The sequence below is a fragment of the Archocentrus centrarchus genome, chromosome 14 (genome assembly GCF_007364275.1).
Source record: "Archocentrus centrarchus isolate MPI-CPG fArcCen1 chromosome 14, fArcCen1, whole genome shotgun sequence".
Lineage (NCBI taxonomy): Eukaryota > Metazoa > Chordata > Actinopteri > Cichliformes > Cichlidae > Archocentrus > Archocentrus centrarchus.
The window spans coordinates 1,188,805-1,332,983 of NC_044359.1; the positions used below are offsets into that span (position 1 = coordinate 1,188,805).

The 144,179-nt window shown below is 44.3% G+C and overlaps 8 protein-coding genes and 1 pseudogene across 8 annotated transcripts in view; 6 read left to right on the forward strand and 3 right to left on the reverse strand.

The window, feature by feature from the left end:
* Positions 1–2,730, forward strand: part of LOC115791930 (GTPase IMAP family member 7-like) — a 5,406-nt gene extending 2,676 nt beyond the window's left edge. Inside the window, exon 2 of the mRNA XM_030746230.1 lies at positions 1,469–2,730. Within this exon, the coding sequence (XP_030602090.1) occupies positions 1,469–2,292 (824 nt within the window). The 3' untranslated portion in view covers positions 2,293–2,730. The remainder of the gene's footprint in view (positions 1–1,468) is intronic.
* The window catches only part of LOC115791920 (GTPase IMAP family member 8-like), a 158,721-nt pseudogene extending 142,781 nt beyond the window's left edge, over positions 1–15,940 (reverse strand).
* Positions 15,941–50,684: 34,744 nt separating this feature from the next.
* On the forward strand, positions 50,685–51,900 carry LOC115791944 (histone H1-like). Its single transcript, XM_030746254.1, has one exon. It carries the CDS (start codon positions 50,705–50,707, stop codon positions 51,299–51,301), a length of 597 nt encoding a protein of 198 aa, XP_030602114.1. The 5' UTR covers positions 50,685–50,704; the 3' UTR covers positions 51,302–51,900.
* Positions 51,901–52,143: 243 nt separating this feature from the next.
* On the forward strand, positions 52,144–52,865 carry LOC115791938 (histone H3). Its single transcript, XM_030746247.1, has one exon. The coding sequence runs from the start codon at positions 52,248–52,250 to the stop codon at positions 52,656–52,658; it is 411 nt and encodes a 136-aa protein (XP_030602107.1). The 5' UTR covers positions 52,144–52,247; the 3' UTR covers positions 52,659–52,865.
* On the reverse strand, positions 52,853–54,886 carry LOC115791856 (histone H2A-beta, sperm-like). The gene is made up of 3 exons (XM_030746132.1): positions 54,862–54,886; positions 53,343–53,625; positions 52,853–52,910 (listed from the first exon to the last, which is right to left on the reverse strand). The coding sequence occupies exons 1-3, from the start codon at positions 54,884–54,886 to the stop codon at positions 52,853–52,855; spliced, it is 366 nt and encodes a 121-aa protein (XP_030601992.1).
* Positions 54,887–60,429: 5,543 nt separating this feature from the next.
* LOC115792329 (alpha-1A adrenergic receptor-like) lies at positions 60,430–71,405 on the reverse strand. The gene is made up of 5 exons (XM_030746816.1): positions 71,076–71,405; positions 69,342–69,593; positions 67,083–67,476; positions 60,842–60,963; positions 60,430–60,762 (listed from the first exon to the last, which is right to left on the reverse strand). Exons 1-5 carry the CDS (start codon positions 71,403–71,405, stop codon positions 60,430–60,432), a joined length of 1,431 nt encoding a protein of 476 aa, XP_030602676.1.
* Positions 71,406–78,700: 7,295 nt separating this feature from the next.
* Positions 78,701–80,654, forward strand: LOC115791857 (extensin-like). Its single transcript, XM_030746133.1, has 2 exons — positions 78,701–78,721; positions 79,371–80,654. Exons 1-2 carry the CDS (start codon positions 78,701–78,703, stop codon positions 80,652–80,654), a joined length of 1,305 nt encoding a protein of 434 aa, XP_030601993.1.
* Positions 80,655–102,092: 21,438 nt separating this feature from the next.
* Positions 102,093–112,735, forward strand: LOC115791858 (hepatitis A virus cellular receptor 2 homolog). The gene is made up of 9 exons (XM_030746134.1): positions 102,093–102,221; positions 105,396–105,522; positions 106,543–106,662; positions 109,259–109,460; positions 109,967–110,106; positions 110,203–110,274; positions 110,581–110,654; positions 110,740–110,845; positions 112,656–112,735. The coding sequence occupies exons 1-9, from the start codon at positions 102,093–102,095 to the stop codon at positions 112,733–112,735; spliced, it is 1,050 nt and encodes a 349-aa protein (XP_030601994.1).
* Positions 112,736–133,701: 20,966 nt separating this feature from the next.
* On the forward strand, positions 133,702–136,185 carry LOC115791859 (hepatitis A virus cellular receptor 1 homolog). Its single transcript, XM_030746136.1, has 5 exons — positions 133,702–133,832; positions 134,686–135,027; positions 135,268–135,363; positions 135,926–135,981; positions 136,111–136,185. The coding sequence occupies exons 1-5, from the start codon at positions 133,799–133,801 to the stop codon at positions 136,183–136,185; spliced, it is 603 nt and encodes a 200-aa protein (XP_030601996.1). The 5' UTR covers positions 133,702–133,798.
* The last annotated feature ends 7,994 nt before the right edge of the window (positions 136,186–144,179 follow it).

Below are 144,179 nucleotides of genomic sequence, written 5' to 3' on the forward strand. Positions count from 1 at the left end.
TTATTTCAAGATTTATTGAACAGGAGTGGCCCTCCAATCTCATTGTACATCCTGTATAATGACAATAAAGGCATTCTATTCTATTCTATTCTATTTACTTCACAATTTATTTATTTATTTCATAATGGAGTTTTATTTTGTGACACTTTTATTTTGTAATGCTACTTTACATATTTCAGTGACTTTTATTTCTTAACCCTGTTTTTCGTTTGAAGCTCTTTTTATTTCATGTTCTTATATTCAAATGAGGGGGCGGAGTTTTATCTGTATTTATATAAAATATTTTGTTTTATTTCATGGGGATATTTATTTATTTCATGGAATATTTATTTATGATTTATCAATAGCAGTATTTATTTATTTATTTACTTATTCATTTATTTATTTACTTAATTTTGGATGAAATGGCTCTCCATATGCTCCTCCCTTTTCTCGCAGCAAACACACAGCATGCACAAAGTGCACGCATGCCTCTGACAAACCCAAATGTTTGTCAGCTCTTAGCTACAAAAGTACAGGATGTGTTCAGAGGGAGAAACTAGGAGCAGACTCTGATACATGCCAGAGATTAGAAAAAAAAAAGGGGGGGTAAAAAAACAGCAGGACTTCAACAGTGACACAAAATCATATTCACAGACATGACTGACAAAAACCTAACAAACTATGATTCTCTGCTTGGTAAGTAAATTTAAACATTTTTATTACAAATTTCAGGTCCGAGCTGACTTCAGATGAAGAGTAGCAAAGCTCAACGCCCACCTGTTTCATCTTTATCTTTTTTGTAAAGATTATCACTCTGTTTTATCTCTGACTGTTTTCCAGTGTTATGCACATATTTGGTATCTATTGTTTTTTTTAATTATTACTATCCATGTTAAGCATTTTGTAAACTCTGATCCACAATGACTTGTTTAGTTCATAAATTAGCAGAAATGGTCTATAATAAGGCTCTGCTGATGTAAACACCAACACTCCAAAGTTGGATGAAAAATAAAAGATCCTGTTTTTACTGTTCTGGGAGAGGAAAAAAACAGAACTACTTTTTGAAATAGAACCCCTTTCTTCATGAGGAAAAGAACAAAGTGTATTTGAGGGTGATTTGAATATTTTCAGTAAGCTGAAGAAGAGAATAATGTGCAGGATCCCTCACAGTGGAGGTGCTGTTGCCCTCTAGTGGAGGTGTTTGGTAATGATGTGTATCAGTGGCTGGTTGTGTGTCTTTGTGACACTTGTTCTGCATCATTACTGAACAGCTGTTTGCTTCAAAGTGTTCTTAGAACTAAGTTTTGCTCTTTGATGTTTTCAGTTGAAAGTTTGTTTCTCTTTGATCCACGTCAGCACAGTTACTGCTTCACTGTCAGCTCACTGTTCACACTGGATCATTTTCAAGGTGCAACAATAATATTTTTAAGGAGCAGCTGATGTAAAGATTCTGAATATGATATCATGTCTTTGTCATGTCTGTCAGATGCAGAGGAAGCAGAGATCAGGATGGTGCTTGTTGGGAAAACTGGAGCTGGGAAGAGTGCTTCAGGAAACACCATCTTAAGGAGAAAAGGTTTTGAATCCACATCATCTGCTGGCTCGGTGACATCACAGTGTCAGAAGGAAACAGGAAAGTTTGAAGGTCAAACTCTGGCTGTAGTTGATACTCCAGGTCTGTTTGACACCAAACTCCTTGAAGAGGAGGTGGTCAGAGAGATCAGTAGATGCATCTCATTAGCTGCTCCTGGTCCTCATGTGTTCCTGGTTGTGATCCAGGCCGGAAGATTCACAGAAGAAGAACAAGAAACAGTGAAAATCATCCAGAAGGTGTTTGGAGAAAAGTCAACAGATTACACTTTCGCCTTGTTCACCTGTGGAGACGACCTGGATGCTGATGGAGTCACCATAGAAACAATGATCAGTGAAAATCCAGCTCTCCGCAGCTTCATCCATCAGTGTGAAGGACGATATCATGTCTTTAAGAATAGAGACGAGGATCCCTCGCAGGTCAGAGAGCTGCTGAAGAAGATCAACACCATGGCTGAGATAAGTGGAAGAAGCTGCTACACCAATGAGATGTTCAGAGAGGCTGAGAGAGCCATCAGAGCAGAGATGAAGCGACTTCAAACAGAAAATCCAAACATGGAGCTCAAAGAAGCAAGAAGAACGGCAGAGAGAGACAACTCCTTCATTCAAGCTGCTCTGGCTGCTGCTGAAGCTGCTGCTGCAGGACTGAAAGGTCCAGTGGCAGCTGCAGTATCTGCTGCAGCTAGGGCTCTTCAAGATGATGCATGCAAAATACAGTGATAATGAATTCTCATGTAGCAGAAACCCATTAAATCACATTAATATACAGACACAGGAATGGTTTGTAATTATTATTGTTTTCTTGACTCTTTTTCTCTGAATCATCTTTAATTACAGACTATTCATTTTATGAGATAAGAGAATCTTAATTTTAATTACCATTATTGATTAATGATCATGTGATCAATGGGACATTCTTTAGCGCTTAGGTTCTAAACAGTAATCCAGGTTATAGAAAATGTGTTGAAGCTGTGTGTAGTCTTGGATGATGAATGTAACAGATGAACTGGAATCGACAAGTTTGCAGAAAAGCAAATTGATGGTTGTTATAATCAAAGTGTGACATTAAAGAGCAGCAGACCATCTGCTTTGTGTTTCCTCTGAACTTTATCTAACATGATAATAAATATAAAGATACCAAATAAACAATTTTTAATACATCTGACTTTGATTGCTTATAAGAAACCTGACAGACCTGCGCTTTGTGTTACTGTGTGAGTCACAGATTTTCAAACTGGAAAAAAGGGGTAAAATCAATGTTGTAAGAAATTTAAAATTAAAATCTGTTTGATGTAATAATACTCAAAATAATTATATTCATAACCAAATTTGATAAACCAAACTAGTCCAAGTATTACAGTGTACTGCAGTACACACGTGTGGTTTGTCCAAGCGGTGACCCCCAGTGAGGCCATTGCTCCACTGCTGTGGGTGTAATAAACTCCAAGCACAGCAATTTTAATACTCCACCTTATAAGAGTGTCATGTAAGCTACAGTACATAACTGTTCACTGTGAATTTTTTCAGAAGTGTTATGAAAATTATAATTTTATATCTTATATTTTTATGTCTGTAGACAAGCCCTATTTTTCAAAACCATCTTTTTGTAACCTTCTTTGCATTAACTCCACAATACTTTACTGATCTGCTAATTCCTAATTATGCCCCAGGCCACTTCCTTCGTTGTCTTCAGAGCAGCCTGCACCTTTCAAAAGAGAATCCAGAGTTCAGAAGAATGTGAGGGAACGAGGAAGCGGAGAGACGGGGAAAAACAGATCAGATGAACACTGAGGTTATATAAAGTGTCTTGAAGAGTCCAAAAAATTCTAAATCTAGTGATCCCCTAAGATTATTTGAACAAAGCAGAGAAATATCCAGAATGATCTGGTCACAGTGAAAAGTTTGGACATCCATATTCAGAGACAGTTTTTCACTTTTTCTACAGTGTGGAGCAAAAACTATGAAACAACACAACATTGTGCTGAAACTGTTGTGGAAGAAACTTTCAGATTATTATGTGAAAGTACCCATACAGCAGTGTAAAGATGCTCCATGAAGAATCCTGGCTGTCCACGAAGGCCTCAAAACCTTCAGAGGGAGATTCACTGTTTGGTGGAGCTGTTAACAATTCAGAGGCACCTCAACTGTGACCTGTTAGAAGCCATCAAAAGCCAAAAGGGCCGGAAAACACTGCGGGTTTAATCTTATAATTAATTCATTTTTTTGTGTTGACATGTTTATGTTACAACATTACAACACAGCAGTTTGTGAAATGGTCCTAACCTTTGATCTAGTGATTTTTGTTCCTGGACAAAATTTTTCATTTGTCTACTCTCACTTTTAGTTACTCACGTCTTACACACACACTCAAACTCAAACTCAAACTCAACTTTATTTATAAAGCACTTTAAAATCACATGCAGTTGCCAAAGTGCTGTACAAAACTACGAACAAACAAGCAGAACACAGACACAAGATAAGGAAAGAATTAAAAATAAATAAAAACCACAGCTAAGAAAATAAACAAAGAAAACCAACACCTCAAACTGAGTTAAAAGCCAATAAGAAGAAATGTATTTTAGGAGAGGACTTAAAAGCAGAGAGTGAGTCAGCCTGCCTAATGTGCAAAGGAAGATCGTTCCACAGTTTTGGGGCAGCAACTGAAAAAGTGTGGTCACCTCTGGACTTCCTCTTTGTCTTTGGGACAGCCAGCAGTGCCAGATCAGCTGACCTGAGTGAACGTGAAGGAACGTACAGGTGGAGCAGATCTGACAGATATGACGGGGCGAGGCCATGAAGACATTTAAAAACAAATAAAAGGATTTTAAAATCAATCCTAAAACGAACTGGGAGCCAATGAAGTGAGGCCAAACATTCAGAGACACACACTGTACTATACTGTAGAGTACTTTGCAAAAGACTCAAATCAGAAATGAAAGGAAATCAGAGAAATTAGAAAAACAAAGGAACAAAACCAACAAATGCAACAGGAACAAAACAAAACTACTTCAAAAACCTATAATCATGAGAACATGACCATTAACATAACTCTTTATAGGAGCTTATAGCTTATATTTACAGGTGGACCAGGTGACCCCGAACCATCCTTCAGCATAAAATATAAAACTGCACTAATTATGTACAAAGCCAGATGTGATATGTTGGCAGGGAATGTACAGAGGATGTTTGTTGACAGGGATTATAACCTTTGAACCTGAGGACTCTTAAGGCACGAACAACAATTAAAACCTTTTGTTGATGCTGCAATAACCTCAGGCAGAGGGATTACCCATGATGCACTGAGCATTTCTTCTCCAGTAACTGTGCCCTGAGCCTCTCTTAGAGAGAATAAATGTGTAAATCCTGATCCATGCAGTCAAACTTCATCTGCTGTATGTGGACTGGAACAAGTTACAGATTCAATATTAATCAGGACTTTTCTGTTATGGTGCTTATTTCTATCATTCATAAATACAGTGAGGAGGCACCAGCATGTGGACAGAAGTATTTCCAGCTCGCTCTGATCAGAACTTCATAATAATGTGATCATTCAGTCTGACGTCAGTCTGTCCAATAAAAAAAGAGTGTAATGAGTTCGCTGCAGACGGGAGTTATTTCTTTGCTGTAAAGCTTCAATGACCTTTAATGCTGTGTCCATACTCACATGATCCTCCTAAAACACATCAGACTCATTTCTGAGACCTTTAGTCTCCTTCCTCACACAGAGTCAGTTTCCTTTATTGTCTTTATTATTTATTATCACGTTAGAACAAAGTTCAGATGAAACATAACACAAATGTGTCTGCTGCTCTTTAATGTCACACTTTAATCAACACAAACATCTCAGTGATGGTTTTCTGTCTGATTTCAGTTTCCTTTGTTACACCAGCTCCTCTGACAGCAAAGACAACCTTCATCAACAGCACTGCTCTCTGAGTCCTTATGTATCATTGAGAAATCAAACTTGGGAACTCTGCAGACTTCTACATGAAAACATGTTTTATATTGCTGATAACAGGAGCAGTAATGACCCATTAATCACATTAAGAAATTAAGACTCTAAAACTTGTTAGTGAGGATGATACATTTAGTTACAAAAAAAGGAAAAAGAGAAAAAATATAAATGTATGATCAAACAGAAATTAGTTATTGATTTTTCTGCATCTTCATATTAATGTGACTTTATTCTAATTAAGCTGCAGCTCAGTGAACCCTGTTACTGTATAACACAGGCCTTCTTTGCCACAGCTACAGCTCCTGCTGTGAAACCCACTGCACCTCCTACTACAGCTCCCACTGGTCCTGCCACGGCTCCTGCAGATGCTCCACCAACAGCAGACAGAGTGAATATGACTGCATTTCGAATAAATGAATTATCTTCTTCTGCCTTTTTTCTCGCTGCTTCATGCTTCATCTCTGGATTTTCTCTCTGAAGTTTTTCTGCCTCTTCTCTGATGGCTCTCTCAGCCTCTTGGAACATCTCATTGGTGTAGCAGCTTCCTCCATTGTTCTGAACCATGGTGTTGATCTTCTTCAGCAGCTCTCTGACCTGAGAGGGATTCTTCTTTCTGTTGTTAAAAACATGATATCCTCCACCACATTGATGGGTGAAGTCTTTGAGATTTGAATTTCCTTGGATCAGTTCCTCTATAGTTTTACCATCTGCTTCCAGATCGTCTCCACGGGTGAACAAGACCACAGTGTATCCTGCTGCTTTTTCTCCAAACATCTCCTGAAGGATTTTCACTGTTTCTTGTTCTTCTTTGGTGAATCTGCCACCAGGAACACATGAGGACCAGGAGCAGCAAACGAGTATCAACCACAGCCAGGGTTTGATTATCAAACTGAGTCTTTTCCTTCTGACACTCTGATGTTACTGATGAGGTGGATGATGTAGATTTAAAAACTTTATCTTTTCCTAAGATAGTGTTTCCCACTGCACTCTTCCCAGCTCCAGTTTTCCCAACAAGTGCGATCCTGAGCTCTGCATCTGTTGGAGAATCACACAAACACATGATCACACTGAGTGTAGACATGTCACTGAATATCTGCAGATTTCTTTTTTATGTTAAATTATGAACCACCATCACCCCAACTGACCAAAATAATTCACTGGGTTTTTGTTCTTATCTGATCAATATCAGATAAGTAAATGTCCTGCAGGACATTTACTTATCTGATCAATATCAGATAAGTAAATGTCCTGCAGGACATTTACACCAAGCAGGACTTCATGGCCCTAAAAAGGGTGGTTCGTTCAGCTGAACGGACCATCAGAACCACCCTCCCCAACCTGCAGGACATTTACACCAAGCAGTGCAGGCTGAGGGCCATGAAGATCCTAAAACAGCCCAGCCACCCTGGACACTCTCTCTTCTCCCTGCTCCCATCAGGCCGGCGTTACCGCTGCCTGAGGACTAAGACTGAAAGGTTGAAGAAGAGTTTTTACCCACAAGCCATCCGTCTGCTCAACTCTGAGCCCTAACTGGACCATTATTGCACAATGTAAATATTATAATTTAAAAAGTGTGTATAGTGTATAGTATATAGAGTATAGTGTATAGTGTGAATTACTTTTTTTTCATTTTTATTCTTCTTATTTATATGTGTGTGTATATATGGTTGCAGGTACAAAATACATTTCACTGTGCATTGTACTGTGTATAACTGTGCATGTGACAAATAAACACTATCTTATCTTATCTTATCTAATATCACTAAAATTAGAGACATCCTGCCTCAGAGCGATGCTGCAAATCCAGTTCATGAATTCATTTTTTCTAGGCTGGAGAATTATAGTTCATTATCAGGCTGTCCTAAAAACATTTGAACCACACAGAGAGTCAAATATTTTCCTGCCACACAAACATCAACAGCAGTTTTTATTGGAGTAAAACTTCTCCTTGTAATAAACCAAAGTCAACTTTACTATAAAACTTGTGCCTCACAGTAAATTTCAGTTTAATATTGGTTGAAAAATGTTTGTGTGTTTACCTTTTAGCAGTAACTAGTATAAGGTATAAGGTGATAAAAGTAGAAGGTGGTGACATAAACATCTTTTAAAGCAGCATCTATTCAACTATTTTGGACCTTCCACCCACCGTCCATTCAACCAGCTCTAAGAGGTCAGTGATCTTCAGTTACAGTAATTTCATTACAGAAAAATCTGTATTTGTGTCTCCTGTTCCTGCTGTAGTTGTTTATTAAGGTGGACTCTAACAGTACTGTCATGGTCCTGGGCCGTCTGTCCAGCGTTTTGTGTTTTTAGTTTATTTTCCCTGAGTGTTTTATTCCCAGTGTGTTTTGATGATCTTGTTCCCTTTGTCTCTGTCTCCCCTGCTCCATGGTCTTGTCTGTTTTGTCATGATGTCTTGTCCCTGACCTCCTGTGTTTTCATGTTGAGTTATTCCTAGTGTTGTGACTAGTCTGCGTCTCTGCCCCGTGTCTGTGTGCCAGTTCCCCGTATGTAGTCTGCGTGCACCTTGGTTAGTCACTTCCTGTATTATTTTGACAGTCTTGTGTTCCCTGTGCTTTGTGTCTAGTTTTGCTTCCCCTGTTATTAGTTTCATTTGCTTCACCTGTTGCTCCCTGCTGTTTCCTCTTGTCCTGATTACCTGCTGTGTATTTAAGCCCTCAGTGTTCATCTGTTTCTTGTCGCGTCGTCTTCAGTATTCCCTCGTAGTGTGGCCCTCCTCTGTAGTTACTTTAGTTTAGTTTTGGCATCTGTCCAGCCCCTGCCTAGCTGTGTTCTGGTTCCTGTTATTTTTTCCCAATAAATCCTCCTTTAAGTCCTGTTTTGTGAGTCTGCATCCTGGGGTCCAATCCTGCCTGCCAGACACACGCCATGACAAGTACGTGCACTGACAGATTAGACTAAACTGTGTTTTCAATGATAAATGTGCTCCATGTGGAAGTTAAAGCTTTAATTTTCTACCTTTGAACAAAGTTTCAGGTTCTGCCATGTTTGGATGACACAGGAAATAAGTCTGAAGGTTGTAAATGTACTCACCTGCAGGTGTGCCGGCCATCTTTTTCAGGTAGTTGGTCTGTGATGTGTCTCTGCTGATTTCTGCTGCTGAATGGTTTCATTTCCACCTCAGCTCTGAGTCCTTAACTGCTTTCAGTCTCCTCCCTCTGAACGCATCACGTCCTCATTCAGCTGGGTCTGTCACAGGTGTCAATCATCACAGGCTCCGCCTCCTGCATCAGGTCCATGTAGGGCTTTAAGAATTGCATCAAAGATACTTTCTGCTTCAATATCTCAGTAACAAAGCCGGTCGTTGTGAAGTAGACTTTATTGGACAGTATCAACGATACATGAAAACACAGACGCAGCTTTACAAGCCCCATTAATCATTTCTGAGCTTTTATAAAGTCTTTATTGAATAATTATATAACAACAGTTTCTCCACTCAGACTGCAGACAGAGTTATTAAAAGCACAGACACGAGCCTCCATCAGCCTGTTACCTTCCTAACATCCAGAACTACACAGTATCACAGACTGTGGTGTCGCTCTGACAGGTTAATGGTACATCCTTTGGGTCCAGATGTTCTGCAGCTGGTGTGGATCAGACTTATTGTGGTGCTTCCTGTAAATGTTCAACGTGAGAGTTTGATGATGGAATCAAAGCTTTGGTTTGTTTTTTATTTAAAGTTCTTCAGAATTTAAGTGACAAATCTTACAGACAGTTTAAAATAACTGTAATACTGTAACTGTAATAATAAAGTTCAGTTATGGATGTATGCATTTCTGGGACCTTCATATCTTTACTGCCGCCTAATAATGATAATATGGTAACTTTGTAACTCATGCAAAGTTCTAGTTAAAAAGTTAAAGAACTAAAATAAAAATTTTTTTGGTTTATTATTTATTTCTAAACCTTATGAGCTTAACTGGTTTATTATTTTTAGATCACAGTCACTGACATCATCTGTGAGGTCCATGAAGACAAAAATCATTGTCCAACACTTCCTGTGTGTCCACCAGCAAATCCATCTACTAGATTTGAAGGTTCACTGAATGGATGTCAATAAGACTAACACACACTTTATTTATTATCAACAGAGAACATTTAACGTCATGAGGAAATATTGAGCAGATGTCTTTAATGTCTCACTTTGATCAAACATCTACCATACCACTTTATTTATAAAGCACCTTAAAAACAACAAGGCTGGCCAAAGTGCTGTACAACACATCAATCACAGCAACAAGCACAGACATAGGACAGAACAATATAAAAGACACACCAATAATGAGCACAGTATTGAAAATTTAAATACTTAAAATATCAAAAAGTTTTAAAAATAAGGAACTCTGAATTTTCTGCAGATCGGTTCCTTTCAGTTCATCCTTCGTCCTCTGACAGCACAGGAATTCATCCATAATTTCATCTGTTTGACTCATGATGCATCATTCAAGAACTCAAACTCAGGCTTCAAAACACAGTTTACATAATTGTTTCAGATTAATCATTATCATCAATAAGAACAGGATCATCTTTGTTTCAAAGCTCTGTGTAATCAATAGAAATAAACTTTTAACAAATACGATACATTCCGTAAAATAAGCAAGAAATCAAAATCTGATCAAATAAAAATAAAGTGTTATTATGATTATTTGTTTCATGACTTTATTTCATGACTCTGCAGCCAAAAATAATCAACACTGAGCATCAGTGTATGAAACATTTATGATCTCTTATTACACACAGCTGTCATTTAAGACCCATTATAGCTCCTGCTGTGACACCCACTGCACCTCCCACTGCAACTCCTACTAGACCCCCTACAGCTCCAACACCAGCTCCAATACCACCACCAACAGCAGCTGCAACTGCAGCTGGAAGGACCTGAAATGGGACTCTCTCAGCCTCTTTCAACATTTCAGTGGTGTAGCAGGTTCCTCCATTTCTCATAACCCTGGTGTTGATCTTCTCCAGCAGCTCTCTGACCTGAGAGGGACCTCTGTCTCTGTTGTTAAAAACATGATATCAGAATCAGAATCAGAATCAGAAGGTTTTTATTGCCATATGGGTGAACAGGTTCACAGCATTAGGAAATTGCTGCGGTACTTCGTGCTTACAGAAAAAAACAAATAAGTAAGTATAAAAATTATATAAGACAATATACAAGTATACAAATTGCAAATATACAGAGATATTAGAGCTATAACTATAGCACAATATTACAAAATTACAAAATATACAGTGCAGAGACTAATTAAAAGATAAAAGAATGTAGACTATATTCCACTAATATGTACATCAGTGCAGTCAGACAGGTGCATAGACATAGGGTCATCAGCATGTGTGGAGGGTGGTGGTAACAGTCTTAGGGTAATTGTTCATGAGTCCAACAGCAGAGGGGAAGAAACTGTTCTTATGGCGGGAGGTTCTGGTCCGTATGGACCGTAGCCTCCTGCCTGAGGGGAGAGGGTCAAAAAGTCTGTGCCCAGGGTGAGAGTGGTCGGCTGTGATCCGACCTGCACGCCCCAGTGTCCTGGAGGTGTACAGGTCCTGGAGAGATGGGAGGTTACAGCCAATCACCTTCTCAGCAGAGTGCACAACGCGCTGTAGTCTCTGTTTGTCCCTAGTGGTGGCTCCAGCGTACCACACAGTGATGGAGGAGGTGAGGATGGACTCAATGATGGCAGTATAGAACTGCACCATGGTCCTTGCTGGCAAGTTGAATTTCTTCAACTGCCGCAGGAAGTACATCCTCTGCTGGGCCTTTTTGATGACAGAGGTGATGGTGGGCTCCCACTTGAGGTCCTGGGTGATGGTAGTTCCCAGGAAGCGAAAAGAGTCCACTGTGGTGATGGGGGTGTCAGTCAGGATGATGGAGGGTAGAGGGGCTGTGTGCTTCCTAAAGTCCACTATAATCTCCACTGTCTTCTGGGCGTTCAGTACCAGGTTATTGTGGCTGCACCAGGACACCAGACGTTTGACCTCCATCCTGTAGGCCGACTCGTCCCCGTCTGAGATGAGTCCGATGAGAGTCATGTCGTCTGCAAACTTAATAAGCTTGACAGACTGGTGGTCAGAGGTGCAGCAGTTGGTATACAGGGAGAAGAGCAGAGGAGAGAGGACACAGCCCTGAGGAGTGCCAGTGCTGATGGTCCGGGAGTCCGAGACATTCTTCCCCAGCCTCACGTGCTGCTTCCTGATGAACAGGAAGCAGCACGCTGATGGATGAAGCTGCAGAGAGCTGGATTTTCTCTGATGAGTTTATCTATGGTGTCTCCGTCTGCCTCCACATCATCTCCATGAGTGAACAGGACCAGAGTGTAACATGTGAACTTTGGTCCAAACACCTTCTGAATGATTTTCACTGCTTCTTGTTCTTCTTCAGTGAATCTGCCGGCACGGATCACAAACAGGAGCACATGAGGACCAGGAGGAGCTAATGAGAAGCACTTAGTGATCTCACTCTTCACCTCTTCTTCAGTCAGTCTGATATTTAACAGACCTGGAGTATCAACTACAGCCAGCCTCTGACCTTCAAACCGACCTCTTTGACCCTCTGAGGATGTAGACAGAGTAGGCTGAAAGGCTTTTCCTCCTAAGATGGTGTTTCCTGCTGAACTCTTCCCAGCTCCAGTTTTTCCAAGAAGAACAATCCGGAGGTCTGTTTCCTCTGCTTCCTCTGCATCTGTTAGAGAATATTTTACAGATGCAGTAAAGAACATTTTCAACACAAACAATCAGGGACTTACAGCTTTATCTAAAATATGAAGGGTTATATCTGAAGAGTCTTCACCGTTGTTTCTGCCCATATTAAGAATTCCTGAATTCAAAAAACTTTGAACTTTACATTTTTAATTGTCTTTGAAAAACGGTTTTCAAAGATTTCCTGTATTTTCAGCACAAAGTGCTTCATATAACAGAAAATAAATATTTAAAGAGGTGCTGATCTTCCTTTTTATCCAAAGATAATTTCAAGTTGAACTTTATTAAAGCAAAACGTATTTAGAAGAATAGAATAGTATGCCTTTATTGTCATTATACAGGATGTACAATGAGATTGGAGGGCCACTCCTGTTCAGTGCCATGTAACAGAAAATCAAACTCTCTAAAATAAAAATATTATGAAAATATTATAATCTAGTATGATCAATATAATCAAGAGATATACAGAAATAAACAATGTGTAAAATATACAAAAAATAGCATGTATAAAAATATATACATACATTGGTGCATCTGTACGTTGTAAGAAAAGTAAATATGTGTATACATATAATAATGAAGATGATGAATATTGCACTTGGTGAATGAATATTGCACTAGTGAATGAATACTGGATATTACACAATATAGGAATATAGGAATTTAAATATAGGAATTTAAAGCCTAAATAAGCATGACAACTGTAAAAGCACTCACTGAGTACAGTATACTCACTGGCCATGTTTGTCTTGTTCAGGCAGTCGGTCTGTGGTGCGTCTCCTTTGGTGTTCTGCTGCTGAATGGGTTCATTTCACTCTGAGCTCTGGGTTAGAACCTGCTTCAAGGCTCCTCCTTTCAAACACGTCATGTCCTTATTCAGCAGACTGTCTCACACTGATATGTTCACTGGGCACAGAAAGGGAAACAGCACCATCTGCTGTTCACAGACTGCACCTGCAGTCAGCGATAAAGCACTGAGTAATCCTCAAAGAAACAGGATTGGCTCTTCAGATGGAGCGTGTGCTGATTGGCTGACTTTATGCTGTAATGTAGATTTGGGAGAAATGTGCTGACAGCACCAACTGGACCTCCTGGAGATTCACAGACAACAGAGGTCACACAGAGGTCAAAGACAAATAGTGAACTGTCCACGTTAGCGGTCCACTACTGCATCCATCTGCATCTGTTTTAAAAGATAAGGTACTACAGTAATAGTAAAAATACTGGATTAAGGGCAGCATGAACAATAAATGCACTACACAAATTAAATCAACAAGACCTGGTAAGGGGAACTATGTGAGAGTGCTGTTTGTAGATTACAGCTCAGCATTTAGCACCATAGTTCCCTCCTGGCTGGTATCTAAGCTGTTGGACCTGGGCCTGGACCCATTCCTGTGCAGGTGGGTTTACAGCATCCTGACCACCAGACCTCAGGTGGTACGAGTGGGTCACCTCACCTCATCTCATCCTCCCTCAGCCTCAACACTGGATCCCCCCAGGGCTGTGTGCTCAGCCCTCTGTTGTACTTGCTGTACACCCACGGCTGTGAGGCCACATCAGAGTCCAACGTCATCATAAAGTTTGCTTTTTGCCATGCTGACAACATGGCTGTTGTGGGACTGATCTCCCACAACGAAGAGAAAGCCTATCCCCCTGTCTGTGTGGGTTTTCCAGTCCAAAGACATGCAGTCAGTGGGGTTAGGCTAATTGGAAACTCTAAATTCGGCACAGGTGTGAATGAGGGCATGAATGTGAGTGTGAATGGTTGTCTGTCTCTCTGTGTTGGCCCTGTGACAGGCTGGCAACCTGTACAGGGTGTACCCTGCCTCTCACCCTATGTCAGCTGAGATAGCCCCCCCCCCCCGTGATGTGGAAGAATTGTATATATACTTTAAGCAATTTTACAGCAATCTATAACAACAGAAGGATTATATTTTAAAGCAGAATTTACAAAAATTGATTCCATTCGTGCACAACTCATCATGCCCAAGCTAATTACGGCTTGCTCAAGCATATCATTTCCAACCAATGTCCGACGTCAATCCTTCAGACCCGTATCGATGCCTTGTTAAATAAACAAAACCTGAAAGTCCAAAAACTCAAAGACACTGAGTGAAAATGACCCAGGACCAGGGTATTATATACTGCTCAGATTATTGTTTCATGGTCTGAATTTGAATGCAAGCAGTTATTTTTATTTATGTATTACAGAACAGTTCATATTGTTTTCTATCCAGAAACATTAGACTCTGCGTGGAAACCACGTGACAGTCAGAGAGCAGCTCAGTGATGTCTGACATGAAGCCGTCCTCAGCGCTCAAAGGGAAAACAACAAACTAAACACGAACAAAGAGGAAGTTTGTGGAACACTTCACTCAAGCTGAGAGGGAGTCGGAACGCTTTGAACACAAGAGTATGCGGCCATATCCCACAGGGGTCAGAGTAGATCATACCCCAGGCATTCACTGGTGGGGGGTTCTCTCCCACCCCCACCATGAAGAGAAAGTAATGTATTCTGTACCAGCAGCAGAGCTTCATTCACATCTGGTGATTGAGGCTGCAGCATTCAGTATGCAGGCAGATCAAAGTTAACATCAACCTGATAATCACAAATATGCTGATTTCATGCATGAATAGAATAAAAACTGTTGACACTCCAGGATCCTTGTCAGTGTGTTTATTATAGTAGAAATCAACAAGCTGTTTGCAGGCTAATGCAGTTACATTATGCTTTGCATTTAATAAAGCAGGAATAAAATTCTATTCTATAAAGAGCTAATCACATGATCGATAACTACTAAGTGATGAACCACAGATGTTACTCCTCTCTAAAACACTTGTAGATGTTGTAGATGACACTCAGAGAAATGTGAATAAAGCATCTCCCTGTGGTTATCACTGGATAACACATGCTTGTTTAATGGCTACAACTGCAGCGGCCACTCCAGCTCCCAGAGCTGCTCCGACTGGACCTAAGACGCTGCCAATGCTTGCCCCTAAAGTACAAGCCCTGAGGTACTCGTTGCTTTCCTCTGCCTGTCTTCTTGCTTCTTCTTCTGCCATCTCTGGTTTTTCTCTCTGGAGTCGTTCCATCTCTTCTCTGATGGCTCTCTCAGCCTCTCTGAACATTTCATTGGTGTAGCAGCTTCCTCCATTTCTCTGAACCATGGAGTTGATCTTCTGCAGCAGCTCTCTGACCTGAGAGGGATCCTTGCTTCTGTTGTTAAAAACATGATATCCTCCACCACACTGACTGATGAAGTCACTGAGTTTTTTATTTTCTTTTAATTCTTCTACGGTGACTCCATCTGCTTCCAGATCGTCTCCACGGGTGAACAAGGCCATGGTGTAATGTGCTGCTTCTTCTCCAAACAGCTTCTGAAGGATTTTCACTGTTTCTTGTTCTTGTTTGGTGAATCTGTCAGCCCGGATCACAACCAGGAACACATGAGGACCAGGAGCAGCAAAGGAGATGCACTTAGCGATCTCTCTCTTCACCTCCTCCTCAGGTAGTTCAGTGTCAAACAGACCTGGAGTATCAACTACAGCCAGTGTTTGACCTTCAAACTCTCCTTTTTCCTTCTGACACCCTGCTGTTATTGAAGAAGAAGATGATGTAGATTTAAAAGCTTTTCTTCCTAAGACGGTGTTTCCTGCTGCACTCTTCCCAGCTCCAGTTTTCCCAACCAGCACCATCCTGAGATGTTCACCCTCTGCATCTGTTGAAGAAGATTGAGCTGTTATTTGTGAGGTGCTCCAGATCCTGTTCTTTCTTTAACCACACCTCTGAGTGACATCATTATTCAGTATGAATACCATACACTAGTACAGAGAAAACCCAAGAATTAAAACGACCCCCTATGAGCAGCACTTGGTGACAGTGGGAAGGAAAAACTCCCTTTAACAGGAAGAAACCTCCAGCAGAACCAGGCTCAGGGAGGGGCAGTCCAATTTAATGAGTAATAATGATTATTGCAGTTGATGTGTGTATGTGAGATGAGCACATAAAAGAAACACTCAGTGCATCATGGGAACCCCCCAGTAGCCTAGGCCTATAGCAGCATAACTAAGGGAGGGTTCAGGGTCACCTGATCCAGCCCTAACTATAAGCTTGATCAAAGAGGAAAGTTTTAGACTGATTAGATTGAACTTTATTGTCATATACACTATACAACAAAGTTGCCGTTCCAGAACACCCATCCAAAGCGAATACAGTAAGATAAGTGAGGAGGAAAAAAAAGCATCTCATATTTTGTCCCATACCAGGGCAATGTATGAGGTTCAAACAAACTTCTGCATGAAGACAAACAACAGAACAAACAGGGGAGACAGGTGTCCGCGGTCATGCAGCCGTTGTACTGTGCTACCGTTGTTTTAAGCCTAATCTTAAAAATAGAGAGGGTGTCTGTCTCCTGAATCCAAGCTGGGAGCTGGTTCCACAGAAGAGGGGCCTGAAAGCTGAAGGCTCTGCCTCCCATTCTACTCTTAGGTATCCGAGGAACCACAAGTAAGCCAGCAGTCTGAGAGTGAAGTGCTCTGTTGGGGTGATACGGTACTATGAGGTCTTTGAGATAAGATGGTGCCTGATTACTCAAGACTTAAATAATTCTGTCTTCATGCACTTCAGCTGTCTTCTGTGGTCTTTCAGGTCTTTTGGTGTTGTTGAGCTGCTGGTCAGTGCATCATTATTTTTAAGGATGAACCAGATTGATTGAAGGCTTCTGCTCACTCTCTGGTTGGATTATTTGGGTTTTACAGTTTAATAATTGCCTTCCCCAGTTACACTGAGATTGTGTGGGCATTACATATACCTTCCTAAAATAATGGGCTAATCATTTTTTCAGGTTTTTCAGAAACAGAAAAAAAAACTGAACAAAATGATAAAAATATGATGGTTTAAGCTAAAACAAACAAGCAAAGAAACAAATCATCAAAATAAGTTAGCTAGTAATTTAGGGAGGTTGTGATATTCAAAATTCTAGTAAAAAGATATAAAATACAAGCTGAACATTTGAATAAATTAATTTTCCATGAAACAACAGTGAGGGCTCATCCTCAGCTGACCATGAAACTGCTTGTCAGTCAGCTGTCCAGTGGCCCAGGACAGGGTCAGTGTAAAACTGGCTCTAAGTTAATGCAGTATTGTGTTAAACCCTTGAATTTAAAGCTGAAAGTCTGCACTGTAATGCTGATTTTAGTCTGAGTCTATCTGATCGGCCATCTCTGTGGTTATATGGTGAGGTCAGCCTGAACTGGACACATTTGCTGTAATGATTTAAGCAGACAGATGTTCATCAGCATCACTGCAACCTTCATGCATGCAGTCAACACATTTTACAGGCGTCTGGTTTCTGCCTCGGCACACAGGTGTCCACTACTTCATGATTTTTGATCTATGTTGCAGCTACTTGGGTTCTTATCACCATCCTGTGTGGTGATGTTTGGGCTCTGTGGGTTTTTTTGAGAGTGGGGGTGCCATTAAAATCCCCACCCTGCCTGTTTGCTTTTTGCTAGTCTATTTATACTTGTTTAGGTGTCTGGATGCTGGTTTCACTGAGTGCATTTTGCTGGTGACTTTGTTTTACTTATAAAATTGTTAATTCATTTTTTCTTCTTATAATGAATCAAGTTCACCACTGCTGATCTGGGAAAAATCACATGCATGTCCTCACATCTGCATGGATATGGGCATGTATGGGGGCTAACGATGTATCAAAGCATACCAGGTGACAGGTATCTCAACCAGTAGCTGATTGCACATAGGGTATTTCAGTTTCCTACCAGTTCCAGCTACATGGCCAGGGTACCTGTCAATATCTTTTACAAGACTCTAAAAAAAGATGGGAGACCTCCCTCCTGTAGGCTGTGTCATGTAACAGCTGTGTGGCAGGCAGGAAGCAGACCCCAATGCAGGATACCTGAGATGGAGGTAAAATATTAAACTCAGCTTTATTGGCTGGAGCGCAAATCAAAGGCCGGACTGGACGGGACCAGTGGCAAAAAATACAGAACAAAAATAACTAAGAAGAATTCCAGATACCAGACAAACAGGCAGGAAACCGATGAGGATACAACAACAGGCATAGAAAATACAGGACTTAAATACCCAAGAGGATAATGAGGGGAGTGGAAACAGCTGGGAACACAGATGCTGCCAATTACCTGGACGAGACCAGGGGAGGCAAAACACAACACAACAGGCAGGGACCAGACGACTATCAAAATAAAACAGGAAGTCAAAAGGGGGAACAAAGATGCAGACCTGACACCAGGAAACACAAGGAACTAGAAAAAAAAATATAACCAAAGCCCACAATCAAAGAAAACCCAGAACAGAACAGACAAAATTAAGCAAAAACAAAACACACAGGGTCCAAAGGACCCAGGACCATGAGAGGCTGTCTCCTCATTGTGAGAGATCAGTCCCACAACAGCAGTGCCATCAGCAAACTTTATGATGATGCTGGACTCAAACGTGGCCATGCAGTCATGGGTGTACAGCGAGTACAGCAGAGGACTGAGCACACAGCCCTGGGGGGGGGGGGGGGGGGGGGGGTCCAGTGTTGAGGGTGAGGGAGGATGAGGTGAGGTGAGGTGACCCACTCGTACCACCTGTGGTCTGCTGGTCAGGAAGCTGTGAACCCACCTGCACAGGGATGGGCCCAGGCCCAGGTCCAGCAGCTCAGAGACCAGCCTGGAGGGAACTATGGTGTTGAATGCTGAGCTGTAATCTACAAACAGCACTCTCACATAGTTCCCCTTACCAGTGTCTATGTGTGAAAGGGTCTTGTGGAGGAGGAAGGATATGGCGTTGTCTGTGGATCTGTCTGGCCGGTATGCAAACTGTAGTGGGTCGAGGGTGGTGGGCAGTGAGGAGATGGTGAACGTTAATATAAACTATTGTACAGAATAAACCTGAAGTCTGTCTGGAACAGCTAACCTGTAAAATGTGCACATTTTGGTAACTTTAATGAAGTTTCTATTACTGTGTCACATGTCTCTTACTTTGAGCCTCACACACTTAAGAGTGAAGCTTCATTAAATTCAGTGTTAGAATATTACAGTTATTCTTACATTTATCTTTAATTAAAGTGCTTAATAAATAAAGATGATATGGTATGGTAAATGTTTTTTTTGCTGAAACAAGGACAGTACAGACTGCAAACCACCAGCATACAAGACAACACAGAGAAGAAGAGGTTACCACTGTATCTGCAGTCATTTTTAACCATAAATTATCAGACGAGCTGTTAGTAACTACTAAAGAGCATGAACAAGAGGGCTGAAGCCCCAAACTTTGAACTTTACATTTTTAATTGTCTTTAAAAAACAGATTTCAAAGATTTCCTGTATTTTCAGCACAAAGTGCTTCATATAAGAGAATATAAATATTTAAAGAGGTGCTGATCTTCATTTTTTCCAAAGTTAATTTCAAGTTGAACTTTAAACACATTTTGCTTTCATAAAGCCTAAATAAGCATGACAACTGTAAAAGCACTCATTGAAACATTTTGACACTGCAGTTTCTTTTACCTGCCTAAATGGTACCACATCAGAGGTGGAGACATTGCAAGGATGTTTTAAAAAGCAGCGAGGTAACAGAGCCTCACCCGTCACTGTGTAAATGACATGAAATTATGGCCTGAAGTCGCTACATCCACATTATCAGTTACCTGGTTTTTTCTAAAGGTGTTGATGGCGAGGAATCACGTAATTATAAGAGCACCAGATTACCTTCAAAGAAATAAAATCAATAAAGTAATGCTGAACAAACAAGGCAACATTGTTTTCATTAAAGCAGCTGTAGAGCCGAGCCAGAGCATCGGCCAAGCTAAGCGCTTCGCATGGGTCAAGCTAAGGGAAAGTGGAGCGGAGGAGACAGTCAGCTGTTCCTGTATCGCTGATTAGGGACATCATGCAGTGATGCTGCAGCTATTCTGTGGAAGGTAAATCACTGATCTGGATATCAGAGTGTTCAGATCACTGAAACAGGACCCTAGACCACTGCTATTCTCCATTCAAAGATGGCTACAAAGCAAAGCCTCTTCCGCCTTTTGGGAAGTCTGACCACACCGCTGTCCTTCTCATGCCGAAATACAAACAACGGCTCAGGCAGGAACCCCCTGCTGTGAGAGAAGTGACACGGTGGTCTGATCAAACAGAGGCCGCTCTGCAGGGTGCGTTGGAATCAACCGACTGGGACATGTTTCGCAGCAGCGCGGGCGGAGACATCGAGGAGTTTACGGAAACTGTTGTGGGATTTATTGGGAAAGTTGTTGAAGACACTTCACTTAGGAGGACCATCAGGACTTTTCCCAACCAGAAGCCGTGGGTGGATAAATCTGTCCGCGACGCCCTGAGGTCCCGCACCGTTGCCTACAACTCCGGCCTCGCCTCTGGGAACATGGAGGACTACAAGGTTGCATCATACAACGTCCGCAGAGCGGTGAAAGAGGCAAAACATCGCTACGGCCGCAGACTGGAACAGCAACTACAACAGTCTGACCCCAGGGGACTGCGGCAGGGACTACGCACCATCACGGACTACAAAGCACCACACACACACCCGGTGAGTGCCGACGCTTCTCTGGCTGATGAACTCAACATCTTCTTTGCGCGCTTTGAGTCGGGAAGCCGACAGCCCGCTGCGCTCCCGGCCGGAGGGGCGGAGACACTCACTGTGACGGAGCGCGACGTGAGGAGGGCGTTTAGACGTGTAAACACCAGGAAAGCGGCTGGACCAGACGGTATTAGTGGACGTGTCCTTAAGACCTGTGCTGACCAGCTGGCACCTGTGTTTACACTGATATTCAACCTCTCACTGAAACTGTGTGTGATTCCCACCTGCTTTAAAAAGTCCATCATAGTCCCTGTCCCAAAGAAACCACACCCCAGCAGCCCCAATGACTTCAGGCCCATAGCACTCACCTCTGTGGTGATGAAGTGTTTTGAGAGACTCATCAAGACATTCATCACCTCCTCACTGCCCACCACCCTCGACCCACTACAGTTTGCATACCGGCCAGACAGATCCACAGATGACGCCATATCCTTCCTCCTCCACAAGACCCTTTCACACATAGACACTGGTAAGGGGAACTATGTGAGAGCGCTGTTTGTAGATTACAGCTCAGCATTCAACACCATAGTTCCCTCCAGGCTGGTCTCTAAGCTGCTGGACCTGGGCCTGGGCCCATCCCTGTGCAGGTGGGTTCACAGCTTCCTGACCAGCAGACCACAGGTGGTACGAGTGGGTCACCTCACCTCATCCTCCCTCACCCTCAACACTGGATCCCCCCAAGGCTGTGTGCTCAGCCCTCTGCTGTACTCACTGTACACCCATGACTGCGAGGCCACGTCAGAGTCCAACGTCATCATCAAGTTTGCTGACGACACTGCTGTTGTGGGACTAATCTCTCACAATGAGGAGACAGCCTACAGGAGAGCGGTCTCCCGCCTGGAGAACTGGTGCCAGGAGAACCACCTCCTGCTCAACGTCAGCAAAACGAAGGAACTGATCGTGGACTTCAGCAGGAAGCAGCAGAGGGACTACCATCCACTTGTCATCAGTGGTGCTGAGGTGGAAAGAGTGGACACCTTCAAATACCTGGGAGTGACCATCTCACAGGACCTGTCCTGGACTCATCACATAAACATCACTGTGAAGAAGGCCAGACAGCGTCTCTACCTCCTCAGGCGGCTGAGAGACTTCAAGCTCCCACTCAAGGTGCTCAGGAACTTTTACACCTGCACCATCGAGAGCATCATGCGTGGGAGCATCACCACCTGGATGGGAAACTGCACCAAGCAGGACTTCATGGCCCTAAAAAGGGTGGTCCGTTCAGCTGAACGAACCATCAGAACCACCCTCCCCAACCTGCAGGACATTTACACCAAGCAGTGCAGGCTGAGGGCCATGAAGATCCTAAAACAGCCCAGCCACCCCGGACACTCTCTCTTCTCCCTGCTCCCATCAGGCCGGCGTTACCGCTGCCTGAGGGCTAAGACTGAAAGGTTGAAGAAGAGTTTTTACCCACAAGCCATCCGTCTGCTCAACTCTGAGCCCTAACTGGACCATTATTGCACAATGTAAATATTATAATTTAAAAAGTGTGTATAGTGTATAGTATATAGAGTATAGTGTATAGTGTGAATTACTTTTTTTAATTTTTATTCTTCTTATTTATATGTGTGTGTATATAAGGTTGCAGGTACAAAATACATTTCACTGTGCATTGTACTGTGTATAACTGTGCATGTGACAAATAAACACTATCTTATCTTATATCTTATCTTATCTTAACAGAAACACTGGACTGGCTGAAGGCTGATCGAGGAGACACGCAGCTGTCATCTTGCTAACTGCTACGTGTTTACATGAAGCCACGCATTGTTTAAGCTTTGTGTAGGCTGTATGCTGTAGTGTCACACTATACATAAAATAATGTAAAAAAATAAGTAGCTGTACATTAAAGGAAAACTTAAAACATAAGGAAAAAATACAGTAATAGGATGTGCAACTGGGCAGTATAATTTGGGGGGAAAAGAACAAATTTACAGAATAAAATAATTTGAAAAAATGTACAGACTGATGTAGAGACAACCGACAACAGCACAAGTTGAACCTGAGCTCATGTTCCAACTAATAAAGCTGCCTGTTACAGCACAAAGTAACCGAATTTTGTCATTAACTCTGGCTCTGACTTTGGGTAACCGGAAGTATAAAACCGTACAGCGGAAGTAGCCGTCTGTCATGGAGCCTACGTGTGCTCTTCCAGAAACCCGTGGATTCTTCCAGAAACCCGTGGATAACATGTTCTTATATTCATGAGGATCCAAGATGGCGGAATGAGCGGTTGCATTTTGCAGGCTCTGATGTATAGAGTTTTCTTTTAGTCCTTGAATCTTCATTTTTTGTGCATTTTGCCACATAAAGTGAGTTGTTTGACTGCTTCTTAAAGTTTGCCGAGCTTTTTGTAAAGAAACAAGAGTTTCTAAAGTTCTTTTTGTCAAGTTACTGAATACGGTTGATAGTAATGGAGGACCACGACTACAACATGGCTGCCCCCCTCGGAGCTGGGGATGACGGACTCAGCGAGGCTACAGACATTGAGACAGATGAGCAGATGTCCAAGGCTGATAAGATCAACCAGGTCCAATTAAACCTCCTCACCCCAAAAAGCACAAGAAAGATAACCGAAACCCTCACGGAGATTGTATTGGCGAGACGATTCTGCAGGCGGTGAACTCACTGACTGTGAAAATGGATACCCAGACTGAACTTTTGCTAAAGTTTGAAAGAAGAATTGAGGAGAACACTGTTGCAATTATTGAGAACAGGCAAAACATTGAAGCTCTACAGGGAAAAATCAGCAAACTTGAAGAGGAAAACAAGCTTGTAGCACCCTCACGGATTAACGAGCGCACGACGTAGAATCATAAAACAGGGTTTATTCTTGTCTTCACAACCCGTGAGAACTGCTCACGACAGAAGAAAACAACAAAAAAATACCATATCAAAACTCATTCTTGTACTTTGTGTCAGTCAACGAAGATATTAATCACAGATAATAAAACATATAAGTACACAAACCTCGTGAACTGACATCCAGGAGGGGCTAAACAATCCTTAACGATCTTAGTTTTTTCTTCTCCACCTTCTTTCTCCCTTCTTTCTTCACTTATCAACTTTCTGCGTTTCTTTCTCTCTGTGTGGAGCTAACCAGCTGCCGCAGCCCGCATAGCATGTGCATCGGTACAGTGGGCTCGGGTGGAAACACAAGCTACAAACAATTGTACTTTCTATAGTCCACCACTAGGCGGTGCAAAAGAGCAAGTTCAAATATACAGCTCAACGAAAACTTAAATGTAAATACTGTTACACTCCCACCAATCACTTGTGATTTTAAAGGAACAAACTATTAACAATGAAATAATGAACTGCTTATGAATTAAGGATTATGAACTATATTTTAGGCAGAGTGAGGCTGAGAATCTTCTTCTGCTTCTATCAGAACGACTGTCTTCTGAATTGGTCTCTCCAGATGAACAGGTTTGGAGGTACGCTTTCCTTCTTTGTCCAGAGTTGGATCACTTATCAACAATTTCACCTTCCTCACTCTTCCGTCCTTACCAGGGTAAACTTCAATGATCCTTGCCAACTTCCACTGGTTGCGTGGAGTTATCTCATCCTTCACGAGGACAACATCATCGACCTTAGCATTTCTACGCTCTTTGGTCCACTTCTGTCTACTCTGGAGATTCAACAAATACTCTCTTTTCCACCTTGTCCAGAAAGTGTTGGTGAGGAGTTGAACACGACGCCACCTCTTACGGAGATAAAGATCTTCCTTCACGAACCTTCCTGGAGGTGGGGAGATGATCGTGGACTTCATGGTTAGTATGTGGTTTGGTGTTAAAGGTTCTGGGTTTGATGGATCACACAGTTGGTTAGTAGTCAATGGTCTGCTATTGATAACTGCCATGACTTCATACAGGAACGTCCTTAGAGAGGAGCTGTCGAGTTGTTTGCCTGATTGTTCCAGGATTGATGTGAGTACACTCCTTATGGTGCGGATTTGTCTCTCCCAGACGCCACCCATGTGGCTTGACGCTGGGATGTTCATGAGAAACTCGCAGTCCAGTTTTCCCAGTTTTGCTTGATCCATTTCTTTAAATGCTTCAACAAACTCATTTCTGGTGCCTACAAAGTTCGTGCCTTGATCACACCTTATTTGTCGAACTGTACCTCTGATGGCTATGAATGCACGTAAAGAGTTGATGAGGGAATCTGTAGACAGATCATCAAGCATCTCGAGATGTACTGCTCTGGAGCACATGCAGGTGATTAGCAATCCATAGCGCTTTAACTCCTTGCGGCCTTCCTTGACAAAAAAGGGACCGAAGCAGTCCATCCCACAGTAGGTGAATGGTGGTGCAGTTTCCATCCGGTCCTCCGGGAGGTCTGCCATCTTCTGCTGCTCTGTGGGTCTTCTGACCCTCCTGCATTTTACACATTTATAGATACAGGATGAAACAATCTTACTGCATCCAAGTATCCAAAATCCGTTAGCTCGAAGCTCATTCATAGTGATTCCTCGTCCTTGATGGTAAGTCTTCACGTGATAATGTTTAACGAGTAACGCAGTCACGTGACTGTTTCTTGGCAGGATCACAGGATGCTTGACATCAGGATGCAAGGCAGCATGCATCAAGCGTCCGCCTACCCGAAGAATGCCATGGTCGTCAAGAAATGGACATAACTTGTGTAGCTTGTTGACCCTGTCATTGGTCTGCATCACTTCATGATGTTGTAAGGTTTTTATTTCCTGAGCGAACGCCGCTTCTTGAACCATCCTTATTATTGTTACCTCTGCTTCCTTTCTCTCTTGCAGGGTGACAATGTGACATGACCTCTTGTGATCCTTCACTTCCTTGACATAGCGCTTGAGTCTGGCAACAGCCTTAATCATTCTCAACCAGTCTGAAAACTTTTGTAGCCGATCCAACAGTGACCTTTGTTCTTCTGCTTGTATCTTGTGGACTTGAACCTTCTTGACCTCTGGGTCACTGTTCGATAACTCTCCCACCTTGATTTCACCACTGGTTATGACCTTCTGCCAGAGAAGATCTGGACCTTTGAACCAGTTTGAGGCTACAAGTTGTTTTGCTGTAAGGCCTCTTGAGGCGTGATCTGCTGGATTATCTTCGGAGGTTACATACCACCATTGTGTTGACTCTGTACTTTGTTTGATGCGTTCCACACGGTTTGCAACAAATACATGAAACCTTCTGGCTTCATTACTGATGTATCCGAGTACCACCTTGGAGTCAGTCCAGTACCTTTCTTCTGAGATTTCCACTTCCAATTCCCTTTTCAGCATGTCACTGATGCGAACGGCAACAACGGCAGCCGACAACTCAAGCCGTGGAATAGTTGTGACTTTGGATGGTGGAACTCTCGATCTTCCCATCACCAAGGAGCAGTGAACTTCGCCGGATGGGCTTACTGCCCTCAGGTAAGTGCACATGCCATATCCAGATGCACTCGCATCAGAAAAATGATGAAGCTCATAGTGTTGTGGCTTGAAGTTCGGAGGGATGTAGCATCTGCGAATCTTTACCTCTGCAAGGTTTCCCAGTTCACGCAGCCAGGACTCCCACTGGGGACGAAGGCTATCAGGTAAGGCTTCATCCCAACTGAGCTTGTCTCGGCACATTTGTTGCAAAATTTGTTTTCCTAGCAAAATGAAAGGTGACACGAACCCAAATGGATCGAACACAGAGGCAACTGTAGATAATACTCCTCTTCGGGTGAGTGGATTTTCCTTGACAACCACTCGGAACTGGAATTGATCTGATTCCACGCACCATTGTACGCCAAGTGCTCTTTCCATATGCACTGCCTCAAATGCTATATCAAGGTCCTTGGCAACCGCAGCACATTCTTCCTCTGGAAGCGAAGCTAAAACTCGGGTGCTGTTTGAGACAAACTTGTGCAGCCGAAGGTTGCCCGTGCTGCACAATTTGCGTGCTTCGTTGACAAGCTGTATTGCTTGATCTTCAGTGTCGACACTTGCTAGTCCATCATCAACATAGAAGTTGGTTTCCGTGAGTATGGGTGGGTGAGTGAATGTGTATGTATGGCATATCTGTGTGTGGGTAAGTATGTATGGGCATGTATGAGTATCTGTGTATAAATGTGTACACGGGTGTCTGGGTGTGTTTGTATGTATGGCTGGACCTGGGTCTGGGCCTTGTGCCTTGCCTCCTGGCCACTCCTTGCTGGTTGCCTCCTCCCCCCTACCCCCCTGGGATGGGGGTGCCTCGGGGTTCCTGGGTGGGGCTGGGTGTTCTGGCGTGGGTACTGGCCTGCCCCCCTTGGGGGTGCGGTGCGGGGCTGCGTTGGCTTCTTCGGCGTGGGGGGGGCTCTGTGGAGGGTCGGGCGGTCCTTGGGTGCCGTGGGCCCGGGAGCCCTGCCGCCGGCCAGTGCAGGGGGCTGGCCGCTGGGGGGGGCTGGCTTCTCATCGCCTTGGGTTCCCTGGAGCCCTCGCTCCTCGACTGGGGGGGCTCCGTCTGAGACCACCCTCTCCCGTCTGCTGGGGTAGGTGTGCGGTTGTCTTTGGACTGAGTGGCCGGGGGTCTTCCTGGCTCTTGGTGGGCTGCTGGTGGCCTGGGGTTCCGGGGGCTTTCCGTACCTGCCTCTGGCTTCTGATGGGTGGAGCTGCAGCGTTTTGCCCTCATTGGTAAGTACGTTCCATGACACAGACACAAACATGACACAGACACAAACGCCCACTCAATCACAACTCAACAAAATTGTTGGTGTGCGTAACATGCTTGTTAGTTTTGTTTTTCACACACAAATTTATTTTTGCAAGTATTGATAGTATTTTTTTATATGTTAAAGTGATGAAGTATCTGATTAATAGACTTGTGCTCTTTCCCCTTTTTTTTTTTTTTTTTTGCTCCCTTTCTCTCTCCCTTTTTCTTCTCTTTATTTTCCTCTTCTTCAGCCTGTCAGCTCTGGCTGTTACATAGTATGTGGAAAAATAACTCAGATAAATAAAATAAAGGGTTAAAACATCAACAAGAAGAGCCTATTGAGAACCTATAGAGCTCATCTTGAAATAGCAAATATGTTTGGCACAACAACGCATTCAGATCACAGTTCTGCTTGCAAGATCTACCAGACATGACAGGCTAAAAAAAAAAAAGAAGTTGGTTTTGATGAACTTGATGGTTTCCTCATTAAAACTTCCTTCTCCTTCAGCTGCAAGGTGCTTGAGACCATAGTTGGCGCAACCTGGAGACGATGCTGCACCGAATAGGTGTACCTTCATTCGGTAGACTGTGAATGGAGTTTCAAGGTCGCCGTTCTCCCACCACAAGAACCGTAGGTAATCTTGGTCGCAAGCACGCACGTGAAACTGGTGGAACATGCCTTCAATATCACACATGAAGGCCACTGGGCCTTTACGGAAGCGACACAAGACTCAGAGCAAGGTGTTTGTTAGTTCTGGACCAGTCAGAAGATGGTCATTTAGTGAAGTGCCTTGGAACTTAGCAGAGGCATCAAAGACGACGCGAATCCTTCCAGGTTTTTGTGGATGATACACCCCATGGTGTGGGATGTACCAAACTGGTCTTTTGTCAGTGTCTTGGTCTGGAACCTTTTCAGCATCCCCATGGGCTATTATCTCATCCATGAAATTCTTGTAATCCATGTAGTACTGCTTGTTCCTCTTCAGCCTCCTTTCTAAACATTTGAGACGATGAATAGCACATGCCTTGTTATCTGGCAGGTTAGGCCTTTCGCTCTTGAATGGGAGTGGCATCTCAAAATGACCATCCTCCTTGTGCCTAATGCCCTTCTTTATCTTTGTTAGAAATCTGAGATCTTCTTGAGAGACCTTTACATTTTCTGAAGCCTTCTCAACAAAGTCAGATTCCAACATTTTTAGGACCTCTGTAGAAGAGACCGTTTCCCTTATCTGAGTTCTGTAAACATAGTGGACCTTGTTGGTGATGTTTGAATAGGGTTGAACATCAGGCACCACTTGCTTCACAACGACTTGATGACTCACTCCAAAGCCATCTCCATAATCGAGACATGGATTGCCATAACCCACAATACTCCACCCCAGATCAGTCCTTTGTGCGAATGGCTGGGTTTCATTTCCTGACACAACTTCACGAGGAACAAGTGCTTGGGGGCAGTTGTAGCCAATCAGCAGGCCAATATCACAGCTTTGTATTGGAGCAAGCTCATCTGCAATGCATTCAAGATGAGGCCATGCCTTGGCTGTTTGAGGGGTTGGAATGTGATCTCGATTTGCAGGTATGAAGTCTCTTGCATACGTTACAGGTAGGGAAATTGTCTTATTTGAGTAAAACCCTCTTACTTGTAGACCTGAGAGCTTGAAACAGGACACAACTGTGTTTCTTGAAGACATGGTGGTAAGCCTTAGCTGAGCTGATTCGCATTTTATATGCAGAGCTCGTGCCGTTTCTTCAAGAATAAAGGGCGTGTCGCTCTGCGTATCAAGAAGCGCGTACACGAGAACTTCGCGCTCTGGCTCACCTTCAGCTGACACCCATACTGGAACAATGGAGGAGGTGTGAGTGTCATCAACATTCTGTGCGACTCTGTTAGATGTTGCTTCACTTGTTGTTGGTGTGAAACTGTTGTCTTGTGAAGCGTCTGGGTTTCTTTGTCTTGTGCTGTCACTGTTGGTTTGATTTCTCATTGTTCTTTCTTTTCTGGTACGATTGTCATGAAGACATGTTGGATGTTTTTTATCACATGTATCACATGTTGCTCTGCTCTCACAATCCTTAGAATGGTGACCAGACTTCAGGCAGCCAAAACATAACTGCTTGTCTCGAGCAAAGTTTAACCTCTCATCAATGCTTTCACTCATGAACTTCCTACACTTAAGCAGGCTGTGACCTGACTTCTCACAGTACATACAACTAGTACTGACAGATCTTTCATTTGAGTTAGTTGCCAGTACCTTCGCTCCATGGCTTCTGTTCTTTGGTGTTTTTGCTCCTTCAATTTCACTTGATTTCAGAGTGAAAAGAGATGTTATGGGATTACAGGCAATTTTGGCTTCTCGTGAGATGAAATCCACAAATTGGCTGAAGGTTGGAAAGGTGTGGCTCTCCTCTTGCACTTCCATAACCTTTCTGTTCCACCGTGAAATGAGCCAATCTGGGAGTTTTGCAAGCATCCTTTGGTTTTCATTGCAGTCATTGAGCACTTCAAGGCCCTTCATTTGTGACATGGCAGTCTTGCAGCAGCAGAGGAAGTCAGCAAACGCTTGAAGTTCCATACTGCTCTTAGAGCTTATCTTGGGCCATGCATCAAGTTTATCTCTATAGGCCTTGGCTACAAGGAAGGGATTGCCATACCTCTCTTCGAGAACTGTCCATGCTGCATAATATGCTGACTCTGTGCCAAGCGGAAAGTATCCTTCTATTGCCTTCCTTGCAGGTCCACTTACATACTTTCTCAGGTAATAAGTCTTCTCTTCAACTGGTATATTTTTTATGCCGATTAGAGTCTGAAAGGAAATCTTCCAATCATTATATCTAATAGGATCACCGCTGAATATTGTTGGCTCTGGTGCTGGAAGACGACTTACACTGAGAGATTCTGCAAATGCCTTGACCAGGTCTGTTGTATTCACTTCTTGTTGGAGTGTCACATTTTGTGGGGAAGGACACCGGTTGAAATGTGAGTCATTGTTTCCAGACTTGACTTCATGTTTCTTGTCAGAGCTGTGATGAAGTAGGCTGTATATTTCTTCATCTGAGCATTCACCTTGTTCATACACCCGTTGTCGAGCCCTTGCTGCATTTAGCCTTTTTACTGTCTCAAGTCGCTCCACTTCTCTGCGCTTAGCTTCTAGAGCTCTCTGTCTTTGTGCTATTTCTGTTTCTTGTCTTTCAATTTCCTTCATATGAGTTTCTTGTTCAAGCAGAACTTGCAGCGCAGCTTCATTTGCTGCAACTTCAGCAGCTGCATCTTGTCTTTTATCCGAGAGCCTGCTGGAGTGTCTAGTGGAAACTCTTGAACGAGAGGAGAGCTTAGTGTTGTCTGACCTTACACTTATCCTGTCTGAGGCTACTAACTTAGATATAGACTCAGTCTCCCTCAAGCATTCATCTCCTTGAACTTCAGCTCTACTTGGGCACCTCGCTAGTGCTCCGATAATTGTCTTTGTTATGGCTTCACACGCGTCCATTCTCCGTCTTGTATCATTATCTGGAGATTCAATGTGTCTCAACTCTACATAGGCAGCATTCACATCTTTAGAAGCACTTGAAACCTTGGAGACATGTTCCTGTAGCAGACCCTTTGAGCACTGACCATCTATGGCTCCTTTGGCATCCTTAACAACAGCTTTCCACTTCTCATAGCGCACACTGAAACGATATGCAGCCTTCCTTTTGTGCTCATCGTGCAGTTCTTGGCCCTTTTCCATCAGCGTACGGACTCTTTGGCTCCTTTGTGCCCTTTGTGAGGTAGTAGAGACATCATCAGCTGTGCCTTTTGCTGCTTGTAATTCTTCATCTGCAGGAAGTTGTTCCACGTCACCATCTTCATTAACTTCTGGATTAGCCTCGAACTCTGCCATTGTTGGAGTTTATTTTATTATTTACTCTTAAATTAACCTTAAGTGCAGGATTGACTGCAGCAGCCTGAATTTGATTTGGTAAGGAGGAGTAAATGAATATTGGTCTTATTTGAACTGACTGTTGTGATCTTAAAACACAGTAATTATTGCAACTCTTTAAATCACGTCTTTACCAAGCCATTAATATTGTATCTTCTGGCACTTACTTAAACACAGTGAATGCACATTGCACAGATTACTTATCACAACATCAAATTAATACTATATAAATATCAGTCACTCAAGCGGTAGAAATCTAACAATGAGAAAATATTCAAGTCCTTTGCTTTGCTCCTCAATACTGAGAAGCTGGTTTTAATTCCTTTAACAGTCAATTTTTGTAAGTAACTCAAGTAAGTCCTTTAACTGGGGCGACATTTATTTTGGGGGCACCTGAACCTTCCTGCGATGGCTGTGTCCTTGTTGTGCATAGCCGTGACTGACCGTGGCGCCTCTGCTACTTGTTGTCGGCACCGTCCTTTCATCTACCCGCGCGGAGCAGAAGAGTTCTCACTGTAGCACCCTCACGGATTAACGAGCGCACGACGTAGAATCATAAAACAGGGTTTATTCTTGTCTTCACAACCCGTGAGAACTGCTCACGACAGAAGAAAACAACAAAAAAATACCATATCAAAACTCATTCTTGTACTTTGTGTCAGTCAACGAAGATATTAATCACAGATAATAAAACATATAAGTACACAAACCTCGTGAACTGACATCCAGGAGGGGCTAAACAATCCTTAACGATCTTAGTTTTTTCTTCTCCACCTTCTTTCTCCCTTCTTTCTTCACTTATCAACTTTCTGCGTTTCTTTCTCTCTGTGTGGAGCTAACCAGCTGCCGCAGCCCGCATAGCATGTGCATCGGTACAGTGGGCTCGGGTGGAAACACAAGCTACAAACAATTGTACTTTCTATAGTCCACCACTAGGCGGTGCAAAAGAGCAAGTTCAAATATACAGCTCAACGAAAACTTAAATGTAAATACTGTTACAAAGCTACTTAAGGATTCTGTGTCTGAGCAAGCTCGTTATAAAAGGAGATGGAACCTGAGGATTAACGGTCTGGCTGAAAAAGACGGAGAAGATATAAGAGAGGTTGTCATTGGCATTTTGACCCGAGTGGTGCCCGTTCTCGGTGGAGCAGCTTCGCAGGTTGGTCGACACTGTGCATCGCCTGGGCAAGAAAAGAGACCCCGCCACTTCAAACAACGCTCCACATTCAGTAATAATCCAGTTTGTGGCGAGGACAGTTCGAGATGATGTGTGGAAGCGATCCAGAGATGCCAGGGTCTGTCAGGAGCTGCATATCCAATTTAAGGAAGATTTTTCCAAAGAAGACAGAGAAGCTCGTAAGAAGTTATGGCCGAGAGTACGGGAAGCCAGAGAGAGAGGGCAGAGAGCTTTCCTGAAGGAGGGATATGCACTGATTAACAATCAGAGAGTCGACCCTTAGTAGCCAGAGCTTCCCTGTTTGACGGTTTATCATTCTGCCTCACCTGACGAGTTTATGGTAAAATGCACCTTACCCTGATTGTATAAAGGACAAAACTCTCATTCCTGCGCATCTTTTGGCTCTGTGTTCTAGATCTAAACATTTCAGACATATTATCTTTTATTTCTTTAAATGCTAGGGGGCTTAAAAACAATGTGAAGCGCAAAAGCGGTTTTTCTTTTTTGCAAGGAACAAAGGTCTAACTCTGTTTTTTTTTTGTTTTTTTTTACAAGAAACCCATTCTGGGGAAGACGATGTTAATTTTTGGAAGTTACAATGGGGTGATTCAATTTTTGTTAGTTATGGTACATCCCACTCAGCTGGTGTCATGATTTTGTTTAATAGATTTCCTGGTAAAGTTATTGATCATACAAGCGACATAAATGGGCACTGGTTGATTGTAATAACAGAAATCAATGATGAAAACTTTATTTTAGTGTGTGTTTATGGCTACAATGAAGGAGGAAAAAACAAGATGTTAATTTCTGACTTATGCAAACATATTACAGATAGTATGCATGCTTATTCAACTGACAAAATTATAGTTGGTGGTGATTTTAATTTGGTGCCTGATCTTTGGTTAGACAGAAATCCACCTAAGGTTAAATATCACAAGTATGATGACCTGCTTGCCCAGTTAATGAATAGTGCCAATTTGATTGATTATTGGAGGGTTAAAAATCCTGGATCTCTACGTTTTTCCTGGTTTCATGCCTCTGGTAGTGGTGTAAGCTCTAGAAAAGACTACTGGCTCATATCTGCTTCCTTGGTAAACTTTATTAACAAGTGTGATATCTCTGCTTCACCTTTAACAGACCATTGTATTATATCTGTATGCTTTTTACTCTCAAGGCACATTTCTGGTCCCTCTCATATCGGGAAATTTAATAATACCTTATTGGAGAATTCCAAATTTTGCAAAGATATTAGACAATTGATTGTGTATATTGATACCTTGGAAATGTCATCTGTAAGCAAATGGGAATGGCTGAAGTTTAGGATACGAGAAACAGCAATTCATACAAGTAAAAAACTGTCTAAGTTTAAAAAACAAAGACAACTTGATATTGTCACCAATATTAATAATCTCTGTGGAAAAACTGATTTGTCAGCTGAAGAATGTGTTGAATTAAGTAAGTTGCAGAATGAACTGGATACCCTATACCTGGAAAAAGCCAAAGGGGCCTTTGTACGCTCCCGAGCCCACTGGATTGAAGAAGGGGAGAAAAATACAACTTCTTTTTTTAACCTTGAAAAACATAGAGAGCTAAAAAAGAAAATTACTAAATTAAACATAAATGGATCTGTTTCTGAAGACGTCAGTCAAATCAATAAAGAAATACATCGCTTTTACTGCAACCTATATAAATCTAACTATTCAAAAACAGACTGCTCCAAATTTTTAAATGATATAAGGGAATTTAATAGAATAATTGATATAGACTTTAAACAATTCATGGAAAAACAGATTACAATTGAGGAGATAGACAAGGCTATTTTGAAGATGTCCACAGGAAAGTCGCCTGGTTTGGATGGGTTAACAACTGAATTTTACAGGTTTTTCTGGAAAGATATTAGAGAGATGCTATTCAAAGCCTTTTTAGAATGTATCCAAATGGGTAATCTTTATAATACAATGAAGCAAGGCATTATTACCTTAATTCCAAAACCAAATAAAGATCTAATATCTTTGGACAACTGGAGACCCATCACTTTGCTCTGTACTGATTATAAAATATTAGCTCATGTTTTTGCTGAGCGTCTGAATAGTGGACTAAAAGACATAATTGATGAATGTCAATCAGCCTTTGTTAAAGGAAGAAGCATACAAAATCATATAAGATTGATTCTTGACATGTTAGATTACCGTGATTTTATTGACAGCGATTGCCTTATACTGTTCTTAGATTTCTACAAGGCATTTGATACTATTGAACATGCCTTTTTATTAGATGCTCTAAAATTTTTGGGTTTCGGAGATTATTTTTGTAGACTAATTGAGATGTTTTACAGTGATATTTATAGTTCAGTCTCCTTAAACCCAGGACTTAGCTCTAGATTTAAGATCAAACGAGGCATTCGCCAGGGTTGCCCTATTTCCCCAAAATTGTTCATCCTCACTACTCAATTGTTAGCCTTAAAAATGTATAATAGTCCGGAGTTACAAGGAATGAACATTTTTGATAGAGAATTTAAGATTAGCCAGTTTGCGGACGATACAGCTTTGTTTCTTAAAAACTATTCAATGGTTAAAAAAGCCCTCAATGTAATCTCAACATTTTCAAAGGCTTCAGGGTTAGGACTTAACATCAAAAAATGTGAGATTTTACCCATTCATAACTGTACACATAAAAACATTTCATCAATTAGGGTGGAAAATGAAGTCAAATATTTGGGTATATTGTTATCAAAAAATCTAATAAGAAGAGAAGATGTTAACATCTCAGAATGCCTAATAAAAATTTTAAAAAAGCCGTTGGTTGACAAGGGATTTGACTATTTTTGGGAGAAGTTTATTAGTTAAAGCAGATGGCATTTCCAGGGTCATTTATCAGTGTAATTCTATGTATATATCACCTCAAAATATGAGAAAAGCTAACTCCATTATTTTCCATTTTTTGTGGAAAAATAAAACACATTATATTAAAAGATCCCAGTTAGTTAAAAAATATGAGAACGGTGGCATTAACGCATTAGACTTTGAGGCCATGGTTGGTGCATCTAGGATCAAATGGCTTAAAACATTTATTCTGCAGCAAAATTCAATGTGGTTTCATATTCCAAATTCTCTTTTTAAGCAACTTGGAGGAATTGAATTTCTTTTAAAATGTGATTTTGAGATTAGTAAAATCCCAGTCAAGCTATCTAACTATCATAAACAAACTCTCCACTTCTGGAAAATGATATTTCAGCATAACTTTTCACCCCATGGATCCATTTTATGGAATAATAGGACAATTACTGTTGGTAGGAAATCATTATTTAGGAAAGACTGGCATGAAAAAGGAGTTATCTTTGTAAACGATATGTTAGATTGTTGTGGAGAGCCAATAGACTACTTAGCTTTTGTTAGGAAATTTAATCTTGATTGCCATTACAAAGATTTTGAAAGGGTGTGTAAAGCGATTCCTTTAGCATTGATTCAGTTAATCCAAAATGTTATTAGGTATTCAAAAGTGACCTTTTCGATGCCCACATTAAAGATAAATGAATGTGCCCTAGTTGACTTTAAGTGTAATAAGAAGGTTATTAATGATGGTATAAGACAAAAGATTTATTTTGACTATAATAGAGGTTCCTTTAAGATGCATCCTAAGGCAAATGAAAAAAACAGGGTTTTTGCTCATTCCAAGTTTGTTAAATGGCCTATAGCCCCTAAAGTGAAAGAAACCCATTTTAAAATCATTAATAAAATATATCCTGTATCTATGTTTCTTGAAAGAAGATTTCAATTTGATGTTGATTTATGTGTTTTTTGTAAATCAGCAGATGAATCTCTTGGACATTTGTTTTTTTTATGTGAATATTCACTGAGTTTTTGGACTGACATTGGGAACTGGATTAATCTCAAACTTAATGTTACTTCATTCGATGTTAATTCCATTTTATTTTATGTGGAAAACTTAAATCCAGCCTTCTCTGATGCTATAAATATAATTGTTCTTTTAGCCAATTACCACATTCATTGTAATAAATGGAAAGGTAATAAGCCCTCCTTTTCCTGTTTCATGAACAAATTTAAATTATATTATTCATCGCTATGTAAGATTAAAAAATGGAAAACTGCTAGAATCATCTCACAACAGATAGCTGAAAATTTTCTGTTCTAAGTCTATATTTGTTTGGTTCTGTTCCTCAGTTTTATTATTCAATTCATTACTATTGCATACCCCCTAGCTTGTTATCCTCTATGAGAGTTTGTATTCTGAAGATGTTTTATACTGTTATTGTATTGTTTTTGAACGCTGTTTAATAAAAAAAAATAAATAAAAAATTTTAAAAAGTTCTTATATTCAAATGAGGGGGCGGAGTTTTATCTGTGGGGCGGCGCTGGTCAGACGTCAGCAACCCAGAGGAGTAAAACAGGAACTAGCTTGCAAAATATCAAACAGGAGAAGAAGAAAAGAATCGGTGCCAATTTTTTAGCGGCCTTTTGCTGAATGTTTCTGATGTTTCTAAATTTATTCAACTGATTTACAATGTCTGAAAACAGAAGCATCTCGGACTTATTGAGAGAAGCTGATATAACTGTCTTGACGGAACGGTAGTGCGGCAGACCGAAGACCGCAAAGACCGGAAGTGAGCAGCTAGCCTTCATATCAGCTGCCCTCACCTCTGCGTAGCTCATGTCGCCTAGCAACCGTGAGTGTGAAGCACAGCTGTGTAAAAGCAGCTGTTAAACGGAGAACGAACTTTTTCTCCTTTTTGTGTTTAATTTTAAGTCTTTATTCAAAATAAGCTGTTAAAACAAGCATAACAACATCAAGGAATACAGCTGAGAGAATGATTAATTTCCAACTATATTAAGTGAGACATTAATGTTGAATAAAACTATCCAGTTATGATGCTTAACTTTAATTTCAACTGGTGTGTGTGTGTGTGTGTGTGGGGGGGGGGGGGGGGGGGGGGGGGGGGGGGCATTGTTGGAGCTGTCCTTCCCCTCTGTTCTCCCCCCGTGTCGGATTGGCTTCGCTTGTCACTCTTCCTTTAATGCACAGCACTAGCTTAGCACACACACACACACACACACACACACACATAAGATTCATAATAACTGTATCTAATCTAGAGCACTATATATCTCACTGCAGGTGTTGGGAGCAGGCTGGATTGGTAGTGGGAGGCCACATAGCGGGTCGGGCCATCTTCAGGAATGTGGATCGGCCCTCACCCGCCTCACTCTCCCATACCCCACCTGCCTTCCATTTTAATGCATCTCACGTGTCACTTTACACGGGTAGGTGGGACTCACACTTAAAAAGAAATAAATTCCAATCAGGCAATTGGAAAATATATAAGTTATGATAAATTATACATGTTCCGCAGTCGGGAAATTGGGGATCAAATTTGAATCATAAATACATAGACTCCATATGTTATACATGACATAAATAAAAATTATTAAATTTAAAAAATAATAAATAAATAAATAAAATATATATTTTAAAAATATATAATTATTTAATTTAATATTCAAAGGAATGGTATGGGTGACTAACACTATGGTAGGGGTTGAGTGGCAGGTGGGCTGATTAGGTTTCAGAGGGAGTCTTGGGGGGGTTTGGAGTGGTGTTTACGGCCCCCTGCATCTCTTCTTCCTTTCCCCTGCTGTCTCTCTCCTCCTTGGTGCTGGTGGGGTCCGGTCCTTTGGGGTTCCCCGGGGTGGATGTTGGCCTGGTGGACCTGTCCGTGTCTCTCTGGAGGGGTGGCTGGTCACGGTGGGGGTGTCATGGTGACATCGTAGGGGCTCTGATGGGTCGGTGGGTGTGGGGGGCTTGGGGGGCCATCCTGTGGGCCGGGTTGTCCTGGCTGCTGTGGCTGAGTCTGGGCGTCCTGGTTGTCCTGGCTGCTGTGCCTCCTGGGTTCTTGGGTCTGTTCACTGCCTCTCGGCTCGTGTGGTGCTTTGGGCTCCTTTTCTGGGTGCCTGTGCCGCCTGGGTGGGACTGGGTTGTGCTCTCAGCCTCTGCTGGCTTTGTAGAGACCCTCAGACACTGATGTAGACATTCCTGCATGTTTCTGCCCTGGCCCGGGGGGTTTCTACTGCTTGGCCTTTAATGCAGGTTGCTGACACTTGGGTTCTTGTTGCCATCCTGTGTTGTGATGTTTGGACTCACCACACTGACTGATTTGGTTTCTGATACTCTTTGTCCTTCTTTAGGGGTCTGGATGCAGGTTGTCACTGAGGTGCTTTCATTCTTGTTTATTTTATTCTTTTTTGTTTATTTTTTATAAAGGGGAAGAAAATTAAAATCTTATGAATAAGAATAGGAATACCTTTATTAGTCCCACACTCAGAAAAGTTTGACCACTCTCTACTTAAAAAATTATGGCAACAAAGTGACACTTAATATAATTGAGTAGATTTTAAGAGCTCCAACTTTAAGTAAAAACTATTGATTTAATTAAGTAAATTCAAGTAAAACTATTAAATAGGAAATAATGAAATCATTGGTTAAAATATGTTGGATTTACTAATAATTTCACAAATTTTGAGTAAATCCAAACCAATTTTATTGCAAAAACTGATGAATATTTACTAAATAGCTAAAAGAATTTAATTTAGATATATCAAATATCTGTAAAAATGATTTGGATTTACAAATTTATTAGGTTGAATTAATTGATATTTACTAATTATGTGAATGAAATTAATTTATATTATTAATTTTGCTGGGTGATATTGATGCTATATTTCTAAAATCCTGAATAAGATTTATTTGGATTGAATAAATAAATCAAGTTTCAAAAATTTATAACTTGTAACAATGTCACTTAATTCAACACATTTTAACTGCAACTGTTAGTTCTGTTTACTTAAATTAATTGTTCAAATTCTCTTTGAACTAGTACCACATGTCTTAAAATCTATTTATTCTTGACTGTCACTTTGTTGCCATAACTTTTCTGTGTTGAATCTATTTAATATCATACCTTCTTTTTGCAAGAATTCAGTTAAGAAATTATCACATGTACAAAACCAGCAAGCATACATTTATTTGTGTAATTTTTCTAAGATACAAATTTTTATCCTTTTCTTATACCATTTTTGTGTAAAATTTCAAAGTTTAAAGAACTACCAATAAATCCTGTAAGAAAACATAAACAATGTGTACACCAGGGATATGTATGATGGCAATGCATTTATTTTCTATTCTATTTTCTAAGCTCTGTATTTTCAAAACATTTCTCATTGTCAAAACATTACATCATATCCTTCAAATCAATGTGAATAATATTTGTTTTTCTGAACAAGACTTGAAGACTTAACTGCAGCACAAAATTCTGTGCCCTCAAGTAGCCAGTAACTTGCTCTTGAGGTTGTGGACTTTTGGGAAAGCTTTGACCCATCCAGCTCGACGAAGAGTTTCTGAAAGGCTTCAAAAGTGTACCTGAGCTCCTTGGGGTAGACAAGAGTCAATGCATAAGTCACACCCATGAGCATGGCACAAGCCCTTAGAAAGTTGCCCAGGTTAGCTAGGACCTTTGTTCCATCTATCACAATACCAATGTCCTCTTTATCCTCTGACGGATCAGTTTTGATGCTGTAGATCTTCATTGCTTGTCCAGAAAGGTTTTGTGCCACATGGTCTTCATCTGCATCCTACAATAAGAAAAAAATGTATTTTAGACTGTAAAGCTAAAGGTGATGGTCAAAAAACAGAGATAGAAGGATATATGCATTTTAACTAGGGGTGGGACTTTAACGCGTTAATTTCGATTAATTAATTACGGGGAAATTAACGAATTAAAAATTTTAACGCATTTTTATTGCACTTTGCACCGTGGAACGTTTCTCAGTGCAGGAGTTCCAGGCATACAGATTATATTGACGCACAATGTCCAAATTCAGGGGCCGCATCCTGCGAAGGACCCGGCCCACGTCCTTTGCAGCCCACGAAGACCGCAAAGGGAGGAAGTGAGCGGCTAGCCTTCATATCAGCTGCCGTCACCTTTGCGTAGCTCATGTTGCCTAGCAACATGAGTGTGAAGCACAGCTGTGTAAAAGCAGCTGTTAAACGGAGAACGAACTTTTTCTCCTTTTTGTGGTTTAATTTTAAGTCTTTAATTCAAAATAAGCTGTTAAAACAAGCATAACACATTTCAACATCAAGGAATACAGCTGAGTGAATGATTAATTTCCAACTATAACAAGTGAGACATTAATGTTGAATTAAACTATCCAGTTATGATGCTTAACTTTAATTTCAGGAGTTTGCTTATCACAGGAGCACTTCCACCCTTCATTGGTCTGTGTAGCAGACTGGTGGGAAAATAAACAAAATTTTGAAGTTTAAGCTTATGTATATTGATTCATTCATCAACTAAACTTAAATTAATATTTCTCATGTCAAATATTGAAATCCGATTAAAATGCGATTAATTTCGATTAATTAATTACAAAGCTTGTAATCAATTTGATTAATTTTTTAATCGAGTCCCACCACTAATTTTAACTTAAACAATACTCTGTAAAGAGCTGAACTGCAGATTACCCAAAGTACAACATCAAACACTGGATGACAAGGTCTCGGGTCAAATTGATAGCAGGATTGCTAGGAGCCTAAAATGACAAATTAATATTACTGAAGATCGTGGTTCAGTTTTTAACAGGAGATTTAGATTTAGAGAAACCACTGTTAATAATGCACTGCCAAAGCAGCAAGTCGTTTGAATCACTTACTGTCTAAACTGAGGTTTCAGCAGACCAGCAATCACTCCAGAAAGTAACTAGTCCTTCCATAAAACCAAAACATTTCAAATGTCATGTTTATCACTGAACATATGATAGACCTGTAGTTGAGTTTTGTCACCTTTGGACAAACTAGCTGCTTCTCTGTCTCAATGTTTACAAGAGGTGCTGCTGATTGTGCCTTCAAATTTAAAATAGAGGGGATTCAAAAGAAGACCTACATTTGTAATGAAACTGGTATGAAAAGATCAGTGTAAAACACACTATACTCCCAAAGCTGTTAAAGAAGGTTAAAGTAAGGACTCTGCAGGGCAGTCAAGTTGGAAGTGAATGGAGTTCTTAAAATCATTGACTTTGTGGTATCACCCAATACTTTTAGCAATATAGTGTATATAGGGCACAGTATTTCATTTCTGTATGTAAAGATGAAAATATTAAAAATAGTCACATGTTTGATAAGGTGTGATGAACAGTGTCTCATTTGGTGACTATTAAGTGCATAGAAACTGCTGTAATTACAAAAGTATGCACTTATTTAACATTTTATAGACACCACAGGCCAACATTTTCTCTTACAGATTTGATGCAAACATAAATAAAACACATTATATGGCCAAACTTATGGTTACCTTCAGTAGGACAGTCTGCAACCTTAATCCGATGGCCCCACCCTTTGAGTGGAAATGGTTCAGAAGCCTAGGAGAGTATTCGTCCAGCCTGGACATGAACTTTGACTCCAGATGCACTGTTGTAATTCGGTGAAACTCATCCTGGATATATGAGACAAATTATGAACCTGTAAACTATATTTGTTATTCAAGTCACAGTTATTTTCATAGTTTGGCTAGTCCTGCGTCTTATAGTCCAGAGTGACTTATGTGTTTTTTTTCCTCTTCATGAAGCATTTTTTGACTAATGCGACTTATACTCCAGAGCAAAGTGTGGTCCGGAAAATACGGCAATCTTAAAGTTTACTGATCTTATCGATTGACTAACAATTAATTGATAAGTGGCCATTTTCTTCAAATTATTCTCTTGTATCAAGAGAGTCAGTCTTTTCACAACATGAAGAGCAAAATCTTCATAATATTTGGTTGTAGACTTTCCTTACCTGCGTGGTATCTGGAGAAATGTGTGCGAAACACACTCTGCATTCTGAATGTGCAATCACCATAGACACGGCTGATTCTGCCCATGACCAAGTGTTGCGTGCTGGAGTCTGTAATGCTTTAGGAGGTTTCCTTTTGTAGCAGACCAAGAGTTGCAGATCTTACATTGCCATCCCATAAGACCTAAAGAAAAAAAGGTCCTATGAACTTTTATATACAGTATAACTGTATATATAAAAACATGTTCTATATTTGATGCTGCTTTCATTTCAAATTCAGGTTAGTCAACGACACAACGCCATGCAGTCGCTACATGCTCGTCCAGTAGGAATGAATGCTGCAAGTCAATTACTCGATGCTCTGTTGGGTTTCCTTAGGAACTTTTTGAACTACTTTGAATAATTAATGGAGGTTACTGTACTGTTTGATAACTAGGATCAATTGGAATGTATGTATGATTGAATTGATTTTTTTTTTTTTGGAAAGTGCCTCGAGACAACATTTGTTGTGAATTGGCTCTATATAAACTGAATTGAATTGAACTTCCAGTTAAACAGCATCAAATTACCTTAACCATGCATAAAACAATATGATAACATGGAGAAATAAATTCATAGCTTAAAGTCATTTGAAAAAAGTAATATTTTGAGCACAAACTCAGCAAATATGATATATGAAGGTCAACTGAACAAAATAAATAAAAGTTAACACACACCTTTGTATGTACAATGAGGTCCTTAATTAGTTGAGAGGTTATGATGTTTACTTTTTGTTCCTTAGGATCTGGAAAGAAAACAAAAATGTATTTATGTCTGCCTGTGATGAACTGTCACACAGTTATCACCTGCTTGAATAAACAACATGATAATGTATTACATATATAACAGGATAATCCTACAATGTTATCAAATTGTAATCAGATATAAGGTCACAATGTTGTGACAGTTTAATATAAGACAGTGTGTGAATGATTTATGGCCTCCATACGCAGAAGAAGAACGTTGATGTCACACAGCATCGCTCTGTTTAGGGCAGTAATAATGGACGCCACTGTCTATGGATCAATTTAAAAGTTTATTCAGCAATGGGTGCCTTCCCCTTAAGGAAGGAGCACAGATCATCGGAATTGAGTCGTACAGACTTCCGTGAAAAAGTCTCATACAGGTTGAATTTGGGCAAACAAGCTGATTTAGGTCGCATTTGCCTTCTGTGGTAGCCTAAAGCTAGGTTTATTTGACGCATTGAACCGGGTGTGAGGGGGCGCGCGCCGTTCCCGCCCCTGCACATTGGCCTTGCACCTGGTCATGCACCTCGGGACCATAGGAAGAAGGCAGAGGAGCTTGATTTATTCACAGATTAGCTATCTCATACTATACTGTCACGACATAGTAACAGTTTTAACATATATGTAAAAAAAACAAACATTTTTTTTCTTTTAATACAAGTGACATACTGCAGCTTAAGGCTCCCATATACCTGAGTGTACTTGAATCTGGCGGCTACTTTGCAAAAAGATCAGTTTTACCATCACAGAATAAACTGCTCAACAGGAAAGAGTCCTCATATCTAACTGTTTTATATGCAACACCGAGCTGATACCGAGCTGTCTGTGTGTCCTTGCGACTGTCCGTCATGCGACTTCCCCACAGACAGATCTGCGTTAAGTGCCCTGGTGAAGTAGAAAGGCACCAAGCACCCAATTAGTTTATCAAACTAAAGTTTGATAAACTAATCCACTCTCCTTCTCCAAACTGACAGAAAGTGTTGGAAATATTGGAATTTGCTGGGGAAATATAGATAATTCGACTATGATCTCTATATCTCACATGACCGAGAACGGCAGAGTCTGCGCGGTTTATTATAATGCGCAGGAGCCTAGTTACTAACCTCTCCATTAACGGCGTTAGTATGATATAATTTCACAACTAATCATCAACAGTTAATAACACAGAATAAATGGGGACTGAGGACATTTCTTGTGTGCCTTCCCGCTCAATTTTTAGCTAGCTTGTTGAGGGGGTGGAAGCTACGACTCTGAATTATTGAACATACTGCCAGTAAACCTGTTAGGTTACTCATGGTAAAGCAATACAATATCCAACTGCTTGAACAGCATAGACATAAAGTGTTACTTTTGAAGCCTCTTACCTTGAATAAAATTGCATTCGACGGGCAGTAACACACTTCAACCAACGGTCGTGTGGAGCCGTTTCTGGCTGGGGCGGAAGTGTACGGCAGTTAAAAGCAAAGAGTTCCCATTGGGTAGAATTTACTAATTATTTGACGTTGTTGACCTTACTGATAAAATATAATTAAATTCTACTCAATAATTTTGAGCTAAAAGTATTCATTGAATAATAAGTAAAATCCAATTAATAAATAATTAAAAGATAATTAAATCAACATAATATACCAAACTACACACACAAATTTTTTTATGAAAAAATTACTAATATTTATTTTGCAAATATTAATTTAGCGCAGTCACACTTTTTAGAGTGCACAATGGGGAAATGTGCACAGGGACATGCAAGCATGAGCACACACACACTCAAAAATAAATAAAAAAGAGGGCCAATGATGTATTAAAACACTACCAACCGACAGATACCCCAGCCTGTAGCAGATAGCATAAATGATTTTTTTTTGTTTGTTTTTCCAGTTTCCTGCCTGTTCATGCTGCAAAGCTGGGGTACCTGTCAGATTTTTTCTCTGAGGCCCTAAAAAAACCCCCCCAAAAAACCCAACTTTAATTTCAAGCAAACTGATTTGCTGAGGAACAAATGAAACACTGAAACAAACCAATCATCAGCCGTTAGAGATCATCTGAGTGAGTTATATCTGTGCTTAACTTCCACTCAGCAGTGAAAGCCAGCGGGGGTTTGAAAAGGATGTGCCGGCAGTCGGACGTTCTCTCCGGCTAAAGCTCGCCTCCATAGCCCGGTCAGCTGGCAGCTAGTGAGGCGAGCTGCTGGTAGAGCAGCGGCAATAGACAGCTCCGAAAACAGCGGAGCACTTTTTGCAATTAAGAGATATCTTGATAAAACGAGCTGATATTTGAGGTTTACACATTTACATTCTCGCCTGAAAACATCGTAAAAGTTTATTTTGTGTCACAGAAACAGTCATTTTTCAAACTTTTTGGCTGCTATCCTCAGCTCTGGTCCAAGTCCGCCACTCCTGACCAGCCCCGCCCCACAGATAAAACTCCGCCCCCTCATTTGAATATAAGAACATGAAATAAAAAGAGTCTGTGTAGATTCTCAGTCATCCAGGTCATAGTATCTCTGGAGCTTGAAAAAGGCGACTGGACTTCTTTTTGTTTCTTGAAGACGTTCCTCCTCTCATCCCAAAGGCTTCTTCAGTTCTCAACCAAATGGTGGAGAGACCCAGGTATTCAAACCCAGGTATTTATGACCCTCTATTGTTCATGTATGTAAACACATGTGCCAAGGTGTGAAGGGAGTGGGGGGGGGGGGGTTCATTTCAATCAGTGGTTTAGGGTGAAACCAATTTAGGACTTTGCTCAATTGTATCATGTGGCCTATTGAGGTCACCTGAACAAAGGTGTGAATGGGGGTTGAGGGACCTGGGGAGGGAGCTCAGGACAGCACTGTAAGGGGGGGAAAGTTGGTGATGTAATCCACCTCCTCTGTTCAATGATGGTTGTTCACAGTGGACATAGATGCTCCTTTCACTCCTCTTTCAAATCATCTGTCTTCACGGTCCAGAATGTGAACATTGGCATCCTCACAGAGTGACCTTTGACCTTCAGATGCAGACATACAGCTGAGTCTTGTCCTGTCGAGGTGGCTCTTCTATGTTGTGTGTTTGTGAAGAGGCTGTTTGGTTTCACCAATGTAGAGGTCCGAGCACTCTTCACTGCACTGACAGCAGACACTACATTGCTGATCTTGTGTTTGGCGGGTTTGTCCTTGGGATGAACCAGTTTTTGTCTTAGGGTGTGACTTGGTTTGAAGTATACTGAGATGTCATGCTTGGAGAAAATTCTTCTGAGTTTCTCTGACAAGCCTGACACATATGGGATGACAATGTCGTTCCTCTTGTCCTTCTTATTCTCTCTAGTTTGAGTTTGGCCTTCATTCCTGTGCCTCTTAGCTGATTTCATGAAGGCCCAGTTGGAGTAACCACATGTTTTGAGGGTTTTCTTAATGTGTGTGTGTTCCTTTAGTTTCCTTTCTGCGTCAGAGGGAACACTTTCCGCCCGGTGTTGTAGGGTCCTGATCTCCCCAAGTTTGTGTTCCAGAGGGTGGTGGGAGTCACAGAGGAGATACTGGTCTGTGTGTGTGGGCTTCAGGTAAAAAGTCCAGTCACGTTTTGTTCAAGCTCCAGAGAAATAAAAAGAGCTTCAAATGAAAAAAGGGGTTGAAAAATAAAAGTCACTGAAATACGTAAAATAGCTTTACAAAATAAAAGTGTCACAAAATAAAACTCCATTATGAAATAAATAAGTGAATAGATAAATAAATAAATAAATAGATGAATAAATAAATCTTGAAATAAATTAAAATAAAATGATAATAAAAATAATAATGAAAATTTAAAAAATATCTTATTTCATGGAATATTTATTAATAATTTATTAATAGCAGTATTTATTTATTCATTTATTTATTTATTTCATTTTGAATGAAATGGCTCTCTATACAGAGCAGCGTGTAGCTGTGTGTCTGAGGTAAAATTGTCCGAGTTTGTTGTTCCCACTTCACTGTATATTCAGTACATCGTGCGCGTTTTGAGCTATGAACTCACATGTTGCTAAATGCAGCGCTCTGATTGGTCAGATGAAATGTGTGTGAACGGCTGCATTAAGAACAGGCGAGTCCGAAAAATGTTTTTAATGCACGAAGCACTCACAAGAAATTTACGCGTCCGGTGTGTAAAGGCCTTTAAGCTAACATGAGTCGCACTTCATAAAATACACATCCCCGCTGTTGTGGGCATGTGTATGCATCTGGTGCTGGCCCAGCCTGTCTGTCAAATTTCAAAAAGTCAGTGTGGCCCAGAGCCAAAAAGTTTGCCCACCCCTGGTCTAATCTGTCTAAAGGACATTGTTCCACAAGTAATTGTTAAAATACAGCTTTGCAAACCTAAGCTAGGTTGACATGTTTTTTTTTTAAAGTAAAGATGCTTTCCTCTGGCAATCCTGCCAAACAAGCTATACTTCTTTTTTTTTTTTTTTTAATTGTACTGTCATGAACTTTAACCTTTAACATGCTGACTGAGACCTGTAGAGTCTAAGATAGAGCTCTTGGTTTTTTGCCGTCTCTCTGAGCATTGCACGGTCTGAACCTGTGACTGGCATCCATCTTGAATGTTTTCCACTTCTGAATAATTTTTCTGACTGCAGAATAATGGACTTCACAGTGTTTGGAAATGACCTTTTAACCCTTCCTAGATTGATGGGCAGTGCTTCTCTAAGGTCATTGCTGAGATCTCTCCTCCTGGGCACTGTGTTCAAACACACTTGACCTTTGGCTGCAGACCAGCAAACTGCCAAAAAATCTACTTTTATAGGGATGATCACAATTGCTGATGATCAGTTACTCAAATGGATTTGATATCCAGCTCCTGGCTGCCACTTTACCTATTAATTACCATGGAAACAGTGAAGTTGTATTTAGTTTCTCACTCTGTGTTTTAGCTTAGTTTTTAATAAATAATGACAGTGTAACGTTGTGTTATGTCTGTGTAGATTCTCAGTTATCCAGGTCATAGTAGTCTCTGGAGCTTGAAAAAGGCGACTGGACTTCTTTTTGTTTCTTGAAGACGTTTCACCTCTCATCCGAAAGGCTTCTTCAGTTCTCAACCAAATGGTGGAGAGACCCAGGTATTTAAACCCCTGTGGGCGTAGTCCCCTGGAGGTGGTTATGACCCTCTATTGAGTGTCATAGAGGGTCACGCACATGATCAAGTTAGTGTTCATGTGTGGATGAACTCTAAATGATTAGAATATGAGTGAATGTGGATCCGGCTGCTGTGTCAGCAGAGGAATCATCATCAGAGACAAACAGCACTGCTCTGTGGGGTCTCTGCTGATCCGACTCTTCCTGATCAGAAACACAGACGCTTCATGGAAAATGTGCTTGAATGCAGGCTCAGGACGTCTTCATGAGGCACACTGAAGAGGACAGCAGTTTAGTATCCAGCTGTGAAACAGAGGTTTCTCCTTGATATTTGATATGAAACCTGTAAAGTAGCAGTTCCCTGTAGCAGCTGGTGGTGACTGGATGGCCGCCAACTGGACTGCAGCATCACAAGTCCAACATGGCAGACATGCACTCATGTGGCTGTAAAACCACAACACATCCACAGTTGTGGTATGCATCCATTCTCTTCCACTTTCTGGGGTGGGGGGTGGAGCCTATTAGTGAGAGGCGGGTACACCTGGACGGGTCACCAGCCTGTTACAGGGCCAACACAGAGAGACCACCATTCACACCTAACCCCTAACTGCATGTTGCTATGATGACACAAAATTATTCTCTTCCCAGTATTTTGGAGGAAAATAACCTTCTTATCACAGTAAATGACCTCTAATTATAATTCTCAACACAAAGAAAGTGCAGTGAAAGAAACACAAATAACATGAATATTAAAAGATGTTTAAAGAAGAGGTCTGCAGAAAAGGCAGGTGATTATTTTATACTGAGGAAATCTAAAGAAAGAGAATTATTTACTGAATCTTAAGAATCAGAATCGCTTTATTGTCACATATAATGAAATTACAGGTGCTTCTCCCATTGTGCAGCATATAAAGCACAATAGAATAAGATATAAAAACATAAATGAGGCATATAAAACACTTTGTACACATATGTTTAAATTATATTTACCCAGCTAAGGAATTTTTATTTACACAACTGGGGAGATATCAAAATAACAAATATACTTATTGGGAGCATGAGTATAGATGTGTATGAGTGATAGCAGCAGTTTGTAATGCAGAGTATAGTCAGAATCATTGCACATGATGTGGCAGGGTGAGTGGGCAGTTCAGTGGGTGTTTAATGTTCTGATGGCCAGAGAGAAGATACTGTTTCTTAGCCTGGATGTGCGACCTTTCACTGACCTGAATCATTTACCAGAAGGTAACTGATCGAACAGGTGACGCGCCGGGTGGGAGGGGTCATTGAGAAAGGTCGTGGACCTTCTCAGAAAATAAGTAAACAATAAAAATTAAACCCGTTTTAATGGAAAATGTGATATCAGATGTAAAAAAGAAAAAAAGTGAAGACCCTCAAATTGAGGTGTGTGGAGGATGAATCTCAGAGAAAAAAAGATTGTAAATGATCAATTATGTGTAGCTCCACCATTAAAATCACTTTTGAATGGAAACTGGATTATCTGCTATAATTATAAATTTACTGTATGTAGCTATGACCTGAAAGTTTAAAATTCAGCTCTGGTTTCCATGAATGAACTGGAGACAGTTAAACTGTTTATTGGAAAGAAGCGATCAGAGCAGTGAGGCTAAGAGCCTCAGCTCTGTGTGGATCACCTCCTGTGAACATGGAGGTCTGAGGACCGACGGTGCTGAAGCCTCTGCTGGAGCCTGTGAACATGTAGCTGCTGCAGGGATTTCAGTGGAAGCAGTTTACTGTGCTAACCATTAAACAGTTTAATAATTATAATAATTAGAGTATAATATCAGAGTAAAGCCGTTCGTGTACAGTCAGAGTGGAGGAAGGGAAGTCTCTCCCAGCGGATCATCTGTGACTGAATATCCGCCCGATCACCGGCAGCCTCCGTGTGTTTACCTCCACCGAAAACTGCCCCGTTAAAACCCAACGATCCCCAGAACCGCCGCTGTTTCGCCGGGACTCTGTCCCCACGGGTCTCCGCTAACCGGAGCACCGATGTTACAGTTCATCCAAACCGCTTTGGGTCACTTTAGGAGCCGAAAAGTGAAGAAAGTTCGCTGTGAGCTGCGCCAAGTGACGGTGTGTCAGAGCGGTTTGAAGCCTCCCGAAAGTAACTGAAGAAATCCCGAGAGACAAAAACGGGATCAGGCGGGAGACCGGGGTGCTTTCTCCCCGCTGCCGTGACGCGGTGGTTCAAAACGTTTATTTAGAGCCGGTTTGAGGTCCGAAATGTGACGGAGAAAACACAAGCGGAGCCGCGTTTGAGGCGGCAGCAGCGCGGCGGGCTGGCTTCACTCTCCACGGTTCTCATGTGCTTCATAAGTCCCGCCTCCCGCACGAGCCAGCAACACGCTCAGAGAAGCACGCGCAGATATGGCAGAAGAAGCTCCAGCAGCAGCACCCGCGAAAGCTCCGGCCAAGGCCCCGAAGAAGAAGTCCGCTCCCCGGGCCAAGAAGGAGGGACCCAGCCTCCCCAAGCTCATCGTCGCCTCCGTGGCCGAGTCCAAGGAGCGCAAAGGGACGTCGCTGGCCGCCATCAAGAAATACCTGGCCGCCAAAAATGTAGATGTCCCCAAAGCCAACAAACGGATCAACACCGCCGTCGCCAAACTGGTGGAGAAAGGGGTCCTGAGTCAGGTCAAGGGGACGGGCGCTTCTGGCTCCTTCAAGCTCGCCAAGAAGGAGCCCAAAGCGGCAAAACCCGCCAAGAAGAAGGTCGCTAAGCCCGCTAAGAAGGCTCCCGCTAAAGCCAAGAAGCCCGCGGTGAAGAAGGCAGCGACCCCCAAGAAGTCCCCGGCCAAGAAAGCTGTGAAAAAAGCAGCGAAGAAGACCCCGAAAAAGGCCGCCGCAAAGAAGCCGAAGGTCGCCGCTAAGAAGCCGAAGGTCGCCGCTAAGAAAGCCGCTCCTAAAAAGCCTAAAGCCGCCAAGAAGCCCGCAAAGAAGGCTGCGCCAAAGAAGGCGAAGAAGTAAAGCAGTCCTCCTCCAGCACTCCGTGCATCAAAGGCTCTTTTCAGAGCCACCACCGCCTCCGCTGAGAGCTCCTCACCGCACCCACAGCCGCTGATAACACCCGCCTTTAATAACAGTAGTAATAATAATGTAATTAATACTGATATACTTTAATGTTTCTGACACTAACCAGTAACTACACACTTCATGAGTTAGACTGCAGCTTCATTCAGGCCTCAGTGCTCATCACATGATTGTGACCTCACAATAACAGGATCATAGAAACACTTCATTCTCCTGAGGACAACCAGCCGGAGTTTATTTTAACTGAGGCTCCGGGAGCTTAAATTAAAGAGGACGGTTCCACAAACACTCACACATCAGGAGTTTATTCATTCATTGGCTCATTTAAACTAAAGAATGAAAATTGTACAATTCTACGTCACTGGTACTCTTACTTATATACTATTGATGCATTTGATATTAACTGACCAGCTGATGATTTATTTAAAAAAAAATCAGTGAATATAAACTCGGGTTTGATTTTCTTGGTTTACCTGCTGCTGATCCAAAATATCAACTATATGGAGATGGTTCATTATTTTCAAATTAAATTTTTAAATAATTCTATTAAAAAAATGACTGAGCTTTTATTTTAGTTTGAAGTGTGTAGAAAGGTTTACACACATTTTGAAATATTTTTTTCGTAAATAAAAAATGTTCAGAAACGTTGAAATCTTTGCCTGATAAAAACCTGACCTTCAGCAGCTGTAAGCCCCTCCCTCTCCCTTTGGCGCTTCATTTTGAATTTTCAAATTTTTCCTCCAATAGCTGAACAGCTCCAGTGCGCGCCCCCGTATCTGGCCCAATCAGCGCTGAGCTCACTCCGGCAGCCCCCTTTATAAGACCTCCGTCTGCTCTCAGGTTTTTATTCTTTCGCTGTTCGCACACACACCGAAACTGTAAAATGGCCAGGACCAAGCAGACCGCCCGTAAATCCACCGGAGGAAAAGCTCCCAGGAAGCAGCTCGCTACCAAAGCTGCCCGTAAGAGCGCCCCGGCCACCGGCGGAGTGAAGAAGCCTCACCGCTACAGGCCCGGCACCGTGGCCCTCAGAGAGATCCGTCGCTACCAGAAATCCACCGAGCTGCTGATCCGCAAGCTGCCCTTCCAGCGCCTGGTCAGGGAGATCGCTCAGGACTTCAAGACCGACCTGCGCTTCCAGAGCTCCGCCGTCATGGCTCTGCAGGAGGCCAGCGAGGCTTACCTGGTCGGCCTGTTCGAGGACACCAACCTGTGCGCCATCCACGCCAAGAGGGTCACCATCATGCCCAAAGACATCCAGCTGGCCCGCCGCATCCGCGGAGAGAGGGCTTAAACTGACCTGAGATCAGTGTTAAAACACAACGGCTCTTTTAAGAGCCACAAACATCCTCACGGAGCAACAGGTCCTTTAACGTATTCATTTCCTTCTAGATGAAACCTGTTTATAGTCCATTTGCCCGCACAGCCCGCTCCATACTGTGATAACACTGAGTTTAGGTCCTGCGTGTATCTGCAGCCTGAACTGTTTTATTCACCATCATTAAACCCACGGCTTTTTTTCCTGTAAATCAGGACAGATTGTGGGGTTCCCCAATGCAACATGTACAGTACTGCGAGATTATTTTGTCACTGCATATACAAATATACACAATGAGATTGCGGCGCGCCACTTGAACAGTTGCTCTTAGTAAAAAAAAAAGTGAAAGTAAAAAGCATATTTTAGGTGCAACAACAAAATTGTACATGTTGTCCTAAATTTAATCTATTTATGATCAAATTAAATCCTTCCGGAGGGACAGAGGAGTGTAAGTGTCTTCTAGGGTGGGCAGGCGTGTGTTGATTGATGATGATGAACAGTACATAGTGATTGATAATATACAGTATAATTTACAAATGGAATTTAGTGTAGTGACCTATAAAGAGGAATACGGCTCTGTAGTGAAGTGTGTGGCTCTTAAAGGAGCCGTTTCATCTGCTGGAGCTTCTTCCGGAGCCTTACTTGGCCTTCTCGGTCTTCTTGGGCAGCACACCGCCCTGAGCGATGGTCACTCCGCCCAGCAGCTTGTTGAGCTCCTCGTCGTTGCGCACGGCCAGCTGCAGGTGGCGGGGGATGATCCTGGTCTTCTTCTTGTCCCGGGCAGCGTTTCCAGCCGGCTCCAGGATCTCAGCTTTCAGGTATTCGAGCACAGCCGCCAGGTACACCGGGGCTCCAGCTCCCACACGTTCCGGGTAGTTCCCCTTCCTCAGCAGCCTGTGGACACGGCCCACCGGGAACTGCAGTCCGGCTCTTTGCCTTGGCTCTGGTTTTTCCACTTTTACTTTTTTTTTTTTTTAAGCCTTTATTCAGAAGTATTTGGCAAACAACCACATCACAATAAAACACAACAACATGAATTCACATTACATATTCCTCATTACATTTTTTTTTTATATCTTTAAAATAGTCCAAGGGAGGGGGCTGTTATTCATCTGTCCAATAGCTTTCCTCCTCCTCAGATCCACAATAATATTCCTAAAAACATCACTGTTAATCATTTTTTGTTCAGTAACTGTCTTGGTTCTTGTTTTCCGAATGTGGGTATTGATTATGCACATAATTAACCAAAACAACTTTCTTTTAATATCGATCCTTCTTTCTTTAAATAATCCATACATTACAGACCTCTCATTAATATCTACATCAAACCCAACATCGACCATTTTACTTCTTATTTCTGTTGTTCGGTAACATCCAGGAGGAAATGCTGCAGGGTTTCATCTTCATCACAATTATTAGGACATTTCTTTGTGGTGACATAACAGCTCCACTGTACAACTGCTCTAACAGGAAGTCTGCCAACAGAAATGAGCCAAACAGGATCTCTTAGGTTTTCTGAAATAGTTTTTTCATTTACATTTCTGATAATTTGAGAGATTTCATCATTATTCACATATTTATATTTTATCGGTTACCCATTGTTTTTTTCATTAATTATGTCATAGATTTGCTTTGTACTTAAAGTATTCCAGTTTATATTTAAAATAATCCCAATTTGTAATAAAATCTCCAAACAGAAGTTTATAAAAGGGAGCACCAGATCTTTGCTCTTCCTCTCAGTTTCATCCACTGATTTTCAGTTCCTTTAATCCAAAATGCTCTTCTGTTCATTGCAGATGTTTTTAATAAATGGGATTTTAATGCTCAGATCTGTTGCTCCCAAACCACCATTTCTTTTATTTTTATACTTCAATATTCTTTGTGTTACCTCACGGTTTGTTCCCCATACCAGTTTTACACACAATTTACTAAGTGTCATAATGACTTTGTGTGGGGGAGGAAACACAGTGGCAAGAAAAAGAAGTTTAGAAATGATGTGAGTTTTAACAATTTTAATGCGTGCTTTATAATTAGTGTTTTTATTTTCCCATTTTAAGACTTCTTCTTTAACCAATTTGTGTGGCAACTATCGTTTCCAGTAATCCATATTCCTAAGACTTTGATTTCATTCCTAACCTGGATGTCTATGATGGGCCTGTTTAAGCTTCTATCCACACACCTTCAGTTTTGTCCTTGTTCAGCATGGCTCCAGATGCTGATTCGTACTGTTTGAGGTATCATTTAATCTCTCTAGTTCTTCTTGATTTTTTATAATTACAGTGACATCATGTGCATAAGCCATGGCAATCCCTTTATGTGTCTCATCAAGCATACAGCCTTTAAAATGAGGATCTTTATTAATTATTTTTAATAAAGGACTGATGGCTAATACATATAATGCTGCACTTAAAGGACACCCTTGCTTCACTCCACGGGAAATCTCAAATGGTTCACTCAAGGTCCCGTTAACCTTTATTTGCACTATAGATCTTTTATATAACAGTTGGAGCATTTTAACAAACTCTTCATGGATCCCATATTTCCTCATCACTGCCCACAGACAGGTGTGTGAGACAAAGTCAAAGGTTTTCCTCTGATCCAGACCGAGAATGTAGAAATCTGTATCTTTACCGGCATATACAACCTCTCTCAAGGTGCACAAGTTATCCCACATTTGACGACCTCTAATGCCACAAGTTTGTTCTTTATCAATTATTTGATCTAATATGTCATTAAATCTATTCATTATAATTTTTGCCAGTATTTTATAATCAACATTCATTAAAGTTAGTTGTCTATAATTGTTTAAATCACATTTATCCCCTTTCTTATATAATAAACACATAATTCCTTGATAAAAGGAATCACTTAATTTTTCTTTTTGTACACCATCGTTCAGTGCTGAGGTTAAAAGTTTAATTACATCTTCTAAATATAGTTTATAAAATTCAGCAGGGAGGCCGTCAGGACCTGGGGATTTATTAATATTTAATTGATTAATGGCTGCTATAACTTCATCCTTCTTAATTTCTCCTATCAGTGAAGAAAAGGTTGTATTATCAAAGGGGGAGACCACTTCAAGTAAGGATTCAACAGCTTCTTTATCTGAGGGTAAAAACATGGACACACAGCTCTGCCTAATAATTATTCTTTTATCATTTTCTTCATAAAATATTTTACCTGTAAGATCTTTAATAGCTGTGATAAAATTGCTGCTACGCCTCTTCTGACTAGAGGAAATTACATAATTGATGTTACAATTTTCATTACATCCAGTAGATTTTTGCATATTATATAATAATTCATTATTTATCAAATATATATTAGTCTCCAAATCATTCATCTGATGTTCCTCTGCTTCAGTTCTTGTTTTTATAAATTTCAATTTTATATATTTATTAACATATTCATTATATTCTAAATTTTTAACATGGTTTATTTCACGACATTTAAATTTGAAGAAATCCTTCAATCTAGTTTTTAATAAATCCCATAATTCAAGATCAGATTTGACCAAAACTCTCAGTTGTGAAATCCTTTGAACTTCCACCTTTAATTCCGTTATCAGATCTATATCCATAAGACATTTAGTATTTAATTTACAATAACTTTTTTAATGATTTGAGCGACACGTAATCCTAACTTTGACCAGCATGTGGTCTGACCAATCAGAAAATATTGTTTCATAATGAAAAACTTGAATTTGAGAAGAGACATATATTCTGTCTATTCTCGTTTGGGTTTTTGAGTCAAATCTGGTGAAATGTACACTGTGTGGATTTAAGATCCTATAAGTGTCTCTGAGAGAAGCTTCAGAGACACTTTGATCAAAAGATTTCCTTCACAAGATGCTTTGAAAGGTGTAGCAGCAATTCTATCTTTTTCCTCAGTTATAGTATTAAAATCACCACATAAAACCACATCATAAACAACCTCTAATGTTTGTCTCAATTTCTTTCCACTTTTACCGCGTCCTGACATCTTTCTGCGATTACCGGATAATGCTGCTCGTGCTGAGATACCCGTGTTTATGTAATCACCAGCTGCTCGCTCATTGGCCAGGCTGAGCGTAAGTGTAATCGTCCAATCAGGAAAGGGTACGTTTTTTCTTTTCGTATTGAGGCTTCTGTGAGAAGGCAACACGCCACAGCATTCACAGCCTGAGCTGGTCTGCAGAGAGCATTAATCACACACAATAAATACACAAAACACCTCGGAGGACACACACTACAGTAAAACACCACAAACACATGACTGATGCTGCTGAGCCTGCTTTAACAGCTGTCTCAGGTTCTCCACATTGATTCCTGGAAACTTCAGACTGGTGAGTGGAATAAAGTGATTCAGCATGTTTAATTTCCTCAGTGCTGTGGAGCAGCCTGATGGGCCTCCACAACTTTAACTTCATCATATCGGACGAGTAGTGATGGTATAATGATGCCCCGTGAAGGTGTCGAGTCTTTCCGGCCAACTGACTCGCCAAAAGCCTGATCACACGAAACCCCATTTAACAGCTCATTTAGGAGTGCTGACACCTGCTGGACATTTGCTGTATAGCATCCTTGCTGTTCTGTTACATGTTGGCTCGAGGATCTTTTAGCCTAATTATGCAATTTTGTCAAAATCTCCATTGGAATAAATAAAATAAAATATGCTTAACAAGAATAGATTATAGAAAACTTATAGAGCTCTTCTTGTAAAAGCAAATATGTTTGGTACATTAAACGCACTGAGATCATCATTCTGATTGTGAAAACTGACAGACATAAGTAAATAAATAAAAAAATGGACCTGATTCAATTGGGGCCTCTTGGCCAGGTCATGTTTGTAAATGAGAACGAGTTCTCAAACATTTTACCGGGTAAAATAAAGGTTTTTAAAAAAATTGTAAGCCAAATTAAATAAATCTATGTTGATTGTGGTATATTAATAAAATATATTACATATATACAGAATTACACACACACACGTATACGTCAAAACTATATATAGTAGAGTATAGAGACAGTATATGGTGTGTTTGTGGATAAACAGTTACAGGAAGTGCTTGAGTGGAGGTGGAGGTGCTTTATTAATTTATATTCAGGAACAAAAACAACTGAAAATGTTGGGTCATTCTTTCTGGTATAACTTCCACAGCCCTAGAAAACACTCACAGAAGACTGAAGAAGCGGGGCTGCTGAAACTGAAGCTCTAATTTGTACAGGAGCTTCTGATTATGCGGCTGTAACAGTGGATCAGACTGTTTCCCACGTCTTTTCCAACAACTCCAATCACATAATGAAGCAGTCACGTGATTATCTCGAAAACGATACGGGCCTCGACACAGGCTTCGTTTGGACACGCCCCCTTTGCTCGGTACAGGCCTCGGGGCTTCGGCACAAGACGTACCATCACTACGGCGAGTTTCAGTGTAAGTTTACATTTTCAGCCTCACTCTCCTCTTGTCCCTGCTCAGAGTCTAATATAAGACAGATATCTGACCTCTGATCAGCCATTAAGCTTTAAACTGAGCATGATTTGCAGACTTTTGACTGACTGCATGTTTAAAACTGCAGTAAATGTTCTTATATAACGCTTTTCTACTCTGAGCTGATACAACATGTCTGCATTCACACAAGCACTTCCATGTGTAACTAAGCTCAGTGCTTTTTATTGCCTGACATTCACACACATTCACACTCCAACATTCACACTTGTGTCAGAGAGCAACTTGAGGTTCAGTATCTTGCCCAAAGACACTTTGGCATGCAGCCCAGAGCAGCCAGGAATTGAACCGCCAGCCTTCCGATTAGTAGGTGACCTGCTCTACATCCTGAGCCCAGCCTTTAGGATCAATAAGGTATTGTGTCCACAACAGACCACTGAAGCCAGTGTTACAGTTCATGCTTGGTGTGAACTGGTCTGAGGTCAGTAAATCTGTGTTTAGCATGTATGAATGAATGTTTCCAGAAACTGCAGCTCTGAGGAGTTCAGCCTGTAATCTGTGCAGCTTAGACTGTGATGAACACGAGAGAAATAATAATTAAGACTGAAGCATTAATCAATGGAAGGACGTCGTTCTGTTCAGATATCTTCATATTTTTATTGTATTTTCTTCTCTGCTTCCTGTTTGGGCTGGTTTTCTGTCTGAGCATGCGCACCCCCCGTGAAGCCGCTCTGTTTCATCAGGTTCACTTCACACCCATTTTTATTTTTAAATATTTCATTAATCCTGTTTTTTCCCGCCTCTCGGAGCTTCCTACATTTTTAAAATAACGTTGGTTTAACCAATCAACGTCGAGTTTAGATCTTCCCGAAGAACGCTGCCTCGTGCAAATATCGCTGTGCTCTCCCCCACACGCAATTGGCTGCTTTGTAGTGACTCAGACTGCGCATGTGCTATGGCCTGAAGGGTGACGTGATCTATCTGGTGCGTTCATGAAAAACTGTTAAAAGCCTGAAAGAAACGGATCAACGAACACAAAATAATTCAGAATTATTGACCAACAAAAGTATTTATTTATTTGATGAATGAGTTTAATTTACAGTGAGGGCATTTTATTACAACCACAGAAATACTGAAATATAAATAAAGTAAATAAAATTAGTGGTACAAACACAGAGAAATGTGTGAAAATTGCACATTTAATTTGTGATTAAAAATCTTTTTTTTAATTTTTAAGAAACAGTTATTTTCTGAAAGGGCGGTTTGTGTTTGTTCTGTAAAAATGTGAATTACACAAACCACACTGATAATTAAATTAATGAGTCTCTGTTAAAAAAAAAGCTGAAATAAAAGCTGCAGTTTCTGAAAAGTAACAAATATTAGCTGCTCAGATATGAAGATCTGATGTTTGTCTTCATCACTAAAGAAAATATGTTGTGATGTGTGATGTGAAAGCATTCTTTAAAAAATGAAGAAAATAATCAGTAGATTAATTATGGGCATTAACTGGAGCTTAAATTACAATAAAACCTGACGTCAGACTCATTTTGACAGTTGTGGTTCTTATGAAGTGAGCTGCAGTTCCTCTGACGCCCACCAGGTGTGCAGCTTTACACAATAAAAGTCTGTAAGTGTTCAGTAATGGCAGACTTTCACAATAAGAGTTTAAGGGCTGCTGTCCTGTTTCACTGAGCACATGCTGCTGCCAACGAAAAGAATTTCAAAATAATCGTCTTTAAAAATATGAAACAAAACAAGAAACAAAAATAATAAGACGAACCATGAAATGTGAGACAGAATGATGTTCAGAGCTGTAAGAAGTCTCAGGATCTTTTTAAGAAACAATTTTCATATTTGAGTTTTGCTGTTAACGTCTGATTCTCAGGCCAGTCCAGTAGGTGGCGTAATGAATCTTTAAGCTGGTTTATGAGCGGCAATAAACCCAGAAGAAGAATTGAATCAATAAACTTCTGTGCTTTTTTCCAATATAAATAATTTTTATGTTTTTTCAGGATAAATTTGGATTTATTTTCTTGAACTTTTCCTAATAAAAGGAAACGGGATCTTCAGATTTTCACATTAAAGGTTTCGTGCTGTTGATCTTCGCTGAGCGTCGTGGACGCTTACAAATGTCCTATGGCCATGTTTGTCTGTAGCAGGTGAAGAGCCCCACCCCGTTTCTCAGGTACAGTCATCACACCTGGATGGACAGAGTGTCTTGTGCGTTGGTTCAAGTGCTTTTCAAACCACTTCCTGTCAGCAGCAGGGAGGGGCGTGGCCACTAGAGACAGCAGCTAGCATTCCAGCTTCCTGTGCGGTTCAGACGGCGGCGTCCCCGTTCATTGATGCCCGTCGTCCCACTCCCAGACTCCGCCCAGTCCCAGCATCTTTAGGAGGCCGCTGGCTCAGCCGTCCACGCCCCACCGCAGATCCAGGGAGGAGGTCTCTGTCTGAGGAGGAGGAGGAGGGCCACGGCGGTGGGTGGAGCCTGGAGGTGACGCAGAGCGGGCTGGGGCTGACGGAGGACAGCGTCTGCTGGCTGCCGTTCATGAAGGACGAGTTGTTGGAGCCCTGATGACCGCGGTAGTTGCAGTACGCCTGCCAGCCCTGACGCTTCCTCTTCCAGCGGCAGCGCAGGATCCGGATGAAGGCCTGAGGACAGGAAGCAGAGGGGGGGTCAGCGAGACCTGCAGGAAGAGGAGGAGGCGGAGCTTGAGGTGTCACCTGTTACCTGTTTGAACTCTCGGCTGTAGCACGGGTAGATGATGGGGTTCAAGCAGCTGTTGAAGTATCCCAACCAGAAGATGACTTTGAAGAAGGTTTCAGGAGGACGCAGGCTGCTGTTGAACGAGCCTGGAAACAAACAAACAAACATAAACAAACAGGTAAACAGTCCCAGGTAAGCTTCAGGTGAGACCAGCAGTGCTGCTCTTCAGTCTACCTACTTTAAAGCTCATGTCAGGTGACAGGCTGTCACAATAAGAGTCTTCTTTGAGAAACAAAGGGAAAATTTTCAAAATAAGTTTCTTAATATAAAACTAGATTCAGCCTGCTGCTCTTCAGTCCTGACCAAAATAATTAATGACATCAGAACATTTTAATGTTCTGATGTCATTAATTCATTTTCAATTATGTTTAAAAAGCACAAACTATAGAAAACAGTGATTTTCATAAATTATCTGTGTTAGTGCTGTTTAACTAGAAAAGCATTCATCATCAAATACAGACACACACTTTGAATCAGTTTATCTGTATTTCTGTAAGTAGGTAAAGAGCCAGGATTTTTTAGAGAGCAGGAAGCTGTCATTCCTGAACGTTTGCTGAATAAAGTGATTTTTAGTTTCTTCTGCTGGTTTTTCTTTGGCCAACTGCAGGACTGCATTATGGCCAGCAGGGGGCAGCATTCACATGCAGAGACCATCGTCATCATCATCGAGAGCAGACAGGCCAAAGCTGAACTCTGAAGTGTGTGATCAGTTCTCAGGAAACTCCTGAGGAGCCCACAAATCTGACCAACCAGCTCTCGTTATCCCCAGAGCCCGGACCTTTAATATTCCTGGACCTTTAATATTCAAGGACATTTAATATTCCTGGACCTTTAATATTCCAGGACCTTTAATATTCCAGGACCTTTAATATTCCTGGACCTTTAATATTCCAGGATATTTAATATTCCTGGACCTTTAATATTCCTGGACCTTTAATATTCCAGGACCTTTAATATTCCTGGACCTTTAATATTCCAGGATTTTTAATATTCCTGGACCTTTAATATTCCAGGACCTTTAATATTCCAGGACCTTTAATATTCCAGGACCTTTAATATTCCTGGACCTTTAATATTCCAGGACCTTTAATATTCCAGGACCTTTAATAATCCATAACAGTGCATTATCCTGCTGCATGATCCCGTCCATCAGCTCCTGACCCGGCTTACAGTGTGATGCTGATCCAAGAAGAAAGCAGGCGTGACCTTCAGCCTCTCTGAAACTGTAATTACTTTATGATCATAATCACACTTTTAAGATGATGCTGATGGTTTCAGCTCCTCCTCCTCCTGCTGAGGGTCTCTGTGAGGTGTCCTGAAGGTGAGGCAGGTGATCCTCTGTGTGTCGGAGGATTCTGGGGGATTTTGGAGGATCAGGTTGTTGCTGTTGCTCAGTGAAGGCGGCCTCCTGAGCAGCTGGGTTATTTCCCCCTGCACATGGACTTGTAAGGCGATCTGTCTCCGTCGTACCTGCGGTGCAGCTCAGTCCTGTCAGCAGCGAAGCTCCTGGTTTGGTGCTGCTGTCTCCAAACTCAGCATGAAGCTGTTCATGAAGACGCTGCTCCACACACTCACAGATCAGAATCGCTGACATCTCATCATCATCTGCCTGATGATGATTATTGATGATCATTGCAAACATTTCCACTTTTTCTTCTTTCTTCTTCTGCCACCAAACTGTGACGAACACTCTGATGAAGATCTGATGGCTCTGCTCTGATGTCATCATCACAGGAGCCCAAACACACAGAGTGAGGAGCAGGTGAGCAACGGTCCAATCAGCATCAATATGAGTGTATTAAATGAGTACTTGGAGCCTATCAGTGTGCACGCCTTCCTCCTTCTTCTTCTGTTTTTATAGATGTGACTCTCTGGAGCAGGAACTCTCTGAGCATGCTCAGCAGGCTCTGCTGATTAATGAGGCCGCAGTGCAGATCATGACTCAGCACAAAGCGCTGCATCGCTGACAGAGGGCGTGCGTCAGTCTGAGGGAGGAAACGCTCACAGCTCTGATCTCTGATGGTTTCCTGTTCACGTGCACGCTCATGTTTCTAATAAAGAGCTCAGTGCACGTGCAGCAGTGTCCGTGAGCCCGCAGCTCGTGGCTCTGTATGATGTCACAGAGGGGACGAGCTGAGGCCCTGTCAGACACACGACGATGATTATGAGCTGAGAATTTTACAGAAACAATCAGCAGCTCAGACCAACGGCAACGTGACCCCAACACACAGAAATCCAACGAGGCTCCGCCCCCTGCAGAGGGAGGACGTCTGACCTCAGGTCCCTCACAGCAGCACACCCAGAGACACATTCGTGTCTTTGGTTTGTGTCACACAAAGTGCAGCATCAGCACACCGACCGTGGAGCACTGCAGTCAGTGACACGCATTCATCCGACCAATAGAAACGCAGAGAGACAGGAAGCAGGTGCAAATGGGACTCAGAGCCGGCGGAGGCTCAGAGCATCATTCCTGTGAGGATCAGCAGACTGTGAACACTGTCCACCAGCGGCTGTCAGCACATGCAGGAAGTGTGGTTGGACCTGAGCTGCTCAGCATGAAGACTTTAAGTTTCCTGATCATCAAACTGGTTCTGCTGCAGAGGTCCTGCAACACTGCAAACATCCAAAGTTCAGATCCATGTTTAAGTATTCAGGAAATGATGACAGTGTTGAGTCTGCAGTGCAGACACGTCTGATGGTTTCTCTGTGAACCTCTGAAGATGAGCGTTTTGTGTAGAGCAGGTAAATGAAGCACCTTTGTGGGGTTACACTAAGCTGATTTACAGGTGATTGTGATTCACTGACTCTAACTGCAGGATGAGTCTGTCTCCATGCTGGAGGAGGGAAAAGGAAGCTCTGCAGAGGGTTTGGAGCGACTCACAGGGTTCCTCTGATGTCTGGAGCAGAAAGTTCTGGCATGAATCATGTTGCAGTTATTGTGTGATATTTAAGCTGATCTGGGAGCAGCTGAAGCCTCTGTCTGAGGCTCGGTGTGGATGGCAGCAGGTCTAAAGATGGAATCCTGCGATCACAGGACTGTTTCTCTGAGACTCAAAGGATCAGGGCGCCGCGGCCGACAGTAAGCCACCGCCGTCTGTCTCTAATGAAACCCGCCGTGGGCCAAAGGTCACCTGAAGCCAGTGGGATTGTGGGTAACGCTTCCTGTGGGCGTTCAGAGATCGGTGGGATCTTTGAGATAATTCAGTGTTATTGAGAGAGTTACAGCCGACCTCAGCCGGGATTAAGGAGCACAGGAACTCCTCCAGGAGCCTTTTTAGGAAGTCGGGATGTTTGAGTCCTTTCACGGAGCGGCGGTCACGGAGTGAGACGCTCTGAGGAGAAAAACCTCCAAATATGCACTGCAGCTGCTCCACTCATCACCTGACAGACCGGCACACTCACAGGTACAAAGCCTGCATGAAGAGCAGAGCGGGTCAACCTGCTGCCTTCACTGAAACCAGGACCTCTGAGTTTCTCCTGCTGTGTGACAAAAACAACTTCAGCGTCCCGCCCTGCGTCTCCTGAATCATTCAAATGAAGTTACAGCAGACTTCCTCATCCATATTTCACCAAAGCATCCCAAACATCAGCCTCTGAGGCCTGCAGTTCCTCTAACCACCACCGGAGGCTCCACACAGACTCCCATAATAACTCCAGGTCTTCTGCAGGCGGCTGTAGCTCTCTGCTAGCTTCACCTCAGCTAACTGGAGTCCCTGAACTGGACCTGGTGAGAGCATGGAGACTATGTCCATCTTTTTTTTACAGTTATTTTCAGCCTTAATCCTCTGTTAATGATCCTGTATCACTTCCTGTTCTGAATCCACAGAGCAGTCACATCTGGGCTCGGTTTGCTGTAACATTATCAGGACTAAACTCCCATCAGTGGACACAATTTACACACAACGATGCAAAAAGAGGGCACAGCACATAATCAGAGACCCATACCACCCTGCCCACTTTCTCCTCAGGCCCAAACACACAACAAACAGCCTGAGGAAAAGATGAGCAGACAGCATCATCACACACAGAACTAGATTCTGCAAAAGCTTCTTCCCTGCCACAGTCAGACTGATGGCAGAGCAAAGGACTGCTCACAGCCAAAATCCACTGTGCAGCACTCCTCACACAGCTAAAACCTCATGTGCAACATTTTCTTTATTTATTCAGTTATTAAAATAACACTTGTTGGTGCAATATCTGTCAGGTGTGCATGTGCAATTTATACTGTGTTCTTTGTAACACTAAGTGTGCAATAACCGCTGTTCAGTATCCATCAACCTTCCATCTTTTGTATTTTTGTATATGTGTGCATATACATATATATATATTTATGTCAATATTTACATATTTTTTTCTATACTTTTTATTTTATTATATTGTATTATTTATATATATATATATATATATATATATATATTTTCCCTACTCTCCTACCCGAAACCTCTGCACAAGAATTCCTGTGTACCCAAACCTTGCGTGTGAGTACAAATGGCAAATAAAGTCTTGAAGTTGAAGTCTTGAAGACGCTACACCTGAGCCGAGGCAGCACCTGAGGGGGCAAACTTTAACGTCTTCCTCCTCCTCCTCCTCCTGAGGTGCAGTTCTGCTCTTTCTGGTTCTTTCTGGGCCTTTGTGGAGCTCAGACCTCAGATCAGCCGTGCTCGCCGTGTTTGACTGGCCCTGACCTCGGGCCTCAGGCTCTGATGTGTCGCAGCGCCCGGAGGATGTTTGGCGTGGATCCACCGTCCCTGTTGTGGGAACTTCGTGACAGAAAATAAAGAAACATTGAGCGTGTTTGACTTCCTGCGCTGCTCTGTCACCGCGGACGCTCCGAGTCTTTTCTGGGATCAGTCCCAGAATCTCCGGCTGCTGATTGGCCGCTGACGCAGGAGCCGAAGCTTCAAATATTTAAAATATGAAGAAACCCAAAATAAAGGCGCTCTGTGAGCAGTTTAGTCACCATCAGTGCTTTTCCCCCTCACTGCTGCTGCCAAAGCCAACAGGCTGACAGAGGACTTGTTTTTCTTCACAAAATGATGTTGGAGGATTTCTCTGCTCCATCAGAGCTCTTTACATTCACAGCGTGAGGCAGCGTGACGAGTCCGGTTTTCCCCGGATTCTGCTCCTCTTCATCCAGAGCCAGCCCGCCGTTCACAGTCAGTGCGATGAGGAGGCGCACGGCCGACACACGGCTTTAAAATATTATCTGAGGGATGGATCTGAGAGGAGACGAGCTCACACGGATTACATCCAGATGGGAACGCCGCAGCGCACGCTCCAAACTCAGATTCCTTATCAGAGTCTCATATTTGAGTCCTTCCTCAGCCGCCCGTTTGAACCTTTCACTGTGCAGCTTTCAGGACGATCACATGATGAGAGGGAACTGTTAGTTTATTCTGAGGTCTGAATCAGGACTTGACCCTTGACCCTGTTTTCCCGTTAGTCCACAGTGTGCATGTTTGTGTTCCCCTCCCAACTCTCCACATATGTTCGTGCTCTGTGCTGCTGCTCTCTGTAAAACCTCAGTCACAGTTGTGTTGGTTCATAAGTGCGTGCTGCACAGGTTTGTGGTTGTGTGTTTGAAAGCAGCAGCCAGAGGTCAACAGGAAGAAGTTCGTGTTGTGATGATCAGGACTGCAGACAGACACACTGGGCTGAACATGAAGGTTTTAGAGCGGAAGCTGTACCGCTCCATCTACGTCCCTACCCTCACCTGAGGTCATGACCTTGGGGTAGTGACTGAGAGGCGCTGCACGACTCGATGAGGCGACTCTTTGACTCACATCTGTGACTAAAACTGAGCCTGTGTGCAAAGCTAGCTGCTTCAGTTTAACCTGTGAAATCTGAGCAGCAGAGACACTGGCGGCCTGCAGGGGGCAGTGTGAGGAGGGGTCAGAGTTCATTCGGTGTCATTTCAGCGCTCGTTAGTTTGCAGCTTTAAACAGTTAGCTTTTTTCTTCTTCTGTTGTCTGCGTGTCAGTAAAAACACCTTTATGATGATGTAGTTTTGCTTCTTCTTCGTTGGTTTTAAAGGGTGTTGTGTGTTTGTTTGAAGGATCAGCTGATTCAGTGTGAGGCAGGTTTGAAACATCTGAACGCGGTGTTTTACTAACAGCCACACTGATGATGGTGATGAAAGGTGAAAGGTTACCTGTGGGTGGGTGTGGCACTGTGACACGTGAGTAAACAGGAAGTGAGGACGTACCGATGGGCAGAGCGAGGAAGAAGGGCAGCCAGCACAGGATGAACATGCCCACCACCACGCCCAGCGTCTTGGCCGCTTTCTTCTCTCGGGAGAACTTCAGCAACTTGACGGTGAGTGAGCTGCGTCCGGTCGAAGCCCCGCCCCCGCCGGCCTTGGAGGTGGGGCACAGCTCCTGGATCTGCTGGTTCCTGCAGTGGATCCTCAGCGTGAGCTCGCTGGAGTCCTCCGCCCGCTCCTTCATCATGCCGGCCTCCAGGTTCGTGGTGGTGCGCTTGGCCACGATGTAGACGCGGCAGTACATGGCGAGGATGACGGCGAGCGGGATGTAGAAGGAACCGAGGGACGAGAAGAGGGCGTAGAAGGGCTCCTCGGTGATGAGGCACACGGTGTCGTCCTGCAGGAGGAAACACATGTTAGACTTTGTAACCACGAGGTCACACCTGAGACTCCATCAGCTCCACCTGTCCGAACCAGCGGGAACGCCACGGACAGGAAAACCATCCAGGAAGCACACAGTTACTAAACATGGAGTCTGCGAAGAAGAATTAGTAACACAAAACATTCCTGATACAAAGACAGGAAGTAAAGTTCACGACTCAGTTCTAACCTGGAACCAGAAACAAGCACGTAAATGTTTATAAATGGAGACTTTTATCAATAATCCTTCAGTTTAGCAGAATCTAATGTTTTTACCTCAAAAAGTCTTTTTTATCACAGTAAACTGAGTTTACGTTTAGGGTAACCCTGCAGCTGCTGGTGCCCATAATAATATTAGAATAATGATAGAAAAGATACAATAAAAATATGAATAACAATCCAAAGTAATCAATAGAAAAAGACAAACATTATAAACAATGACCGAAATAACTCAAAGTGGAGGCACTGAAAACGCTCGCTTATAAAAATGTCTTTCAGAAGGATGATTCCACTGACAGGAAATCAGCCTCAGAGACTGTGGGGTGATCCTCGGCTGAGGACCTCGGTCATACTCTGGTGTGAGAGCAGAGTGGCTTTAAAAACCAGCAATGAGCGGGTGCTCGCTGAGGAGCTGCAGCTGGATGTGTTCAGAGGTCTGTAGTTTAAATAATGAGCTGCAACAGTGTCACAAACACTCGGTGGATTCCTCACTTTTTACCACACTGTCCCAACTTCATGCGGCAGCAGCTGTGAGCGCGTCAGCGATACAACGATGACTTCTGTCTGAGCCATATTTAGCTGCAGGAAGTTCATTTAAAATCACAGACAGTCACTGAAGGCGTCGAGTCACTGGGACAAAAAGATGTGGGTGGAAATCTGCAGAAACTGAGTGAAGCTGCAGTTTGACCTTTAACCTTTACCTGTTTCTGCTGTAGACGCCTCAGAAAAGAACGTGAGAGGAAAATCGGCCTCCATCTGAACCGGACGCCACGAGGCTCCGCCCACAATAAAGACGGGTTTAGCCAAGGAGACGTCCAGGAGGAGCTCCCACCTCCAGCCTCCACATGGACACCAACTACGTACAACAACAACCACAGTAAGCATTGCTGCAACCACTGCAACTAAATCACTGCAACTAAACCACTGCAGCAACTGCCTGGAAAGGTTGTGTGTTGGTGAGTTTGTGCATTTCTGACCTTCACAGAAAGAATCAAACAAAAGTCCACGACTGTGACGCGCGGTCACGTTTACTGACCACAGAGGTTAAAGGTCATCAAACTCTGTCTTCTGATAAAAGTTGCCATCACTGTGTGAAGTCTTTGAAGGCTCGAGGTCAGAGTTCAGAGCCATCTTACGCAGGTTTTAAACCAGCTTAGATTTAAACATACTTTGTGTTACAAAAAGCTTATTTTCTGTAGTAAAGCCATGCTGGTGAAGCCCCGCCCCTTGGCCTACTGCCACCTGCTGCAGGTAACACACTGACTGTGGGTCAGTAACTCACACAAGCCCAGCTTCACTTTAAACTGAGAGGCTGAAGGTTTGAGTGAACCTGATTTTGACCCCTGAGGCGTGTGTGTCATAGAAACCTGAGGTGTGATTGTTGCTCTTTGACCTTTATCAGACACTTTGGTCCAGAGTCCTGCAGCACACACTCACCTCTGCTGCTTTAAAGGTGCTTTAACAATAAAACTCAAAAATGAAGCACGCTCAGACTTCGTTTACAGCCAGCTGAGTCGCCCCCTGCTGGACATTAGAAAGAATACAGGTTTCAGACACATCAGCCTCCTCGGTTTTAGGTCTGTGGTTTAATTTCTGTGGTGCATGCTGGGTAATCTGGCGTACCTGTGACGGCGGCTGTTTCCAGCCTAGGAGCGGGCCGATGGAGATGATGATGGCGAGGATCCAGACGCCCAGCATGGCGAGCAGCGCCCGCCTTTCCGTGACGATGGTCGGGTACTGCAGCGGGTAGCGAACGCCGATGTAGCGGTCGATGGAGATGACGCAGAGGGACATGATGGAGGCCGTGCAGCACAGCACGTCCACCGCCGCCCAGATGTCACAGAAGATCCGACCAAACACCCAATAATCCAACACCTGCAGAGACAGGAAGTCCACCGCGGGTCAGATGGTGAACTTTATCCAACTGATTACCTTTAAACCACCTTTTACAGCTAAACACAGAGGTCAGAGGTCATGGTGATGGACAGTTCTGGTCTGTATTTGAACCTGGATGTTCTACCATGTATACATACACACACACACGCGCTACAGTGGTCCTGTATCACCATGCACTGCTAAGAGCCGCCACCAGAGGGCAGTGTGTGCTGTAAAGAGCTGAGCTCAGTGAGCTGTGAGACTTTCAGAGTAACCTGTAAACAGCAGGAATATTCACCTCGATGAGACTGTGCCTGAAGAGGTGACGGTTCAAACTAGCACCCACGTGAACCCTGCTCTGACCTTTGGAGGAATGCTCTGCTCACTGACCCCCTCATGGATTCATGCTAATCTAATTTAACCAGGAGGCAAACAGGAGAAGCTCTGAGGTGGTGTATCCATCAGAGCTCATCGAAGATCAATGAAACGTTCCTAACGTGTTTATTTGGGCCGTTATTTTGCAGCATCACCTCAAACCTGTGACATGAGACACAGAATCAGACGTTAGATCTGATAAAAACTCTCAGACTCGCTCACTTTGCTCCGAGATAAACTCCGAGAAATCCTTTTTCCCTGGAAGCTGCACTTCTTCCTGCTGAATTCTCCCACAGATTCAGATCAGGATTATTGGAGTGCCACGTCTCTCTGTGTTATCATCTCCGCCTGGACTCGGTGCTTATGCAACGCTGTGATTGAGCAGCTATTAGTTTATTTTGAGCGCGCTCACATCCAAGCGTCCATGTCTCAGACCAAACACTGCCTCCGATCACTCAGTCCAGCTAACATGAACCGCTCTCTGTAAAGATGAGACTTCAACAGAAAAACTGGGATCGTGACATTAAAGCATGAAGCTAAAGCCAAAGATAAACTCATTAAAGAGTTTGTTTACTCAAACATTAATATTCAGATTTCTATATTCAAATAATCAGCTGCAAAAGCTTTTTAGTGTTCAGGTAAAGTCTGATCTCCATCTGTCTTTATATTCAGTAAAATATCAGGATGCTGCTGCCCCAGACTTTGATTCATAAAATAAAATCAGTAAAATCTGAGCTGGGTGGGATCTGTTCTTCATTTAAAAACCTGTTTCCTTCCATATTTCCTCAAATCTTCACTTTATTTCTCTCCTTTCATATTTTCCACTCCTGGATTTCATACTGATTTTTACTGTTTGCTATTAATAAACCCATTAAATCCTAATAAAATGCTCTTTAATCGATCAGGAGGAACTCTTTACTGTCGCACTAACAGCAGAAACTCTGACTCACGGCACAAACTGGGACCGCGGGATATTTCACATTTTTTTCATGATAAATGAAGTCAAAGAATTTCTTCCCTCCGCTCTCCCTCCTGTCCTCTGACTCTTCTGACTTTGCTGCTGTGAAAACATGACAGAAATCTATCGATAAGTGATCGATAATCGACCTCCAGCGTGGCGGACACCGGCAGCACGGTGGTGCCCAGCAGCAGGTCCGCTATGGCCAGGTTGATGATGAAGTAGTTGGTGGGGATCCGCAGGTGTCGGTTGCAGACCACCGACAGGATGACCAGGATGTTCCCCACGATGGCGAACATGATGAAGGAGGCCAGCACCATGCCCACCGGCACCGCCCGGCTCAGGTCCAGCGGGGCGGCGCCGGGGGCCCCGCGGTGCTGCGAGCCGTCGGTGCGGTTGGAGGATGAGTTGGAGTCCGGTATGGGTCCCTGCGTCCCGGGGAAGAGATCCTCGGAGGAGCCGTTAGTCCACAGACTCATGGTGAGGAGCTTTGAGCCGGTAAATTGAAATAAATAAATAAATAAAAATCACTTATTTTGAAGGATTTGGGCAAAGCCCGGATAATTTCCTCTTTCTGTGAGTTTCCCGCCGCAGCGTCCCTCAGCAGGAGCTCCCAAATGATGTTTAAATATAAGGTTTGTAGTTTAAAACCCGTGAAAGCTGAAAGCAGTGACGCTCCTGTTTGCGGTTAAACCTCGCGGCGGGGCGCAGCGCTCGTGCCGGGCGCGCGGAGCAGCAGCAGGTGGAGGCTCGGGTCCGCCGGGCTCGGTTCGGGGTCTCCGGGCGGTGTGACTGCCTCCCGCCGGGCCGCGGAGCTCCTCCTCGGGGTGAGCTGCGGATTCAGGAGCGGGTCACGGATCTCTGTGTCCTTTTATGGTCCAAGTGTTTAATGTGGGAAAGTTTGGAGTGAAGCGCAGAAAAAAAGGAAAGACGCGGAGACACAAAGTGCTGCATCTTTCTCTCACGGTGGAGGACACACACACACACACACACACACACACACACACACACCCTCTCTGCTGGCAGCACTGTAATCACAGAGCAGAGCCAAAGCATGAAGGAGAGGAAACAGCTGCATCCCAGGTGTGCCTAATAATGTGGCAGATATATATTAAGCCCTTCATAGATTTTAAAGCTCACAATCTTTTTATAAGTTCAGCTGTCAGAAAGACACAAAATCTACAATATTCTCACAAATGTACTGCACTGTCAAACTTCAGGAGTACTCTTTGCCGTAACTGAGTACTGCTGCAGTTCCTCTGGTGTCCAGCAGAGGCAGCAGTGAGTCAGTCCCCATAGACTCCCATGTTAATAAACACGTTTGCAGCTGATACAGAAACTGTGCAGGTCTCTGTGGATAACTGACCCTTCATAACAGGGAGGATGTTTCTATAACTCACCTGTTTAAATAAAGTTTGCATTATTAGGGGCGTGGCTTCTCTGACTGACGCGTTGAGCTGTTTGCTCGACTGCTTGCTGGACCGTGTTTGTGCTGTTAGAGCATTTTTAATGCAAATATCTGACCAATAATATCTGAGAAGTGAAAGGTAGAAATCTGATATCAAATATTATATGTAACATTTTTAGTTTTACTGTATTACTACACATTACTATATTATTAGGTATTATCCATCTATCCATTCACTTCCTCTCATCCTGTTCAGGGTCGAGGGGGGGCTGGAGCCTATCCCAGCTGTCATAGGGCGAGAGGCAGGGTACACCCCGAACAGGTCGCCGGCCAACACAGAGAGACAAACAACCTTTCACACTCATACTCACACCTATGGGCAATTTAGCGTAGCCAGTTAACCTAACCCCAGTAAGTGCATGTCTTTGGACTGTGGGAGGAAACCCACACAAGCACAGGGAGAACATGCAAACTCCACACAGAGAGGGAGAGGGGCCTGGGCCAAGGTGGAATCAAACCCTTCCAGATGGTATTCTAACTGTGAGGCAGCAGTGCTAACCACTGCTCCACCATGCTTATTAGGTATTATTATTATTATATTAGGTATTATATTATTTTATGTATTAGGGCTGGGTGATATGGATGAAAAATAATATCGATATTTTTTCTTCCCAAAGGTAGAAACAAAAAGGCCCTTCAGAGTCACAGCTAAATGTGCCAGATGTCACACAGACACTTTTATTAACATCCAGCTGTAGATGTACTGCTCAAAACCAAACCACTGGCATATTTAAATAATAATGCTCCTCAAATAAATTAATGCTTTTTTCCTCATAACAAAAGACTCACAGCTGTGCTATTAAAATGTAACCATTAAAGATGCAGAGCAAAAACAGTAAAAGGCTGATTATTCTTTAAAAAGCAGGCTGGTGTAGTCTACTTCACCAAAGTACTTCCTCCTGTGTGTACTCCTGTACATCCAGTACTCTGTGCAGGTAACAAACACGTAAACAGAGTGAACAAACTTCCCTCCTTCACTCAGTCACACATACACGCCGATGTATCACAGCAACAGCGGCGTCTACGTCCCTTCTGCTGTTAAGGTCACGTGACTTACGTACAGTTTCTGAAAAGCCGCTAAATCGCTAAGTTATCAACACTGCCTGCATGATTTACGGGGGGGGGGGGGGGGTGATGCTGTGCAGACAAATATTCAGACAAGTATTACAGTATTACAAGTATTACAGTATTACAGTAATACAGTTTGATGATCAGGTGTTTTTGTGGCTGCTCTCAGATCTGTGCACAGCTCACACTCAGGTTTAATATGAGACAATGTGATCACACTTAGTTACTCTGTGATTCGTATCATAGTAACTTTACTGTCACTCACTCTGAGTGAGATACTGCAGTTTTTATTGAGATACTGCAGTAGTTTGCTGCTCCTGTCTGATGTCGGCGTGTTGAAGAATAAGTGGCGTCTTTATTCCTCGTGCAGCTCGGGTCACTTCCTGTCCATTTCCCCGCTGAGCCCTGTGATGGGCTGACGTGCGGTCGTGGAGCTGAGCCGGTTCCTCGCTGTGGCACGAGCAGCGTCTCACACCGACGTGTTAATAGGTCAAAGATAACAGCGTGACCCCGGGAAGGGCAGAGGGCTTATCGCTGGCATGGGAACTCATTCAGTCCTGCACTCAGGTCAGAGCCGCAGAGCTGGATCAAAGGTCGCTCTGCTCTCCATCCTCAGGTCAGGTATGAGTGAGCCTTCGACTCGCCTCATCAGCATTATTAGGAGCTGCATTCAGACTTCCTCCCACCTCCAACAGGTGGAGGTGAAGAAGCTCGATGTTACACTTCCTGTTTCTGATGATGAGCAACTCAGGCTGCTCCAAATTCTCAGTTCATCATTTTTTACACTCCTGGATCTCCATGATGTCATAGAGGTGTGATAGCCCTCATATGATCATCTCAAGTATAGAAGCTCCACCCACTGTGTGAGGTCAGCCAATCAGATTCTTTTTGCACGGTTGCTTATAGTTACTGCTGGTTAACCTCTGCATCCATCCTGCTCCTCCGCCCTGAGGTCCTGCTGATGCAGAGGTTCATCTGTTTGTTCTTAATAATTTGCTTCCACGTATGAAATGATTTAGAGTCAGAGGAAGCATCGACCAATCAGAGAGCTACAGGGCTGTCACATGTTTCCTCAGCGGAGACAAACAGGTTAAAGACAGGAGAAGCCTTCATGTCTGAGATGATGCTGATTCAAAGACAGCTCTAAAAACATCTGATCTGGGATCAGAAGCAGAGAAGCAGGTTTACTGAGGACACTGAGGCACTCACTGATCTCAGTGTGTTGTTGTAATCGTGACTGCAGACTCACAACATGGCTGCTGAACAGCATCTCTGACAACTGACCATGACTGAGCTCAACTGCAAGTACACAGAATTTATGCTCAGACATGTCTGATCATTTGATTTGATCAGGGTTATTGATTAAACCTAATGCACTACATATTTACATATTTACATATGGCACGATACCACTTTTTTATGTCCGATACCGATATTTTAGATTTGGATATCGGCCGATACCGATATAAATCCGATATTTAAAATTGATCCAGGCATTTAAAAACATAAAAAAAAATTTAAAAAAAAGAAGTCAACAGTCTCTCACACAACAAAATCAAAGTCTTTTAGTTGTCCCACATACAAGACTAAGGACCAGGGTGGGCAGAGCTTTTTAGGCAGTGGCACCAAAGCTCTGGAACTCTTTACCACTCCAGCTCCATTTAGCTGACTCTGTGGCATCATTTAAAAAATAGTTGAAAACTTTTCTGTTTAACCAGGCTTTCTGGTTTCTGACTTTATTTTTATTCTTTTTCATTTAATATGGTAATGTTATTATGTTTTTAACATAGTGTTTTCTGGGGGTGGGGGGGGGTGATATTGTGTTTTAGTTATTGTACAGCGCTTTTCTGTCTGTGAAAAAAACTATATAAATAAACTTTACTTACTTACAACAATAACTATCACCTGAATCCTGTTGCTTCTGTGTGAGAAGGTGATGCTTATGGCGTGTTGCAAATTTCATTAGGGCTGCAACTATCGATTATTTTAGCAATTGCTTATTCTATTTATATTGATTACCCAAGTAACTGGACAAGAAATACTTTTTTTCATATTAACAGTTCATCTGCATATTTTAACTTCCGTACTGCAGTTTTTCCCTGTGTGAAACAAACAGGGTGGATGGAGCAGCTACAAAGTTCTCTTTTCTTCACGTACTGATCAGGTGGTTGATGAAGGACCTCCAGCTGTTTCCCAGTAAAGGTTTAATGGAGGTTACAGGGACGAAAAGGCTTCTTTTGGACACTAGAAAAACATTTCCTTCTGCCCCATCTGAGCGCGCCGGCTCCGCCTCTTTCCGCTTGTGCAGACAGACTGCAGTAAATCAGCTGACTGCTGCTGTTGCGTCATCAGTGTTCACGTGAAAAACTAGGGGCTGCGTGAGCGCAATCTTGTAATGCTTTATATTTACAAGGGGAAGGGGTCCTTCTGTACCAGACGGTCACCAGTGCTAATAGCTGCACTCGCTAGCAGTATGTCCGGGAGCTGAAGTAGAGAAAAAAATAACAGCTGATTCTCAGCACAGCGAGCACAACACACAAACAAGACACAGAGCGGTGGAGGCGGAAAAACATGTCAGCGATGATCGCTCAGTGTCAAAGGGAATCCGTCGCAGCGACGGAGGATCTGAGGGGGTTGTTTTCTAACTCCTGATCCCCCACTCCATTCCAGTAGGTGGTGGTAATGCAGCTCTAAGCTGGTTTGGTCAACCGCAAACCCACAAGAAGAAGAAGACGACTGAGCCCTGTAATGCAGCTAATGTGAGCGAAACGTTATTTAATGTATCGGATTACATTTTTTTATTTCTTTCCGATATCCAATCCAGTAATTTAGGCCAGTATCGGACCGATACCAATACTGAATATCGGATCGGCGCATCCCTACTATGTAGTGTGTCTGTCCGTGTGGACGTCTGCACCTTTTAAAGGACGCCCTTCATGGAGGTCAGAGGGCACGGCTCACAGTGTGATTACATTAGTACACAGCAGAGATGAAGTCTGCAGAGTTTAGATCAGGACGAGTGTTTGAATCATAAACATCTTCATAAACATTTTATACTTTTGACAGTTTTCTTTGTGGTCTGTAAAACATGAATGATAATAATGATCCTTTCACAGCACATCCACCTTTGATGGAGCCTGAAGACATTTTTTTTTTTTTTTTTTTTTTTGCGTTTTTGGCCACAGCAGCTTTTATGGACAGTGGAGAGAGACAGGAAATGGGGGAAAGATACAGGGGAACACACGCGGGCAAATTGGCGACAGGCCGGGACGCGAATCTTCGCCACCCGCACCTCAACACGGTATGTGTACGTGGTGGCCGGCTTCACCACTAAGCCACCCAGGCGCCCCCACCTATTCTTTTCAGAGGAGTGGAGCCTATCCCAGCTGTCAGAGGGTGAGACGCGGGGTACACCTGGACAGGTCACCAGTCTGTCACAGACAGACAACCACTCACACCTGTAACAGTGAGAACAGGTGAATAACTCATTGAAGCCGTCTGAACCCTCAGGCCTCGGTCCAGCCTGAAAGCTGCTCTCAGCTTCCTGTTCCTGTTGGCCTCAGAGCTCCTTTGTTCTTTAACCCCAGCCCGTCTGTCACTGCAGTAAATTCTATGGTTCAGACAGGTGATAAAATAAAGTTATTATTAATACTTTCCACTGAGTCAGTCAGTCAGCTGTGTCTGTAGTCGTCTGAGGAGGTGGTGAAACTGATATGCACGGTAGAAGGGCCCAATAATAAAGCCCCCCGCCCCCTGGGGCCCCTCAGGAGGTTAATCCGGCCCTCTGTGGACAAAGAGGGGCGGCCATTCAGTTCCCGAAGGCTCCGTTAATCATGACAGAAATAAACCTCTGGAAGAGCTCAGCCCGTAGCTGAACTGCTGTAAAGGCGGGCGGATGATGTCAGATGTTCCCGGCGGTCGGAGGCTCGCTGCAGTTGGCGTTTGTTAAATTTAAAGTCCTTCCTTTCAGAAGCAAACAGCAGAGAGGAACGACTGAGCTGCAGAAAATCTAAATCCTGCCTCTGGATGTGTTCGGTGGGAGCGTGTGAGGTCAGCACTGAGTCATTCCCAGCCAAGGACGGCCTGTTTCAGGTGGTATAAGTAGCCCACAGGGAGGCTGCGAGCTATTTTCAGGTCAGTGAGAAATGTGCACCATGCCGTTGGCAGCGCAACAACAATAACCTCCTGCAGAGGTGCTGCTGTGTGGACATAGCGGCAGCCAATCAGAGCCTCGGCTGGGCGGGGACAGACTCCAGCTGACGTCTTTCTGATTTTTCATCTGAAGTAAATCATTACAGCAGCTCGGGTCAGTATCTGGAGCTCACTCAGAGGCAGAACGCATCCGGACAGGAGTCACCTGCTGAGGAAAGAGGTCAGAGGTCAAACTGGTGGGAGCCGATGGAGCCAGCCTGTTGGGTGTCTTCAGTGGAGTGCAGATGGTGGTGCAGGAATGTTTTCCTGGACTTTGGTGGAGGATCTGCTGCAGCTCAGCTGCTCTGTGTTTGAATGGGTCAGACTAACTTTCAGTTTTCTGTCTGTAAGGGTGGGCGGAGCCTCCAGGTCTAAAAGTGAAACCTGCAGCCAGCAGGGGCAGTATATGAACCACTGAACCCTAAAAAACAGGCTGAACGAATGGCTGGCAGTGATGGAGTCACCTGTGAGGCTGAAGGAGGCTGTCACTAATGAGACCTTTACTCTTTCAGTCAGTATTTCACATTAAAACCCAGTTTTAGCTGGAGAAGCGCCGGCTCGGTTCTCTCAGGAACCACTCGGCTGCATGAAGAAGGAGCTGCGCTGAGACAAACTGAAACATCTTTACATTTGGAGCCTTTCTGCAGGCTCACAGCAGCTCCTCCCTCTGTGTCTGCAGAGATGCAGCTTCATGTTACCAAATATTACTCTCCTAATGAATGAACAGGCAGCAGCACAGAAAGTAAACCTTGCTTTTTGTACGTCTGTTAAAGTCTGATCTGGTGGCACAACCAGGAAAAGATGTTAAAGTGAACACTGCTGGAGCCTCGTTAGCCATTTGTTTCTTCTTCCGTTTCAGGAAGTGACCATATTTATACGAGAGGGTGGAGTGCTAAGCTACCAGATAATCCTAGCTAGCTTGGTTATCAGCCTGCATCCACAGAGCCTCTCACACAGATACCTGCTGATGCTCAGTAACATCCAGTTAATGCGTGCTAATGTTTATATTCAGGATTTCACCACTAGGTGGCAGAGTTTTACCTGAACATGTTGGAGTACGTACCTGTGGTAAGAAATACGAACGTCCCACTCAGGGTGCTCAGGAACTTTTACACCTGCACCATCGAGAGCATCATGCGTGGGAGCATCACCACCTGGATGGGAAACTGCACCAAGCAGGACTTCATGGCCCTAAAAAGGGTGGTTCGTTCAGCTGAACGGACCATCAGAACCACCCTCCCCCACCTGCAGGACATTTACACCAAGCAGTGCAGGCTGAGGGCCATGAAGATCCTAAAACAGCCCAGCCACCCCGGACACTCTCTCTTCTCCCTGCTCCCATCAGGCCGGCGTTACCGCTGCCTGAGGGCTAAGACTGAAAGGTTGAAGAAGAGTTTTTACCCACAAGCCATCCGTCTGCTCAACTCTGAGCCCTAACTGGACCATTATTGCACAGTGTAAATATTATAATTTAAAAAGTGTGTATAGTGTATAGTATATAGAGTATAGTGTATAGTGTGAATTACTTTTTTTTAATTTTTATTCTTCTTATTTATATGTGTGTGTATATATGGTTGCAGGTACAAAATACATTTCACTGTGCATTGTACTGTGTATAACTGTGCATGTGACAAATAAACACTATCTTATCTTATCTTTTTACCTGAGCTTGGTGGTGTTGTGTTTTACCAGCACTGATTTACTGTCCATCACACAGCATCCACCCCTACAGACATCCACCCCCACAGAAATCCACACCTACAGACATCCATCCCCACAGACATCCACACCTACAGAAATCCACCCCTACAGACATCCACCCCTACAGACATCCATCCCTACAGACATCCACACCTACAGACATCCATCCCCACAGACATCCACACCTACAGAAATCCACCCCTACAGACATCCATCCCTACAGACATCCACCCCTACAGACATCCACCCCCACAGACATCCACACCTACAGACATCCATCCCCACAGACATCCAAACCTACAGAAATCCACCCCTACAGACATCCATCCCTACAGACATCCACACCTACAGACATCCACCCCCACAGACATCCACACCTACAGAAATCCACCCCTACAGACATCCAACCCTACAGACATCCAACCCTACAGACATCCACCCCTACAGACATCCACCCCCACAGACATCCACACCTACAGAAATCCACCCCTCCATACATCCACCCCTACAGACATCCATGCATACAGACATCCACACCTACAGACATCCACCCCCACAGACATCCACACCTACAGAAATCCACCCCTACAGACATCCATCCCTACAGACATCCATCCCTACAGACATCCACCCCAACAGACATCCACCCCCACAGACATCCACACCTACAGAAATCCATCCCTACAGACATCCACCCCTACAGACATCCACCCCCACAGACATCCACACCTACAGAAATCCACCCCTACAGACATCCACACCTACAGACATCCATCCCCACAGACATCCACACCTACAGAAATCCACCCCTACAGACATCCATCCCTACAGACATCCACACCTACAGACATCCACCCCCACAGACATCCACACCTACAGAAATCCACCCCTACAGACATCCATCCCTACAGACATCCATCCCTACAGACATCCACCCCTACAGACATCCACCCCTACAGACATCCATGCATACAGACATCCACACCTACAGAAATCCACCCCTACAGAAACCCACCCCTACAGACATCCACACCTTCAGACATCCTCCCCTACAGACATCCACAGCTACAGCATCCACCCCTACAGACATCCACCACTACAGACATCCACCCCAACAGACATCCACACCTACAGCATCCACACCTACAGTACAGACATCCACACCTTCAGACATCCACCCCCACAGACATCCACACCTTCAGACATCCACACCTACAGACATCCACACCTACAGACATCCACCCCTACAGACATCCACCCCTACAGACATCCACACCTACAGCATGCATCCCTACAGTAGCTGGAGGCACAACAGTGATCCCAGCCTGCAGGTCGATGGACTGTGGGTGGGACCCAGAGTAAGTCCTGGGGGGGCAGCGTCATCAGGACATTTGAGCCCAGAACCTTCTTGCTGTGATGTTGACCCTGTTTTGGGAATAAAGAGCTGCTCCTTCAGCTCTGACCCTCTGGCTCTTTCTGAGCAAAGTTTAACATTGTTAGCAGAATCTATGCAGTCAGCTTCCATCATCTTCATCCAGAGCTGAGAGCGCGAAGGGCGGAGCCAGTGTCATGTTCCTGATAAAGTGCTCACTGAGTCTCTGTGTGGAAAATCTAAATCTGATAGATCAAAGTTCAGGAGTGTTGTTCTAACATGAAGCCTGATGGAAGTGATTTAAGGTCAGCATCGGTGTGGAGCAGCCGATCATGTCAGCGTCCTCGGATGAAGAGTGTGAGTCAGAGCGAGACGCGGTGCTGCAGACTGAGGAGGAGGACAGGGGGATGATGGGACAAAGATTTACGGCACAATGCAAGCCAAAGAAAGAGGAGAGCATCACATTCAGTCTGCAGCTCTGAAGATCATCTTCATTCAGTTATTGATACATTCAGACTGTTACTGATTCTCTGAAAGCAGCTCTGCTCAGTATTTTTGATTAGATCGGTTAAAAGGAGCCGAGTCTGCAGCCGGACGAGGCTTTAGGCTGATTTATAGTGTTTCAGGAGCCTCTTATCATTCATGGGGCTTCAGTGAAGCACCGAAGCACAGCCTGAAGCACAGACTGAAGCACAGACTGAAGACCTCAGAGATGCATCAATGAGACTGTAACAAAGTTCCAGCTTTGTCTCGTTCTCTAGTGTGTGCATGTAAACAAACTAAAAATATATTTTTGATCCCAAACTTTGCTTTGATTTTACAAATCTGTCCTGATCCCAGGTCTTCGGTTTCAGTTAGGTTTGAAGCTTTTCAATAAACCTTCAAATCAAGAAAACCTATTTTTTTTATTTTAAACTTTTGTTTCTGGTTTCAAAAATGAATCTTTGTGTCTTTCCAATTTGTTTTTGCTGTTCTGTGTACAAACTGCTGAGCTATGGACGTGTTAACAGTGTGCTGCACACAGCAGCTGGAAATTTGGTGCTTTAATGATTTTCCACTGTTTCTGATCCCTCAGAGCTTCATAAGTACAGGATGTGTCTGCATGAGGCTGAAAAGCCTGATATGAACCTGATATCATGAAGCTCAGAGGTTAGAATAAAGCCTCTGATGCGGAGCTGCTGACTGATGCAAATGCAGCGTGAAGAGTTCAGTCCAGCAGTGTTTCTGCTGCGTGGAGCTGGAGAGGATGAGGAGGAAGGATGAAGAGCAGCTGTGATGGAGCGGGGAGGGCGAGGCTGCAGCGGGGAGAGGCCGAGCTGTGTTTGAGTGCAGGATGCTGCAGTCACCCTGTTTTTACTCTTTTATGAGCGGGCTTCTTCTCACTGAGTCTGCTCAAACATGCTGAGGTCGTGGCTGAGGTCATGGCTGAGGTCATGGGTGAGGAAGCACTGAAAAAGTGCCTTTTTAGATTAGATAAAACTTTATTCATCCCTTTAGGAAGACTCCATCAGGGAAATTAAAGGAAATTACAAATAAAAATTTTTTAAAGGGCAGTTTTCAAATTAATATCTGTAATTTTTGATGTCATGGTTTCAGGTGCGGCTGCAGCCTGATTGTTGCAGGTGTGAGACGTTCTCAGGTGTGTGTGTTTGCAGCTTTCAGCTCCAGCTCTTGATCTCAGTGGTGAATGAGGAACTGCTCACTCTGATGCACACACAGATGAGTCGCAGTGTGTGTGTGTGTGTGTGTGTGTGTGTCTACCTGCAGGTCTGAATGTGAGCCAGTGCTCTGTCAGCAGGCGCTGCATTAATAAAGGTTTGGACGCGTCCCTCAGCTGCAGGGCGACCTGCAGCCTCGTCACACTGCAGCAGAGGGAAAAACTTCCCGAGCAGCTTCTTCCCCGCTGAGGATTCTTCTTTGTACTTTCTCAAACGTCTCAGTGATCCCTTTAATCCGGAGCACAAATACATGTGATTATCCCAGTTTTAGGGGGACTCAGCGGCGAGCCCTTCCCATGACCCCCGAGGCCTTCGTGCATGTCAGGAAACCGTCTCACGCAGACGCCGCAGACCGCCGCTTTCTGCTGCAGCCTCATACTCATTGAGGCTGACCTCCTGAGGGGCCCCGGGAACTGGTTTGTTGTTGGGCCCCTGCTGACCCCATCATACATGTCAGTGTTTTACCCAGAATCCCCTCTGCTCTCTGCAGGGTTTAATAAAGTCTGACTCTCAGCAGAGCACGGCTGCAGCTGGTGTAACTCTGACACAGTTATTATTTAGCTCTGTGTGTTTCTGTGAGGTTTAAATAATGATAAAATATTATCACAGGGACACCCCCCCCCCCCCCCCCCGCATGCAGCAGCATCCTTGAGAAACATGAGTGAAATATCCCTTTAAATAGCCCATAAACTGAGTCTTCAGTGAAGAAAGGTCAGGTCTGTGAAGCCTGAAGTCCCACAGCATAAAAATATGCCAAATATTTCATTACAGTGGCCCCGCCCTGCTGCAGGGTTCATCCCTGCACTCTGTTAGCTTTGCATGAGTCTCAGATTAAATCCATCCTCTTTATTAATGATCAGCTCAGCATCAGCAGCTTCTGTAATAATCACTTCAATTATTTTCATGCCATCAGGAACCGTAGCAGAGCCCAAAATCTCCACACTTTAAACTGGAAACCTGTGACTGTGAGTCTGAGCAGAGCTGCTCTCGGTGTGAGGAGCAGCTGATGGTTATGAAGCATTAACGGGGTCGTGGCTGCTCGCAGGTATGAGTCCATCTCTGCTGACCCTGGAGCCTGGTGCGGACCTCGGCCTGCTGTGTGTGCACACGCAGCTCCGAGCTGCTCCTCTGGGACCGTCCTGCTCGCTCCTCCCGCCTCTGTGTTGTAGTTCTGCTTAGACATAAATATTTCAGCTGCGTCCACATCGACCGCAAAACATGACTGATATTCAGCGACTTTAATAACCACTGGCAACTTCACGTTGTCAGTGGTTAACCAACCCCCAACCCCGAGCCCCTCCTGCAGGAGCCGTGTTGGTTCTTGGTCCCAGCAGAGCGACTCCCGCTCATAAAGCAGGAATGTCTGTTATAATAACGTGTGTGTTCTCGTCCTTTAACCCCTTAAGCCCGAGCTATTTGCTGAAATTTCCACCTCTAAAAATACCGCGGATCGGCTCGGTACCGGCTCCACCTAAACAAACAGGTCTGGGATCTGCGGCTCAGCTGCACCTGGAGGAGTTTGGAGCTCAGTCGGTCTCTGAGTCTCCATCAGCTGCAGGGAGGCCTCCATGAAGCAGCGGGTTTGGGTTTAAAGGGTCAGCGTCTCCGATGATGTCACAGCACCTGATGACCGTATCAAACACAGACAGCTGATGTCAACCCGTCACAGACGTCCTCATAAGGTCATCTTAAAGGGGCGGTACGCCCACAAACTCACAGCACAGTATGATCACCTGTGCAGGTGAGCTCAGAGAGCGTTAGCTCGCTGTTACCGTCAGTGATTCTGGCTGCACGTTTCCCTCAGCTGTGCATCAAACAGGTTCATGTAGGTCAGGGGTACGCAAATAAAATTTAAAGAGGTCCAGGCACACAAAATGTCACGAGGCCAAGGTCCAGAAGTCCAATTATTTCACGTCATCTTGAGAGACAATGGAACTACATATATAGTGTTGGATTTTATTAGTTTTCAGAGCGGTTTTGCTCGTTTTTATTTTTGGTTTAATATCTTAGTTTTAGTTTCGTTTTTGTTAGTTTTTAGTTTTTTCGTTATTTCGTTAACTATAATAACCCTGTTTGTCACAAAGGAACCAGCTCGGTGGTATGATGTGGTCTGTCCAAACTCACATGTAATTGGTCAGTGGGTTTCCTTGGAAACTTCACCACTACCGTAAGGACTGTAAGAGCTGGTCATTTCTGTTTTGGTGTTGGGTTCGGGTCTGCATGAGACATCATTTCGGTCCAGATCCAGACCGAGGTCCGCCTATTGGTGACCTCTGCTGTAGGTATAAAAACTGAATGCCCTCTCATTTATGGACAGATGTGAGCAGATGTGAACTGTGTGTTTCTGTATCATATTCAGCTTTTTGTACTTAGTGATTCAATTGATCCATTTAATTTTACTGATTAAGCGCCTTCATTTTATTCTACTTTATTTCTTATGTTTAGCTGAGCTCCTTTTTAGCTTATTGAGCAGCTTTGTTTTGCCACATTAATTATGATGATCATATTGGCCTCGTCTGCTGAATTAAGGCTGGTTAGGTTGGGTTTAAAGCTTTGCCTTCAGGGATCATTACAGCTGATTTTATTGGATCACATGTCTCTGGCCCTGGAGCCAATGGGAGCCCTTCTAATGTTTGCAGTGTTGTTGTTTTGATATTGGAGTAAATGGTCCTGAAAGTGCAGCATGATTATTCCTGTTTGCAGGTTAGCTGATTAAATCACATCATAATGACGCAGGCTGACGGTCAGATGGACCGACTCCACAGGAGCTCTGAGGTGGGTGATGCTGGTGGAGCAGCAGCCTGAGCTCAGATGGAGGTCAGCAGGTTCCTTCATGAAGCTGAGGCGGACTCAGATCCAATGAGCTCTTTAGTGCGATGGTACCTGCACAGGTAAGTGTTGCTCTCATCTCTGCAGATTACACCTAATCAGCAAAGCTGCTCATTTCCACCTGAGCATCACCCATTAAACTACACAACAGAGGGGGTCACACTGAGGTCACGCTGAGGTCACAGCTCTGCTCAGTTGGAGATGAGCTGCAGCGCGCTCCATTATTCCCTCTGCAGCAGGCTCTGGTCTCAATCTGTCCTGACCTTTGACCTGCAGATTCTGGACTCATCAGTCTGTGTAAACACAATCAGAAACACACACATTACACGGGTTGATGGTGCAAATCCTTCCACTTCTTCTCATGTGCCACAGGGTTTCTGTTTGAGGTCAGCTGTGAAAAAAAGATGGTTCGGGTTCAACTAGAGCAGCTGGAGCTTCATGGTCACCATGACGACACATCAGGCAGCAGTGTGCATGGATTTCTGACTCTGACCAAGAACAGTCACTGCTGCCCCTCAGCTGGCTTCCAGAAGCTGCCCAATCAGAAGAAATTAGCTCTGCATCCTTATTTGGTTTTATTGCAGCCAATACAGCTGTTAACCAGCGCTGTCTGCTATGTACATCTACACTGGTCTGCACTGGTCATATTGTTTATACTGTACTTTATACTGTACAGAGTGTATACAGTTTTTATCAGATTTGTTGACCTGTATTTTATATTTTCTTATTTATTTTTATCTTTTTATACTTTTTTATTGTGTCCTGTACAATAACTTGCCGCTGCTACATTGAAATTTCCCCATTGTCCCCAATAAAGGGATTTCTATTTTTCTATACCTCTGACCTCTGACCTGTGCTGTGCCAGTGTCCACACACAAAGACAAATTTTAAATTAGTCCGGCACTTTTCAGTACTAATCACAGTTTGGAGAATCGGAGCTCGTTTCAGGCCGAGGACGAGCTGCACGAAGTCTCAGTGTCGAATACACAAAGACGAGAAGAGAGAAACCCAGAGCACCTGAGACATCATCATACACAGGAGCAACCTGAGCTCCAACACTGCTGAGAGGAAGCATGAGGCTTCCTGCAGCGTGGGAGAGGAGGAGGAGGAGGATGGGGAGGAGGAGGAGGAGGATTAGAGACTCAGAAACTCATTTCACTGTTGGTGTTTGAGGATGTTTGAGCTGCTGCTGTTAAACCTCACAGTGTTTATGTGGTTTAAGGTTTCCCATTATTTCCTGGATCCCAGACTCTGAAGATCATCATCATCTTCATCAATCATCAGCGTGGGGGGGCTCCAACCATGCGCGTTCAGCCCAAAAACAAGCAAAGACGTGACGTTTGAGTCCTAAAATAAAAACATAAACCGTAGTTTTATAATCGAGGCGCTGACCTAAAGACAGATTGACCCAATGAACCAGCACCGAGTCACATGACCCAGATCCCGCCAACAATGCAGTTTATATAATATAATATAATATGGGTTATTTTCTTGTATTTTTAGCATAAGTATAACGGTGACGGTGTCGGTTGGGACACAACGTCGTTCTTGGACGTCCGCCAACAAATACCAGAAACCCTTACCTGCAATTTCTGAGCTTTCAACAACCGTTTGAATTTTTCCGATAGGACAAACGGTCACTGAGTTACGGTAAAAAGTCAGCTGATCAAAGTTTGATCAGCTGATCAAACTTTGATCAGCTGATCAAACTTTGATCGGCTGACTCGGTGGCGATACATTATGTCTTGACCAGCTGTTCGAAGCTAGTAAGGACAGGTAACCGGCGCTTCAGCGGCGATCACCCAACGTTAAAGGGTTAAAAATATAAAAATGTGTTTCCACAATTTGGCCTCCATACAGGAGGCATTTATTTATTGGTGTATCTGTTCATCTATTTATTAGATCAACTGTCATTCCAGTCACCTCGGTCTCTGAGTAATTTTATTTAAAAACATTTTTACAAACAAACATTTGTTTATTTATTTATTTATTTGTTGATTTATTTCAGATTAAGAGGAACTCTGATTCCCGTCACCTCTGTCATCCAGCATTTTTGGTTGGTTTTATTTTTTCATAACTGGGCTTCCGTATGTTCCCCTTTGGGAAAACAAAAATTAGCAATGGTTGTGCATTTTTTCCATGACTGGGCTTTCATACCTGTGGCAGTATCACTTTTTTCTCTGTGATAATAAAACTTGGCGTCTCAGCCTCCTCCCGTGACCTTTAACCCTCAGAGTTTATTTGGCTGCGTTGCCGCTCGTACATTAAGGAAGGATGAAGTAAACGCATGAGGTCACAGCGGCTTCAAATGCTCAGCTGCTGTTTGTTGTTGCAGAGAAATTAAACACCCACGATGCAGTGGGGCGGGGAGCCGGGCAGGCGGAGGGTTTGAATCCCCACATGACTCGAATGTGCCGAGCGTTGGGGGGCTGGGGGGGTTGTGACCTAAATGAAGTTGTGTTCGGAGGCAGGGGTGTGCTGAAACACAAAGAAATGGGCACAGAGGGCACAGCGGGTGTCAAACATGGAGTCCAGGGTCCAGAACCAGACATACAAGCCTCTTTCCCACCAACAGGGTTCCGGAGCCGGTGCCGTAATTTGAACCATTAGGCAGGTTTTCCACCGCCGAAGCACTCGGTGCTCGGCCGAAAAACTGGTTCAACTCCGGCCCCGCAAACTAGCTGGTCTGGAACCAAGAACGCGTGACGAAAGCGGCAGAAGGGCGTGACTCTGCCGTCTCAACATCAAGTTTTCTACCATATTACATGTGTATTACATGAGAAAAGCGAAGCGATTTTCAGGGCTGTGAATTAGGTTGGGCTCTAAGGCTGAACTTGCTGCTTTGTATCACAGATAAAAGAAGTGCGTACTTGTCGTCTTGCTCTAATCTCTGTCTGTGTTTCCCTCTGTGCTGCACACAGATGCTGCAGTAGTTTGGTTTGGACCCTAAAACCTATTTGCAGCACAGAAAGGGGAGCGTGTTCTCCCACGTTTGTGCGCTTTGGCTTCGTGTCCAGACGAGGACCCGCCCACACTCATACGTAAAGGAGCAGTTCACAGAAACGTGATGGGAACGCGGGCCCGGTCTTAAGCGTTTCGCCGGTTCCTTGGGAACAGCACGGGCACTGGCACGCGAACCGGTTCCTCGGCGTGGGAAGTAGCAAGAGAGGCTCCAGAGCTGGACCAGCCACACCAAAGAAGTCACATGACCTTTAAACAGGAAGTAATAAAACTGGTGTTCTTCAGTGAAATGCACTGATGTTGATTGTGTGGTGGTGCCAGCCTCAGAGAGTATAAACAGCTGATGGAGTCACTCTGAGCTTTATCACTGAACCAGAATCTAGTTTGTAAATTTCATCTTAATCTCAGCCTGTTTTCTTTTCACTTTCTGATTAAATAAGAAAAATTATCGAAAACATTTTTTTTCTCTTTGACAGATTTTTAGGAAAATCACTTAATTGAAGTCTTTAAAATCTTAAAAATCGTTCCCTGCATGAGAATCTGGTTTTTAGTCATATTTATTTTCTGGGTATAAATGAGCTTCCATAGCACGTCTGAATCAAATTCTCCAAAAATACTTTTTGCATTTTTCTGGATCAGATTTCTGTTTTTGGCCTGAGACACGAAGCAGCTCCAGAAAGTCGCCCCAGAGGGACTCTGAGGGAAATCTGCGAGTGAAGCTGGACTCTGTGCAGCTCTGATAGAAGCTTCAGTCAGCTCTTATTATCCTGCAGCTCAATGACAGCGACGTGACGCCACAATGAGGCCGCTTATTTTAGCTTCAGGAGGTTTCCTGCCTCCATCCTCAGAGGCAGCGTCGGTATTATTACCCCTCAGTTTAATAAGAGAGACCAAACACAAGAGTTCAACGTCACTGAAGTTAAAATGTTTTTAAGATATGAGTTACTGAATTTATTTGTTTGAAAAAACTTATTTTCCACCAAATTTGAGCCATTTTCTTTACACCTAACAGCTGAGCTGGTTAATTATTAAAGTCTAATTACGTTTAACTGATCATTTTTTATTTGCTTTAGTTTGCAGTGATGATGAATCTGCTGTCAGACGCAAACAAAATCAGGATCATGTTTATTTGGTCGACTCGATGAATTTATTGAGCTTAATTTTAAACACTATAATCTTTTTATTGTTTATTCTGCTGTTTTTTCAAACTATTAAATGATCATTTTCACATGTTCAGTTTGTTTTGCTGGGTATACAATGTTAAACAAGCTTCATGATTATTTAACATGAAGATAAATATGGAGGTTTTTATAACTAATAAAGTTTTTCATACATTTTTAAAATCATGAGCTATTTCACCAAACATTTTGTTTCTAAAGATTTTTTTGGGAGGGGTGTTTGTGTGTTTTATTTGCTGACATTTTTAAAAGCTTTTTTCTTTAGTTGTGCATCACTCTGGAAGAATCAGATATTGTTTCTTTTCATATTGGATTAAATAAATTAATCAAGTTTATATAAAAAAAAAATTATTCGTCCTGCAGGAATAAACTTCCATACTTGCCTCTGATTTCTGTTGCTCGGGGTTAAAATCCCGCCGTGGGCGTGACATGGGTCAGGTCTCAGTGTGTGTGCAGAGCAACGTCTCTCCATCCAATCACAGCGCGGCGTTTCCACTGACGGCAGCAGGCTGAGTGAGGACGGCCCCTCCTCCTCCTTTGACTTCAGCAGAAATGTGGACATGAGCCGCGACACAAAACTCGAAGGTCAGCCGAGTCCCAGCTGGGGTCAGGTTCAGGTTCATAAGTGGAGGCTGATCCATCAGGAGGCTTCACTCAGCAGTTCAATAAAAAAAAAAAATCAGTTTTAGAGCTTTTTAAGCACTTTGGTCTCATTAAAAACTCGATTTAAATCTCAGAGCTGGAGCGTGAACTCAGAGACAATCAGAGAGACACTGAACCTGTTCACTGAGAGGCTGCACAAGGAACCGGGCCAGGACACCTTCTCATCCTCATCCTCATCCTCATCCTCACACTCATCCTCATCCTCACCCTCAGACTCATCCTCATCTTCATCCTCACACTCATCCTCATCCTCACACTCATCCTCATCCTCACCATCATACTCATCCTCACACTCATCCTCATCCTCACCATCATACTCATCCTCACACTCATCCTCAGTCTCATCCTCACCCTCATCCTCATCCTCACACTCACACTCATCCTCATCCTCACCCTCACCCTCATCCTCATCCTCATCCTCATCCTCACCCTCATCCTTATCCTCATTCTCATCCTCACCCTCATCCTTATCCTCATTCTCATCCTCATCCTCACACTCACACTCATCCTCATCCTCATCCTCATCCTCACCCTCATCCTTATCCTCATTCTCATCCTCATCCTCACACTCACTCTCATCCTCAGTCTCATCCTCACCCTCATCCTCATCCTCACACTCACACTCATCCTCACCCTCATCCTCATCCTCATCTTTATCCTCATCCTCATCCTCACACTCAGTAAATCAATAAACAGGCCTGTGAGGCTCACTGTGTTCAGAGGTTTTAATTCTGCCTGTTTGCTTTAGGAGTTATTCAGAGAATTTTATTTTTAAAGTCTTTCATGGGTCCAAATAAATACCTGCTGCCCTTGAACCAATCAGAGCTCAGCCTGAGGCCCTGAGACAGGAAGCTGCTGACGAGTGTTTCCTGTTACTCTGGTTTAAACTGTGTGAGCTGTTTCTTAATTTCTCATAACTCCACATGCACTCTTAATGCAGAGTGAACCTTTACTGAAAGTCTCAGTCTGACAGTCTGGATGCTGGCGCCTCTCCAGGTGAACCCTATGACCTTTGACCTGCAGCAGCTTCCTGCAGACTCAGACTGATTTATGATCCCTCTACTGATTATTCTTCTCAGATCGCTGAGCAGCACATCCACAGTTTGTCTCTAAACTAAAATATGTGGAGTTGATGTTAACATGTCAGCACTAAGTGCAGCCCCCCCCCCCCCCCCCCCCCTCTTCCCCCCCACACACACACACACCCGTCCTTGCTGTGACCCAGAGTTATTAACTGCCCCGGCTAAAAATGGCAGCATGTCCCTTTAAGTTTCAGCCGTACATTCCTGAGATTACAGCGAGAAACAAACTTCATCAGCGGAGCTTCATCTTCCAGAAGGTCTCAAGTTTTCAGTTTCCTGATGAATTCTGGGAAATCAGCCGCTCTGGGAATGACAGCAGCCAGATCAGGAGTCTGCTGGTTAAATGCGTGGCCCTCACAGCCTCTGAGAACATCTGAATCAGCTGAGAGAACAAAGCTGTGAAGGGTTAAACAAAGAACCAGCAGACAGGATTCAGGCCTCCTCCTCCTCCTCCTCCTCCTCCCTCTGCTCCATCCATCAGCTGAAACTCTCACCAGCTGTACAGCCGGCCGCTGCTCGCCACCGTAGCTCAGCTCCAGCTGGAGCGGAGGAGGACAAACTGCTCCCAAGAGGAAACCTGACAAACTGTCTGAAAGCAGAGTTTCCTCAGAGGACGGCTCCTCGGAGAGCCGCTGCAGGTCTGAACCTGAGTCAGTCTGAGGAGCCTCAGTGTTCACCTCACAGTAAAAAAAGGTTACAGGTCAAAGGTTACATTAGACAGGAAGCAGGAAGCAGTCCGTTTTTTTGGTGTGTGTTTCTGTGAGTGATGTGCTGCAGGTGATGAATAAATTCACAGGGCGTCAAATACGGACGATCGGTTGCAGCCGGCCCGCGGTGATGTGCTCGCTGTTCGGTGTGCAGGTTACTGCTGCTGCATCACGCTCTGAAACGAATCACCTGCTCATAAAGGTGAGCTCTGTACGACTCGCTGCCACGGCAACATTCAGTAATTACGACGATGGACGGACCGGCGGAGCTCGGGCCCGCGACCTGTTGAAGATGAGCGTCATCACAGGGGGATCGAACCCGTCTCTAATCCCAGGAAATCAGAACATGTTCCTTTGTTTTCAGTAATCTGACCTCAGGCTGATAAATGATATTTTATCCACTAAAGTATGTGATGACCTCCACAGTGTAGGGCGGGGTCAAAGGTAACCTCAGCGGGTTAAAATGACCCTGACCACATAAATGTTGGTGACATCAGAGCTGCCATCTCTTATGTACAGTCTGTAGTTCTGAGGGATCATCAGCTGTCATCTCAGATATAAACGTGTGAAGATTGCTGCTTACAGCAGCAGCTGCACTCACACAGTCCCATCAGGACGTGAACACAGACAGTAATTATGTTGTTTCAGACTGATTTAAATTCTGCTCATGGAAACAGCAGCATCAGGTCAAAACAAGGCCATTAAACTCATCTGCAGCAGGAACACGAACCCTGCGTTAGAATAAATCATCTAATTTGTGGGCCTTCGTTCCTCAGAGACAGCAGGTCTGAGGAGCGATCACCTTCTGCTCTCATTCTTTTTCATTTTAGCCCAAAAACACTGAAGATCCACTTCCTGTCATATTTGCCACCCATGTTATCATAACAACACAAATTACTGAGTATTTACTACATGCATGAAGTTTAGCTGAGTCCACACAGCCTGAGTTTAACTTACTGAGCCAGAGCTGTAAAGTAAAAATGACCTTAATAACAACTGTGATAAATTACACCAGGAGAATAATTATGTTTTAGCTTGCTGTTAATCCAACATCAGAGGCAGCTTTAAGCATGAACAGTTTCAAAAATCTGGATACGAAGAGGCGTGGGTCTGACTGACAGTGCTCACTAATTGGTTAACGAGCTGTTGAGCTAAAGGACACAGCCGACCCTCCATGTTGGTGTGAGCAGTATTTACAAAGCAGATGTAATTATGTACTCAGTATGACCTGAAGCGAATGAGCCCATAAACTCAGCAGAAAGTGTTCACAGAGGTCGAGACAGAAGGACACGACGTCCAACACTTCCACCTGACATGCTGTGGAAAAATGTGTATTCCCCCACCAGCTGGTGAGCAGCTGATGGAGGATGTTCAGTGAACTCAGAGGGGGAGCTGCACTGACCCCCTTTCCGTGGTTTGCACGGAAAGACCCGAGTACTCTGCAGACAGGCCGAGACCCACGAGCTGCAGAGCAGCACAGACCACAAACAAAGAGCCCTGCAAAGTAAAAGTCCCCTCCTTACCACTGAAACAGGCACAGCTTTTACTCAGAAACAATAATTATATACAGTCGTCCTTCACTATATCCTGGTTCACTCCCTGTGGATTCACTGCATCATTTTTTTAATATTTATAATTCTGTATCGCGGTGTTTTGCAGGTATCTCATCAGCAGATGAATACCATACTGTACACAATAGAAACGCAGTACTGTACACCAGTACCTCTGCACACTATTGGCTGATGGAATGGAAGGTGACCAACCACAGCACTGTGTTCTGTGTCCTGGGCTCTGATTGGCTCAGGCCTGATTGCTCTCCTATCAATTCAATTGTATTTACATAGCACCAAATCACAACAAACAGTCGCCTCAAGGCGCTTTGTATTGTGGGTAAAGACCCTACAATAATACAGAGAAAACCCAACAGTCAAAACGACCCCCTATGAGCAGCACTTGGTGACAGTGGGAAGGAAAAACTCCCTTTAACAGGAAGAAACCTCCAGCAGAACCAGGCTCAGGGAGGGGGGGTCATCTGCTGAGGGGGGGCTGAGGGGAGAGAAAAGACATGCTGTGGAAGAGAGCCAGAGATTAATATCAATTAATGATTAAATGCAGAGTGGAGTATAAAACGTATGTGCCCATCTCTCCTTATTCACTTCACATCGATGTCTGATTGCTGTGTGTCGTGTAGCTCTGAGGTGATGTGTTAAATTTTCATGTTTAAGTGCATAAAAAGTGTTTATAAGAGAGTGGGAAAGCTTTATAAAGCCTTAATATATATAAACAATAAAATAAATATAACACCACTACTTCATGGATTTTCACATGTTGCAGGGTCTCTGGAACAAAACCCCCGTGATAGGGTCACTGTGTGCGTGTGTATCTGACCTACGATGGCTTCACTCAGGTTTGAGTTAGTAACCATTGGGTCAATGGATGGATTGGTGTACAGATGTATGTATGTATGTATGTATGTGTGTGTGTGTGTGTGTGTGTGTGTGTGTGTGTATGTATGGATGGATGATGGATGGATGGATGGATGGATGAGTTTTGTTCTGAGTTTTATTCCTCTGAAACTTGAGCAGATTGAGTCATTACATAACCGGATGATTCAGAGGAGGAACAGAGGAGAACAGATTTAGTGAGGAAGATGAAGATGGTGGTAGTGGTGGTGAGCAGCAGGTGGAGTTCAGGATGAAGAGGCGGAGGGTGAGGATGGTGAGGATGAAGATGGTGCAGCTGGAGTCTGACAGTGGACGATAAATCTCACTCTGAATCTTTCGTCTGATGGAAAATGTCCTTAAAATGTTGACTTGGCAGACACACAGATTTCTGTCTTTCTATCTAAGTGAGGACCGTCGTGACCATGTCCAGAAAACAGACCAAATCTGGGGCTGACCCCGAGTCATACAGGAGCCCTGTAACTGGGTATGAACCCTCAGATTAATCTCACAGTGAGAACCCGCCGTAACGTCATCACTCTCCACTCTGTGTCCTCACAAGGTCTGAAACTGTAACAGGTCCCCACGAGACAGTCATGTAAGCACACACACACACACACACACACACACACACACACACACACACACACACACACACACACACACACACACACACACACACACACGCTGTGTTTATGGCCTCTGCAGACTATTTTAATCTTTGCTGAGACATTTGAGAACAGCAGCCCTCCTCAGTCCTCAGTAAATCATCTCAAACTGGTCCTTCTTAAAAACATTGGCCCCGCCCCCTGCCCACCACCTTTAAATGTGACATCACTGAATTATTAGTAATCCCTTAACCCCTTAACGACAAACGTGTCATCGCCAGCATGACAGCATATTTCAAATGACCCTCCGTTTACAGACTTCAGGTGCTGTCTAGCTGCCCTGCTCCATGCTGTGCTGCATCCTCCATGTGTGATGAGTTACACACACAGACTGAATTTCACTGCATGTATGTGAAAGTTGTTCTTCTTCTTAATTACCATAATAACCCCACGTTGGCTTTTAAGTGCAATTTCTCAGCTTTCAGAAACCGTTTGAATTTTTCAGCGTAGTTACGGTGATGCAAAGCACGCTTCATCATCGTTTCCATGGTGATACGCTCGGGGTTAAAGGCTGTTAAATGCAGGTAACAGGTGTATCAGCGGGGATGGCTCGGTGTTAAAGGGTTAAAAAAACAAGAGCCTACACTTATTCAGCAGTTTGTCGCAGTCATTTAGCGCCCCCTGTTGGTCATGAGCAACAACATCAGTCATTTTAGCTCCAAAAATCAGATCCATTAATGTGCAGGTGACGACGCCCTCTAGTGGCCACAGCGCAGCGGTTAGATCCTGTTTACACCAGTAAGCGACCTCAGAAAATCTCGCGCAGTAATCGGGACTCGTCTGCCCAGGACACCATCAGTGTGAGATGTGTTGGTGTTTTTGTTTTCTCACTAACTGTGATTATTATAATGAACTGAAGCTAATCTAAAACTAAACAAAAACATTTTATTTCCTGAAATAAGAATAAAAACAGCTTCGATCCAAACTCACTCTGAGGCATGTTAAAGCTAGCTAGCTGTGGACAGTCTGGTTAAATCAGCCTCAGGAAGCAGCGATCCGTTTGTTGATGGCTTTTCTATGTCCGCGTGTCTGCATTGTGGTACCTACATCAGATTTTTAAAATGTTGCCCTGAAACCCTCCCCCCACCCACAGAGGGGCTCTAAACCTGTATTATCTCTCATCACCACCAGGTGGCGATAGCTGTGGTTGTAAACAACTTCTGGTCCGAGTGTAAGATGGTGAAGATGGTAAAAGCTAAACAGGTGACATCATAGCGGCTGATCCATCGACTGTGCTGCCTGTGGTCCTGTCTCCGTGTCCTACGTCCCACACCAGCATAAACCATGAGCATCAGAATCAGAATCAGAATCAGCATAAAGCTAAGCTAAGTGTTTTCTTTAAAGAATCAAACTTAACAGAAACGAGTGAACTGAACCTGAACTGGAACTAAACTGGAAACAAAATAACATGACAGTCAGCAGTGCTGAACTGAGTGTCTTATTTGAGGCGTCCCCCAAACATGCAGCCATCACAGCCCACAGCTCTGTCTGTGAATCTGCTGCCTCCCACCAGGACCACGACGAATGGTGGAAAATGGATGGAATGAGCCAGCTTCAAACTTCAGTTTGTTGTTCTTCAAACTTCCAGTCTGTGAACACTTCGAGCCAACACTGATTTAAGACACAGAGTTAAAGTCTCTGAGGACTCAGCAGTTTCTCCTTCAAAGGAAACTGACTGCAGAGAGAGAGCAGTAACGTCTCTGTGGGTTTCACTTGGTTTCCAGCCAGAAACAAACTGCTGACCAGCAAACGCAAAAACTGGGAAAGTGAAGCAGTGAAGCTGCGGAGGATAAACCGGCCAGTGCTCGCGGTTCCAGCCTGACATTAAGCTCAGACCGCAGACGAGCTCTGATTAGGAACAACTGTGAGGCTCGTCCTGGCTGGAAAACAGCCTGAGTGTGATGTCATCGTTTCTCAGCCAAACTCTGACATTAACAAGCTCCCACTGAAAGATGGACCCAGTCTGGCCTCTGTAGTGTATCAGCTAGTTTCCACTACACGAGGTTAGAAGCTTTAATGCAGCATGCTCTGGCTGTGATTGGATGGAGCGGTTAGAGGAATATAAACACAGCAGACAAGGAAACTGTGGGAAGCCACAGTGATGCCACGCAGCAGGGTCTCAGTCAGAGACCCAGAGAGTCAGATCGCCCCCACCTCACTGAGCACCAGGGCTGATACATCACACTGATCAGCAGGGTCCGACCTCTGTGAGTCCTGGAGGGGCCGCAGCCTGACCACAGCTGGGGGGGGGGGGGCTGCAGCCCGATCACAGCTGGGGGGGCTGCAGTCCAATCACAGCTGGGCTGTCAAAGGGAAATTAAGAAAACATAATTGGGGTCATGACTGAGAAATCATCCTAACCCCTCTGAGGTCTGAGCACCAGTGATGACCTCTGAGGTCATCACTAATCCATCTTATGGAGAAAGGCAAAACCACCAGTCTGAGTCTGAGCCTGAGCCCGAGTCTGAGTCTGAGTCTGAGCCTGAGCCCGAGTCTGAGCCCGAGCCTGAGCCCGAGTCTGAGCCTGAGCCCGAGCCCGAGCCCGAGTCTGAGCCCAAGTCTGAGTCTGAGTCCGAGCCTGAGCCTGAGCCTGAGCCTGAGTCTGAGTCTGAGTCTGAGTCTGAGCCCGAGTCTGAGCCCGAGCCTGAGCCCGAGTCTGAGCCTGAGCCCGAGCCCGAGCCCGAGTCTGAGCCCAAGTCTGAGTCTGAGTCTGAGCCTGAGCCTGAGTCTGAGTCTCAGGCTGCAGCTAACCTGCTGGATGTTAGAAATTTATTAAAGTTCTAAAATCTGGAGCATAGGTATGATTTGTGAAGCCCTGCCCACATATAAAACCATTTCTCTGTAGCTGATGGTTCATTAACAGTTAATGTTGTATCCGTCCCTCCTGTGGTGCTAACTTCAGCTCTTGACTCTGAGGTCAGCGACTGAAGTTAGTATTTTCTCTGATTATTAGGGTATAGTTAGGGTGAGAGACAGATGACATGAAGATTGATCTGCAGTAATTACACACAGTAGATGTTTGAAACGTCTCTGACTCAGGTCTAAAAGTCTGAAACATTCGGGGTTTATTGTTTTGCTACAGACACGCCGTGATCGACCTGCTGTGGAGACAGCATCTCTGATCACATGATCACATGATCCTCATGAACAGAGAAACTCGGAGGTTTGTCGACTCTTTGGAGCGGTGTGCTCTGTGACTGCTGCCTGCAGGAGGCTGCTGCTAACAACAGATGTTGGATGATAAATCATCATCATCACAGGAAGAAGAAATCAGAGATGGACCTTCATCTTCATCATCCAGATAAGCTCCTCCCCTTCACTCCTGTTTGGAATTTCTCTCTTTAATTTCTTTGCTTGTTTCTCTTTTAATTTCCTTTTGTTGGACCCTGAGGCAGTGCGGGTGAGGGTGCAGTGACCTTTGACCTGCAGCTGGGTGAGGGCGCAGTGACCTTTAACCTGGAGCTGGGTGATGGATCTGGCTAAAATCAGCAGCAGATTATCAGATCATTTTGAGCCACCTTCCTGAAAGACTGTATACGGACAAGGGCCTGAGCAGCTCTGTGAGGCTGGAGTTAAACCTCTGTGAGAGCGGACTGTGGCAGCACCGACTGAACCGTACCCATTTCCATGTTTCAGTGTCCTCCACCATAACGTGGACTTCTTGGGTCAGTCCTTTAAAGTGGACTGCAGCAGCTCTCCTGATCTGTGACCAGCGAGCCCGTCACTGAGTTACTGCTGTTTCACTCCACGGGCCACAAACAGCTTCATCAGGACCCGACCAGTAAAGCTGCTGCTGAATGAGCTACAGGTGAAACACAGAGCTGAGATGTGTTCAGGAAAAATCAGAAATAAAGAAACGCTGCCGTGAACCGGCGACCCCGTCAGACTCTCACACTGTAAGAAATGAAGGACTTCTGTGAAGTCACAGAAAAATAAACCTTTCTGTTAACAGTAAAAACCCACTGTTCTTATTTCGGTGTGTGAGGGTCAAGTGTGTCTGTGAGGAAACTGTAGTTAAAGCTCCAAAATGTCCCCACAGGGTCAAATCCCCACCCCACCCCCACGGCTGAGTCACAGTTAGCTGAATCAGCTGTCTCATTCTTCTGATTTATTGCTGCTGCTTTGTGGATGAAGGTGTTTGTTACTAATCATGTAAAATATGGAAATTAAAACTCATGGAGGCTGATGAGTGTGACCTGAACCAGCTGGGGGTGTTGTGTGTCTGTGTGTCTGTCTGGGTGCTTTTACGTCAGTTACTTCCCCTGAAGAAGTGAGTAACTTCCTGCATTTCCACAGTTCCTCCATGCTAGCGGTTTGTAAATGTGTCGGGGGTCAGCGTGTGGAAACTCATCAGCCTGTCAGGGCTTCATGTTTCATTTCATGACCTTTAAGGATCTCACTGAGGAGGACTCCGAGCTCAGAGGGTTAATGATGGAGGTGAAGGTTATTTTGCACAGACAGACGTCTGAATCCTGACAAAGACTTTCTGGCACTGACGTGTTTCTTCGGTCAGAGTGAGGCGGCGCTCAAACATGATGGTTGGTGTCAAAGTGAAACAGCGTGCAGCTCCGCTGTCCCCTCGGTTACAGGTAAACATTAATTTGTGACTGTTTCTCCATTACACTGGGCTCAGGTACACACTGCAGCGCGCCCCATAATCAGTAATATCAGGTTGTGTATGTGATGACTCACAGGCTGAGAGAATAAACTGTTTGAAGTGTCAGTTTATTCTGAGTGACCTCAGGGCTCAGATCCACTCTAACATCGCTATATAACTCCAGCATTACCTCTGTGTGCGCTCACATACACAACTCCTACACTCTGCTAGTTTTAGGACATCTTCATCCCTCCAAAGAAGTGTGGGGGGGTCTGAATCGTGTTGCGGTTTTGCCGCCCCTGCCAGAAACACTCGAACCATCAAACTCTGAAATGTTCCTGCAGGACGCTCCGTGGGTTCATACAGCAGAAAATAGATTCGGCTACATCCTCAGGCCTCCACCTCCTACAGCAGCTCTGTGCTGCAGTGTGTGTGTGTGTGTGTGTGTGTGTGTGTGTGTGTGTGTGTGAGAACTTATTGTAGCTGCAGATCTGAGCTGGTGTTACTTTATTTCTTTGGCTTGATGCTCTAATTTAAACTCTGCTGGATGGACAGATGGGAGGAGCCTAACCTTCAGGCTGATAAGAGGTTGATCAACACCTCATATACAGTATATATTTTTGTTGTGCTTAATGTCGCACAACAAAACCAAAACACCCGCTTTTTTGTGTGCGTCACATCATCAAAGTGTGAACATGAGTGTTTCTAAAATCCTGATGGCACCTGAACGTCACTCTGAGCTTTCAGGTCCTTAAAGGCCACTTGAACGTTTCCATCTGAGCTCTCTGAGAGGCTGTAAGCAGAGCTGGCAGTAAAACAGCTCAAACATGGCGCCGCTCTCCTCTTTTAAAAGGTTTCAGGTATTTAATCTTCAGTCTGACTCGTAAACTCGGCCTGAGTGCCTGCAGAGAGGGCTGAACGCAGCTCCCCCCCATCAGAGACCTGCAGCAGGACCAACATTAAAATCATCACTGCACACATCTGTCAGTTTCTAATGTATGCTGTCCATCCACCGTCACATCATTATATGATCCATTAAGGCCGTCTCACTGTGTGACACTTCTGTGTGCTGCAGGTTGGACCTCTGTGTATTTGCAGTGTTATCAAGCTCTACCAGGCCATCACCATTAGGAGTACACATGCTCTGCAGCATCATCTACATGAACGCTGGACCCACATGTTCACAGAGGAACACTGAGCATGCTCAGTGTTCCTCTGTGAGCATGCTCAGTGTCATAATGACTGTTAGCATCATCGGTTACCTGAAAGCCCGTCTACAGTAAGGAGAAAGGCCTCGGGTACGAGCAGAGTTTCAAACAGACACTAAACCCAAACTCCTCCTCTTTACCTTCACTTGTACCTCAGGTGGGATTTGAGGCCAGTGCTGTTTCCATCAGGCCACTGAGGGTGCGGTGGTTGGAGTGTGTAAAGTGTGAACACATCCAGGAACTCCCACCTCTGCAGCTGTCCTCACACCAGCACCGGCTTTCTGACTGTGGGCTTTGTGTATCCTAATAGAGAAGGTGCTGGTCTCCTGAGCTGTGGGTTATAGGTTCAAATCCTACCTGAGTACTGTTGGCTGTTTGAAAGTCCTTGAAGTGTGTTAATGCATATACCTGTGATTAACTCACTGTTTGGTCCCTCTATAAATGTGGGGTCTTTCTGTGTGTGCATGTCCTCCCTGAGCAGTCACCTTATGAAAGAGGGGCGGATTCAAACCTGCACACTGTGGAGACGTTTGCACTGTTGCAGAACCTCTAGACAAAGTTCTTTAGGAACAGAAATAATGATGCACATGTTCTCAGGTTAGCAGCAGCACCATCATCACAGCAGGAAATGAAGCAGCGAGCATCCAGTCGAAACTGCTGAAGAAAGAGATGCTGCTGTCTCAGGGTGAGGATGAAGAAAATCTGAGGTGAGGGTCAACCTGTGCAGCTTTTCACTGCCCAGCAGCAGCACCTCCTGCAGCCCCCACACCGGACACTGCTGGAGAAAGGAAAACCATAACAGTAACACCGGGTCCAGGAATACCAGGGTAAAGGGTGGAAAACGTGACTGCTTCCAGTGGAGGTGGTGTGCTGTTTATTCCCACATCCATCTGAATGAAGCATGCTTGGGGGAGGACTTCACTGTCCCAGTTTTTTCATTTCCTTCTTCACTGTATCAGCTCCTTCTTTCTTTGTGCTGTGTCTGCAGCAGAGATGACTCAGGAAGCTTCACCCACACAGAGCTCCAACTGACCAAGAAGACAGGAAACAGCCTCTCAGCCCTCTGTGACAGGTGGTGCCACGAGGTGAACCATCTCCTCATGGGACTGTGGGGTGGTGCTAAACTGCTGAGACTGATGGAGGGTGTCCTCAGACAGAGCAGGACAGGAAGGGCCAAACCAACCACTGCTGCACCCTCTCAGCCACAGGCTGCACATCAGCACCACCTTCGAGCGACCACACAGCCTGACTTCACGTACCCTATGTGAAGTCTGATAAGACTTTGCTGAACTTGCTTCACAGTACAGGTCAGATATGGTCCTGGAGATGAGGCCCAAGAACCGGTGCAGAAACACGGCTGAACGTGGCGATCCACTGTACCATCGATCAGCTGCCAGACAGCTGCCGTGGCTGAGAGGGTGTGGGTTTGACTCCTGCTTACAGGTAAGTCATTAAGCTAAAGTCTGAGGCTGGACCTCAGGGACACATGAAGAGCTGCTGGTCAGTCGCTGCGTTGACCTCGGTGCGGTCTGTACATGTGTGTAACCGCAGCATCACACTGGTGTTTGTGCTGTGTACTAACAGAGGAGGGGAGGGAGGGGTGGGGGTCTACAGGTGGTCCAGATCCATCTCATAAAACAATAATGAGTCTGACTGCTCTTCACTCACACCTGCTGTCATAGAAACGTGTCTCTTCCTGTCTCCTCCTCGCCCTCTTCATCCTCTCCAGCTCACATTAGCATCCAGCTACACCTTCGATGCTAATCATGTTATGCTGATGTGGACGTGCTCATTAAGGCTGAGTGCCTCCGTCTGAGCGGCGGCTCATTACCGGGATGCTAATGTGGACACTCGAGCAGGAACGAGACGCACACTGAGCGCGCTCTCTGACTCCACCACACTTCACTCAACGGCTTTAAAATGATGTCACAAACCTTTATTAACACAGGAACCAGCACACACACACGCGCATACACACACGTGTACCATCATACACAGAAACACATTTATTGATCTGAATATGGTTCATATCCAGTTATTGATACTCTGTTTCCTTCATTTGGCCTAAAAATGTATTTAATCTAAAAATGAACCATAAATTAAGATCGTGGTTTCTGCTCATGTCAACAGTTTTAGAAAGTTTAACTGTCCGTACAGGACAAACACAATCAATCACTAAGGTTAGGTGCAACTCATTGTCATTATGCACACAACAAAATGATGGTTCCAGATCACCTCACCCAGAGACGAGCATCTGCGGTCATGCAGTCAGAGGCCCGTGTTACTGCTGGGCAATGTGGTTTAAGTGTCTTGCCCAAGGATATAACACAGCGCAGGGACAGGGGCTTGAACCAGCAACCCTCCAGCTGTCAGGTGAACACCTACCCACTGTGCCACTGCCACATTGCTGTTTTTGAGCTTCATTCATTTACATATTTGGTCTCAGCAGTTTTTCCTTCAGCTTCTGATGATCCCACTGAAGGAATCAGTTTTATATAATTATGATCACAAAGAAGATTCTCATTAGTCCTTTCAGCTTTATTGGTTTCTATTCATCGGTCTTTACTGTTCAGGTGGGACGGCCAAGCTTTTGACACCTGCACCCCCCACCCCCACTCCCCAGGTTAGGCTGACCCCTGCTTTAGTTAGATCACACCTTTTCTCTGAGGCATTTCAGAATCAATATAATAGTTTCTGGTCAGTTTGAGTCATTTTGGTGACTTTTTTGTTTTATTCTTTTCAGTTGTATTTATTGTTACATTAATGTTTAATGATTACTCTTTTTAGTCTTTTCCTGTTCTTTATTATCTGTGTTGGATTTTATTGCTTTCTTTTATCTCTGTGTCTCCTTTAATGTGCTCTGTCAATAAAGTTGGACTGGATTGAGTTTCTGAGTCCAAAGTGTGGAAGAACTGATGTAACCAATAAACTACAGAATTATCAGCACAAAAAGGATCTGACGGCCTCAAAAAACCAGCAAGAAAAACTCTGTGACATCACTGAGGACCAGAAACAGGAAGTCAATCCCAGAGCCTGAGCAGCAGGTCTGAACAAAACTGATCCAGCACAGGTGTGAAAATCCTTCAGGAAGTTCTGATTGTTTCATAGGTGTATGAGCCCCCTCACTAACAAGCCTGATTTATTTAAAAATGACTTCTTCCTGTTCCTTCCTTTCACAATAAAAACCCTGAAAATGCACCCTGTAAGACTGCTGTACTAAAGTCACTCACAGATCTGTATAAAGTAACTGTGGAGACAGTTAACAGTCACATGAAGGGAAGGGAACAGATTCCAGGTCAGCAGGAAGAAACACTGACAGATTTCTGAGTGTAGCAGTGACAGGAAGTGCACTCAGACTGAGACTAATCACCGTCAGTAATCACACTGATCTATTTCCTGTTTCCAGAGTTACTTTATTAACTGATGTAAATCAGATTTAATGTGCAGCACAGACTCAGTGTGAACGTGGAGGAAGGAGAGACTTGCAGGTATGAAAGCAACATTGACGCCATCTGTGACCTTTGAACTCATCTCAAAGGTCTTCGTGCTGCTGGCTGCTCTTCATCGCTGAAGGTGAGGTTGTGGTCAGTGCTGTGGGTTCAGAGCTCACTGTGTGTCTTTTTGATCCATGGAAATAAAGATGGGTTATATTTATATTTGAGGGACCTCTGCTGATTGCTGCTCTTCATCCTGAGGTTAAGGCATCATTTGTTGGCCGTTTCTTCTTCTGTGGTGTTTTAATGGCAGCAGCTGCAGGATCAGCGGGTCGGATGGAGACCAGAGGCTCGGCTCAGATACTAAAAGAAACAAACACGCGACCACACGCTGCTTCCTGTCGGCAACACCATAGTGGCCATGGCAACCACTAATAAAGTGACATCAGCGAGTAACAAGGTCGACCCGATTCCCTCCGCCAGGTTAACGAGGCTCTGACCTCCTCCTCCCCCTCAGCAGGCGGCGTGTTGTTGTTAACATCTCGGCAGCTGCTCCGCATTCGGCTGCATGAATTAAATCTGAGTTTGGCCTCAGTCAGAGAGGCGAGCATCCACCTGCTCCATAAAACAGGAGGACCACCGATGAGGGGAGGAGGAGGAGGAGGCCAGGCAGTGACACCATCATCAATAAATCCTGCAGAGAGCTCAGTAAATATCACGTCTGTGTTCATGATCTCACTCGTGTTCATACTCATGACCTTCACCCATCATCTGTTTCACAGCTTCTCTCCATGCTCCCTGCAGCTCCGGTGGGAGTCAGGTCACTGTGATGGTGCCTTCTGTCGCCCGGGTGTGAACAGGCTGCGGCAGGACTTCCCCGACCGATGCCTCTAAAACGTATTTAAAGCTGAGTTCACGGTTCTGTGTTAGTTTCCCTTCCTGCAGCTGTGTTCCTCTGCAGAGCCACACAGAGGGGAACACGCTGTTCTCCAAAATCCCAGCAGGCTGTGGGTGAGGCTGTGAGGGAGTTCACCACCATCAGGAGGAAACATCAAAGCTCCAAAAACACGGCGGCTGCAGGGACACCGCTCACCGTTTCACTCTCCTCGCTGCTGAAGGGCCAATGACAGCACAGAACAGCTGACACTGCCCTCTGGTGACGGTAAACAGCTACAACACGTAGACGAGGGTCTGCGCAGAAGCACGACAGAGCCGTAACGGCCCGAGGATCAACGTCTACCTGAAGGACATGAACTTTACTCTAAAGTCCAGAGGATGTGATGGCTGGAGCCTACCCCAGCTGTCACAGGGTGAGAGGTCACCAGCCTGCTAGAGGGCCTTATTACAGAGAGACAACCACTCACAGCTTTGGGCAATTTAAAACTAATGAACCAAACCCCACAGACGGTGGCAGGGAACCAGACTACACAGACAGAACACTCTGACCAAGGTGGACTCGAACCTGGGACCGTCTTGCTGTGAGGCAGCAACATTAACCACCACACCACCTGTTCCTCTGCTGGTTTCCCTTTAAGTTATTAAGTTATTGAAGGTGGAGAGTCAGCCTGAAGCTGCTCATTTCACTCACTAAAGTGGGGACTTTGGGGGAAGCGTGGGCTGCAGCTCCCTTTAAAACTACAATCAGGTGCATGATGGGAGCTGCTCCTCCTGACCTTCAACATATTTATGAATACATGAAGTGTTTATATTTCCTGCAGCAGGACCGTGATTAGAGAGGAATGTGGCACAAAATCATGATGGAGAGAAAGGAGGCTGAAAATAACTGACCTTTGACCTCTGGGTGTCTTCACTGGGCAGGAGAGGAGGTGCATGAAGAGAGCAGAAACAGGGAGCACTGAGAGGTGCTGATCACATGACTGCAGGTGGAGCTGCTGCAGCCTCTTCCACAGAGGACCTTCAGGGGCCTGAAGTTTGAGGTCCATCCTCATTAAACACTTCTGCCATAACAGCGTTTATCAATTATGACAGAAGATAAAAAATGAGGAAACCGACACTCAGGGTTTGACCTCTGACCCTCAGCTCTCCTGAGCCAGGCCACATCCCGCTGAGCTAACAGCAGCCTGTGTGCAGCATCTGGACCGGGACATGTGTGAGCGGGCTCAGGAGCTCTGATCCTCACACTCCTGCTGAGGCTCAGATGAAGGAAACACTGACAGGGACTCCTGCTCCACAGGTGAGCTTCAGTAAGCAGCCTTACTGTTGGTTACAGCTCACACCTGTCGGCAGGTGTGTGGTTAAGGAACCGAGTCTGTGTGAATTCTCCTGTTCAGACAGAAAGGTGTTCTAACTTTGAGTAAATGAATTTAAAGGTCACAGATCATTCAGTGCTGTTTTCTGCTGCGTGCTCATCAGCGCTGAAGATGGTCTACGAGGGAACAACGCCGCATCAGAGCCGGAGCCTCAGGACGGGGGTTCAACTCCCACTCAAGGTATGCAAAACACTCAAACCTAAAACTCTTAAACTAAACTCAAACCTAAAAACCTTAAAAACCCTCAAACTAATCTAAAACATAAAAACCTTCAATCTAAACTAAACTCAAATCCTCAAATGAAACTAAACCAAAACTCCAAACGGTTCCTCACCTGCGTTCGCGTCGTGGATTTACGTTGTCAACGATTTCCATCGTCAGCCATTTCTAACATCACTGACCTTGGAGCGAGGACGCTGAAGGTAAGACCTGGTGTGTTGAGGAGCTAGCTTGAGCAAAGCTAGCTAGCTTGACAGGTTTTTTTTTTTTTTAGTTTGCTGAATGCTAACATGTTAGCAGTTAGCTCATTGGCTTTCTAATGAACAGCTCACACCTGTTGGCAGGTGTGTGGTTAAGGAACCGAGTCTGTGTGAATTCTCCTGTTCAGACAGAAAGGTGTTCTAAGGTGGAGTAAATGAATTTAAAGGTCACAGATCATTCAGTGCTGTTTTATGCTAACCTGTTAGCAGTTAGCTCATTAGCTTTCTAATGAACAGCTCACAGCTAGCTCTGCAGATTTCGTTTGTCTTGAGTTGAATCTGAATAAGATCTCCAGCCCCACCGGCTCAGATGCAGCCTCCACCGTGCTGCACAGAGGGCTGCAGACACCCTCTGCTGGACCTCTCCTGACCTCCTCCGTACTTACTGACAGATCCATCCCTCCATCAGACCTGCTGCTGATGTTCTTCGTATGGCAGACCTCAGCCTTTCCTCCCTGTTTCCCTTCCTTTAGAACGTCTTCCTGACAGCCACCCTTCCACTGAGACCATCTCTGATGAAGAGTAGATGGGTCAGCTGAGGGTCCCAATGCTGGTTTCTTAGCACACAGTGCACACCATGCTGCAGATATGCCATGTTTTCAGCTCTTTGGGATCACCTCGATGTAGGGCTGTGTTACTTTATTCTGTGACAGGCTGTGAGGAACAAAGAGCCTAAAGAGGCCATTTAAAACTGGCTCTTTGCTGACTTGTGTGTTATGTGTAGTGGGTCAGGAGCTTTTTATGCTTGAATGATTGGAGCTTCCTCTGATGTCAGGTACAAGGACTGGACTGAAAATCAGTGCAAAACCAGCCAAAGTTCAAAGAAGACCTTCAGGAAGCTGAAGAACTGTGAGGTCTGGCTGCCTGGAGGCAAAATAGAAAGAAATGAGGGGTGGCTCAAGACTTTTGCTCAGTACTGTATCCCTGATGAAGCTGTAACTGAGGCTTTTGCAGAGGCTTTTAGAGCTTTGACTGCTGAGTGAGTACATTTGGAAGCATGCTTCAGGAGGTTAATGCTGCTGCTGAATGCAGACGTGTGCTCATTTCTGTTACCCGGGCAGGATGGAGAGCATCAGGGTGGAGACCATCAGGGTGGAGACCATCAGGGTGGAGAACATCAGGGTGTAGAGCATCAGGTTGGAGAGCATCAGGGTGTAGAACATCAGGGTGGAGAGCATCAGGATGGAGAACATCAGGGTGTAGAACATCAGGGTGGAGAGCATCAGGATGGAGAACATCAGGGTGGAGAGCATCAGGATGGAGAGCATCAGGGTGTAGAACATCAGGGTGGAGAGCATCAGGATGGAGAGCATCAGGACGGAGACCATCAGGGTGGAGACCTGGGGGTTGGTCCTGGGACAGCAGCCCGTCTGTTTCTGCTCTTGGCTCTTGAACATGTTTTGCGACCTCTGGCCTGTTTGTGGCAGCAGTCTGACTATAAATAACTGGATGAGTGGAAAAGGGAAGTCGCAGCGATGACTCGACCATCTGACTCGTCATCCGTCTGTCTGTTCATCCATCCGTTAGTCTGCAGCAGACACAACACCACCATGCTGCCGCTGCTGCTTCACTCCTTCGCTGCCGTCTGCTTCCTCTCAGGTGAGTCTGAACCTGCAGGTCAGGGTCATTTAAAGGGTCACAGTTCTTCACAGCTGGGTGGATATTTGTTTGAAACCGCTGGATTTGGATCCTGAACAATCGGAATAACAGAAACAGCAGTGGGAATAAAACAGCTGGAATAAAACAGGATTAAAAAGGTTCGGCGGATGACTGCCCCTCCCTGAGCCTGGTTCTGCTGGAGCTTTCTGGAGTTTTTCCTTCCCACTGTCACCAAGTGCTGCTCATAGGGGGTCGTTTTGACTGTTGGGTTTTCTCTGTATTATTGTAGGGTCTTTACCCACAATACAAAGCGCCCTGAGGCGACTGTTTGTTGTGATTTCACGCTATATAAATAAAATTGAATTGAACTGAATTGAAAATCTGACCTGAGAGCAGGTCGTACCAACCACACACTCAGCCATGTTTGAACCCTTTAATGAGTCAGTGTCCAGCAGGACGCAGCTAAAAGCTTCATTTACAGGCTAAATGCTGTGGTGGCTCTTTACTGTGTGATTGTCAGGAGCCTTTAAGGGGCCCTCTTTTAGCCAGGTGTTCCTTCAGAACATCATTTATTAGCAGCCAGGAGGACACAGAGCTCCTGCCTGTGATCAGAGTCAACATCAGGAGTCACTTCACTTCGTGTCTCATCTCAGTGTCATCACAGCTCTAACAAACTGCTGCGTTTGTCTTCCCGTCAGCGCCGACTCGTGTATCAGCGGTCACCACGGATACGCTGGTGGGCCGGGTCGGGAGGAAGGCGATGCTGCCGTGCCGCACGGAGGCGGCGAAAGAGAGAGGAGCAGAGGTGTGCTGGGGGAGGGGCAAGCCTTCGCTGTTCACCTGCCACAACACGGTGCTCAGCAGCGCTGCAGACCACGTCACGTACAGGAAGTCCTACAGGTACGCACGGGCCTCAGGTGTGAGTCTGACATCCTGTTTGCTTCACTGCAGCGGCTCACAGACTTTACTTACAAAACATCACAGATGTGACACGTTCATCAAGACTCCAGAGTTTTTAAATCTCAGGAATCAGTGTGCATGAGAGCGTCTCACACCTGATGATCTGTAACATCCAAATAAATCCCAGAGTTTCAGCAAACTGGAACTCTGGGTCCAGTGAAGCCACAGCAGCCATGTTATTGGTCAGATAATTACATTAAAAAGGCTCCAACAGCACAAACACGGCGCAGGGGTCCAGTTCAGGTGAAGCCGAGCAGACAGCGAGCAGCTTCAGCATCGTTCAGCCGAGCAGCTTCATTCAGATTCAACCTGCAGCACCCGATTTTGGGCCACACGGGGGCAGCAAAGCTACACTCGTGTGATCCTAGACTAAGAATAAAGAGCTGATGAAGAACAGATCCCTGTGATGGGTGTTTGTTAAGATGAGTTACATCTCCCCTCTGCAGGTACTCTCTGGCCTCCTCCTCCTCCTCTCTGTCCATCTTAAGCCTGCGGCCGTCAGACTCGGGTTTCTATCACTGCAGGGTTCAGGTACCCGGACTCTTCAACGACCAGACCTTCACCGTCTTCCTCCTCATCGTCAGCTGTGCGTTCACTCATCAGGCTCTCCTTACACACTTGTTTTGGGCTTTGGTGTTTTTGTGAAAAACAAAGTAACATTTTCAAATCTGCTCGTCTGCAGCTCCCTCTGAGGCCGCAACAGAAAACTCTGAGCTCTCAAACCAAGACCTGAACGCACCACACACCACAGCAAGTAAGTGCAGTTTCTGAGCGGAGGACTCACAGACCTCTGCAGAGGAGTCGCCCCCTGCTGGTCACTCATCTGTGGATTTTATCAGAGGAATTTGGTATTCCTCTTTTTAAACTGTGCAGGTGAGGTGCTGAGCATCCTCTCACACCTGCAGCCTCTGGAAGGTGCTAACTGATCCGTGCTCAGTGTTGGTGTACTTTAGTAAAGATGCTGAGCTTCATCACTCATATCCTCCACCAGCTCTGTAGAAATAAACACCAACAAATGTCATCATCATCATCATCCTCATCATCATCCTCTGTTCATCAGGTCACATCAACCAGGACACAGGACGTGATGTCACAGGGGACAGCAGCACAGAGCCGGTGGTGGCTCTGGTTCAGGTACCAAACACTTCCTGTTATGTTTGTTGATGAATTCTGGCCTCTGTGTGTTTTCATGTTTGTTTGTTTGTTTGTTTGTTGGCAGTCAGCTGTGCAGCAGCAGGTAAACACTCTGCAGGTGTTTGTGGGAAACACAGTCAGAGCCTCCACCCTCATCTTCATCCCAGCTCTGGTGCTGGCTGCAGCTTACAGTCAGTACACACACACACACACACACACACACACACACACACACACACACACACACACACACACACAGACACACTCCTTCCCTCTGATTGGCTGTTTGGTGCTAGTCTCACCTCCAGGTGTATCATATTACCCTGTGTTGAAGCAGGAGGGTTCCACTCGGATCTTTTTAGGATCGTTTTTGTTTTTTCTTGTCGAAATTGTGAAACAGCGCCACCGTCCCGAAGGTTTACATGTTGTGGATGAAAGTGGAACTGCAGCTGTTGTAGTAAATCCTGCAGAAATGTAGCGTAAGGTGAAACAGCGCCACTCGCACACACAGAGCTGTCCCGTGGACAGAGGTGGTACTGCACGGTGTGACTGTAACCTCTGACAGTCCTCGTTAGTATAGTGGTGAGTATCCCTTACTCTTATTTCGAACATCCTTTCTTACCTTTAATAAATGAATACGGGGCACTGATTGCTGTAGCGAGCGTTGGGTTAACTGTCCTGTCTCGGCTAAAGTTTCAAAGTGGAAATTTTTAGAAGTACCGCATCGCAAACGCACAACAGCGCCACAAGGGTCATAGTGGCCAAAAATATATTACATCCGTAGTGGTTTAGCACTACCATAGAGAATGAATGGGAAACGGTTTAGGCCGTTTAGCTAAATAATTCTCGGCTTCCGCGCGCGGAGACCGGGGTTCGATTCCCCGACGGGGAGGTCAGTTTTTGTCCACAGGTACAAAAAACATGAGAAATTAGATGAATTAAATACAGTTAGATGTTAAAGTTGATTAACTGTAGTGGAAGAACTGTATTGTAGTAAAACATAAGTGATAAAATTAGCAGAAGTTAACTGAGTTGTTACAGAAATGTGAACTTTTCATTTCTGTATTTTTTTTTTGTAAGAGCTGAAAGTCAGACATTTCAGACACATTCACATTCAGTGTTTGTGTGACTAAAATCCTGCTCGATAGCCGGGGATTGGTCTGCCACCCCCACCTGACTTATATACTGCTCCCACCCCTACGATGCCTCCTGCAGGTCGTGGGGCTACAGGAGAGCCATGTTTCCTCTTCGAGCTGCGCCTGGGCCTGGGTCACAACATCCTGTTAACAGTTTGTGCTGCAGTGGATGGTGACAGTCTGACATCCCCCATTATCGATTTCACACTAACCTATACTCTGACCCGAGGACTCTGACCCGAGGACTCTGACACCAGGACTCTGACCCGAGGACTCTGACACGAGGACTCTGACACGAGGACTCTGACCCGAGGACTCTGACACGAGGACTCTGACACCAGGACTCTGACCCGAGGACTCTGACACGAGGACTCTGACACGAGGACTCTGACACGAGGACGGGCCTGAGGCTCCAGCTTCCGCCCTCTCACAGAGCTGTGATGCAGCCCAGCTCTCTGTGAATGGGACTCATGCTGTTTCAGTCTTTATGCAGATGAGTTTATGGGTCAGTGAGGCTGAAATCAGCTGATGATGAAACACTGAAACTGCTCCAGGTGACCACAGTCGACGTAGGAAATATTAACTGAGCCGACAGAATAATTAAAGCATAGCTGGTGTATAGATGGAGTGCTTCTGTTTGGAGCAGGGTTAAAGGTCACAGTAAAGCGACATTAGCGGGTTAGCAAGCTGTGTCGGCCTTAAAGTCTCTTTACCTGCTGAATCACCGTGGTAACTGATGCTGAGCACATCAGCTGGTCAGAGTTTCAGTTTAAAAGCACACAGATTCCCTGCAGGGTGAATCCGGTTTATATGAGCGGCTAACATCATGAATGAAGCCCTCAGGACTCTGATTGTGTTCCTGCAGGAGTTTGGAGGTTGAAACAGGAAGCAGACCGGAGGCCGGGCCAAGCAGAGGAGGCGGAGGAGGAGAGCAGCGCCATGTGAGGCCGACCTGATTACAATCATAGGTTCCAGATGAAGTGGGAATTCTCACCTGGAGCACCCCTCAGCTCGGATTTCGGAGCGGCCCCACTTTCCCTGAGTGACTGCAGACTGTAGACACTGTGGTGCATCCACGAAGCTGCTGCTGCAGTGTGTAAGTGCTGCGCTACTAATGATGCAGGAGTGACTGCACCTAAACAAGATAAACACATCCTGTTTTTCACACTTCACAACTACACACTCGACCCCGGAGTGACGTCACTCCGAGTCCTGAGAGCTGAGGAATCTGGATCAGCTGATCAGCATCAGACGACATGTTAATCCGAGCAGAAGAAGAATGTTTGTGAGTCCTCAGACTGTGTGACTGTGTCAGAAATAAAGTTGTTTCCTTTAAACAGTGAATTCCATGTTTGTGGTGTTGTCAGTGTTACAGAGCCTCTCAGTTATTCTAGCAGCAGCTGCCTTTGAGCACTCCAGGGGCTGAATCAGTGACGAGACTGAGAATCTCATTCCTGTCACAGGATTTTAAATTTACCCTTTGACTGTTTTGTGGGCTAATTTAGTTTAAATGTCTCTGAAATATGAGCATGTCTAACAGAAACAAAGCCGGGGTCAGTGCTGACTCACCTCGTCTCAGATCCTTCACATCTGAATTTGGAGCTGCTGATGGAGCTCAACAGGAAACACAAACTGTCCAGGTCAGTTCTGTCGCTTCTTCAGCTCCTCGTTAACAATCAGCCAATCACACAGCAGACCTGCTGAAGTTCAGCCTGAGCTTCACAATGAGGCAGGGGCATGGTTGTTGGTGTGAGAGTCTCAGAAACTCACAGCACCTCTGGGTTCACAGAGCTGCAGCTTTCTGGGAGGAAACGCCTCGCCTCGCTGAGACGGCCTCAGCAGATCTCAGGCCAGCAGGGCTGCTTGGGATGCAGAGGAACAGGAGAGTCTCATCATGGATGCAGCAGCTGTGGGTTGGACCAAAATCTGAGGAGCAGCCTGATGAATCTGAGCTGTGAAGAACTAAAGCTGCTCTGAAAGAAAAAGTGTCCACCAGCAGGTGTACCTAATAAAGTGGCAGTGATTTACTGTACTGTGATGTAATGAATCCATAATGACGCATTAAACAGTTTTTATATGAACTCCTCGAGCCTTCCACATCTGCCGACTGGCTGCTTGGGGTGGGGGGGTCTGAGCTAACAGACGATGGTAACAGATGACGTCATTACGACTGTGACGACCTCACTAATTGATCAGAGCATTAGGAGTCAGCAGTTGTCAGTAACGTATAGCACAGTGATACGTGGTTCAGGCCCGCAGACACAGGACTGGCTGCGTGTATGAAAGGGTCACGTGAGCCTGCGACCCCAGCCTTTTCGGGCCTGTGATGGGCCGCTCTGCGCCAGTGGGACAGAAACGGTTGGTGTTGGTGTGGATGAAGTAAGTGGAGCCAGCAGACTCAATTACTGTCTTTCTGTTTTCTGACGGGGTTCTCTCGGTGTTTGCAGCACTAACTCCGCCCGGTGTTTATTATCCAGCCATCCGTTTTTTTCATTTCGGTGCATTTGGCCTGTTTTGCGCTGTTTATCTCGGCCTCACAGCTGCGCAGTGAACTGCAGATGATTATTTAGAACACAAATCACAGAAAACTTTTCATACCTGTTCATTTACACGTTTTCATTGTTTCATCTCCGTCATTTTATTGTTTCCTCAGAAGTCAAAGTCTAAACTGTCCTAAAATCATCCTGAGTTTTTCCTGCTGCAGTACTGCAGTTTGACCAGCAGGGGACGACCGCAGAACAGTTCTGCTGTGTTGGTGGTTCGCCATTCGTTGGGTTGGTCACCGTAGTGGTTAAAAAAGGTACTGCAGATGACAGGCCCACGCCAGTCCTCGTTAGTATAGTGGTGAGTATCCCCGCCTGTCACGCGGGGGCCCATCGCGTATAAACACAAGAACAACATGATATAACAGTTTAAGTTAAGGTTCAGTTTTGGAGGGCAATTCGTCGTGTAAAACAATTGTACTCCAGTTCTGAACCCATCCATCCATTTTCTTCCGCTTATCCGGGGCCGGGTCGCGGGGGCAGAAGCCTAAGCAGAGAAGCCCAAGCTCCCTCTCCCCAGCCACCTCCTCCAGCCCATCCGGAGGGACCCCAAGGCGCCCCCAGGCCAGCCGAGATACACAATCTCTCCAGCGTGCCCCGGGTCCACCACGGGGCCTCCCCCCGGTGGGACATGCCCGGAACACCTCACCCAGGAGGCGGCCAGGAGGCATCCTAATCAGATGCCCGAGCCACCTCAACTGGCTCCTTTCGATGTGGAGGAAACCTTTCATTAACCCCTTAACTGGCAGCAAAAAAATCACCTGACAAAAACTACATAACGCCTTCTGGTTATTATTGGCTCTGAAAAACCCATTTCATAGCCTATTAATCGGCTGCGTCTGGTCCGCGTGCCGAATGAAGTGCATTTATATGGCAGGCTAGACCCGCCCATTTTGACTGACACCTCATTTGGCCAATAATGTTAAGAAATGGGTTTCCCAGAGCCAATAATACTCAGAGGGCGTCACGTAGCTTTGTCAGGTGATTTGGTGCAGCCAGTTACATGATTGGCCGAATGACGTGTCAATAAAAATGGGAGGGTCTAGCCTGCCATATAAAAGGGACTACAAACGGCCCGTCACCGGGCCCTTGCCAGTTAAGGGGTTAAAAACCTGTCTTGGTCTTGGAGGAGGTATCCGAGTGGCCCCTTGCGGAACACCACACAGGTTTTACCTGGGTAGAATACAACTTTCTTGTGCATCTTGACATAGAAAAAAGTAAGAAATAAACATAATTTGATTTTAAAAATATCATTTTGACACAAATACAGAGCTTTCAGGTCATAATCACATGACCTTTGACCCCACAAAAAAGGACAAATTTATCAAAAGAAATAAATTAAAAATAATGCTGCACATTGTGGTAGGGTTTAGACAGCAAGCTCCAGGAGAAAGGTGAGGAGACAGAAGAAGTGTTTTAAAGAGCACTGACAGGAGAATACATGTATTAAACTGTGGCCAGGGTTCAGCTGACTTAGTGAAAGCTTACTCTAGCTTACAATAGTTGTGATAAAAATGTATTTTATCCAGGCATTGCAAACTATTCTGTCTGTAAATAAAAATCATTCATGGTTGAGTGATTATTTGTTTATTCACAATTATTTATGTCAGTTGCAGTAGTCAAGCTTAACCTAAAACTGGTAGCTATAGTGTCATAGCACCTAAGTATTGCTGGCAGATTTTCAGCATATGCCTATCATGTTTATTCATTAGCGAGCATCGCTCACGTTAGTCAGATATCGCCCACTGATTCCTTGCTATTACAACACAATCACTGTACACATGAATGAAAAATAGCAGCAGCTTCATTCATAATTTAGCGTGTCATCTCACTACGAGCCATTAATACGCTGTTTAATTACACTACACTAGTAACCTTTGTGTCACAGCGGCCTCTTAGTGTTGGCAAAATATGTACAGAACTTTGTCAGAAACCCACCGAGCTTTTTTTAACAGTACAATCTGTTAATAACACACATGAAAAAATAAAACATCATGTTCATTCATATTTAGCATGTCATTTCACCACAGCTAATGAATGATCATGGTAGCCAAGCGACGGAAGGACGCTAGTTTACGTGACTGCACCAGTAAATGAATTCACAACGAACACTTGTGATCCTGGACCTGCATATTCATTGTGTAGATTTACTCTTATTTCGAACATCCTTTCTTACCTTTAATAAATGAATACGGGGCACTGATTGCTGTAGCGAGCGGTGGGTTAACTGTCCTGTCTCGGCTAAAGTTTCAAAGTGGAAATTTTTAGAAGTACCGCATCGCAAACGCACAACAGCGCCACAAGGGTCATAGTGGCCAAAAATATATTACATCCGTAGTGGTTTAGCACTACCATAGAGAATGAATGGGAAACGGTTTAGGCCGTTTAGCTAAACAATTCTCGGCTTCCGCGCGGGGGCCCATCGCGTATAAACACAAGAACAACATGATATAACAGTTTAAGTTAAGGTTCAGTTTTGGAGGGCAATTCGTCGTGTAAATCAATTGTACTCCAGTTCTGAAACCCATCCATCCATTTTCTTCCGCTTATCCGGGGCCGGGTCGCGGGGGCAGAAGCCTAAGCAGAGAAGCCCAAGCCTCCCTCTCCCCAGCCACCTCCTCCAGCCCATCCGGAGGGACCCCAAGGCGCCCCCAGGCCAGCCGAGATACACAATCTCTCCAGCGTGCCCCGGGTCCACCACGGGGCCTCCCCCCGGTGGGACATGCCCGGAACACCTCACCCAGGAGGCGGCCAGGAGGCATCCTAATCAGATGCCCGAGCCACCTCAACTGGCTCCTTTCGATGTGGAGGAAACCTTTCATTAACCCCTTAACTGGCAGCAAAAAAATCACCTGACAAAAACTACATAACGCCTTCTGGTTATTATTGGCTCTGAAAAAACCCATTTCATAGCCTATTAATCGGCTGCGTCTGGTCCGCGGGCCGAATGAAGTGCATTTATATGGCAGGCTAGACCCGCCCATTTGACTGACACCTCATTTGGCCAATAATGTTAAGAAATGGGTTTCCCAGAGCCAATAATACTCAGAGGGCGTCACGTAGCTTTGTCAGGTGATTTGGTGCAGCCAGTTACATGATTGGCCGAATGACGTGTCAATAAAAATGGGAGGGTCTAGCCTGCCATATAAAAGGGACTACAAACGGCCCGTCACCGGGCCCTTGCCAGTTAAGGGGTTAAAAACCTGTCTTGGTCTTGGAGGAGGTATCCGAGTGGCCCCTTGCGGAACACCACACAGGTTTTACCTGGGTAGAATACAACTTTCTTGTGCATCTTGACATAGAAAAAAAGTAAGAAATAAACATAATTTGATTTTAAAAATATCATTTTGACACAAATACAGAGCTTTCAGGTCATAATCACATGACCTTTGACCCCACAAAAAAAGGACAAATTTATCAAAAGAAATAAATTAAAAATAATGCTGCACATTGTGGTAGGGTTTAGACAGCAAGCTCCAGGAGAAAGGTGAGGAGACAGAAGAAGTGTTTTAAAGAGCACTGACAGGAGAATAAATTTATTAAACTGTGGCCAGGGTTCAGCTGACTTAGTGAAAGCTTACTCTAGCTTACAATAGTTGTGATAAAAATGTATTTTATCCAGGCATTGCAAACTATTCTGTCTGTAAATAAAAATCATTCATGGTTGAGTGATTATTTGTTTATTCACAATTATTTATGTCAGTTGCAGTAGTCAAGCTTAACCTAAACTGGTAGCTATAGTGTCATAGCACCTAAGTATTGCTGGCAGATTTTCAGCATATGCCTATCATGTTTATTCATTAGCGAGCATCGCTCACGTTAGTCAGATATCGCCCACTGATTCCTTGCTATTACAACACAATCACTGTACACATGAATGAAAAATAGCAGCAGGTTCATTCATAATTTAGCGTGTCATCTCACTACGAGCCATTAATACGCTGTTTAATTTACACTACACTAGTAACCTTTGTGTCACAGCGGCCTCTTAGTGTTGGCAAAATATGTACAGAACTTTGTCAGAAACCCACCGAGCTTTTTTTAACAGTACAATCTGTTAATAACACACATGAAAAAATAAAACATCATGTTCATTCATATTTAGCATGTCATTTCACCACAGCTAATGAATGATCATGGTAGCCAAGCGACGGAAGGACGCTAGTTTACGTGACTGCACCAGTAAATGAATTCACAACGAACACTTGTGATCCTGGACCTGCATATTCATTGTGTAGATTTACTCTTATTTCGAACATCCTTTCTTACCTTTAATAAATGAATACGGGGCACTGATTGCTGTAGCGAGCGGTGGGTTAACTGTCCTGTCTCGGCTAAAGTTTCGAAGTGGAAATTTTTAGAAGTACCGCATCGCAAACGCACAACAGCGCCACAAGGGTCATAGTGGCCAAAAATATATTACATCCGTAGTGGTTTAGCACTACCATAGAGAATGAATGGGAAACGGTTTAGGCCGTTTAGCTAAACAATTCTCGGCTTCCGCGCGGGGGCCCATCGCGTATAAACACAAGAACAACATGATATAACAGTTTAAGTTAAGGTTCAGTTTTGGAGGGCAATTCGTCGTGTAAAACAATTGTACTCCAGTTCTGAAACCCATCCATCCATTTCTTCCGCTTATCCGGGGCCGGGTCGCGGGGGCAGAAGCCTAAGCAGAGAAGCCCAAGCCTCCCTCTCCCCAGCCACCTCCTCCAGCCCATCCGGAGGGACCCCAAGGCGCCCCAGGCCAGCCGAGATACATAATCTCTCCAGCGTGCCCCGGGTCCACCACGGGCCTCCCCCCGGTGGGACATGCCCGGAACACCTCACCCAGGAGGCGGCCAGGAGGCATCCTAATCAGATGCCCGAGCCACCTCAACTGGCTCCTTTCGATGTGGAGGAAACCTTTCATTAACCCCTTAACTGGCAGCAAAAAAATCACCTGACAAAAACTACATAACGCCTTCTGGTTATTATTGGCTCTGAAAAACCCATTTCATAGCCTATTAATCGGCTGCGTCTGGTCCGCGTGCCGAATGAAGTGCATTTATATGGCAGGCTAGACCCGCCCATTTTGACTGACACCTCATTTGGCCAATAATGTTAAGAAATGGGTTTCCCAGAGCCAATAATACTCAGAGGGCGTCACGTTGCTTTGTCTGGTGATTTGGTGCAGCCAGTTACATGATTGGCCGAATGACGTGTCAATAAAAATGGGAGGGTCTAGCCTGCCATATAAAAGGGACTACAAACGGCCCGTCACCGGGCCCTTGCCAGTTAAGGGGTTAAAAACCTGTCTTGGTCTTGGAGGAGGTATCCGAGTGGCCCCTTGCGGAACACCACACAGGTTTTACCTGGGTAGAATACAACTTTCTTGTGCATCTTGACATAGAAAAAAAGTAAGAAATAAACATAATTTGATTTTAAAAATATCATTTTGACACAAATACAGAGCTTTCAGGTCATAATCACATGACCTTTGACCCCACAAAAAAAGGACAAATTTATCAAAAGAAATAAATTAAAAATAATGCTGCACATTGTGGTAGGGTTTAGACAGCAAGCTCCAGGAGAAAGGTGAGGAGACAGAAGAAGTGTTTTAAAGAGCACTGACAGGAGAATAAATTTATTAAACTGTGGCCAGGGTTCAGCTGACTTAGTGAAAGCTTACTCTAGCTTACAATAGTTGTGATAAAAATGTATTTTATCCAGGCATTGCAAACTATTCTGTCTGTAAATAAAAATCATTCATGGTTGAGTGATTATTTGTTTATTCACAATTATTTATGTCAGTTGCAGTAGTCAAGCTTAACCTAAAACTGGTAGCTATAGTGTCATAGCACCTAAGTATTGCTGGCAGATTTTCAGCATATGCCTATCATGTTTATTCATTAGCGAGCATCGCTCACGTTAGTCAGATATCGCCCACTGATTCCTTGCTATTACAACACAATCACTGTACACATGAATGAAAAATAGCAGCAGGTTCATTCATAATTTAGCGTGTCATCTCACTACGAGCCATTAATACGCTGTTTAATTACACTACACTAGTAACCTTTGTGTCACAGCGGCCTCTTAGTGTTGGCAAAATATGTACAGAACTTTGTCAGAAACCCACCGAGCTTTTTTTAACAGTACAATCTGTTAATAACACACATGAAAAAATAAAACATCATGTTCATTCATATTTAGCATGTCATTTCACCACAGCTAATGAATGATCATGGTAGCCAAGCGACGGAAGGACGCTAGTTTACGTGACTGCACCAGTAAATGAATTCACAACGAACACTTGTGATCCTGGACCTGCATATTCATTGTGTAGATTTACTCTTATTTCGAACATCCTTTCTTACCTTTAATAAATGAATACGGGGCACTGATTGCTGTAGCGAGCGGTGGGTTAACTGTCCTGTCTCGGCTAAAGTTTCGAAGTGGAAATTTTTAGAAGTACCGCATCGCAAACGCACAACAGCGCCACAAGGGTCATAGTGGCCAAAAATATATTACATCCGTAGTGGTTTAGCACTACCATAGAGAATGAATGGGAAACGGTTTAGGCCGTTTAGCTAAACAATTCTCGGCTTCCGCGCGGGGGCCCATCGCGTATAAACACAAGAACAACATGATATAACAGTTTAAGTTAAGGTTCAGTTTTGGAGGGCAATTCGTCGTGTAAAACAATTGTACTCCAGTTCTGAAACCCATCCATCCATTTTCTTCCGCTTATCCGGGGCCGGGTCGCGGGGGCAGAAGCCTAAGCAGAGAAGCCCAAGCCTCCCTCTCCCCAGCCACCTCCTCCAGCCCATCCGGAGGGACCCCAAGGCGCCCCCAGGCCAGCCGAGATACATAATCTCTCCAGCGTGCCCCGGGTCCACCACGGGGCCTCCCCCCGGTGGGACATGCCCGGAACACCTCACCCAGGAGGCGGCCAGGAGGCATCCTAATCAGATGCCCGAGCCACCTCAACTGGCTCCTTTCGATGTGGAGGAAACCTTTCATTAACCCCTTAACTGGCAGCAAAAAAATCACCTGACAAAAACTACATAACGCCTTCTGGTTATTATTGGCTCTGAAAAACCCATTCATAGCCTATTAATCGGCTGCGTCTGGTCCGCGTGCCGAATGAAGTGCATTTATATGGCAGGCTAGACCCGCCCATTTTGACTGACACCTCATTTGGCCAATAATGTTAAGAAATGGGTTTCCCAGAGCCAATAATACTCAGAGGGCGTCACGTAGCTTTGTCAGGTGATTTGGTGCAGCCAGTTACATGATTGGCCGAATGACGTGTCAATAAAAATGGGAGGGTCTAGCCTGCCATATAAAAGGGACTACAAACGGCCCGTCACGGGCCCTTGCCAGTTAAGGGGTTAAAAACCTGTCTTGGTCTTGGAGGAGGTATCCGAGTGGCCCCTTGCGGAACACCACACAGGTTTTACCTGGGTAGAATACAACTTTCTTGTGCATCTTGACATAGAAAAAAAGTAAGAAATAAACATAATTTGATTTTAAAAATATCATTTTGACACAAATACAGAGCTTTCAGGTCATAATCACATGACCTTTGACCCCACAAAAAAAGGACAAATTTATCAAAAGAAATAAATTAAAAATAATGCTGCACATTGTGGTAGGGTTTAGACAGCAAGCTCCAGGAGAAAGGTGAGGAGACAGAAGAAGTGTTTTAAAGAGCACTGACAGGAGAATAAATTTATTAAACTGTGGCCAGGGTTCAGCTGACTTAGTGAAAGCTTACTCTAGCTTACAATAGTTGTGATAAAAATGTATTTTATCCAGGCATTGCAAACTATTCTGTCTGTAAATAAAAATCATTCATGGTTGAGTGATTATTTGTTTATTCACAATTATTTATGTCACTTGCAGTAGTCAAGCTTAACCTAAAACTGGTAGCTATAGTGTCATAGCACCTAAGTATTGCTGGCAGATTTTCAGCATATGCCTATCATGTTTATTCATTAGCGAGCATCGCTCACGTTAGTCAGATATCGCCCACTGATTCCTTGCTATTACAACACAATCACTGTACACATGAATGAAAAATAGCAGCAGGTTCATTCATAATTTAGCGTGTCATCTCACTACGAGCCATTAATACGCTGTTTAATTACACTACACTAGTAACCTTTGTGTCACAGCGGCCTCTTAGTGTTGGCAAAATATGTACAGAACTTTGTCAGAAACCCACCGAGCTTTTTTTAACAGTACAATCTGTTAATAACACACATGAAAAAATAAAACATCATGTTCATTCATATTTAGCATGTCATTTCACCACAGCTAATGAATGATCATGGTAGCCAAGCGACGGAAGGACGCTAGTTTACGTGACTGCACCAGTAAATGAATTCACAACGAACACTTGTGATCCTGGACCTGCATATTCATTGTGTAGATTTACTCTTATTTCGAACATCCTTTCTTACCTTTAATAAATGAATACGGGGCACTGATTGCTGTAGCGAGCGGTGGGTTAACTGTCCTGTCTCGGCTAAAGTTTCGAACTGGAAATTTTTAGAAGTACCGCATCGCAAACGCACAACAGCGCCACAAGGGTCATAGTGGCCAAAAATATATTACATCCGTAGTGGTTTAGCACTACCATAGAGAATGAATGGGAAACGGTTTAGGCCGTTTAGCTAAACAATTCTCGGCTTCCGCGCGGGGGCCCATCGCGTATAAACACAAGAACAACATGATATAACAGTTTAAGTTAAGGTTCAGTTTTGGAGGGCAATTCGTCGTGTAAAACAATTGTACTCCAGTTCTGAAACCCATCCATCCATTTTCTTCCGCTTATCCGGGGCCGGGTCGCGGGGGCAGAAGCCTAAGCAGAGAAGCCCAAGCCTCCCTCTCCCCAGCCACCTCCTCCAGCCCATCCGGAGGGACCCCAAGGCGCCCCCAGGCCAGCCGAGATACATAATCTCTCCAGCGTGCCCCGGGTCCACCACGGGGCCTCCCCCCGGTGGGACATGCCCGGAACACCTCACCCAGGAGGCGGCCAGGAGGCATCCTAATCAGATGCCCGAGCCACCTCAACTGGCTCCTTTCGATGTGGAGGAAACCTTTCATTAACCCCTTAACTGGCAGCAAAAAAATCACCTGACAAAAACTACATAACGCCTTCTGGTTATTATTGGCTCTGAAAAACCCATTTCATAGCCTATTAATCGGCTGCGTCTGGTCCGCGTGCCGAATGAAGTGCATTTATATGGCAGGCTAGACCCGCCCATTTTGACTGACACCTCATTTGGCCAATAATGTTAAGAAATGGGTTTCCCAGAGCCAATAATACTCAGAGGGCGTCACGTAGCTTTGTCAGGTGATTTGGTGCAGCCAGTTACATGATTGGCCGAATGACGTGTCAATAAAAATGGGAGGGTCTAGCCTGCCATATAAAAGGGACTACAAACGGCCCGTCACCGGGCCCTTGCCAGTTAAGGGGTTAAAAACCTGTCTTGGTCTTGGAGGAGGTATCCGAGTGGCCCCTTGCGGAACACCACACAGGTTTTACCTGGGTAGAATACAACTTTCTTGTGCATCTTGACATAGAAAAAAGTAAGAAATAAACATAATTTGATTTTAAAAATATCATTTTGACACAAATACAGAGCTTTCAGGTCATAATCACATGACCTTTGACCCCACAAAAAAAGGACAAATTTATCAAAAGAAATAAATTAAAAATAATGCTGCACATTGTGGTAGGGTTTAGACAGCAAGCTCCAGGAGAAAGGTGAGGAGACAGAAGAAGTGTTTTAAAGAGCACTGACAGGAGAATAAATTTATTAAACTGTGGCCAGGGTTCAGCTGACTTAGTGAAAGCTTACTCTAGCTTACAATAGTTGTGATAAAATGTATTTTATCCAGGCATTGCAAACTATTCTGTCTGTAAATAAAAATCATTCATGGTTGAGTGATTATTTGTTTATTCACAATTATTTATGTCACTTGCAGTAGTCAAGCTTAACCTAAAACTGGTAGCTATAGTGTCATAGCACCTAAGTATTGCTGGCAGATTTTCAGCATATGCCTATCATGTTTATTCATTAGCGAGCATCGCTCACGTTAGTCAGATATCGCCCACTGATTCCTTGCTATTACAACACAATCACTGTACACATGAATGAAAAATAGCAGCAGGTTCATTCATAATTTAGCGTGTCATCTCACTACGAGCCATTAATACGCTGTTTAATTACACTACACTAGTAACCTTTGTGTCACAGCGGCCTCTTAGTGTTGGCAAAATATGTACAGAACTTTGTCAGAAACCCACCGAGCTTTTTTTAACAGTACAATCTGTTAATAACACACATGAAAAAATAAAACATCATGTTCATTCATATTTAGCATGTCATTTCACCACAGCTAATGAATGATCATGGTAGCCAAGCGACGGAAGGACGCTAGTTTACGTGACTGCACCAGTAAATGAATTCACAACGAACACTTGTGATCCTGGACCTGCATATTCATTGTGTAGATTTACTCTTATTTCGAACATCCTTTCTTACCTTTAATAAATGAATACGGGGCACTGATTGCTGTAGCGAGCGGTGGGTTAACTGTCCTGTCTCGGCTAAAGTTTCGAAGTGGAAATTTTTAGAAGTACCGCATCGCAAACGCACAACAGCGCCACAAGGGTCATAGTGGCCAAAAATATATTACATCCGTAGTGGTTTAGCACTACCATAGAGAATGAATGGGAAACGGTTTAGGCCGTTTAGCTAAACAATTCTCGGCTTCCGCGCGGGGGCCCATCGCGTATAAACACAAGAACAACATGATATAACAGTTTAAGTTAAGGTTCAGTTTTGGAGGGCAATTCGTCGTGTAAAACAATTGTACTCCAGTTCTGAAACCCATCCATCCATTTTCTTCCGCTTATCCGGGGCCGGGTCGCGGGGGCAGAAGCCTAAGCAGAGAAGCCCAAGCCTCCCTCTCCCCAGCCACCTCCTCCAGCCCATCCGGAGGGACCCCAAGGCGCCCCCAGGCCAGCCGAGATACATAATCTCTCCAGCGTGCCCCGGGTCCACCACGGGGCCTCCCCCCGGTGGGACATGCCCGGAACACCTCACCCAGGAGGCGGCCAGGAGGCATCCTAATCAGATGCCCGAGCCACCTCAACTGGCTCCTTTCGATGTGGAGGAAACCTTTCATTAACCCCTTAACTGGCAGCAAAAAAATCACCTGACAAAAACTACATAACGCCTTCTGGTTATTATTGGCTCTGAAAAACCCATTTCATAGCCTATTAATCGGCTGCGTCTGGTCCGCGTGCCGAATGAAGTGCATTTATATGGCAGGCTAGACCCGCCCATTTTGACTGACACCTCATTTGGCCAATAATGTTAAGAAATGGGTTTCCCAGAGCCAATAATACTCAGAGGGCGTCACGTAGCTTTGTCAGGTGATTTGGTGCAGCCAGTTACATGATTGGCCGAATGACGTGTCAATAAAAATGGGAGGGTCTAGCCTGCCATATAAAAGGGACTACAAACGGCCCGTCACCGGGCCCTTGCCAGTTAAGGGGTTAAAAACCTGTCTTGGTCTTGGAGGAGGTATCCGAGTGGCCCCTTGCGGAACACCACACAGGTTTTACCTGGGTAGAATACAACTTTCTTGTGCATCTTGACATAGAAAAAAAGTAAGAAATAAACATAATTTGATTTTAAAAATATCATTTTGACACAAATACAGAGCTTTCAGGTCATAATCACATGACCTTTGACCCCACAAAAAAAGGACAAATTTATCAAAAGAAATAAATTAAAAATAATGCTGCACATTGTGGTAGGGTTTAGACAGCAAGCTCCAGGAGAAAGGTGAGGAGACAGAAGAAGTGTTTTAAAGAGCACTGACAGGAGAATAAATTTATTAAACTGTGGCCAGGGTTCAGCTGACTTAGTGAAAGCTTACTCTAGCTTACAATAGTTGTGATAAAAATGTATTTTATCCAGGCATTGCAAACTATTCTGTCTGTAAATAAAAATCATTCATGGTTGAGTGATTATTTGTTTATTCACAATTATTTATGTCACTTGCAGTAGTCAAGCTTAACCTAAAACTGGTAGCTATAGTGTCATAGCACCTAAGTATTGCTGGCAGATTTTCAGCATATGCCTATCATGTTTATTCATTAGCGAGCATCGCTCACGTTAGTCAGATATCGCCCACTGATTCCTTGCTATTACAACACAATCACTGTACACATGAATGAAAAATAGCAGCAGGTTCATTCATAATTTAGCGTGTCATCTCACTACGAGCCATTAATACGCTGTTTAATTACACTACACTAGTAACCTTTGTGTCACAGCGGCCTCTTAGTGTTGGCAAAATATGTACAGAACTTTGTCAGAAACCCACCGAGCTTTTTTTAACAGTACAATCTGTTAATAACACACATGAAAAAATAAAACATCATGTTCATTCATATTTAGCATGTCATTTCACCACAGCTAATGAATGATCATGGTAGCCAAGCGACGGAAGGACGCTAGTTTACGTGACTGCACCAGTAAATGAATTCACAACGAACACTTGTGATCCTGGACCTGCATATTCATTGTGTAGATTTACTCTTATTTCGAACATCCTTTCTTACCTTTAATAAATGAATACGGGGCACTGATTGCTGTAGCGAGCGGTGGGTTAACTGTCCTGTCTCGGCTAAAGTTTCGAAGTGGAAATTTTTAGAAGTACCGCATCGCAAACGCACAACAGCGCCACAAGGGTCATAGTGGCCAAAAATATATTACATCCGTAGTGGTTTAGCACTACCATAGAGAATGAATGGGAAACGGTTTAGGCCGTTTAGCTAAACAATTCTCGGCTTCCGCGCGGGGGCCCATCGCGTATAAACACAAGAACAACATGATATAACAGTTTAAGTTAAGGTTCAGTTTTGGAGGGCAATTCGTCGTGTAAAACAATTGTACTCCAGTTCTGAAACCCATCCATCCATTTTCTTCCGCTTATCCGGGGCCGGGTCGCGGGGGCAGAAGCCTAAGCAGAGAAGCCCAAGCCTCCCTCTCCCCAGCCACCTCCTCCAGCCCATCCGGAGGGACCCCAAGGCGCCCCCAGGCCAGCCGAGATACATAATCTCTCCAGCGTGCCCCGGGTCCACCACGGGGCCTCCCCCCGGTGGGACATGCCCGGAACACCTCACCCAGGAGGCGGCCAGGAGGCATCCTAATCAGATGCCCGAGCCACCTCAACTGGCTCCTTTCGATGTGGAGGAAACCTTTCATTAACCCCTTAACTGGCAGCAAAAAAATCACCTGACAAAAACTACATAACGCCTTCTGGTTATTATTGGCTCTGAAAAACCCATTTCATAGCCTATTAATCGGCTGCGTCTGGTCCGCGTGCCGAATGAAGTGCATTTATATGGCAGGCTAGACCCGCCCATTTTGACTGACACCTCATTTGGCCAATAATGTTAAGAAATGGGTTTCCCAGAGCCAATAATACTCAGAGGGCGTCACGTAGCTTTGTCAGGTGATTTGGTGCAGCCAGTTACATGATTGGCCGAATGACGTGTCAATAAAAATGGGAGGGTCTAGCCTGCCATATAAAAGGGACTACAAACGGCCCGTCACCGGGCCCTTGCCAGTTAAGGGGTTAAAAACCTGTCTTGGTCTTGGAGGAGGTATCCGAGTGGCCCCTTGCGGAACACCACACAGGTTTTACCTGGGTAGAATACAACTTTCTTGTGCATCTTGACATAGAAAAAAGTAAGAAATAAACATAATTTGATTTTAAAAATATCATTTTGACACAAATACAGAGCTTTCAGGTCATAATCACATGACCTTTGACCCCACAAAAAAAGGACAAATTTATCAAAAGAAATAAATTAAAATAATGCTGCACATTGTGGTAGGGTTTAGACAGCAAGCTCCAGGAGAAAGGTGAGGAGACAGAAGAAGTGTTTTAAAGAGCACTGACAGGAGAATAAATTTATTAAACTGTGGCCAGGGTTCAGCTGACTTAGTGAAAGCTTACTCTAGCTTACAATAGTTGTGATAAAAATGTATTTTATCCAGGCATTGCAAACTATTCTGTCTGTAAATAAAAATCATTCATGGTTGAGTGATTATTTGTTTATTCACAATTATTTATGTCACTTGCAGTAGTCAAGCTTAACCTAAAACTGGTAGCTATAGTGTCATAGCACCTAAGTATTGCTGGCAGATTTTCAGCATATGCCTATCATGTTTATTCATTAGCGAGCATCGCTCACGTTAGTCAGATATCGCCCACTGATTCCTTGCTATTACAACACAATCACTGTACACATGAATGAAAAATAGCAGCAGGTTCATTCATAATTTAGCGTGTCATCTCACTACGAGCCATTAATACGCTGTTTAATTACACTACACTAGTAACCTTTGTGTCACAGCGGCCTCTTAGTGTTGGCAAAATATGTACAGAACTTGTCAGAAACCCACCGAGCTTTTTTTAACAGTACAATCTGTTAATAACACACATGAAAAAATAAAACATCATGTTCATTCATATTTAGCATGTCATTTCACCACAGCTAATGAATGATCATGGTAGCCAAGCGACGGAAGGACGCTAGTTTACGTGACTGCACCAGTAAATGAATTCACAACGAACACTTGTGATCCTGGACCTGCATATTCATTGTGTAGATTTACTCTTATTTCGAACATCCTTTCTTACCTTTAATAAATGAATACGGGGCACTGATTGCTGTAGCGAGCGGTGGGTTAACTGTCCTGTCTCGGCTAAAGTTTCAAAGTGGAAATTTTTAGAAGTACCGCATCGCAAACGCACAACAGCGCCACAAGGGTCATAGTGGCCAAAAATATATTACATCCGTAGTGGTTTAGCACTACCATAGAGAATGAATGGGAAACGGTTTAGGCCGTTTAGCTAAACAATTCTCGGCTTCCGCGCGGGAGACCGGGGTTCGATTCCCCGACGGGGAGGTACATGTTTTTCACCCACGATACACTTCCAATCACTTCATTCATCTAAAAGTTTTACAGCAGCCAAAACATTAAACACAACCTACAACCAAACACCCGGGACCAACACACCGCAGAAGGGTTAAGGTTCAGATCCAGCAGAGCAGCAGTGAAGAACAAGGAGAAGAAGAGTGAACTACAGCAGGGAGCTGTGGAATAAAAATATAAATAAAATATGTTTAAAGTCAACAATTAAAAATTCAGTAAAATACTGTGTGAAAAGCTGAGTATAGTAAAATACTGTGACTACCCTGAGTAAACGCTTTAATCTAAAAATTGTGAAACAGCGCCACAATCCTCTGGTTTATATGGTGTGGATGAAAGTGGAACTGCAGCTGTGGTAAATCCTGCAGAAATGTAGAGAAACAGCGCCACTCACACATACAGGGCACGTCAGTGGATACGAGTGGTACTGCACCGGAAGAAGAGTGACCGACACCAGTCCTTGTTAGTATAGTGGTGAGGTTCCCCCCTGTCCGCAGGAGACCGGGGTTCGATTCCCCGACGGGGAGAGTGGTTTGTTTTTATCACTGATCAGATTAAGTGTGAGTATACGCATTATAAGAATAAATGAACAGGCAGGACAACTGAGCAGACAATAAATAACCATATTAAAAATAAAATCATAACTTATTTAGTTTTATTTTTTAACCTAAAAATAACTTCAGCTATTTATTTCCTGCAGCCAGTTTAAATCAGCCAAAATGGTCTTAATTTATGGAGCAGCTGTGCGTTCACACACAGGAAACAGCCGTCATCAACTGCTGCAAAACAGGAAGTCATGTTGACCGCGTCCTCAACCAGCTGCCCAACACACACACACACACACACACACACACACACACACACACACACACACACACACACACACAGCTCTGTGTTGGGTGATGATGTAATTTCTCTCCCATTCATGTGTTATTTCTAAGAATCTGTGGCTTTCAAAAGAAACCTGAATTCTTAGGTGTGAAATTCATACTGAAACTATTAAAACTGCATTTGAAAATAAATATTCACCCTTCACATGTCAGTGTGCTCGTATTATTATGCAGACTCTAAATCGTTGGGGAGTGAATCCAGCTTTATTATCTAAAGCTTTCTTCCACCTGTTTCCTGTGTTTGTGCCAGCAGCTCAAACCTGAGACACCGAAGATCATTTTCTGTTTCTCTGGAGCAAACTCTCCACTGTGCCGCATGCACCTGTGTGCTGCACATGCACCTGTGTGCCGCACATGCACCTGCGTGCCGCACATGCACCTGCGTGCCGCACATGCACCTGTGATAGAGGATAGCTGATGATAAAGAGACAGTGTAGCAGCAGCTCCATGCTGTCGTTGGGTTTAATGATTTCGGTGCTCAGCACACAGAGATTAGACCTGATCTGAACAGGAGCCGGACCTGTTTCACTTCTTTGGAGTCTGCATGCAGAGCTGCTTTGTTTCAGTGTCTCTCTGAGGACAGACTTCACCCTCACCTGAGCGCCCCGTCCTGTCAGTTATTCACATTCACTCTGAGCAGGTTTTGAACCTGTGTGAGCACAGCCAATAGGATCTCAGCTCACATCTCTGGGTTTGTTGTTGGAGTGGGTGTGATCAGCTTTAGATCATCTGTGGGGGTGTGAGGGATTTGCACAAACCAGCCAGAAACCCACTGAATGGTTTCAGAAAAAGTTCTTAATTTATTACAAAAATTATCTCCAAAAAATTATAAGCTGGGCCCAGAACAAAAGTCAGCAAACAACTTCAACTCAGGGAGGAACTCAAACACAAAAAAACCCCCACAAACAAGACAAAAGGGGAACTTAAATAGTGGCTGATCAGACCACTGCTGACAAACAGAAGGGGGTAAACAACTAACAAACAACACAAAATAACAAACAAAACTTAATTAACAAACAAATTCCCCCCTCCCCTTACAAACAGATGGTATAACCCACTAAGGAGTTTATGCCGGCCATATAAGGAGAAGGGCAGCTGGAGCTTCTTGTTGTCCTCCAGCAGCAGCTCCATAGAAACTGATAACTCACACAAAAGAGAAATTAATCCCACAAACTAGCAAAGTGACAACTAAAGTTAACTAAATGTGTGCACTGCAAATAGTCAACTAAGGAATGAGGCTAAATAAAGTATTAATTGAAAATCTAACATACACAAATATATAAATACACTTTAAGAATAAAAATATAAACCAATTACCAACCCTGATCAGCTTTAATGTGGGTGACAGCAGGAACGGCTGTCACAGGGGGTCTGTGGGACTGTGTGCTGGCTGATGTAGTAAATAAAGCAGACCCCGGCTGGGTGGGAGCTGTTTCCAGAGGTTTCCTCTGTCTCTGCCAGCAGGTTAATAAAGTTTGTGTACAGTGCAGAGCTGCTGGTCATGCTTCAGTGTTGATAGGAAATCCAACCTCAGGCTGCACACAGACACACTTTCAGCTGTCTGCAGGTTGTGGCTGAATATTCAGACGTTCCTCAGATGTGTGCGTCACGTCTTCAGGCTGTTATCATGTGATAGGAAGAACTGAAAAGCCTGAGTGTGCAGCAACACACAGAAACCTCACTGATGACAACATGCAGAGATAACAGATAACATCTGAACATCTGAGTGACAGCACTGCAGCCTGAGGTTACACAATCAGCAAACTTTGGGTGTAACAGGCGTGAAGTATCTGCAGCCCTCTGACTGCTGCTGATGGAGGAGAGCACACTGTAAACCCAGATTTTGATTCGACTTAAAAATATTGACTTCATATTACTTACAGTTTCCTCGTATGTGAACATTACTTGTTAATGCTGAGTAAGATGAACTGTTTCATGTCCTTTTTAATTGTAATTGTGTTTTTAAGTCCAATCAGCAGCTCCTACTGAAATAAGCTGAGTTTGTATTACTTAAATATCTGTCGTTTTGCAACATTACTTATTAATGCTGAGCAGACTGTACTTGTTGATGGTCTATCTTATTGTAATTATGTGTTTGAGGTAAAACAACTTAATATCAGCAGGTTTTGCACCTGCTAAAAATCTACTTGATACCGGTTTTAACAGACAGGCGTAATGAGCAGCAGCACGGTGGCCTGGTAGTTAGCACTGCTGCCTCACAGCTACAATAACTGTCTAATAATCTGGGTTCCACCTTCACCCTCCTGCTGTGCAGAGTTTGCATGTTCTGTCTGTGTGGCTCTGAAGACCTGCAGTTAATAGGTTTAGGTTAATTGGTCACTCTAAACTGCCCACAGGTGTAAAAGATAAGTTTAGTTAGAACATATAATTTAGTTAAATTGGTAATGGAGTAGTGCTTACTGAACAAGCTGAGTTAAATAAATGGAGGTGAATGATTGCTTAAACTGAGTATCCTCAGTTACTGAAACTCTGTTATTAGTATATTTAACTTAAATCTTTCATTCCAAAAGGGCCTCAAGTACACTGAACAGAGTCGACCGCAACTAATGTTTCATTACTTAAAAAATTTGGTTTTAAAAGTAGATTCAGCTTATCCAGGTTTACAGTGCACACAGCACGGCTCACTTACAACTGCCAGGTCCACCATACGGTTAAACACTGTGGATCAGGGAAAAAGCATTGATTCTGGTATTAATGTGTTATTAGTTATTATTATGGAGCCACATGAGTAAGAAACACACATTCAGACACACAGCTGTAGGTGAGGGAATAAATGCTGACTGGTGACCAGAGTAATACAGGAAGTTAGAGAGGGAACCCATTTAACTCAGCAGCATGATGATGGTGATGTTGATGATGATGATGGTGATGATGATAGTGATGAATATTTGTATACTCTCAGATGGATGTTATGTGACCCCCGTTGAGACTCCAGGTGAGGACGGTGACACTTTTTTAAGCACAGCGGGCGGTGAGCCACGATCAAATCGAGCTGCACGCAGACGTGAGGGGCTCTGCCTGCTGTGACAGCAGCAGGGGGGTCACTGAGGGTCAGGGAGCTTCCTCCATCCTGCAGTTTGTTTGAACTCTTTCAGCATTAAACTGAACGACTTGGTTTTACCGTCAGAAACAAGCCCCGCCCACAGCATCAAAAAGGCTGCCATCATGAAGGGTTTTGATGAAGGAGTAACTAAAAAGAGAATGTGTGCTGCACTCACATACAGTCACATAAATGTCCATCTAAATCATAATATCAGTGATAATATGTGACAGAAGCAGCCTTTAGACCAAACATAGTAAAATAATGGAGCTGGTCTCTGATTGGTGCATGTCTGAATTAACATTGTGACTTCCTGTGTGATGTGTGGGTGTTTGAGTGTGCCCTCGGCCCTCCTGCGGGTGAGCGTCCCTCCTGAAAGTGGAACAGTGAGTGACTCAGTGTGTGGAGGTTTTACAGCTTCACTTCTTACAGCTGTGGTGGCGAGCAGGCTTTCAGCAGCTGCTCAGCGTGCTCTCACGGCTCAGCCGGGTTCCATCATGAAGGTCGTGCTGCTGCTCGCGCTCCTCACAGGTAACCTGCTGCTGTGGGGTCTCCCTGCAGAACTCTTTAAAGCTGATGAGCAGAAACAGAAACCTGGTCCTGATGGTCTTACTGCAGCGTTCTGGTTCTGCTGTAGGTTTACAGCTTTCATTTGCATCATTTCATTTCTTTCTAAGAGCCTCAGCTCATGTTTAGTTATTATTCAGGCTGCAGGAACATGAAGATATGATCAGTCAGGATATGTGAGCTGGTGGCAGCTGGGCTCTGCCCCCCCGGCTGCTGTGGTTTATTATTTTCAGATCTTTCTTCGTCTCGGTGGCAGAGCTCTCTGTGAGAACGAGCTGATGCTGAACGGAGAGACGTCTTTAAACGTCCTATTTTCGTCACACAGCTGCTGCATCAGAGTCGGCTGATGCAGCAGCTGTGTTATGTGTGCACGACCTGTGTGACCTCCAGCAGGTCTCTGCTGACCAGCTCAGGCCTACAGGCTAAGATCAGAGTGAGACTTCAGTTTAAAGGTAAAGTCTGACTGACCTTTGACCTGCCGGCTGTGATGCTGTCACTGTCACAGATGAGCGGAAGCTTTTAGAGTCTCGATCAGTCCGTTTGCATCGAGCTGAACTCTTCAGCCGAAGCTGCAGGAGGACTAAAGATGGAGAGTTCCTCCCAGTGATAGTGTGAGAGTCCAGCTCTGCAGGACGACTGTGTTTGTGTCAGTTATCCAATCAGCAACAGCGTCACAATAAACACGATGTCAAAGGTTACTGGAACAAGTCAAACCAGTAAGAACCAGTCAGAGATGATGAGACTGATCTGAAGCCTGAAAGCAGAGTTTGGATCAGAGTCGCTGTTCTAACAAAGTCCTGTTTTTCTCTGTTTTCAGCCTCTGAATGTGACAGCACAAAGGTCAAAGGTCAGACAGGTCAGAACGTCACTCTGTCCTGTAAATATGACAGAAAATACTACGGAGCTCTGGACGTTTGCTGGGAACGAGGAGAAATACCACGCAGTCACTGCTACAATCAGCTGATCTCCTTTGATGGAAACACAGTAAAGACCAGAGCTTCCAGCAGGTATGAGCTGCTGGGCCGACTGGAGGACGGAGACGTTTCTCTGACCATCCTGAACCTCACAGAGGGAGACGCTGGACGCTACGGCTGCAGGGTGGAGATACGCGGCTGGTTTAATGATGAGAAACATCACTTTGACCTGACCGTCGTCACAGGTGAGTCTAAAAATGTGTTTGCAGGTTTGCCAGTTTACATGATTTATTCCTGCTGAGTCAGACTGAGCAGAGCTCTGCAGCTCTGGAGGGAGACGTTCAAACACTGATGAGTTCACGTGTCTCAGAGCCTGAGACGCAGATCATTTAAAGCTGATCGAGGCCTTTGGAGCCACTGACTCAACACTGATGCTGGTTGTGTTACATGTCGTGTGTTGATGTTGTGTCAATGATCTGTTCCAGCTCCACAGATTCACACATCAGCAGCCTCACACACAGAGACGCCCTCAGAGCCGACAGCAGCCGCTCAGACCGGAGGTCCCAGAGTCACAGCTGCAGGTTTGAAACCGCAGATTCATCTGAAAATGCTGTTTATAACAGCTGACACAGCTGTCTGAGAAATAATGAAACACAGCTGCTATGAAGGGAAATTACCCACAGAGACCTGCACAGTTTCTGTATCAGGCTGTAAATATGTTGATTTAATATGGCAGTCTATGGGGACTGACTCACTGCTGCCTCTGCTGGACACCAGATGAACTGCAGCTGTGGGTGCTCGTCTCAGATCAATTTATTTCAGCAAACTTCAGTTTTCAGTTATTGGGCACAACACCTCAAACATTATAAAAAATCCAGAAATCAGATGTTGGAGAGCACGAAGGCTGATCAGGATCAAACTGATCTGTGATGCTTCCTGCGTTTAGCTGCAGAGGTTCAGTTTGTTAAACCTGACATCACTTCCTCCTTAGTCTTCATTCATAGGTGGGAAAAACTTTATTAGTCGTCACATATTTAACATCAGTCCCTGATTTTCATCAGGCTTCATGTGTTTCAGCAGGTTAAAGTTAAAGCACTATGACATCACAGCTGTGCTAAAAACACCTGCTCTCATGTCCTGCAGGTCACATGACCTCCGGAGTCAGCCGTTCCTCCTCCAGCATGATGAGCAGCAGCGAGGTGAGAAAAGGAGAAAAGCTGTCAGTTTGTCTCTGTGAGGTTTGCCTCCACCCTGCAGCTGATCAGGAACAAACATATCTAAGATGTGAGAATCATCTTAATGATGATCCTGTTTGAAGCTGTTTGTAGAAGTCTTTCCTCACAGTCAGCTCCAGCAGCAGGATCCATGTGAGCGTCCCCACTCTGACAGAGTCGTGTGAATGAACAGGATGTAGTTTCTACGTTCCTGCTCCAAACACACAGTTACTGATAAAAGAACTAAAATACCTCAAATTGTGCTCAGACAGGTGTTCTGCTTCACCTGTTCTGCTCATTCAAATGACACAGTGGGACTCCTCAGACTCATTCACACACTGTGACAGGTGGATCAATATCAGCATCATATCATCTCATCCACCATCATACAGAGGGAAAAGAACAGGAAGTGAAACAAGACACACGAGGAAACAAAGTTTCAAAGTAAAACAGGAAATAAAATAACCCATACTGGAACAAAGAGAGCCTGAGCATGAAGACAGAGACAGGAGGCAGCAGCAGAGGGATGATGTCAGACAGGTGAGCCGTCACAGGTGCAGTCTGAGCTCCTTCACATCTTAAAATGAAGCGACCTGTAGCAGCCGTACATGAACGAGTTTTCAGAGGAAATGAATATAAATATATTTTCTCAGATTTCTGAACAGTCTTTGGGACTAAATGTCATCAGATAGAAAAGTTTAAACTTTACAGAACAAACTGGTTCTTGGATGGGACTGTAATACACCACTGTGACAGGTGAGGGCACCTGTGGGGCTTTGCATCACCTCAGAACAAAGACTGATGCCGTTCTGATTGGACGACATGCTGAATTTAGAGTTTTTCATGGAATCAGAAATCTATATTTACAACAACAAGGACACGTTTCAACCCTTCACACCACAAACTGATGTAACACAACATCAGATTTTGATTCGGTGAAGCTGCTGTTCTGTGTCCCTGAGAATGAGACTCATGAGATGCTCATCATTGAAACAAGCTGAACTTTATTGATGTCTTTGAGGTTTGGTTTCTTTGGGCCCGTCCCGCCTCCTTCAGCAGAGTCTCTCTCAGGAACCCGTGGCTGTAGATAAATGTGTGCGTCCTGAATCCTGACTTTAACTTGGGCAGAGAGACGATGAGCGCTGCTGATGGAGGGTCAGTCTGTAGGCACTCAGGCTAACCTCTCAGGAACGTCTAACACCTGTGAGGTGAAGCTTTCTAACCGTCCTCCGTCTCTGTTCACAGATTCAGGCCCCCGCCGCCCTGATGACGCCGCTGATCTGCATCCTGCTGGGTCTGGTCTTCATGCTCACCCTCAGTGGACTCTTTATCGTCTGTGAGTACGAAATAAAACCCGTCTGTTCTCACATCCTCAAACCAAAGGAGGAAGTTCACCATCAACAGTTCGGCCAAAGGTTTTTCATCTGACCTCAACTAAACAGGAAGCAGCCTGACGGAGGCGCTTCAGCTAAAGCTGGTCACCACGAGGTCCTGATGAGGGTGAAAAATTAGGAGGAAGAACAGGGACGTGTGCAGGCGGTTATTTCATGTATAAAACTGTCTAAAAATTAAAAAATAAGGAGAACAAAGTTCTTTTTATTTTCACACAGTTTTAATGTTCAGGGTCTCAGTTTTAGGTCGAGTGGAGCTGATCTCAGAGCCTCAGTGTAGATGTTTCCTGTTCAGCTACACCATCACTCTCCACACTGAGGTTACTGTAACAGCAGCATCAGTGAGTCCTCAGTACTCCACTCAGACTCAGGCTGCAGCTGCTCCATTAAACTCAGTGATCCAGGTTTCAGGTACAGCTCACCTGTCGGTGTTATGATAGTGCTGATTGGCTGCAGCTCTGCCAGTCAGCACCGCCTCACTCTGTGATGGGAGTACAGGTGTGACCACGGTTACCTGAGTGGAAAGGAGGCTGCTAATGTTAGCTACAGTGATGTTAGAAGACTGTGATTCAAAGGTCTCCTGAATGAGCTCAGTGTTTTTCATGGTGAGCGTTTCTCCTCCTCCATCAGCTCAGTTTGAGTCCTTTAAACGACGAGTCCTCCATCAGCATCAGCGAGCTGTTGGCCTCCATGTTTCTCAGCACAAACCTCCGTCTGTGACGCGCTCGGTTCAAAGCGTCAGCTTCTGCAGCGTTTCTCTGATGGACGGTTCGTTCCACGCTGAGGTGGAAACCGTCGCTGGTTCCTCCTCTGAGGAGTCATAACTCGCTCCGTCAGGTCCCAGCTGGACGGACGGGGTCGCTTTGGTTTTAAAGTTCAGCATTAATGATTCGTTAATCATACTTCCTTTCAGTCACTAACAGCTGTTTGGGAGCACAGAGGAATCCTGGGACATTATTTGTTTTGTCTAAAATGTGATTTTATTTTCTTTGTGACAGAAAGATGAATTTTCCTCCTCATTCATGTGTTTCTGTGTCTCTGCAGCGAGAAGACTGAAGCAGCCCAACAAAATGTGAGTGGAACTTCCTCTTAGCGGCTTTTCTAAAAAAAGCCTCGGTCGAGGACGCCGCTGAGCCTTAAAGTTCACAGTATCTCAGCCCTTCGTCGCGCTCTTATCACCGCTCTGCCATCTTCGCACGGTTCAGCGTGGGAGAAAACCACAACCCACAGGGCCGAGTTCAGCTGAACAGCTTCAGAGCGCGCTCAAAGATGCTCGAGAAGCTGCTGATTCAGCACCAATGAAGCATCGGCGAGCGGTCAGCCTGGGAGCTTCTAGCCCGGCTGGGTTGGCCCAGATGTGGCCCACATCTGCATCTCTCAGTGAGCCTCGGCTCGGCCACAGGCCCGCCTAACACGGCCCAGATATGAGTGTGCAGAATCTGCAGGCTGCACTTTAAACAGGCTTAATCCTCTGTGCTGTTTCTGCATCCTGAACAATGACGCAGGAAGCAGGAAGTTGTGGGCTGATCGTGTTTTTGCAGCTAAAAATAAAATTCTTTAAATGAGCTGATTTACCTGTGACAGGTCCAGCTCACCTGTGCAGAGGACAGGGAGAAAAAAAACCTGAGAATAAAGATTTAATAAATTCATAGTTATCCATCTTCAGGGTCACAGGGGGTGGAGCCTATCCCAGCTGCTATAGGCTGAGAGGCCAGCCTGTCTCAGGGCTAACACAGAGACAGACCTGACCCCACTAACTGCATGTCTTTGGACTGTGGCAGGAAACCCACACAGAGAGGTCTGTGACGGGGTGGATTCGAACCCTTGCTGTGAGGCAACAGTGCTAACCACGTGCCACAGTGCTGCCCCTCATTACTGAAATACTAAATGGAAACAGGCCCAAGATAAACACCATCCATCATCTTCCACCTATCAGCTGGTATTCCAGACATCTTTTTCCCAGCAACACTCTCCAGTTCCTCCTGAGAGATCCAGAGAGCTGCATCTCCTCTGGGGTCTCCTCCCAGCTGGGCAAAGAGACCAGGAAGCATCCTAATCAGACGCTGGACCTCCTCGTCTCCTTTCCAGGACGAGGAGCAGCTCCACTCGGACCACAGCTGAAGGTAGATGGAGCTGATAAAGCTTCACCTTCACGCTCAGCCCTCTCTACACCACATCAGACCGAAACAGCGTCCACATCGCTGCAGGCGCCACGCCCTCCTCCCTCACCCGTGAGCCCGACCCTGCTGAAGTCAGAGTCTCAGTTTCCTGCAGCCCCCTTACGAGAAGCTGAGAGCGAGGAGAGGAAGCGTCTGAGGTTTCCACTCTGTCACAGCCTGAAGCAGAGGGTCACGTGACTGCGTACCCTGAACCGCAGCATCATCAGGGTCTCACGCAGGGACAGGAAGTGACCTTTAAACAGACGCCACTTTTAAAGTTTGTCATTGACTTTGGAAACTCAGGTGAGGCTGGAAGCAGAATTCAAGCAGAAGGTTCGGTCCAAACGTCCAAATATATATTTAATGTTAGAGGAGAAAAGTCAAGAATAAGAGAAATGATTCAGTTTAGAGTAAGATGTGACAGAGAAGCTGGAAACCAGGAACAATCAGTTGATCAGCTGTGAGAGTGTCTGCAATGATTTTCTGATTTCAAAAAACAACAACAAAAAACAATATTTCAACATTTTTGTTCAAATTTCTCCCAAACTCAAAGTTTTTTAATGAATCCTGAGAGCATCTCTGCAGGAACTCTAATAATAATAATAATAATAATAATAATATCATTATTATTATTATTATTAACGACTCTCGCTGTCCTGTCTCAGCCCTCAGCAGCAGCAGATGGACGGCAGCTCGACTCAGCAGGTCCAGGTCAGCTCCACCGTGGACAACGTGTACCAGATAGATGGAGACACCGACGGAGGCGGTGATGGAAGCAGTGACGAAGGCAAGGACGGAGATGTATACGAGTACTGCCCCTGAGCTCTGAGGCTCCACCCACCCACCTACCGAGCCTTGAGGTGGGACGATGACGAGCTCTTCTGGAGGTGGACAGGAAGCGGGAACGAGGAACAGTTAGAGGGCTTTGCTCTTTGCTAACCATCAGCATCCAATCAGAGAGCTGCAGGTGTGCTCCCATGTGATTAAGGCTGCTCTCAGGTGGGAGGTTCCACAGGTGGTTAACAGATTCAGAGTTAAAGTGTAAAATAAGAGCTTTTATTGTGAAAGTTTTGGTGAGGTTTCACGTGTTTGTCAGTTTTAATTTAATAAAATGTTTAAAGAACTTTTGAACGTTGCTTTGAAGTCTTCTTCTGCTCCTCTGAGACTGCAGCAGGTCTCACACCTTTACTGGCTCTTTGTTTCCACCTGGGGGTCAAAAGGCTGAACTGCAGCTGAACATACACCTGTGCTGTTAATAGAAAATAAACTATAAAGGTGCACTTTAGCAGCTTAATCACTATATCAATAATAATCTTTGTTTGTATGGAACCTCTTATATATGAGATGCAGCTCAGGTGTCTTTTTTATTGTTTTAATATAAAAAATGATATTTAGTTTGGCTGAGCCTGTTCCAGCTGCAGAGATGCAGTGAAATCCTGTAAACATGCATTAAAATAATCCACATTAGTTTCATCCACAGTAAATATGATTGCACATCAGTGACTCTGTGAAGGTGCTGCAGGTCAGTTTTTAAATTCAGCAGCTGAAATTCTGAGTTCTAGCTTGAGGTACAGAAAGTCAACATCGCTGATAAAAACACACAAACATATAAAAGATATACACAGAAAAATATAAAGACACAAAATATATAAAAGATATACACAGAAAAATATAAAAACATACAAAATATATAAAAAGGTAAAAACAGTAAGATTAGACAAACGTCAGTGCAATGTAAAATACAGTAAGCAATATGTATACATGCTTATATGTATAAATGGTGAGTGAGATAGACAGTAATAGTGGTATTAAATATGATAGGGGGTAGTAGTACTCAGTAATGACCCCACACAGAGACGAAGCTGTACAGTGAGATTGTGGTTGGTACAGATGATCTGCTGCACGTTCCTCTCTACAGTGGAGCTGAGCGTGCTCTCTGACCAGGAGATCATGGGGGGGGTTCAGAATAATCATAAATTTATTAAGTGTCCTCCTTTACATCGTCACCTCGAAACTGTTGAAGAAAGGAGTGTAAATAAGCTGCACACTAGACATACCATAAATATAACAATTTAAATAGAAATATAGCATCAACTAGCATATCACAGCAATAATCTTCACAACAAGAATCAGAATCAGAATCTTTATTGTCATTGTACACAGAAGTTGCACAACGAAATTTAAAATGCATTCCTTTCTAGGTGCCTCAGACAATAAATAATAAAATAATAAAAATATGAGTGATAAAAATGATTACTAAAATACAGTGCACAATAGTAAATTAAGACGAATCTAGCCCCAATACACACACCAACGCACGCACACAGTCAGCACTACCACCCCACATCACTGTCCAAACCACACAGAGTTCAGTTCAATGATAGCTCTGGCATAAAAGCTGTTCCTCAGTCTGTTTGTTCTGGCCTTCATTGTCCTGAAACGTCTGCCTGATGGCAGTAGCTGAAACAAGGAGTGTCCAGGGTGTGAGGGGTCCTGGAGGATGTTCTGTGCCCTCCTCTGGCAGCGGGCATTGAACAGTTCCTGGAGGGAGGGCAGGGGACAGCCTATGATCTTTTGAGCCATGTTGATGATTCGCTGGAGTGTTTTCCTGTCTGCTGCTGTGCAACTGTTGAACCACACGCACAGACAGTAGGTCAGGATGCTCTCTACACAGCAACGGTAGAAGGACACCAGCAGATTCTGGGTCAGATGGTTGCTCCTAAGAACCCTCAGGAAATGCAGTCTCTGTTGGGCCTTCCTGACAATGCTGGTCGTATTGATACTCCAGGTCAAATCATCCTGCAGATGTACTCCCAGGAACCTAAAATCTGAAACCAGCTCCACTTCATCCCCTTCGATGAACAGAGGTTGAATGACATGTGTTGTCCTCCTAAAGTCTACTACCATCTCCTTTGTCTTAGTGGTGTTCAGGATCAAGTTATTCTCACTGCACCACCTTGACAGCCGCTGCACCTCGTCCCGGTATGCTGACTCATCCCCGCCTGATATGAGACCCACCACAGTGGTGTCATCCGCAAACTTAATGATGCAGTTACTGGCATGTATGGAGGTGCAGTCATGTGTGTAGAGGGTGAAGAGTAGGGGACTCAGCACACAGCCCTGTGGAGAGCCGGTGCTGAGGCTGATGGCTGAAGAGAGGTGGGGACCTACTCTTACCCTCTGGGAACGGTCTGTCAGGAAGTCCTTGATCCAAAGACAGGTGGAGCGTGGTATCCCCAGATCTGACAGTTTAGTCACCAGTCTGCCAGGAAGGATGGTGTTAAACGCCGAGCTGAAGTCCACAAAGAGCAGCCGAGCGTAGTTCCCCCCCTGCTCCAGGTGAGAGAAGGCAGAGTGGAGGGCCGTGGCAATGGCGTCCTCTGTGGACCGGTTGGCTCTGTAGGCAAACTGGTGGGGGTCTAGTCTGGGAGAGAGACTGGAGATGACGTGAGCCCGGACAAGCTTTTCAAAGCACTTCATAACAATTGGTGTGAGTGCTACTGGCCTGTAGTCATTCAAACCTCTGATAGTGTTCTTCTTGGGGATGGGGACAATAATGGAGGACTTCAGGCAGGAAGGGACAGCAGCCTGGCTCAGGGACTGGTTAAAAATGCTGGTAAAAATACCAGCCAGCTGAGCCGCACAGACCTTCAGTATCCGTCCAGAGACACCATCGGGCCCCACAGCTTTCCTGGGGTTCACAGTTTCCAGCATACGCCTCACCTCTTGCTCTTGCAGCCTGAGGATGCTGCTGCTGCCTGCTGAGGGATGTTGGATGGCTGTCTCTGATTGCTGTACCTCAAAGCGTGCAAAGAAGCTGTTCAGCTCCTCTGCCAGATTGATGTTATGCTGATCAACTAACAGGCTGGGTTTGTAGTTCAAAATATGCCGAACCCCTTGCCACACCTGCCTGAAGTCGTGGCTCTGGAAACAGTCCTCAATCCTCCTCTTATACACAGCCTTGGCCTCCCTGATGCCCCTCTTCAGGTTGGCTCTGGCAGCGCTGTAAAGCGCCCCATCACCAGCTCTGAAGGCGATGTTCCTTTCTCTGAGTAAGCTCTGCACCTTTCCATTCATCCATGGCTTTCTATTTGGAAAAACCCGGATATTCTTGTCCACAGTTACAGTGTCGGTGCAGAACTTGATGTAGTCCAGAACAGCCGAGGTATACTGCTCCAGGTCCTGGTGCTTGAATACGTCCCAGTCAGTTGTTTCAAAGCAGTCCTGCAGCTGTTGAGAGGCACCTTCAGGCCAGGTCTGAACAGTCTTAGATGTAGAAAGAGCAGTTTTGCTGAGGGGGGTGTATGCTGGAATCATAAGCAGGGACAGATGGTCTGACTGGCCCAGATGTGGCAGTGGCACAGCCCTGAAACCCAGCTTGATGTTAGAGTAGACTTTATCCAGTGTGTTGTTCCCTCTTGTAGGGCATTTAACATGCTGATGGAACTTGGGTAGAACAGTCTTTAAATCGACATGGTTAAAGTCTCCTGCAATGATGTGTACAGCCTCAGGATATCTGCTCTGTTGACTGCAAACCGTGTCATGTAAGAGACTAACAGCCGAGTTAGCATTAGCATCAGGGGGAAGATAAACAACAGTGATCAAAACAGCTGTAAACTCACGGGGCAGATAG

Excerpts from the sequence above, each read along its gene's own strand:
- LOC115791944 (XM_030746254.1), top strand. The coding sequence starts at position 50,705 with ATGGCAGAAGAAGCTCCAGCAGCAGCACCCGCGAAAGCTCCGGCCAAG.
- LOC115791938 (XM_030746247.1), top strand. The coding sequence starts at position 52,248 with ATGGCCAGGACCAAGCAGACCGCCCGTAAATCCACCGGAGGAAAAGCT.
- LOC115791856 (XM_030746132.1), bottom strand. The coding sequence starts at position 54,886 with ATGCTGAACAAGGACAAAACTGAAG. Across the intron at positions 53,626-54,861 it reads GAACAAGGACAAAACTGAAG|AGCCAAGGCAAAGAGCCGGA; the intron begins GTGTGTGGATAG and ends TGGAAAAACCAG. Across the intron at positions 52,911-53,342 it reads CAGGGCGGTGTGCTGCCCAA|CCCACAATCTGTCCTGATTT; the intron begins GAAGACCGAGAA and ends GCATTGGGGAAC.
- LOC115792329 (XM_030746816.1), bottom strand. The coding sequence starts at position 71,405 with ATGAGTCTGTGGACTAACGGCTCCTCCGAGGATCTCTTCCCCGGGACG. Across the intron at positions 69,594-71,075 it reads CGGTGTCCGCCACGCTGGAG|GTGTTGGATTATTGGGTGTT; the intron begins GTCGATTATCGA and ends CTGTCTCTGCAG. Across the intron at positions 60,964-67,082 it reads CTTCCTCGCTCTGCCCATCG|GCTCGTTCAACAGCAGCCTG; the intron begins GTACGTCCTCAC and ends GTTTGTTTCCAG.
- LOC115791857 (XM_030746133.1), top strand. The coding sequence starts at position 78,701 with ATGTTGGAGTACGTACCTGTG. Across the intron at positions 78,722-79,370 it reads TGTTGGAGTACGTACCTGTG|CATCCACCCCTACAGACATC; the intron begins GTAAGAAATACG and ends TCCATCACACAG.
- LOC115791858 (XM_030746134.1), top strand. The coding sequence starts at position 102,093 with ATGGTCCTGGAGATGAGGCCCAAGAACCGGTGCAGAAACACGGCTGAA. Across the intron at positions 106,663-109,258 it reads GGGTTCAACTCCCACTCAAG|CGCCGACTCGTGTATCAGCG; the intron begins GTATGCAAAACA and ends TCTTCCCGTCAG. Across the intron at positions 110,275-110,580 it reads CGCACCACACACCACAGCAA|GTCACATCAACCAGGACACA; the intron begins GTAAGTGCAGTT and ends TCTGTTCATCAG.
- LOC115791859 (XM_030746136.1), top strand. The coding sequence starts at position 133,799 with ATGAAGGTCGTGCTGCTGCTCGCGCTCCTCACAG. Across the intron at positions 133,833-134,685 it reads GCTGCTCGCGCTCCTCACAG|CCTCTGAATGTGACAGCACA; the intron begins GTAACCTGCTGC and ends CTCTGTTTTCAG. Across the intron at positions 135,028-135,267 it reads TGACCTGACCGTCGTCACAG|CTCCACAGATTCACACATCA; the intron begins GTGAGTCTAAAA and ends GATCTGTTCCAG.